The following is a 144,179-nucleotide window of genomic DNA, read 5'->3' as shown; positions in this document are numbered from 1 at the left end:
TGCATTGTGTCACCAAGGACCAGCACGTAGATGAGAAATAGGAGGCAGCTAACGATCCTTGGGCAACACCAGAGGTAATGGTGGAGTGAGAAAAGAAGCCATTGGAGGGGATTCTGTGGCCATGATAAATATGATTTACTGTTTAAAAATGCAAATTAACTTTAAAGATTAAGCTCCACAAATAAACTGTTACCATAACCCTCATATGTATAGATTTCTGCTCTTTATTGTAGAAAATGTGTGGAATTGATGATACTTTAAGACAATTCACATCTCTGGTTTGTGGGGTCAGGGAGAACTGCTCTGTGAACAGTTCAATAATACAGTTTCAAATGGTTCAAGAAGCCACTGTGTTCAGTAATTTCAGATAATGAAACTTTATTAGGCGATTTAAATCAATGCATAAAGTTTATTAATTAGGTTTAAAATAAATAAATTTAGAGTACCCAATTCTTTTTTCCCCCAATTCAGGGACAATTTAGCATTGTCAATCCACCTACCCTCCATCTTTTTGGATTGTGGGGAGTGAGACCCACATTGACACGGGGAGAATGTGCAAACTCCACACGGACAGTGACCCAGTGCCGGGATTGAACCCGGGCCCGCGGCGCCATGAGGCAGCAGAGCTCAGCATTGTGCCATCCTTAGTATTTAGATTAACTGATTTCAGAGATATTCCTAATTAAATTCTTCCCCCATTGGAAGGGGGGTCAGACTACTCAGTTAGTTTTCAGGCTGAACACAAGTTTCTATTCTAACTAGCATGGCCAATTCTGACCTGTGCTTTTGCATCTGGCATCAGGAGCAGAGTCTCACAATATCAGGGATCCTGCACCAACATTAAACGCGTTAAGATCAGCAGCCGGCGAGTAAAGCTCCTCTCGTGCTTTTGCCTACCCGGAGAAGCCAACATTATTGGCCCAAAGGTGAATTGATATCAGACATCCAGAATTCTCCAAGAACATGCCAATTTATTACCATTGTGCCCAAGCCAATTTAACAATAAACAAGTGATCAACACTATGGTGAAGTTGTACCTGGCATATTCAGGATAAGTTTCTCCTGGGGCAGACTGGCTCGTCCTGTCCCTGTGCAGCAGGCAAACACCATATCATATGTGTAGAGGTATGCAGCTGGGCTCGAGTATTCTGGAATCAAGAATCGCTGGCAAGGCAGCTCCTCATCTGGCTGAAACGGAGTTGCTTAAAGTTAATTGGTGCTCGGAGTTGGCAGAGACTGTTCAACAAAAAGGCAGGAATAGAACAGTAGGGGAGGATTGAAATACAAGCTTTAAAACCATCTTGTTGCCATAATCAGTATTGTCTGTTTTGAAATTCCAGTGATATATTAAGTGGAGAAATTGTGTGAAATTTGCATTGCTGCATTCTGACAAATGCATATGCAGCCCCTACTTTACCATCCTCCATTTAGTCTCACCACATCGATTCCCTGAGCTGGCGTCAGGGCACATCCTCCCCCGATGTGAGTTACAATGGCAGGACAGGTGTTATGTTGCAGTTGTGTAATTTGGGAGTATTTGGACGTCATGGCTACTCATTATTAACATGTCTGCAGCAAGTGTAAACAGCTAGAGGATTGCTGGATTCGGATTATTGATCTAGAAGCTGAATTGCAGACACTGAGCAACTAAGGGGGCTTTTTAAGAATCGGGTCATCTGTTTTGCTCAACAGTGTGGGACAGAGGATGTGACCATTAGTGAGGCAGATAAAGGAGTTGAGTAGACAGTAGTGGAGGAGCCTCAGGTTTAAGACTGCTAAACAGGTTTACAGTGCTCAAGACCTGTGTGGACAAAAGCAAGGCCGGCAAGGATTAATGAACAGATTGGCAGAGGCACCATGGTACAACTGTTCACGCAGGGGGAGTAAATAGGAATGCAGTGGTAGTAGTGGACAGTATAGTGAAAGGAATGGACGTGGCTCTCTCCAGCAAAAAGCGAGAGTTCAGAAGGCTGTGCTGCCTACCCTAGCCAGGGTTTAGGACATCTGCTCATGGCTGGAGGGGAACTTGCATTGGAAGTCATCGTGGTCTATGTAGATAACAATGACATAGGCAAGGTAAAGAAAGAGGCTCCGCATTGCAAGTCTGAGAAGTTAGGTTCAAAATTAAGAACTCAAAAGGTAATAATCACTTGATTATTTACCGGAGCCACGTGCAAATTAGCATAGGGCAAATAAAGAGATGGATGTGTAGCTCAAAGACCGGTGTGGGAGAAGTGGGTTCCTGTTCATGGGACACTATTAGTTCAGGGGCTGTAACGTTGAGATAGTCTACACTGGCACGTGTTCTTGCGAATTGCATAATTAGGGAAGTAGCCCCCTCCCTTCTTTTCTCATCGTCTCATCCTGTTGTCAGCCTGCTTTTGAGGGTTCTCTTTCATGTGGCCTTGGACCCTCGGTCTCTGGGTCAGCTCTCTTTGGTCTGGGTGGCTCCCGTGCGTCCTGTCCCCCCGGCTCTATCAATTTTTGGCTTCAAACAGGTTGGAAGCCACCTTCAGACCCTCGGATAGTGAATTTAATCTTCACCAGGTGGAGAAATTCCGATAGGTCTGCCAGCCAGTCTGCAGCCGTGGATGGAGAAGGATTCTCCAGCAGGCGGTTAGGGAAACAAAGGCAAGGGCGTCAGCCCACCTTCCCATTTGTAGTTCTGGCTGGTCCGATACCCCAAAGACAGCCACTCTTGGGCACGGTTCCACCCTCACCCCCACAACCTTGGACATGACCTCGAAAAAGGCTGTCCAAAATCCGACAAGTCTGCGGCAGCCCAGAACATGTGGGTGTGGTTGGCCGGGCCTCCCTGGCCCCATTCACATTTATCCTCTACTGCCAGGAAGAACCTGTTCATTCGGGTTGTCAGGTGTGCTCTGTGCATCACTTTCAGTTGTTGAGGCTTAGCCTTGCACAGGAGAAGGTGGAGATGGCCCTGTTCAGTGCTTCGTTCCAGTGTCCCCACCGCTCCAGTGCCTCACCCTATTTACATCCCTAGCTCTTCCTCCCATTTTCCCTAGTTTTGTCCAGTGGGGAGTGTGCTCTTTCTAAAAGTCGTCCGTATACGTCCCCGTGTCCAGTAACATTGTGTCTCTCGGGGCCCTTGGGTACGTTGTCGCCTCCTTACGGAGAAAGGTTTTGATTTGCAGATGTTAGAGTTCCTGTCCGTTCGGTAGTTCCAGTGTCTCCATCAGTTCCTCCAAGGTCGTTAGTCTATCCCCAGTGTAAAAGTCCCAAACAGTCAATGCCGCCCCCCCCGCCCGTCCTGTCTCAACGTCTTCATGGTGGCGTCAAGTATGGCTGGTGGAAATTTGTGGTTGCCACAGATGGGGGCCATGGTGGACACCTCAGTTAGACCAAAGTGCCGACTCATCTGGTTCCAGGTTCTCAGTGTTGCTACCACCACTGGGCTTGTTGAAATTTCTGCTGGCAGGGATGGGAGCGCTGTTGTGGCAAGGGTCCAGATGGTCATTCCTGTACAGGAGACTCCTCCATCCTCGTCCATTCCATATTTGGTTCCTTCACCCATCCCTTCACTCTCAGCCGTGGAAAGTTCGGGAGGGCCAGGCCTCCCATGCTTCTTCTCCTTTGCAGTGTTGTTTTGGGGATTCTTGGATTTTTCCCTCCCCACACAAACACCATAATCATTTTGTCTATTGCTTGGGAAAAGGCCTTTGGGATGTAGATTGGTAGGGATCTGAACAGCAGGAGGAACTTGGGCAGCACGTGCATCTTAATCGTCTGCACTCTCCCCACCAGGGAAAGTGGGAATGCATCCCATCTCTGTAGGTCCTTTATTACTTCCTCTGCCAGACTGGTCAGGTTCCACTTGTGGATCCATGCCCAAACATGGGTTATCTGAATCCCCAGGTAGCAAAGTCTGTTTTGGGCTATTTTAAATGGTAGCACTTCCAGCTCTGCCCCTCTCCTTCTCGGGGTCACTGGGAAAACTTTGCTTTTGTCCAGGTTGACTTTGTAGCCGAAAGGCTCCGAACTCTCCCAGGAGCTTAGTGATTTCTTTCATGCCATTTTGCAAGTCCAAGATGTAGAGGAGCAGTTCATCCACATTGATTGAGACTCTGTGCTCTCTGCCTCCTCTTTGGATTCCCCTGCAGCCTCACACGTCTCTCAGGGTGATCGGCAGCGGCTCAATTGCCAGGGCGAACATGAGCGTGGACAGCAGGCATCCCTGCCATGTGACTGTGCAGCCAAGTATTCAGAGCTGGCGACATGGGTGCGAACGCTCACCTTGGGGGTGTTGTATAGGAGTTTCACCCATGAGATGAACCCCATTCCTAGCCCAAACCGCTTTAGTACCTCAATGAGGTACATCCACTCGACTCTGCCGAAGGCCTTCTCCGCGTCCTGGGATGCAGTCACCTCTGCTGTTCTCTCCCCAGATGGGGTCAGTATCACATTCGGCAGCCGTCTGATGTTCCCAGTTAGCTGTCTACCCTTAACAGAGCCTGCCTGGTTCTCTGCGACCATCTCTGGTACGCAGTTCATCAGTCGCTTGGCCAGGACTTGAGTATTTTTGCATCCACATTGAGCAGCGAAATGATCTGCATTCCGTTGGGTCTCTGTCTTTCTTGACTATCAGCGATATGGAGGCCTGTGTTAGCTTTGGAGGCAGGGTGCCCCTCGCTAGTGGAGTCTGCAAACATCTCCCGCAGGTGCGGGGGGAGTGCTGGTGCAAATCTTTTGTAAAGGTGGGGTCCCAGCGCGTTCCCGACCTGCATGGAGTTGATGCTCTCCATGAACTCTCCCAGTCCTATTGGTGCTTCCAGCTCCCTCTAACGTCCCCCATGACTGGTATGTCCAGTCCATCGAGAAACTGTTTTATCCCCGATTCCCCATTGTGGGGGTTTGAGGGTGTACTGTCCCTGGTAGATGGCCTTGAATGCTTCATTGACCTTTTTGGTTTGGCTCGCAGTCTGCCTCTGCTATCCTTCACCTGCACTATCTCCCTTGTGGCTGCCTGCTTGCTCAGCTGGTGAGGCAGCATGCGGCGAGCCTGGTCTTCATGCTCATGAAGAGTTGGTACACTGCTTTCCTGGTGGATAGCAGGTTAAAGTTCATTTGTAGCTTTTGATTGATTGATATTTATTGTCACATGTACCAAAGTACAGTGAAAAGTATTTTTCTGCGGCCAAGGGAACGTACACAGTACGTATATAGTAGACAAAAGAATAATCGACAGAGTACATTGACAAATGGTACGTCAACAAATAGTGATTGGTTACAGTGCAGAACAAGAAGGGCCGAACAGGAGCAGCATAGGGCATCGTTAAGTGTTCTTACAGAGAACATATCAGTCCAAGAGAGTGTCGTTGAGGAGCCTAGTAGCTGTGGGGAAGAAGCTATTCCCATGTCTGGATGTGTTAGTCTTCAGACTTCTGTATCTTCTGCCTGATGGAGGGGTCTGAGTCGCTGACAATGCTGTCTGCCTTCCTGAAGCAGCAGGAGGAGTAGACAGAATCAATTGGAGGATAGCAAGCTTGAGTGATGAGTTCACCATATTCTGCAATTTCTTGCGATCTTGGGCCGAGCAGTTGCCATACCAAGCTGTAATGCAGCCAGATAGGATGCTGTCTATGACACATCTGTAGAAGGTCGAGAGTCGATGCAGACATGCCGAATCAAATTTCTTGGCTTCTGTAGGAAGTAGGGACGTTGTTGGGCTTTCTTGACTGTTGCATCAACGTGGGTGGACCAGGACAGACTGTTGGTGATGATGACCCCCAGGAACTTAAGCTATTGGCCATCTCCACTTCGGAGCCATTGACGCAGACCGGGGGGGGGTGCTCTTTCCAAGAGCCGGTGCAGACTCGATGGGCCGAATGGCCTCCTTCTGCACTGTAAATTCTATGGTAATCTATGAGGGCCTCGGAGTATCTTCTGTCGACCTCTAGTATGCAGTGGATCAGGTTGTTGCCAAGTCACCCTCTCTTTCTCATCTCTACGAGCCTTGGGAGACGATAAATTCTCCCCGAATCACGGCTTTCAGTTCCTCCCAGAACACGGAAGGTGAAACGTAACCGTTGCGGTTGTTCGTAATATATTCGCTTATGGCCGGTGATGTTTTCTGGCAGGAGATCTCGTCGGCCAAGACAGTCGTCTCCAACCTCACGTCAACGTAATGTGGAGCGTGGTTGGAGATTACATTCGTGGAGTATTCCGCTCCGACTCTCTGGAAGCACAGATTTCCCCACTTCAAAGAAGTCGATGCAGGTGTGTACCTCGTGTACTGGTACGAAAATTCCTTCACACATGGGTGCATGAACCACCATGGGTCCACTGCCTGCATCTGCTCCATGAACGTTTCCAGTGCCCTAACCGTGCCTGCCGTTTCCCCTGTTCTCGGTTGATCTGTCCATCAGTGGGTCCTGTACGCAGTTTTTAAAAAACCATGATCAGTCGGTGTTTATCTGATCAGTCGGTGTTTATCTATGTCGGGGATTTCCGCCATGGTCATGTTGATGAATTCCATGTCGTCCCAGTTGGGCACCGCCCTCTTGCTGATCAAGATTGCTACTCCCTGGCTCTCGTCCCGTAGCAGGAATGGTAGATCTGTCCCATCCAGCCCTTCCTTACCCGCAGACGGTCCTTCTCCCTCAGGTGTCTCTTGGAGGAAGACAATGGCAGCTCTCATGCTTTTCAGGTGGGCGAAGACTCTGGATCTTTTCATTGGGCCTTTAAGTCCCCTAACGGTCTAGGTGACTATCCTGGTGGGAAGAGGTTTTGTCCCAACTTTCCTGCAAGATCAACTATACTTAACCTTCTTCTCTCTAATGAATGGGTAAGAGGTGACTTAATTGAGGCATACAAGATGATCAGTGGATTGGATAGGGTGGACAGTGAAAGCCTTTTTCCTTGGATGGTGATGTCTAGCACGAGGGGACATAGCTTTAAATTAAGGGGAGATAGATATAAGACAGATGTCAGAGGTAGGTTCTTTACTCAGAGAGTAGTAAGGGCATGGAATGCCCTGCCTGCAACAGTAGTGGACTCGCCAACACCGAGGGCATTCAAATGGTCATTGGATAGACATATGGACGATAAGGGAATAGTGTAGATGGGCTTTAGAGTGGTTTCACAGGTCGGCACAACATCGTGAGCCGAAGGGCCTGTACTGCGCTGTAATGTTCTATGTTCTATCCCTGCACTCTGGGTTTCCCTGCTAGAGGGGCCATCCAAAATGGCCAGTCACCGTCCTCCATGAGGCTTGGTCCCTGCGCTCCAGGGTTTCCCTTTGTCCGGGGACTACTCAACACGGCTGGCAACTGTGTATACGCCACATGGGTGAGCCCCTGCACTCCGGGATTTCCCTTTCTCAGGGACTCTCCAAAGTGGCTGCTTACGGTGTCATCTTGTTCCATCTTGCCAAACCTGACCTGCTGAAGCCAGTCTAAAGCCCTTCCCTATCGCTATGTTCCCCCCACCACCAATCGTGGTCCCTATTCCCCCCATCTCCCCCCCCCCCCCCCCCAATCAGGCACACCCTTCCTGCTGGGAGATGCACCGTGGCCCCCTCTCTCTCATGCTTCCTGGCACTAGTTTTTCCAGCTAGTGTGGTGGCCCCCTCCCGGGGTTTGTCTGACACACAACCCCCCCCCTCCCACAAATTCCGTTGGTGTCTTGTCTCCCCTTCTCACCGCCCCCCTGCGCTCTGCTGCCCTGCCCCTTCCTTCCCATGAGCTTGTTCCCTCACTCATAGCGAGGCAGTGCAGTCCCGTGCAAAATTGTCCATTTCCATCGCTTTCTTTCTGCGCCTTCCTTACCACGGCTTTGTTTGCCTCGTCTGGTCTGTTCATACAGACAAACCCGTCTGCCTCTGCCGGGGTAGTAAAATAATGCTCCTTATTCTGGTACGTCACCTGACTGGGAACAATGTCCCAAATTTAACATTGTTTTTGTACCAGGGCAGACTTCGCGTGGTTGAATTTGGCACTGCACTTCATCAGGTCTGCCCCAATGTCCTGGTATATCCTGTGTCCCTCCCAACTGCTCACTTCGTCTGCTGAGCCCAGCAACAAGATCCTCTCCCGATCCTGGTATCTGTTCAGCTTTGCTACTATCACCCTTGGCTGCTCCCGGCCTTGGGGTTTGGTTAATGCCCTAGTTTAATGAGACCTGTGGGCCCTGTCGATCTCTACCCACCCTCTCAACTTCTCCAATCTCTCTTCATAATTAAAGTTCCCCATCTCTGGAACCATTTTTTTCCCAATTAAGGGGGCAATGTTGCATGGCCAATCCACCTATCATGCACATCTTTGAGTTGTGAGGGTGAGACCCATGCAGACATGGGGAGAATGTCAAACTCCACACGGACAGTGGGCAGGGATCGAACCCGGGTCCTCGGCGCCGTGAGGCAGCCGTGCCCAAGGAACTGTTTTTGTGATTTTTTTTTTCTGCACTCTAATGCCTTCACATCCTTCTGAACTGTGATGCCCAGTAGTGGATGCAGAACTCTAGCTGAGGCCAACCCAGTGTCCTATACAAATTCAACATAACCCCCTTGATCTTGTACCCAATACCCTTATTTCTAAAGACTGCCCATCCCAAAAGCAAGAGCCCTAACACCGATTTCCTGGGGAGCTCCACTGCAAACTTTCCTCCTGCCCGAGAAACATCCATTAACTACTAATGATGGAGGAGATGTAAATGGGAATAACCTTCATTACTGTCTGAAAAACTGGGGGCAGCAATTATGATCTGAAAGGTGTTGGGCCCAGGTTGTGCCCAAAACAAAACTCTTGGCTGGTTTCTTGTACTTGTTGATCTTGTTTCAAATGTAGACTGCACACGTTTTCCACAGTGACATTTTTCTCTTTGACAGATTTATGAGTCGGCAGTACGTGCCCATGACAGACGTCAGGTACAGAAAGTGATGTGCATGCCTCAGAGACGACCCCGGGGCAAAGTACCACAGGCCACCCACACATCTAACTGGCAATGTAAATCTTCCCCAGGACACAGATTAGGGGTCGTCCTTTCAGAGTAGTGCTGAGTAATTTATTTTCCCTCTTGAGGGTTATGAGAGTTTGAAACTCTGCCTCAGAGGCCAATGGAGGCAAGGTAATCGCATATTTTTTATTTTTTTATTAAGGCGAAGCTCGATTGACTCCCTTGCTTAACAAGAATCTGAAGTTATCAAGTGTAGATGTGAACGTAGAACTTGACATGGTCTTATTGAATAATGGAGCAGGCTCGAGGGGCTGAATGGCCTATTTCTGCTCTTATTTCTTATGTTATGTTCTTACCCAATGCTTCACACTGCAGCTCCCATCATCATTTGGAAATCCATGTTGGGGATGCTACAGATTGCTGAACCAGCAAAACTTTTATAGGTTTCAGAAATAGTAAGCTTGAATTATTTGCATGCCATAAAACTGAACTGCAAAAATACAGAGCCAACTATAAACTTCCATTAGCTAAACATTAGCTAGTTTTCTAAAAATGCATCCAGTCAATACTAACATCTTCCATTTATGGAGAATGAAGAAATTCGAACTCCAAAAGCGATACACAGAATGACGTGGGATGCACACCACAGAAACAAACCACAGGTTGGTTCAAGCATTCATCCTCCACTCGAGCCTCCTCTCATTGTGCTTAATTCTTCCTTACCTTTGATTCCCCCCCCGCCCCCCACCACCACCACCTGTGGGGGTGCATAAATGCATTTATGCAAATCTCCTCAACCACGTCCCGTGTTAGAAATTCCACAATAAACCTATGGAAACAAACTTTAACCAAGTATTACCTGATACATTGGACAAAATTCAGTGACCTCCACTCTAATTTCATCAGATATGTGATAGCCATTATCCTGCAGAGTGGTTAAAATGTAGTAGGTTAAGCATGGAGCGTCTCCTTTGTTCCAGGCTGCTGTCAAAATCACCAGACCCTCCCTGAAAAACAAAGTTGCAACAATTTGAAGGACAAATATTTCTGGCCATTTTGAAATATTACCCCATTAAAACACAGAACAATAGCATCAAAGAGCAGCCCTCAATCTACCAAAGTACTCCCAACTGAAGTGAAGGCTTTGTCTGTAGAACATCTCCATCATCCCTCGCAGGGCAGGTGTAAGACAGAACAACCCACAGGCAACTCACTGCAAGCAGAAAGAACGTGCTGCACTGAGCTCACAACTCTTATTGTGGCAGGAGGTTCCCGGAAACATTTCAGGGATGTCCTCAAAGTACTCCTGAAGAGGTCAAACACACCCACGACTTCATGGGAGTCCCTGGCTGTGACCAACCAAAATGGGGACGGTCTATTCAGGAAGGCACCAGACACTTTGACACACATCATTGGGAACATAAGAGGTCAAGTTAAGGCATTAAAAAGAACACACAAACCTCCAAACAACTCATCTTTTCCTTCAAGCATCACTTGCTTGCATGTGACAGAGTCTGCAGATCACACATTGGGTTTAACAACCACCTCCGAACCCACCGACTCAAGAGTGGAATCAAGACATGATCAATTCCTTGGGATTACCCAAGGTGGTACGGAGCGGAATCATACCCTCAATAAGGAAGTTCCAGGGCAGCACGGTGGCGCAGTGGGTTAGCCCTGCTGCCTCACGGCGCCGGGGTCCCAGGTTCGATCCCGGCTCTGGGTCACTGTCGGTGTGGAGTTTGCACATTCTCCGTGTTCGCGTGGGTTTCGCCCCCACAACCCAAAGATGTGCAGACTAGGTGGATTGCCCCTTAATTGGAAGAAATGAATTGGGTACTCTAAATTTTTTTTTCAAAATAAGGAAGTTCCATTGGGACATTGAAAGGTACGGGATCATCAATCATAAGCTTTGATGACTTGTTGAACTGTACTGGCGGCATTTTCACCGGGTGGGTAATTTTGCATTCTTCATTACTTGAGTGCATTTAGCATCTACCATTATCTCCTCTGCACAGTCCGGTCCTCTAATCCAGAATGGTGACCCAGGATGGGTCAGGGGCAGGTGTCGGGAGGGTCGTGGAGCAATCAGTCGCAGCGTTACCAATCACGGGAGAAGTGCACAATGGCCGCGACCAGCTTTTGAACCAGTTTTTAGGTTGAAAATGCCCACTGCCCCACGCATGCGTCTCCCTTCGTGCGGATCTGGAGGTGCGCAGGCCTGGAGCCCAGCAGGGCAGACTGCCACCTCCTGACATCAGCACGCTGTTCCTGTACCATCTTCACCTGATGTCAATGCACTGCCCCAGGACCAAATTTATTTTTTAAAACTGTAATCTTACTGCCAGAAGCGGCAGCAGAGAGGTCATGCGCCCAGTACGCATACTGACGTCATGCGGTGCGCGCTTTTGGCCCGAAATCACGGAGGGGAGGTTCCTCCATTTTGTAGCTGCCAGCAAGCAAGCAACAGGACTGTGTGAAGAACTGAAGATAGATAATTTTGTAATAAGGAAGAGGGGGCCAAAGACACAAATAGGCCAAGAACTCACAACTGAATCAAATGGTCCACGGCAAGACAAAGCAGTGCCGTTCACAGATCCAGGGCCTCCCATGAAAAACCCATTAGGAAACTGAAATCGGGAACAAAACAGTATTAAGATGACTTCTTGAAGTGCGGCTTTATTTTTTTTAAATAAATATTTTATTGAAAATTTTTGGTCAACCAACACAGTACATTGTGCATCCTTTACACAATATTATAACAACACAAATAACAATGACCTATTTTATAAACAAAAAAATGAATAAATAATAAATAACAAAAATGAAAACTAACCCTAATTGGCAACTGCCTTATCACAAGTAACACTCTCCAAAAATATAATTTAACAGTCCAATATATAATTATCTGTCGCAACGACCTATACATATTATACAGTATATATTAACAACCCTGAGAGTCCTTCTGGTTCCCCCCCCCCCCCCCCCCCCCCGATCCTGGGCTGCTGCCGCCGCCTTCTTTTTTCCATTCCATCTTTCTGCGAGGTATTCGACGAACGGTTGCCACCGCCTGGTGAACCCTTGAGCCGACCCCCTTAGAACGAACTTAATCCGCTCTAGCTTTATAAACCCTGCCATGTCATTTATCCAGGTCTCCACCCCCGGGGGCTTGGCTTCTTTCCACATTAACAATATCCTGCACCGGGCTACTAGGGACGCAAAGGCCAAAACATCGGCCTCTCTCGCCTCCTGCACACCCAGCTCTTGTGCAACCCCAAATATAGCCAACCCCCAGCTTGGTTCGACCCGGACCCCCACTACTTTTGAAAGCACCTTTGTCACCCCTATCCAAAACCCCTGTAGTGCCGGGCATGACCAAAACATATGGGGATGATTCGCTGGGCTTCTCGAGCACCTCGCACACCTATCCTCCACCCCAAAAAATTTACTGAGCCGTGCTCCAGTCATATGCGCCCTGTATAATACCTTAAACTGAATCAGGCTTAGCCTAGCACACGAGTTTACCCTGCTCAGGGCATCTGCCCACAGCCCCTCCTCGATCTCCTCCCCCAGCTCTTCTTCCCATTTCCCTTTTAGTTCATCTACCATAGTCTCCCCTTCGTCCCTCATTTCCCTATATATATCTGACACCTTACCATCCCCCACCCATGTCTTTGAGATCACTCTGTCCTGCACCTCTTGTGTCGGGAGCTGCAGGAATTCCCTCACCTGTTGCCTCGCAAAAGCCCTCAGTTGCATATACCTGAATGCATTCCCTTGGGGCAACCCATATTTCTCGGTCAGCGCTCCCAGACTCGCGAACTTCCCATCCACAAACAGATCTTTCAGTTGCGTTATTCCTGCTCTTTGCCACATTCCATATTCCCCCGTCCATTCCCCCCGGGGCAAACCTATGGTTGTTTCTTATCGGGGACCCCCTCCCCCCACCCCCCCCCCCCAGGCTCCAGTCTTTCCCCTATGCCGTCTCCACTGTCCCCAAATCTTCAGTGTAGCCACCACCACCGGGCTTGTGGTGTAGTTCCTCGGTGAGAACGGCAATGGGGCTGTCACCATAGCCTGTAGGCTAGTCCCCCTACAGGACGCCCTCTCTAATCTCTTCCACGCCGCTCCCTCCTCCTCTCCCATCCACTTACTCACCATTGAAATATTAGCGGCCCAATAATACTCACTTAGGCTCGGTAGTGCCAGCCCCCCCCCTATCCCGGCTACGCTGTAAGAATCCCTTCCTCACTCTCGGGGTCTTCCCGGCCCACACAAAACCCATGATGCTCTTTTCAATCCTTTTAAAAAAAGCCTTCGTGATCACCACCGGGAGGCACTGAAACACAAAGAGGAATCTCGGGAGGACCACCATCTTAACCGCCTGCACCCTCCCTGCCAGTGACAGGGATACCATATCCCATCTCTTGAAATCCTCCTCCATTTGTTCCACCAACCGCGTTAAATTTAACCTATGCAATGTGCCCCAATTCTTGGCTATCTGGATCCCCAGGTAACAAAAGTCCCTTGTTACCTTCCTCAACGGTAGGTCCTCTATTTCTCTACTCTGCTCTGCTCCCCTGGATGCACCACAAACAACTCACTTTTCCCCCATGTTCAATTTATACCTTGAAAAATCCCCAAACTCCCCAAGTATCCGCATTATTTCTGGCATCCCCTCCGCCGGGTCTGCCACGTATAGTAGCAAATCGTCCGCATACAAAGATACCCGGTGTTCTTCTCCTCCTCTAAGTACTCCCCTCCACTTCTTGGAACCCCTCAACGCTATCGCCAGGGGCTCAATCGCCAGTGCAAACAATAATGGGGACAGAGGGCATCCCTGCCTTGTCCCTCTATGGAGCCGAAAATATGCAGGTCCCCGTCCATTCGTGACCACGCTCGCCATCGGGGCCCTATACAACAGCTGCACCCATCTAACATACCCCTCTCCAAAACCAAATCTCCTCAACACCTCCCACAAATAATCCCACTCCACTCTATCAAATGCTTTCTCGGCATCCATCGCCACTACTATCTCCGTTTCCCCCTCTGGTGGGGCCATCATCATTACCCCTAACAGCCTCCGTATATTCGTGTTCAGCTGTCTCCCCTTCACAAACCCAGTTTGGTCCTCGTGGACCACCCCCGGGACACATTCCTCTATTCTCATTGCCATTACCTTGGCCAAGATCTTGGCATCTACATTTAGGAGGGAAATAGGTCTATAGGACCCGCATTGTAGCGGGTCCTTTTCCTTCTTTAAGAGAAGCGATATCGTTGCTTCAGACATAGTCGGGGGCAGTTGTCCCCTTTCCTTTGCCTCATTAAAGGTCCTCGTCAATACCGGGGCGAGCAAGTCCACATATTTTCTATAGAATTCGACTGGGAATCCATCCGGTCCCGGGGCCTTTCCCGCCTGCATGCTCCTAATTCCTTTCACCACTTCTTCTACCTCGATCTGTGCTCCCAGTCCCACCCTTTCCTGCTCTTCCACCTTGGGAAATTCCAGCCGATCCAAGAAGCCCATCATTCTCTCCCTCCCATCCGGGGGTTGAGCTTCATATAATTTTTTATAAAATGTCTTGAACACTCCATTCACTCTCTCCGCTCCCCGCTCCATCTCTCCTTCCTCATCCCTCACTCCCCCTATTTCCCTCGCTGCTCCCCTTTTCCTCAATTGGTGTGCCAGCAACCTGCTCGCCTTCTCCCCATATTCGTACTGTACACCCTGTGCCTTCCTCCATTGTGCCTCTGCAGTGCCCGTAGTCAGCAAGTCAAATTCTACATGTAGCCTTTGCCTTTCCCTGCACAGTCCCTCCTCCGGTGCTTCCGCATATTGTCTGTCCACCCTCAAAAGTTCTTGCAGCAACCGCTCCCGTTCCTTACTCTCCTGCTTCCCTTTATGTGCCCTTATTGATATCAGCTCCCCTCTAACCACCGCCTTCAGCAACTCCCAGACCACTCCCACCTGGACCTCCCCATTATCATTGAGTTCCAAGTACTTTTCAATGCACCCCCTCACCCTTAGACACACCCCCTCATCTGCCATTAGTCCCATGTCCAATCTCCAGGGTGGGCGCCCTCCTGTTTCCTCCCCTATCTCCAAGTCTACCCAGTGTGGAGCGTGATCCGAAATGGCTATAGCCGTATACTCCGTTCCCCTCACCTTCGGGATCAACGCCCTTCCCAGCACAAAAAAGTCTATTCGCGAGTAGACTTTATGGACATAGGAGAAGAACGAGAACTCCTTACTCCTAGGTCTGCTAAATCTCCACGGGTCTACACCTCCGATCTGCTCCATAAAATCTTTAAGTACCTTGGCTGCTGCCGGCCTCCTTCCAGTCCTGGACTTCGACCTATCCAGCCCTGGTTCCAACACCGTATTAAAATCTCCCCCCATTATCAGCTTTCCCATCTCTAGGTCCGGAATGCGTCCTAGCATCCGCCTCATAAAATTGGCATCATCCCAGTTCGGGGCATATACGTTTACCAAAACCACCGCCTCCCCCTGTAGTTTGCCACTCACCATCACGTATCTGCCCCCGTTATCCGCCACTATAGTCTTTGCCTCGAACATTACCCGCTTCCCCACTAATATAGCCACCCCACTGTTTTTCGCATCTAGCCCCGAATGGAACACCTGCCCCACCCATCCTTTGCGTAGCCTAACCTGGTTTATCAGTTTCAGGTGCGTTTCCTGTAACATAACCACATCTGCCTTAAGTTTCTTCAGGTGTGCGAGTACCCGTGCCCTCTTTATCGGCCCGTTCAGCCCTCTCACGTTCCACGTGATCAGCCGAGTTGGGGGCTTCCTACCCCCCCCCCCGGTCGATTAGCCATCCCTTTTTTCCAGCTCCTCACCCGGTTCCCACGCAGCTGTATCTCCCCCAGGCGGTGCCCCCCCGCCCATCCCCTCCCATACCAGCTCCCCCCTCTCCCCAGCAGCAGCAACCCAGTAATTCCCCCCTCCCACACCCCCCCCCCCGCTAGATCCCCCGCTAGCGTAATTACTCCCCCCATGTTGCTCCCAGAAGTCAGCAAACTCTGGCCGACCTCGGCTTCCCCCAGTGACCTCGGCTCGCACCGTGCGACGCCCCCTCCTTCCTGCTTCTCTATTCCCATGATTATCATAGCGCGGGAACCAAGCCCGCGCTTCTCCCTTGGCCCCGCCCCCAATGGCCAACGCCCCATCTCATCCACCTCCCCTCCTCCCCCATCACCACCTGTGGAAGAGAGAAAAGTTACCACATCGCAGGATTAGTGCATAAAACTCCTCTTTCCCCCCTTTTTAATCCCCCTCTTCGCCCCCCACATTCGCCCCACCACTTTGTTCAAACAGTTCTTTTTAATAACCCGCTCATTCCAGTTTTTCTTCCACAATAAAAGTCCACGCTTCATCCGCCGTCTCAAAGTAGTGGTGCCTCCCTCGATATGTGACCCACAGTCTTGCCGGTTGCAGCATTCCAAATTTTATCTTCTTTTTATGAAGCACCGCCTTGGCCCGATTAAAGCTCGCCCTCCTTCTCGCCACCTCCGCACTCCAGTCTTGATAAACGCGGATCACCGCGTTCTCCCATTTACTGCTCCGAGTTTTCTTTGCCCATCTAAGGACCATTTCTCTATCCTTAAAACAGAGGAATCTCACCACTATGGCTCTGGGAATTTCTCCTGCTCTCGGTCCTCGCGCCATCACTCTGTATGCTCCCTCCACCTCCAACGGACCCGCCGGGGCCTCCGCTCCCATTAACGAGTGCAGCATCGTGCTCACATATGCCCCGATGTCCGCTCCCTCCGCACTTTCAGGAAGACCAAGAATCCTCAGGTTGCTCCTCCTTGCGTTGTTCTCCAGTGCCTCCAACCTTTCCACACATCGTTTCTGATGTGCCTCATGCGTCTCCGTCTTCACCACCAGGCCCTGTATGTCGTCCTCATTCTCGGCTGCCTTTGCCTTCACGACCCGAAGCTCCCGCTCCTGGGTCTTTTGCTCCTCCTTTAGCCCTTCGATCGCTTGTAGTATCGGGGCCAACAGCTCTTTCTTCATTTCCTTTTTGAGCTCTTCCACACAGCATTTCAAGAACTCTTGTTGTTCAGGGCCCCATGTTAAACTGCCACCTTCCGACGCCATCTTGGTTTTTGCTTGCCTTCCTTGCCGCTGTTCTAAAGGATCCACTGCAATCCGGCCACTTTCTCCTCCTTTTTTCATCCGTATCCAGGGGGGATTCCCTTCTGGTTTACCGCACAGTGTTTTTAGCAGTCAAAATTGCCGTTGGGGCTCCTATCAAGAGCCCAAAAGTCCGTTTCACCGGGAGCTGCCGAAACGTGCGACTCAGCTGGTCATCGCCGCACCCGGAGGTCGAAGTGCGGCTTCATTAATCGTGCCAATTCATATCAGATGCAAAGCCCATGTGTGTTATATCCAGGGAGGTAACTAAGCATGGGGAGTTCAAAGACAAACCTCTTGAATTTTTTCAACGAACACAGCGAGAACTTAAATCATCAGCTGAAGTCCTTAACAGAAATGTAACAGTGAATGACAAAGCAAGTGAGATTGTGAGGGCCATGTAGGCTCACCTGTCACAATAATGGAGAGCCCGCTTAGGCTGGCCGGCGTGGGTCCCGGATAAAAAAGATTTGAAAAACACTGCTCCAATCCATCATCCAGGTTAACAGGAACGACTACCAGGTCCCTTACACGCCGCCTTCTCCAACCACCTTCCAGTATTCCACTCTCAACCCACAGACCAGCAAGGTAGCACAAGTGGATAGCACTGTGGCTTCACAGCACCAGGGTCCCAGGTTCAATTCCCCGCTGGATCACTGTCTGTGCGGAGTCTGCACGTTCTCCCCGTGCCTGCGTGGGTTTCCTCCGGATGCTCCAGTTTTTTCCCCACAGTCCAAAGACATGCAGGTTAGGTGGATTGGCCATGATAAATTGCCCTTAGTGACCGAAAAGGTTAGGAGGGGTTAATGGGTTACGGGGATAGGGTGGAAGTGAGGGTTTAAGTGGGTCGGTGCAGACTCGATGGGCCGAATGACCTCCTTCTGCACTGCATGTTCTATACCAAATTCATAGAAATAACAAAGAACAGTACAGCACAGGAACAGGCCCCCTCGGCTCGCCAAGCCTGCACCAATCATGATGCCTGTCTAAACTTAAACCTTCTGCACCCCCATCCTATTCATCAAGATGCCTCTTCTTTGTTTAAATTTAGAGTACCCAATTATTTTTTTCCAAATTGTGGGGCAATTTAGTGTCACCAATCCACCTATCTGCATATCTTTAGGTTGTGGGGGTGAAACCCACGCAGACACTGGGAGAATGTGCAAACTCTACTCAGACTGTGACCCGGGCTGGGATCTCAAGATACCTCTTAAATGTCGCTATCGTATTTGTTCACACCACCGACCCCGGCAGTGCGTTCCAGGCACTCACCACCCAGTGTTAAAAAAAACTTGCCTCGCACATCCGCTCTCAACTTTCCTCCTCGCGGCACTTCTGGTGGCAGCCATGGAGTAGGAGGTTGCGCATTTGGTAGCTCCCGCTCATGACTGACATTTTCTCCCGATTTTTTCAGAATTTTATGAGAAAAATCGGTGGAGAGTGAGACAGTGAGGAGAAATCCAACACCAGTATATGGAGCAGTGGACCAGAAGTGGTCGTATAAGAAGAATTTGTCGAGTAACAAAGGCGACTGTAGAACCTGCAGCACGGGAAAGCATGGCGGAGGTTCAGGATCCCGGTTTGGTGGCACAGTGGTCAACAGTACAGCTGGTGGAGTTCATTCAGGAGAGCTTCGCCAAGCAAAAGAAGGAAGGGTTAGACCACCAGAAAAGGCTGCAGGAGAAGATGGAGAACAGATCCTGGAGACAGAACCTGAGGATCGTCGGCTCCCCGAGGGATCAGACGCGAGGACATATGTGGCAAGTATGCTGGAAAAGTTGATGGGAGATGGGGCGTTTACCCAACCCTTGCAAGTGGACAGAGCGCATAGAGCCCTTGCGAGGAAGCCACGAGTGAATGAACCGCTGAGAGCAATGGTGGTGCGAATGCACCGGTTCCTGGACAAGGAACAGATTTTGTGGTGGGCCAAGCGGACATGGAGCTGCAAGTGGGAGAACTGTGAGTTGCGCATCTACCAGGACCTGGGCGCGGAACTGGCCAAAAACGAGCCAGATTCAAGAAGGTAAAATCGTCCCTCTTCAAGAAGGGGGTGAGTTTGGGATGTTATGCCCAGCGTGCCTGTGAGTCACTTATGAGGGCCAGGAACCTCACTTTGAATCACCGGATGAAGCGATGGACTTCATCAAAGACAAAAGGGTGGCAGGGGTTTGAGAGCATTGAACCTTGGGGGAGGGTATTGCGGTAATGATTCTATTAAAGTTATTTTGGTTTTGAATTGTATATGCAGTGCCCTTTGTAACAAGTTTTTGGACCGTTGCTCAGATCTGTAAGTTAACTTTGTTTCAGTGGGCGGAGGGATTTTTTCTATGTTTATTGGGGACCGTGATGTTTTGAATATGTGGTTTGGGGGGGGGGGGGGGGGGGGGGGGAAAGAGAACAATAAGGACTAGATAATCTGGTGCCATGGGTGGGGCTTACCAGGCTGGCTGCTCGGCTGACAGGGAAGGAACTGTTGCTGGGAGACAAATGTGAGGTCGAGGACGGTAGATGCCCGAGGGCGGGTCCACAGAGTCGAGAGACACGAGCTGGAGGCTGGCCTAAGAAGGGTGATGGAGCAGATGGGGGTGGGGGGTAGACCCATGGAGGTTCGGACGGCCAAGAGTGAAGGAGTTTTCTTTTTTCTCCCATGTGCACAAAGCATACTCCTGGATCGATTTATTTTATTCTTAGCAGGGCTTTACTGGCGGGGGTGGTTGATGCAGAGTATTCGGCGATTGCTATGTCGGACCATGCCCCACATTGAGTGGACTTACGGGTAAGGAGAGAGGGCAGCGCCCGCAATGGAGGTTAGATGTGGTACAGTTAGCGGATGAGGGGGTGTGCGGGCTGGTGAGGGAGTCCATCCAGAACTATCTGGAAATAAATGACACGGGGGAAGTATCGGCAACAACGGTCTCGGAAGCGCTGAAGGCAGTGGCTAGTGGGGAGCTAATCGCGATACGGGCCCATAGTGAGAAGGTGGAGCGAGCAGAGATGGATAGGTTGGTTGGAGAAATACTCCCAGATAGACAGCAGATATTCGGAGGCCCCGGAGGCGGGGTTACTGAAGGAGCGGCAGAGGCTACATACGGAGTTTGGTTTGTTAGCTACAGGGAAGGCGGTGGAGCACGACCTGCTCCTGTATATTTCCAACCAACGAAGGGGGATGGAGAAGATTATGCGGATCTTAGGGGAATTTGGCCGGTTTTCGGGGTATAAATTGAATATGGGGAAAAGTGAGATGTTCACGATCCAGACGAGGGGACAGGAGAGGAGACTGGGAGATCTGCCGTTTAGAGTGGTGTGAGGGAGCTTCCCCTATCTGGGAATCCAGGTGGCACAGGAATGGGAGACACTACACAAGTTAAATCTGATCTGTCTAGTAGAGCAAACGAAGGAGGACTTTAGAAGGTGGGACATGCTCCCGCTGTCACTGGCGGGAAGGGTGCAGACCGTGAAAATGACGGTCCTCCCCAGATTTGTGTTTGTTTTTCAGTGCCTCCCCATCTTTATCCCAAGGGCTTTCTTTAAATGGTTAAACAAGGTGATTTCGGGCTTTGTACAGGTGGGCAAAATCCCACGAGCGAAGAAAGTGTTGCTGGAGTTGGTCGAGGGGAGGGTGGGTTGGCACTGCCGAACTTTAGCAACTATTACTGGGCGGCAAATATAGCCATGATTAGGAAGTGGGAATGGGGGTCGGTGTGGGAGCGAGTGGAAGTGGCATCATGCAAGGACACAAGTCTGGAGGCATTGATAACGGCATCTCTGCCGTTCTCGCCGGGCCGGTACTCCACAAGTCTGGTGGTAGTGGCGGCCCCAAGAGTCTGGGGGCAGTGGAGGAAACATGAGAGAGTGGAGAGAGCATCGGTCTGGGCCCCAATTTGCAATAACCATTGGTTTGTACCGAGAAGGCTGGATGGTTTCGGAGATGGCAGAGAGCAGGGACTGAAAGGATTCATAGATGGGAGCTTCCCTTGTTTGAAGGATTTGGAGAAGTTTGAACTGCCAGAAGGAAATGGATTCAGGTATCTGCAGGTACGGGATTTTTTGCAAAGGCAGGTTTCGACCTTCCCACTCCTACCGCCACAGGGGGATACAGGACAGGGTAGATTCCAGAACGGAGGTGGGAGAGGGGAATGTATCGGATATATACTCATGGAGTCAGAGGAAACTAAGATAGAGGAGCTAAAGGGCAAGTGGGAAGATGAGATAGAGGCGGATCTGTGGGCGGATGCTTTGAGCAGAGTTAACACATCCTCTTCATTTGCCAGACTTAGCCTCATACAATTTAAGGAGTTCACCAGGCACACATGATCCGGTGATCCAGATGAGCACGTTTTATGGGGTAGAGGACAGGTGTGCGAGGTGTACGGGGGGGGGGGGGTGCAGCAGCATATTATGTCCATATGTTTTGGGCATGCCCGAAGCTTAGGGGATTCTGGCAGGGTTTTGCAGATGTCATATCCACGGTACTAAAAACACAGGTGGTGCCGAGTCCAGAGGTGGCGATCTTTGGAGTGTCGGAAGATCCGGGAGTCCAGGGGGTGAGAAAGGCTGACGTCTTGGCCTTTGCCTCTCTGGTAGCCCGGTGATGGATATTGCTAGCGTGGAGGGACTCGAAGCCTCCGAAATCAGAGACCTGGATTAGCGACATGGCTGGGTTTCTCAGTCTTGAGAAAATCAAGTTCACCCTAAGAGGGTGAATGCGAGGGTTCGTCTGGAGGTGGCAGCCGTTTATCGACTTCTTTGGGGAAAATTAACTGTCAGCAGAGGCAATAATCTAGATCATAGAATTTACAGTGCAGAAGGAGGCCATTCAGCCCATCGAGTCTGCACCGGCTCTTGGAAAGAGCACCCTACCCAAGGTCCACACCTCCACCCTATCCCCATAACCCAGTAACCCCACCCAACACTAAGGGCAATCTTGGACACTCGGCAATTTATCACGGCCAATCCACCTAACCTGCACATCTTTGGACTGTGGGAGGAAACCGGAGCACCCGGAGGAAACCCACGCACACACGGGGAGGATGTGCAGACTCCGCGCAGACAGTGACCCAAGCCGGAATCGAACCTGGGACCCTGGAGCTGTGAAGCATTTGTGCTAACCACTATGCTACCGTGCTGCCCTAAAGAGGAGGGGATTCTGTTAAGGGTAGGGGGGGACTTGTTAGGGATGGAAATGATGTATGTACTACGTTTATATTTGGATTCGCTTTCTTTTCTGTTGTTATTATTATAAAATTACAAATACCTTAATAAAATGTTTTTTTTTTTTTTTTTTAAACTTTCAACCCTCACATTTTAAATCCATGTCTCCCCACTAACCACGAGTAATTGACTTCTCCACCCTGGGAAAAAGCATCTGACTATCCACTCTGACTATGATACTCAATCTTGCAAACGTCATCAGGTTGCCCCTCAACCTCAGTCGTTCTATTGAAATGGAGGGCTTTCGGGTCAAAGTTCAAGGGAGTTTGTTCCAGTGTTCTTACTTTTGCTGAGCCACCCAGCTTATCCTCCTCCATTATTCCCTCAAATAAATGATTAACCACTTCCACAAAGCCCACCACCAACCCCTTGAACCAGACTTCAGATTTAGGATAAGACCATAACACATGAGCAGAATTAGGTCATTCGGTCCTTCGAATCTGCTCCGCCATTCAATCATGGCTGATATTTTCTCATCCCCATTCTCCTGCCTTCTCCCCATTACCCCTGATCCCCATATTAATCAAGAACCTATTTATCTCGGTCTTTAAAGACACTCAGTGATTTAGGCTCCACAGCCTTATGTGGCAAAGAGTTCCACAGATTCACCACCCTCTGGCTGAAGAAATTCCTCATCTCTGTTTTAAAGCATCGTCCCTTTAGTCTGAGATGGTGTCCTCTGGTTCTAGTTTTTCCAACAAGTGGAAACATCCTCTCCACGTCCACTCTATCCAGGCCTTGCAGTATCCTGTAAGTTTCAATAGGATCCCCCTCATCCTTCTAAACTCCAACGAGTACAGACTCAGAGTCCTCAACCGCTCCTCATACGACAAGTTCTTCATTCCAGGGATCATTCTTGTGAACCTCCTCTGGACCTTTTCCAAGGCCAGCACATCCTTCCTTAGAAACAGTCCCAAAACTGCTCACAGTACTCCAAATGGGGTCTGACCAGAGCCTTTTTCAGGCTCAGAAGTACATCCTTGATCTTGTATTCTAGCCCTCTCGACATGAATGCTCACATTGCATTTGCCTTCTTAACTGTCGACTGAACCTGCACATTAACCTTAAGAGAATCGTGAACAAGGACTCCCAAGTCCCTTTGTGCTTCTGATTTCCTAAGCATTTCCCCATTTAGAAAATAGTCTATGCCCAAATTCCTCCTTCCAAAGTGCATAACCTCACACTTTTCCACATTGTATTTCATTTGCCACTTCATTGCCCACTCTCCTAGCTTGTCCAAATCGTTCTGCAGCCCCCTTGCTTCCTCAATACTACCTGTCACTCATCCCGACCCTGGGTCACTGTCAGTGTGGAGTTTGCACATTCTCCCCATCACTGCGTGGGTTTCACCCCCACAACCCAAAGATGTCAGGTTAGGTGGATTGGCCACGCTAAATTGCCCCTTAATTGGAAAAAAAAAATATATATATATATATATATATATATATACACATATACATATATATAAAATTGGGTACTCTAAATTTATATTTAAAAAAAAGCTACTACCTGTCACTCTACAGATCTTTGTATCATCTGCAAACTTCGCAACAGTGCCTTCAGTTCCTTCTTCCAGATCATTAATGTATATTGTAAAATGTTGTGGTCCCAGCGCAGACCCCCCCGAGGCACACCACTAGTCACCGGCTGCTATCCTGAAAAAGACCGCTTTATCCCCACGCTCTGCCTTCTGCAGTCAGCCAATCCTCTATCCATGCCAGGATCTTACCCTTCACGCCATGGGCACAACTTATTCAACAGTCTCCTATGCGGCACCTTGTCAAAGGCCTCCCTTTGACAAAGCCGTGCTGACTCGGTCCTATTTTATCATTCACTTCCAAGTACTTTGCGATGTCATCTTTAATAACAGACTCTAAATTCTTACCAATGACCGAAGTCAGGCTAACCGGCCTATCATTTCCCGTCTTCTGCTTCCCTCCCTTCTTAAACAGTGGTGTTACATAAGCCACTTCCAGTCCTCTGGGACCCTTCCTGCCTCCAGTGATTCCTGAAAGATCACCACCAATACCTCCACAATTTCCTCAGCTATCTCCTTTGGAACTCTGGGGTGTAATCCATCTGGTCCAGGTGATTTATCCATCTTCAGATCTTAGTTTCCTCAGAATCTTCTCCTTAGTGATGGCCACTGCACTCACCTCTGCCCTCGGATTCTCCTGGAGCTCTGGCATCCCACTGGTGTCTTCCACCGTGAAGACTGATGTAAAGTAACTATTCAGTTAGTCTGCCATTTCTTTGTTTCCTATTATATCTTCTCCAGCCATGTTTTCCAGTGGTCCAATGTCTATTTTTGCCTCTCTCTTACCTTTTATATATTGAAAGAAACTCTTCCATCTTCTTTATATTACTAGCTAACTTGCACTCATATTTCATCTTCTCTCCCCTTATTGCTTTTTTAGTTGTCCTCTGCTCGCTTTTAAATGATTCCCAATCCTCTGGCTTCCAACTAATCCTTGCCACTTTGTATGTTTTTTCTTTTGCTTTTGCTGTCCTTTACTTCCCTCATGAATCATGGATGCCTTGTCCTCACCTGAGCACGTTTCCTCCTCCTTGGGATGAATTTCTGCTGTGCCTCCCGAATAACCCCCAAAAATTCCTGCCATTGATGTTCCACTGTCTTCCCTGCTCGGCTCCTTCTCCAATGAACTCTGGCCAGCTCCTCCCTCGTGTCTTTGTAGTTACCCTTCGTTACATCCGACTCCAGCTTCTCCCTCTCAAACTGCAGGGTAAATTCTATCATATATTATGGTCACTGCTCCCCAAGGGTTCCTTCATCTTAAGATCCCTAATCAAGTCTGCCTCATTACACATCACCAAATCCAGAATTGCCTGTTCCCAAGTTGGCTCTACCACAAGCTGCTCCAAAAAAACATCTCTTAAACATTCCACAAGTTCCTTTTCTTGGGATCCACTACCAACCTGATTTTAGTAGCCCACGTGCATATTGAAGTTGCCCATGATTATGGTGATATTGCCTTTTTTACATGTTTTCTATCTAGTGATTTATTTTCTGCCCTACATCCTGACTACTGCTCGGGGGCCTGTACATAACTCCCATCAGGGTCTTTTTACCTGTGCGATTCCTCAACTCTACCCACAGAGATTCTATGCCTTCTGATTCTATATCGCTCCTTGCTATTGATTTAACTTCATTCCTTACTAACAATGCAATCCCGCCACCTTTGCCCATCTGCCTGTCCTTTCGATAGGACACATATCCTTTGTTATTTAGATCCCAGCCCTGATCCCCTTGCAGCCACGTCTCTGTGATGCCCACAAAATCGTACCGGCCAATTTCAATGTGCGCAACAATCTCACTTACCTTGTTCCGTATGCTGCGCGCATTAAGGTACAACACCCTCAATCCTGCATTGACCACCTCCCTTCTCACACTTGTCACCTTTTTTGCTCTGCCTGAGGGCGAAGTTCTATTATTTTTGTTCTCTATTTCCCCTTCAGTTATGACACCTTCTAAGCTAATGCTCTGGTTCCCACCCCCCTGCCATACTAGTTTAAATCCTCCCGAGTGACACCAGCAAACCTCCCAGCCAGGATATTGGTGCCCCTCGAGTTTAGATGCAACCCGTCCTTCTTGTACAGGTCTCATCCGCCCCAGAAGAGATCCCAATGGTCCAGAAATCTGAAACTCTCCCTCCTACACCACTGGTTAGCCACGTGTTTAGCTGCACGATTCTCCTATTTCTAACCTCACTGGCACGTGGCACAGAGAGAAATCCTGAGATTACAACCCTAGAGGTCCCAGAACACAGTGCAGAAGGAGGCCATTCGGCCCATCGAGTCTACACCGACCCACTTAAGCCCTCACTTCCACCCTATCCCCGTAACCCAATAACCCTTCCTAACCGTTTTGATCACGAAGGGCAATTTAGCATGGCCAATCCACCTAACCTGCATGTCTTTGGACTGTGGGAGGAAACCGGAGCACCCAGAGGATACCCACGCAGACACGGGGAGAACGTGCAGACTCCGCACAGACAGTGACCCAGCAGGGAATTGAACCTGGGACCGACGCTGTGAAGCCATAGTGCTATCCACTTGTGCTACCATGCTGCCGCAGGTCCTGCTTCTTAGTTTACTGCCCAACTCCCTGAACTCATCACTCTTCCTGCCTACGTCATTTATACCTATGTGTACTACGACCGCTGGTTGTTCACCCTCCCCCTTCAGGATTTCCTGTGCTCATTAGAGATATCCTTGACCCTGCACCAGGGAGGCAACACCATCCTGGAGTCTCTTTCACTTCCACTTCCATGAGGATGAGCACTAAACTCTCACTGACAGAGCATACAAAGAGAGGGAGGCAGAGAATGTGGATCACTGCCCCATTCAGCCAGTGACTTAGGGATTACTCGCCTGCCTAGTGCTGGGTCAGTTCTCTTATTGGGACTTGCCACCCTGAACAGAGTTTGGTCTTAGATGATTTACGGCACAGCCAACACCATCCTCTACTTGTTCATCTAGGTCTACGTGCTCTAGTAGTCAATAGCCCCAAGAAGACGCAATGGAATTTCCAGATCAAGATGCAGTGAAACCTTGGAATGCAGCATCTTAACAATAACTATGATACATCACTGTTGACGAAGCACATAACTATCTCTGTGGGGTCATCTACAAAGCAGCCTGGACGGTAATTCCCCAAGGCTACCAACCCATCTATATCCCATGCTTCAATGAAGAGAGTACTGTCCTCCTAAAGGCATATGAATCACCAGGGGACCCAGAGGTAGGAGGCCATCTGATCGAATCCCTGAGTGCCATGTGCTGCACCAAATTGGCAGAAACCGTAACAGAGCTAAACGTCACACACACTCCAGCAGGAAGTGCTGGAGCTTAATTCGTCACCTTGGAGCAGCCGAAGAGTCATCTACTCAAATTCACCCCGCAGTTATTCCCAATGTTTCCAGCCACCTGTTTGCCACACCCCAGGACAAAAACACGAAAAGAAACACCCAGAGCTAACTTAGACAATGCCATCAGCAACACAGGAATTAGCACCACCCACTTTGAGGTTCTACAAGGATTGACGCGTGGCAAGGCAGCAGGATATGACAATATCACACCAGAATTTTTGAAACACCTGGAGCCCGAGCTCTTGGCTAGCTGTCTCAGTTTTACACGATGGCCATAGATTCCAACACAATTCCAAAGAAATGGCGGACGGCAAATTTCATCACCTTACCGAAACATGGAAAAGACCCCATATTTGCAGCGAGCTACCATCTAGTCTCTACTACACTGCCTCCACCACAGCTTTACCTCCCCATGTGCACATTCTCACCTCTGGTGTACCCCGTTCCACCCTTCGTCCTATCCCTCACACTTTGCCCACTGGCCATGTTATCTGACATCAGTCCACAGCTGTTACAGGCATTATCTGAGCTCTGTAATAAGCAACTGATGCTCACAGAGAAAAGGTATGATCAGTGTCTCCCACCTTCCTGGAATTTTCAAAAATGATCAATGCAGACAATTAGGCAGAGTTGATTACTCTGGAAAGAATAGTATAAACTGTAGTGCGCAGAACAGAATTGTTTTACTCAATCACAACTAGTCAGGATAAATTCCATTCTTCTTGGAGGTTGCAGGTTTGGGTCTTTGCCTCCCATAGAAGGCAAAACTGGATGAATAGACATTCAAACAGATTGACCAGATCTAGAGAGGGAACAGCTTGAAAGATTGCAGGGATTAGATTACCTCATTCCAAGCTATTGTGAGAACAACGTCACTGCCATTTCTTTTACACCTTGTCGAAGGACTACACTAGGCAACGAAAGGATTGAAGTCAATTTTACCAGAAATACTTCAAGTAAATGCAACAATGAGAAAAGGAATTTCACTTACTTGCTCAACTGCAAATCCAGGTACTGCATATTGATTCCAGATTTAGTGACTTCATAATTTTCATCATCTCCCTAAGTTTAGAAGAGGGTTACAGCACAAAGTTAACACTGCAATTCTTGTGTGGTTTGGGGGCAACAGGGACAGGAGGAGAGTCTGACATTCTACTTCCAATTATATTTCCTTCTCCTGGTCTCCTGTCACTACCTGTGAGTCAACGGCCAACTCCTGGGTACCCACCAACAGGATATGCAAAGAGCCCAGAAGAGCAGTTCCCCATCTCCAATATCAGATCTGATGGACAAATCCACAGACCCTACACTTCACAGCAGTGAAATTGCATTCGGTTTCACTGCTCAAAGAGCACTAGACTTGGATTAAATTTTGTACAAATAGGAAAGACAGCATGATTATACAGAATCACCAAAGAGACCATAATAAAACTGCAAGAGGACTGATAATACGCCAACATTTCTATCCAACCCATTAAAAAGATATTTAACAAAGAAATCTCATCAGCATACACCCTCTGTCAGACTGACTCTTTTTTTAAAAAATAATTTTTATTAAAGGTTTTCATAAAATATCAAGAACAAAACGAGAAAGAAAAAAGAACCCAACAGGGTTAAGTACAAAACACCATCTAAAAAAGCAACCCACCAAACCCCTCCCCCCGTGCCTAAATAATAAATTAATATTAACACCCCGACTTAAGACAACAGGTGTATCCACCCCCTCAGACCCTTCCAGTGTAAATAACATAAACAAAAATAAAGTTAACCCCCCCCCCCCCCCCCCGCAGGCTGCTGCTGCCATTGACCAATGTCTAGCATTCTGCCAGAAAGTCTAAGAACGGTTGCCACCGCCTAAAGAACCCTTGTACCGACCCTCTCAAGGCGAATTTCACCCTCTCCAATTTAATGAACCCTGCCATATCGCTGATCCAGGATTCCACGCTTGGGGGCCTCGTATCTTTCCACTGAAGGAGAATCCTTCGCCGGGCTACCAGGGACGCAAAGGCCAGAATTCCGGCCTCTTTCGCCTCCTGCATTCCCAGCTCCTCTGCCACCCCAAATATTGCGAGCCCCCAGCCCGGTTTGACCCTGGATCCTACCACCCTCAACACCGTCCTCGCTACGCCCTTCCAAAATTCCTCCAGCGCTGGGCATGCCCAGAACATATGGGTGTGATTTGCTGGGCTCCCCGAGCACCTAACACACCGGTCCTCACCCCCAAAGAACCTGCTCATCCTTGTCCCGGTCATGTGTGCCCTGTGCAGCACCTTAAACTGTATGAGGCTGAGCCTCGCGCACGAAGAGGAAGAGTTCACCCTCCCTAGGGCATCTGCCCACGTCCCCTCTTCGATCTCCTCTCCCAACTCCTCCTCCCACATACCAGGTGATGCAGGAGGAGGAGGCCTCGGTTGTAGAGTTGAAAGGTAAGTTTCCGAGATCTTCCCCACTGCCCCCCCCCGAGAGCACCCTGTCCTGTACTGTGTGTGGCAGTAGCCGTGGGAATTCCACCACCTGCCGTCTGGCAAACGCCCTTACCTGTAAGTACCTGAAGGTGTTCCCCGGGGGGAGCCCATACTTCTCCTCCAGCTCACACAAGCTCGTGAACTTCCCGTCCACAAACAGGTCCCCCAACTTTCGTATCCCTGCCCTGCGCCACCCCGAAAACCCGCCACCTGTTCTTCCTGGGGCAAACCGGTGGTTCCCCTGTAATGGAGTCCACGCCGAGGCCCTAACTTCCCCCCTATGCTGCCCTGTCAGACTGACTCTTGTACTCTGCACAAACTGCATGCAAAAAACAATTTAGACGAACACATCTTACCCAGATCGAATCCCCCAGGTCGTCTTTCATAGATCTGTTCAAGTCCCAGCTGAAGATATGGTGCTCAGACATCTCATCCACTTCCCATTTATTTAGGCTGGAATTAGTCAGCGTGTAGAAACACTCATTTTCCTCATCCCACAATACAGAACTCAGCTGTCAGAGAAATAAACAGAATGTCACAGCTAAGAAAACCCAACAATATACTTTAGTCCACAATTCTTACCAAAGTAAACAGTGACAACATAGGAGTTGCACCGTAACTTTTATTGACAAGAGTCAGTATCTTTAAGAACAAAGAAAGGTACAGCACAGAAACAGGCCCTTCGAGCCCGCGCCAACCATGCTGCCTGACTAAACTACAATCTCCTTCTACACTTCCTGGGTTCGTATCCCTCTATTCCCATCCTATTCAGGTATTTGTCAAGATGCCCCTTAAATGTCACTATCGTCCCGGCTTCCACCACCTCCTCCGGCAGCGAGTTCCAGGCACCCACTACCCTCTGTGTAAAAAACTTATCTCGTACATCTCCTATAAACCTTGCCCCTCGCACCTTAAACCTATGCCCCCTAGTCAGTGACCCCTCTACCCTGGGGAAAAGCCTCTGACTATCCACTCTGTCTATGCCCCATATAATTTTGTAGACCTCTATCAGGTCGCGCCTCAACCTCCGTAATTCCAGTGATAACAAACCGAGTTTATTCAACCGCTCCTCATAGCTAATGCCCTCCATACCAGGCAACATTCTGGTAAATCTCTTCTGCACCCTCTCTAAAGCCTCCACGTCCTTCTGGTAGTGTGGCGACCAGAATTGAACACTATACTCCAAGTGTGGCCTAACTAAGGTTCTATACAGCTGCAACATGACTTGCCAATTCTTATACTCAATGGCCCGGCCAATGAAGGCAAGCGTGCCGTATGCCTTCTTGACTACATTCTCCACCTGTGTTGCCCATTTCAGTGACCTGTGGACCTGCACACCCAGATCGCTCTGACTTTCAAAATTCTTGAGGATTCTACCATTCACTGTATATTCCCTACCTGCATTAGGCCTTCCAAATGCATTACCTCACATTTGTCCGGATTAAACTCCATCTGCCATCTCTCCGCCCAAGTCTCCAAACAATCTAAATCCTGCTGTATCCTCTGACAGTCCTCATCGCTATCCGCAATTCCACCAACCTTTGTGTCGTCTGCAAACTTACTAATCAGACCAGTTACATTTTCCTACAAATCATTTATATATACTACTAACAGCGAAGGTCCCAGCACTGATCCCTGCGGAACACTAGTCACAGCCCTCCAATTAAAAAAGCACCCTTCCATTGCTACTCTCTGCCTTCTATGACCTAGCCAGTTCTGTATCCACCTTGCCAGCTCAACCCCTGATCCCGTGTGACTTCACCTTTTGTACCAGTCTACCATGAGGGACCTTGTCAAAGGCCTTACTGAAGTCCATATAGACAACATCCACTGCCCGACCTGCATCAATCATCTTTGTGACCTCTTCGAAAAACTCCATCAAGTTAGTGAGACACGACCTCCCCTTCACAAAACCATGCTGCCTCTCACCAATACGTCCATTTGCTTCCAAATGGGAGTAGATCCTGTCTCGAAGAATTCTCTCCAGTAATTTCCCTGCCACTGATCTAAGGCTCACCGGCCTGTAGTTCCCTGGATTATCCTTGCTACCCTTCTTAAACAAAGGAACAACATTGGCTATTCTCCAGTCCTCCGGGACATCACCTGAAGACAGTGAGGATCTAAAGATTTCTGTCAAGGCCTCAGCAATTTCCTCTCTAGCCTCCTTCAGTATTCTGGGGTAGATCCCATCAGGCCCTGGGGACTTATCGACCATAATATTTTTCAAGCCAATCAACACCTCGTCTTTTTGGATCTCAATGTGACCCAGAATATCGACACACCCTTCTCCAGACTCAACATCCACCAATTCCTTCTCTTTGGCGAATACTGATGCAAAGTATTCAGTTAGTACCTCGCCCATTTCCTCTGGCTCCACACATAGATTCCCTTGGCTATCCTTCAGTGGGCCAACCTTTTCCCTGGCTACCCTCTTGCTTTTTATGTACGTTTATCATTATAAGAGGATAGCGGCCTGAGTTAACAACTTAAATAATCACATATTCAACACAAGAAGAATAAACTCAAAAGATCAGTTAGCTACAGATTAGACCCAAACAGTGATATAGTCTTACCACAACATCAGCAACTGGTGTCAAAATGCCAAATAACGATGAGACCCTGCGGCCCAGCCCCGATAGCATTCCCTGCCCCTGTTGTATGGGGCGGAAGCTCACTTTGCCTGAACCATCTGGTGTTAATCGTAGCAACTGGTTCTTCTGGGAAGCGAGAATAAATCCACCTCCCTAAAAGAAAAAGCACAATGGTTGTCTTTGCCCTCAGATCCATCCCCACCAAAAGATAATTTGTAGATAAGACAGCCACAGATAGCACATTTCAATCAAGGTACTGGAACAATGTCGTGTTTGGGGCTTTAACTAATGAGGAATACAAATGCAAATCGCCAGTTCAGTCAGATTTGGAATGAATGTTAAAGTGGTGTGCAACTAACATAATTGTGGAATTGCATGGTTATAGGTCACAGGCCCTCACATAGGCCCCCTTACTCAATGGGTCGCCAGTGATGGGACTTACCGTTACAGCGGTCAGACACTTCCAGTCATTGCCAAAATCTAGAGCGAGTTCTGTGCAGGATTCCTCATGGGCCAGGCTGGACCAGTAACATACCACTCCCTGTCTGGAAGCTGCCATTACTGACACAGACTAAAAAAAGGTGATAAAATGTTAACAGCGATTAATAGCTGAATGCTTTTGCATTGATGCATACAAAAAGCATAGAAACATATGTCCTCAGGTAATTGATTATGTGATTGATTTGAGTGTGAGGATGATTTCATAACAAAGAACAAAAATAAAAGCTACACTGGCCACCATAAACAAAACCAAGTTATGAACTATTCATGGCAAGTTTTATGAATTCTAAACCCAAACTACAAAATTGCAAGTGCCTGCTATTAAAATAGCTGTAAGAGGACTTGCTCATGGTCCTAGTTTTAGACCCCCTCAATCATAGAATCATTGTAGTGCAGAAGGAGGCCATTCAGCCCATCAGGTCTGCACCAACCCTCTGAAAGAGCACTCTACCAAAGCCCACACCCCCACCCTATTCCCATAACACTAACAAATCTTTTGAACACAAAGGGGAAATTTCGTATGGCCAATTCACTTAACCTGCACACCTTGGGACTATGGGAGGAAACCGGAGCACCAGGAGGAAACCCACGCAGAAATGGGGAGAATGTACAAACTTCACAGTCATCCAAGGCTGGAACCGAACCCAGGTCCCTGGCGCTGAGGCAGCAGTGCTAACCCCTGTGCCACCATGCTGTTCAGTCAGCAGATCAGTCTGCTTCAATGCACTTGCTCATCCTGTCAAATTTTCTTTTGCAAGTTTTTTGGAAACAGGCAAAACTCAAATTTCTAAGACGACACAGCTGATCTGAAATCTATCCTCAAAGATTGAACAAGATTACTTCAAAATCAACTGCACCTTTTTTAAAAACCTGCTCAAATATCAAACACCCTCCCTCCCCCTACTATCATCAATGCCTGCTTCCTTATCTATCCAGAAGGCAGAAAGCACATAGGAGCTGCTGGCATAAGTACTGTTTAAGGTGAATTGCACGGGTGTCTTTTAAGAGGCAACTCGATAAGCTCGCAAGGGGGAAAGGAATACGAGGATGTTGATCGGGTGAAATGAAGCGGGGTGGGAAGAGGCTTATGTAGAGCATAAAACACTGGCACAGATAGAAATCTGTGTCTGTGCTGGTGACACAATGTAATTCTATATAATTTTGCTCCCCTCTACGTACAAAGCATCAGTGAAGAGGATATGTAAATAGTTAATAATTTACAGAAAGGTATTTTCTCCAACAGGATTTCCATAGAATTTGTGCAAATCTCTAAGCAGCTTTGAGTTTTTAACATCTAGAAAACACAACTGAAATCAAAAATATTACCACCAGGAGTCCAAAACATCATTACACTGATTTTATACTTCACTGTCAAAGTGCTGGTATTATATTGACAACGGGAGAATATAGGAAACTTAGGCATGGCAACATTATACAATGACTGAATCCTCATCCTCAATAAAGGGATATAATGTGCTACTCGTTTTAACTAAAGAAAACTTGTATTTCAATCATTCATCACATCTTACAGCCCTACATATCAAATTGATCAAGTCATTTGGAATCACAGAATAGAGTATTGCTGGGAAAAAAAACATACAGTTGAAGATTTTTGTCTTGCAATCATTAGCAAAAATTTGCAAGCATACCAATTGTAAACAAAACAACAAATTATGCTGCAAGGGAACAGAGTGCTGATCGGTTAGCAAGTGGTCTTGAATCAGTAAAAGGTTCTGCCATGGAGAAAACACCTGGCAACAATTAACTGCCAAACTATTGTTAAATTCAAACCAGGCAGGTCGACTCTGGTCATTTTATAAAAAATATATTTATTAAGAATTTTAACAACATTTTTCACCCTTACAAACAAGCCCCCCCCCCTCCCCCCACCACAACAAAAGAACGCAAGCTCACATAGAAAGACATGAACATGGTAAATCGATATGATACAGAGCTTTGTACATTGGATTCCTCGCATACATGTCAGTTTTCTGGCTCATTCATGTATTTTCTTGCTCGAATGCCCCCCAAATAACCCCCCACCCCACCCTCCCGCCTCCTCCCTCCCCCCTCAAGATACCCCCCACCCCCCTGGGTTGCTGCTGCTGACCGACCTTCATCTAACGCTCCGCGAGATAGTCTAGGAACGGTTGCCACCGCCTGTAGAACCTCTGCGCAGACCCTCTCAAGGCAAACTTTATCCTCTCCAACTTGATAAACCCTGCCATATCATTTATCCAGGCCTCCACGCTGGGGGGCTTCGCCTCCTTCCACATTAGCAAGATCCTTCGCCGGGCTACTAGGGACGCAAAGGCCAGAATGCCGGCCTCTTTCGCCTCCTGCACTCCCGGCTCGTCCACTACTCCAAATAGTGCTAGCCCACTGCTTGGCTTGACCCGGACTTTCACCACCTTAGATACTGTTCCCGCCACTCCCCGCCAGTGCCGGGCATGACCAAAATATATGGACATGGTTTGCCAGACTTCCTGAGCACCTCCCACATCTGTCCTCCACCCCAAAGAACCTACTCAGCCTCGCCCCTGTCATATGCGCTCTATGAACCACCTTAAATTGTATCAGGCTAAGCCTGGCACACGAAGAGGAGGAATTAACCCTACTTAGGGCATCAGTCTCCTCAATCTCCTCCCCCAACTCCTCCTCCCATTTACCCTTCAGCTCCTCTACCAAAGCCTCCCCCTCTTCTTTCATCTCCTGGTATATCGCCGACACCTTGCCCTCTCCGACCCATACACCCAAACTCACCCTATCTTGAATCCCCTGTGCCGGGAGTAGCGGAAATTCCCTCACCTGCCGCCTCACAAACACCCTCACTTGCATGTACCTGAAAGCATTTCCCGGGGGTAGCCCAAACTTCTCCAGTGCCCCTAGGTTCGCAAACGTCCCATCAATGAAGAGGTCCCCCATTCTTCTAATCCCTGCCCGATACCAGCTCTGAAACCCCCCGTCCATCCTCACTGGGACAAACCGATGGTTACCCCTGATCGGGGACCACACCGAGGCTCCCATTGCACCCCTGTGCCGTCTCCACTGGCCCCAGATCTTTCGCGTTGCCGCCACCACCGGACTAGTGGTGTACCTTGTCGGCGAGAGCGGCAGCGGTGCCGTCACCAGCGCCCCCAGGCTCGTTCCTTTGCAGGACGCCATCTCCAACCTCTTCCATGCCGCCCCCTCTCCCTCCATCACCCACTTACGGATCATCGCCACATTGGCTGCCCAGTAGTAGCCTCCCAGATTCGGCAACGCCAATCCTCCTGTCCCTACTGCGCTCCAGAACCACCCTCCTTACCCTCGGGGTCTTATTCGCCCACACAAACCGCATAATGCTCCTGCCTACCCTCTTAAAAAAGGCCTTGGTGATCACGATTGGAAGGCACTGGAATACAAAGAGAAACCTCGGGAGGACCACCATTTTGACCGACTGCACTCTACCCGCTAGCGAGAGCTGCAACATGTCCCATCGTTTGAAGTCCTCCTCCATCTGCTCCACCAGCCTCGTCAAATTAAGTTTATGTAGGGCCCCCCCAACTCCTAGCTATTTAGATCCCCAAGTACCGAAAGCTCCGTTCCGCCCTCCTCAACGGTAGATCGTCTATCCCCCTTTCCTGGTATCCTGACTGTACTACAAAGAGCTCACTCTTCCCTACATTGAGCTTATAGCCTGAAAAATCCCCAAACTCCCTTAGAGTCTGCATGACCTCCACCATCCCCTCCACTGGATCCGCCACGTACAACAACAGGTCTGCGTAAAGCGACACTCGATGCTCCGCTCCCCCTTGGACCACCCCCCTCCATTTCCTAGGCTCCCTTAATGACATGGCCAAGGGGTCAATTGCTAATGCAAACAACATGGGGGACAGGGGGCACCCCTGCCTCGTCCCTCGATACAGCCAAAAATACTCCGACCTCCGCCGATTCGTAACCACACTCGCCACCAGTGTAATTCTTATCACAACCTGGATTGTTCTGTCCAATTGTGCAACCACAATGCTGGACACATTGTTTTGAGTTTTGCAAGCACAGGCTGGCTAGATAGTCATTATTTCGCCTGTTGCGAACAGTTGTAGGGACATGAAGTTTGATATGATCTGTCGGTCATTGGGATGCAAGCCCTACATACTTGGCATCACACCGGCACTGAAATTCATATAGCACATTACTAGTTTGTGAGATAGGTAAATTTGCTTTTAGTGAAAGCAAATTACTGCAGATGCTGGAATCGGAAACAAAGTGCTTTGACAAAGAGTCGTCCAGACTGGAAACTTTTCCCCCCTTCTCTCTCCACAGATGCAGCCAGACCTGCTGAGAATATATTCTCATCTTGGTCACGGCATCCCATTACCACTTGTGTTGCCAGTGCATCATAACAACGTGCAATGGCTATCTTTACCAGTTGCTCTAATTTTTGAGACACCATAGCAGGGTAATCGGAGTTAGTTGGAGCACTTTTAAGGGCGTTAGGCCCTTTAAGGAGTTTGTGAGATTTACAGCGAGCAATGATTTGGTCAGAGTAGCCATTAAACTGCAGGATGGCTTTGGTGTGCCCTTTTTAAAGCATCAAGCTTACAAGGTGAGTGAATGGCTCGGGACCCATTTACATGGTTGCCAATAGGGCCAATCTTATAGCGTGTGGAACTGTAGGAATCCCAACGCACGCGTTGACCAGTGAAGGTAGACTTGCAACAGACCATGGGTGAGAACCCCCCCATCAAATTTCTCAACTAGCATGTCCAAGGAAAGGAAGATCATTTGACTGCTCCATTTCCAAGGTAAATTTGAATGCAGCATCCAGCCCATTAAGGTAAGGGAATTCTTATATGCAGCTGTGAATTCAAATATTGCAAATGTATCGCCTACATAGTGGAAATATGCAAGAGGAGGAGATTGTGTCATTCCATCAAAGGCGTATTTCTCTTAGAAACCAACAAACGTGTTTGCAAGAGCCCGAGAGGGTATTCCATGGCAACACCATCTATTTGGGCACACATGGTGTCACTAAAACGAAACTAGTAGCTGAGTTCATAAGTTCAATGAATACAGGTTCAGACAATGGTGGTGCGTCTAATTGCCATGATATAGCGACATGGTCGAAAAGTCAATGGCTTCTTTGAGCGGTACATTGGTGAATAGGCTAGCAATATTGAAAGAGCACATGGACAGGGCATGGTTATCAATATGCAAGCCCTGCATTATGCTCTTCGCAAAGGTATGTTAATCTTTCTTCATGCATGTGGAGAATTTGTTCAGAACTTGTTGCAGCAATTCACCCAACCATTCGGTCAAATCATGTTATGCAGAATCAGACATCAATGAGATGGTAAAGATAAAATCGCCATAGTCCCACCTGACCATAGGCTGCTTTCCCCTTTGAGGCGGAGAGCTGATTGGTGGTGATTTAACCTGAGGATCACCACAACTCAGGCAAGGGGCAAGGTTTTGAAGACGGGGCCTTCATGAATAATCTCAGCCGGTATTGAACCCGCACCGCTGGCCTCACTCTGCATCATGAACTAGCTGTCTAGCCAACCGAGTTAAACCGGCGATGAGATAGGACATCAAGGGAAAATCATTTTGGTGCATCTTCCAAAGCACATACAAACACGGACAGTGAGCCTGGAGTATTGAGCATACTTTTGATCTCCTTTTTGGAGGAAAGATGTAGTGGCGTTGGAGGCAGTTCAGAGGAGGTTCACTAGGTTGATTCCAGAGATAAGGGGTTTGCCGTATGAAGAGATTCTCTAGAGTTTAGAAGACTGAGGAGAGATCAATCAAATGGAGGTATACAAAATGATAAACAGTATGGATGAAGTAGACATGGAGCGGATGCTTCCTCTTGTGGGTCATTCTAGAACAATGCTACCTCTTATCTTAGGCATGATGTGGAGATGCCGGCGTTGGACTGGGGTGAGCACAGTAAGAAGTCTTACAACACCAGGTTAAAGTCCAACAGGTTTGTTTCAAACACTAGCTTTCGGAGCACTGCTCCTTCCTCAGGTGATATCCTCTCTTAGGATAAGTAGTAGCAAATTTAAAATGGAATTGAGGCGAAATTACTTCTCCGAAAGGGTTGGGAATCTGTCGAATTAGCTACCCCAATGTGCTGTGGATGCTGGGATCGTGAGTAAATTAAAGAACGAGTTGGACAGATTTTTAAATTGTAATGGGTTGAAGGGTTATGGAGAACGGGCAGTACAGTGAAGTTAAGGCCAGGATGAGATCAGCAAAGATTGAATGGCAGAGCAGACTGGATGGGTCAAATGGCCTAATTATGCTCCTAAATTCGGTATTTTATGAACTTATGAATCCTAACATATATACCACTCGGCAGCTTGTCACAAGTCCAATAAGCACTTTTGTAACTTCCTCTTGAGCAGGGTTGTCTGGTCATGCTTAGCGGCAGGTCCAATGAATAGGATTTTGGACCCGCCAATCTTAATGATGATCTGAGCAACCGTTCCACATTCATTATACCACTCAAGAAGCCAGTGACATTTACACTGCATCACTATGTCATGGCAATCTAGATGCACCACCATTATCTGAACCCGTGTTCATTGAACTTATGAACTCAGCAGCTGAGTTCAGTTTCAACACCATGCATGCCCAAATAGTTGGTGTTGCCATTGGATTCCCTCTCGTCTCAGCATGCAAACACCTGTTGGTGGTTTCCTTGAGAAACAAGTCCTTGACGAAATGAAACCCAATCACTTACCCCTTGCGTATTTCAGAAACGTAGATGATATATTTACTATATTTGAATCCACAGCTGCATGCAAAAGTTTCCTTACCTCAATGGGTTCCATCCTGCACTCAAATTCACCGTTGAAACAAAGCAATCAAATGTGCTCCCTTTCCTTGACGTACTAGTTGAGAATTCTGCCAAAAGGTTATTTACTACTCTCGACCAGAAGCCTGCCTTCACTGGTCAATACTTGCACTGGGATTCCTACAGTTCCACATGGTAAGATTGGCAACCTCATAAATTGGGGCCAAGCCATTCGCTCACCATGCAAGCTTGAGGCTGAAATAGGGCGCATCAAAGACAACGCGTGGGATAATGGCTACCATGATTTGATCATTGCTCACTGTATAATCGCAAAACCTCATTGATGGGCCTAAGGCTGCCAACCATTGCTCCTGAAAGTGCCCAGTCTACCTCCGAATATCATGGAAGGCCAAGGTGTCTCAAAGATTTGAGCAGAAGAAGCTAGTCATTGCATGCTGTTGTTATGTAGGAGCAACACTTGTGGCATGCTCAACAGGATGCTGCCATCAAGCCAAAAAGACGTTCCATCTATCACACAAATTAGTAATGTGGCATATGAATTTCAGTGCTGGTTTGATGCCAGGTATGATGGCCGTATATCCCAATGAATGGCAAATTGAATCAAATAGCATGTTACATCAACTATGCGCAACAAGTACTCACCTTACCCAATCAGCCCCTGCTTGCAAAACTCAGAACAAAGCGTTCAACATTTGATGTGATTCCATGATTGGTTACCATATGCTGAACAATCCTAATTGTGCTAATTATACTGACAACCAATTTAAGATAATCAGTTGGCCTTGCATTGTCTCTCACTTGTTTGTGCTGGAAGCTACACATATTCACACAGCAGTGTAAGCCTAATTGTGACAATAATAAAGATTATGTCCACTCATTGCATCCCTTTCAATTAAACAAAAGCTTGGGGGACAGCCATTCCCTGGTTCATTCTCCATGCCAATGCCTTGACAAGAGTCAACCTGCCCAAATTTAAATAATAGCTTGGCAGTTAATTGTTCCCTTGTGTATTCTCCATGGCACCGCCTTAACCAGAGTCCACATGCCAACCATTCAGCATTCACTCATCATGCAGCATAAACTTTTGTTCCCTTTACAATTCATATTCTTGCAAAGCTGTCCTGATGAATACAAGACGAAAACTTTGACAGCATCTCTTTCTTCCGGAGTTCTCAACTGATTGTTTTGTTTTTAAAAAAATATATTTATTACAGTTTTTTAACACAATTTTTCTCCCTTACAAACAATAACCCCCCCCCCCCCCCCCGTAACAAACAAAAACGATAAATCGCGCAGAGCAAGATATATACATGGCAAAATGATATATTTACACAGCTTTGTACACTAGCCCTCACCCGTAGGTGCCAGTTTCCCCAACCCTTCATGTTATCTCTTGCTCATCCACCCTCCCAGGCTGTCCCCCCCCCCCCCCCCCCCCCCAGGTTGCTGATGCTGACCGACCTTCCTCTAACGCTCCACGAGATAGTCTAGGAACGGGTGCCACCACCTGTAGAGCCCCTGCGCAGAACCTCTCAAGGCGAACTTAATCCTCTCCCACTTTATGAACCCAGCCATATCATTTATCCAGGCCTCCGGGCTGGGGGGCTTCGCCTCCTTCCACATTAGCAAGATCCTTCACCGGGCTACTAGGGACACAAAGGCCAGAATGCCGGCCTCTTTCGCCTCCTGCACTCCTGGTTCGTCCACTACTCCAAATATTGCTAGCCCCCAGCTTGGCTTGACCCGGACTTTCACCACCTGAGATATTGCTCCCGCCGCTCCTCTCCAGAACCCCTCCAGTGCCGGGCATGACCAAAACATATGGACATGGTTCGCCGGGCTCCCAGAGCACCTTCCACATCTGTCCTCTACCCCAAAGAACCTACTCAACCTCGCCCCCGTCAAGTGCGCTCTGTGGGCCACCTTAAATTGTATCAGGCTGAGCCTGGCACACGAGGAGGAGGAATTAACCCTACCTAGAGCATCAGCCCACAGACCTTCCTCGATCTCCTCCCCCAGCTCCTCCTCCCATTTACCTTTCAACTCTTCTACCAGCGCTTCCCCCTCTTCTTTCAACTCCCGGTGTATTTCCGACACCTTGCCCTCCCCGACCCATACACCCGAGATCACCCTATCTTGAACTTCTTGTGCCGGGAGTCAACTGATTATTGTTAAAGCATACATTTACATTGCTTTAATTGCCAAAGTGAAGTCTCAGAAACAGTGGTGGGATCTGATTGCCAATTAGTCTATTTCTTGGCACAGGTCAGGGCACTATAAATGCTTCAAGCCGATTAAGTTTAGCGAAACACATAGACCAGGTCTCAGTTTAGGTGGATTGGCCATGATAAATTGCCCTTCGTGTCCAAAATTGCCCTTGGTGTTGGGTGGGGTTACTGGGTTATGGGGATAGGGTGGAAGTGTTGACCTTGGGTAGGGTGCTCTTTCCAGGAGCCGGTGCAGACTCTATGGGCCGAATGGCCTCCTTCTGCACTGTAAATTCTACGGTGTGAATGTGTTAACCAAAAGCAATGCCTTTTTGACAACATAGGAATCTCTCACTACATAGAGTTGAGAGCGTGGAACACGTTGTTACGTGGCGGGTTCAAAGCAGATTGGATTTAAGAAGCCTGACATTTACATAATGAGGATGGGGCCCAAGGCAGTGGTATTACATCGGGAGGCGGCTCATGTTACCCATCGACTCCACCATAGACCATCTGGATAAAATGATTTGTTTGTGCGTTGCAGATCCTTGGGATTGCAGGTCAACTACCAGCATAAATTATGTGCTCGAGTCCCAGAATAACATTAACTAAATCCACAGATGGTTAAACAGATGCTCTCAACACATGCAGGTACTCACCTGAATGGAACAGTGTTCATTTGGAAGAGATAAAGCGATCAGGTCTGCAACGTATGGGAGATCACAGTGTGGCAACTGGAATTCTTTACACACAGAAAGCTGTGGGGAAACAAAACTTGAGCAAAACTTCCAGAAACATGTTGAGTAAAATGTGTTGTGTACACAAACCTTTTTCTTGGTATCAAATATTTTTTTAATCTACAAAGATAGGAGCGATAAATGTGGCAATTTTTCTGGACATTTCTTTAGCACAATATATCCAAATTGGACCAGCATTTATTTGCTTCCGTGCTTTCTACAATATCTTCGTGAAAGTAAATGTAAACAGTTCCTGAACACAACATGCTCGTACTTTGGGCAGCCTCATTGTGGATAAAGGGTGTCACAGCAGTTGAGTTTTCAGGGAAGCCCTCCTTCAGTCAGGAGGCTTGGCCTCAAGAAGATGTACACATCAGGGTCATAATAATTGCACTTCGCACCATGCATAATAAAACTTCAAGCCAATTTCAAAGTGACTTGCCTTTATATACTACTTTTCATAATTTCAGGACCTGCTAAAGCATCTTGCGAACCAATAAAGTACTTCTGAAGTGCAGTCACTGTTGAGGGAAATGCAGTGGCCAATTTGTGCACAGCAAGATTCCACAAGCAACGTGACACCAAATCATCAGCTCTTGCAATGTTGATTGATGGATAAACACTGACCATACACCAGGGATAACTTTCTGTTTTTCTTTGGTAAAATGCCATGGGATCATTTATCTGAGGGAGCAGATGAGACCTCGTTTTAACATCTCACCTGAAAGATGACACCTCCGACTGTACAGTACTGTAGTGCCAAATTGATTTTTGTTCTCAAGTCCTGGAGAGAGACTTGGACCTACAACCTTCTAATTCAGAGGAGAGACGCACAGAGTGAACTACAACTGTTAAAAGTCAACAAATTGAAATGTGAAGTGTGAATACTTGCTACCTTCACAATGGACATCTGGCCAATCTTCCAGACAATCAGTTTTTCACCACAAACTAGCCACGCCCATCCATTGTCACTTATTTTAACACTTAATGGCTCATCTGCTAAAATAAAAAGGTCTCACGTCAGGCAGTCATATACAAATACATCCATTACAATAATCAGAGCAGCACCTCTCTCCCCAAGCTTCTTCATCCCTAAAAATCTCCTGAACCCAGCTCTTTCACCAAATGTTTGGTCACTCTTCCTAATCTATCTGGCTCATCCAAAGAACTGGATTTCCTTCTACACACCTGTGAATGATTTGGAGTATTTTGTAGGTCAATCAATGTCATAAATGCAGCATTGTTATCTAGTTGCATTCAAAAAGATCAAGAGAATGCAGTGTCTACAGGACAGAAAATTAAGAATGGGTCCAAGGGCAGCACGGTGGCACAGTGGTTAGTGCCTCACGGTGCCGAGGTCCCAGGTTCGATCCCGGCTCTGGGTCACTGTCCGTGTGGAGTTTGAACATTCTCCCAGTGTTTGCATGGGTTTTATCCCCAAACCCAAAAGATGTGCAGGGTAGGTGAATTGGCCATGCTAAATTGCCCCTTAATTGAAAAAAAAAGAATGGGTCCAGAGCACACACATAATTCACTCTCCATGTTAAAGTTATGCATTGTGTCATTATGCTTTACTTTCTCATGTCCAAGTTGTAATGGAAACTGCCTAATTTGTGACCCAATTGCATCCTTAGACTAACCATGGCACCGCAGCAGGTTGTGTAAGTACACTGCAATACAGTTACCATGAAATAGAATGCAAGAAAGCATGAAAACACATGGTTGTTTTAAAGATACTTCCATTGGTGCACAGTGAGATTTGGTGATAATGCTTTTACTTCACTTTCACTGGATCAGAAAATAGACATCAACATAATAATCATCTTATTATCACAAGTAGGCTTACATTAACACTGCAATGAAGTTACTGTGAAAATACCCGAGTCGCCACACTCCGGCGCCTGTTCGGGTACAGAGGGAGAATTTAGAAATTCACCTAACAAGTACGTCTTTCGGGAGGAAACCAGAGGGAACCCACGCAGACACGGGGAGAAGCTGCAGACACCACACAGACAGTGACTCAGCCGGGAATGGAACCTGCGTCCCTGCCGCTGTGAAGCAACTGTGCTACCGTGCTGGCCATAATGTTGTTCAATGTGTTGGTTACTATACAGATGTGGCTAATTATAACACAAAAGCAAAATAAAAACTGAAATGTCAGAAATATTCAGTAGGTTGAGCAGTGTCTGTGGGCAGTGTGTGTGTGGTGGGGGGGGGGGGGGGGGGAAAGAGGAAAGAAAGAGAGAGAGAGAGAGAGAGAGAGAGAGAGAGAGAGAGAGAGAGAGAGGAGAGAGAGAGAGAGAGAGGAGAGAGAGAGAGAGAGAGAGAGAGAGAGAGAGAGAGAGAGCGAGAGGCAGGATCCCGAATAGTGGCTGTCTGAAAACACAGAAAAAGGAAATGAGAGGAAACAACAACAAAAGCCTGAGTCTAATGATGAGTTAGGGTTCGCCAAGCTTGCATGGAGGTTCATTAGAACACTGTAGCAGATCAAGGACAGAAAAGCCAGAGTGGGAGCATGGTGAACTGAAATGACAAGTGACAGGAAGCTCGGGGTCATGCCTGTGGACTGAACGGAGGGATTCCACAAAACACACCCAGTTGGCAATTTGCCTCCCCGGAATAGAGCAGAGAATAAGGTATACTAAATTGAAAGGACAGCAAGTAAATTATTGCTTCGCCTGGAAGGAGTGCTAGGGGCCTCTGGGTGGAGCAGGAAGGTGGTAGAAGAGGTGTCTCCACAGGGTGATTGAATGACTAGGGCATTACAGGGAAAGGTCCTTAAGGAAGACAAAAAGGGGTGGAGAAGATACAATTGATGAGAACATAACATTGGAAGTCGTGGAAATGACAGAGGATGATCCATGGAACAGAGAGGTTGGTGGGGAGGAAGGTGAAGGCAAGGGAACTCTCGTGTGGCTCTTCGAAGGAAAAGGGATGGAGAATAGGTGTGGGAAATGATCCTGTCAACCAAAGTGGCACCAGGCACAATAATGTTTGATTGCACGGTAGCAGAGTGGTTAGCACGGTTGCTTCACAGCGCCAGGTTCCCAGGTTCGATTCCCGCTTGGGTCATTGGCCGTGCGCAGCCTGCACGTTCTCCCCGTGTCTGCATGGGTTTCCTCCGGGGTGCTCCGGTTTCCTCCCACAAGTCCAGAAAAATGTGCTTGTTAGGTGAATTGGACATTTTGAATTCTCCCTCAGTGTACCCGAACAGGCGTCGCAGTGTGGCGACTAGGGATTCTCACAGTAACTTCATTGCAGTGTTAATGTAAGCCTACTTGTGACAATAATAAAGATAATAAATAAAAATTCAGTATTGCTAAAAAAAAAAAGACATGTCAAAGCTTTTTGTCTTGCACTCATCAGGACACTTCACAAGAATACTGATATAATGTAAAACAATAATTTATACTGTAGGAGAAAGAATGCTGGTTGACTGACAAGTAGATTCTGATTGCCATGGAGAATGCATCTGGTGATTTTTTTTCCTCCTTTTATTGGTATTATTGCAGTGTCCTGATGAATGCCAGAGTGCTCCCTTTTATGAGCTCAAGTTTTGCACACCAAATTACTATAAATAAATTTACTAAACAACAGTGATCATAATATTCAATCACATGATGTATACATGAGAACTTTAACCTCCATGCATTGGTTGGTAAAATGAAAAGCAGAATATGCCAGTGTTTTAGAACGTTGTTTTTTAAGTAAATATCTACTTGTGAAGCATATTTACCAGTATTGTATGTACCCTATTTTTACTAAATTAATGCATGTGACAAAACTAGTGTCACTGCAGGCACAACAGTAATTTTGATTGACAAACACTACTGATTATTTCCATGACAAAGGAATCCTGGGGGCCATGAGAAGCCCTATTTATTCCAGTGAGACGCCCATCATGGTCTGTGCTGCTCGATTATCTCTTGACAGCCCATCGTACTAAAAGCTGACAACATAGAGTGCAGAGTTAAGAGGCTTCCTTGTGATATCACTTTAGTATCAGGAAGGAGAGAGATGTCTGCATGTCATTTAAAGGATGTTGTAATGATTGTGGCTGTGCCGAGATTACCTCTGACAAGTAATTCTAAAATGTGAAACATTAAGAAAGATATAGCAATGCCACTGGTGCAATTATATATGGAACTATGTAGTAATTCAATACAAAGTACTCTATCCTTTTAACAGCTTGAAATCCAACAAAAAAAAAAACAACTACATTTACCTTATTGGGAGCAGAGAGGATGAGGAGTTTATTATCTCAATGAGCAGACACATTGGAAAAAATGCACCACATGCAATATTTCTGAACTGCCCTAACACATCAAGGATTTAAATACCATTTAGTTGTTTAATAAAAATGAAACTTACCTTCTGCTAGGGTTATGGCCTCCATCACCTTAACAGGAAGAGAAGATCCAAAACTCCTGATTTCATAGTTGAGTGGTCTCACCAACTGTTTGATACTGTGCTCCTCTGGTTGGGGTTGCACTGGAGAAGAAAATAATTCCAGTCAAAGCTCTCAGTAGTGACTGTATTTAAAATCATAAAACTAATCAACATACTTGGTCAGAAATATGCTGACTTTTCAGGGATTTAACAAAACTATCAGATACAGTAGCAAAGGTTTGGGTGATCTAAACAGAACATTTTTTTAAATTCATAGGGCCAAGGAAATTTGCAGCCCAGAAAGACTTGCTCAATAGTAAATTTCAGATAAATCCTATAATGCCCAGTATCTGTACATATCATACTGCAATATAAAAAGAGATGAAGCAAGAGCAGAGATGCAGAACATTGAGAGAGATCATGAAAACTGTCTTAGTGGCAAGAAGTAGAGAGTGCTGGTTGAAGATTCTTTTTGTGACTCGAAGCCCATTTCCAGTGCTGTTCAGCAGTGATTGCTGCTGGCTTCCTTGGGGGTGGCAGGATCTGGAAGTTTGAAGTGACACAGTAATAGTGAGGAGGAACATCTTAGATTACAGGATGATACCGATGGGTCAGGGTTAGGATAAATGGTCGGCACACCATCGTGGGCTGAAGGGCCTGTATTGTGCTGGACTGTTCTATGGGTTGGTCAGATGGGCAGAACAGTCCTAATGGAATTTAAGCCTGTAAAGTGTGACGTGCTGCATTTTTGGAGGACTAACAAGGCAAGGAAACACACAATGAATGGTAGAATGCTTGGAGATACAGAGGACCAAAGGAATCTTGGTGTATATCCATAGGTCCCTGAAGACAGGTAGATAAGGTGTTTAAGACGACATATGGGACATTTGCCTTTATTACCGGAGGCATAGAGCATAAGAGCAGGGAGGTTATGATGGAGCTGTATGAAACACTCATTAGTTCACATTTTTCTGGTTGTATCATTATAAGAAGCATGCAACTACAATAGAGATAGTGCAGAGGAGATTAAACAAGATGTTGCCTGGGCTTGAGCGTTTCAGCTCTGAAGAGATGCTGGTTAGGCAAGGATAGTTCCCCCCAGAGCAGAGAAGGCTGAGTGGGGAACCTGATTGATATGTACAAAATTACTGGAGGGGTCAATAACCAGAGAGCATAGATTTACGGTAAGGAGTGGGAAATTTACAACGGATTGGAGGAAAACCTTACTCACCCGGAGGGTGGTGGGAATTGCAAGGATGAAGGAGGTGGGAATCCTCATAAGTTTAGTAGTACCTAGATGAGCACTTGAAATGCCATAGCATACAAGGGGTAGAACGGTGGCACAGAGGTTAGCACTGCTGCCTCACAGCATCAGGGAAGCAAGTTCAATTCCAACCTTAGGTGACTGTGTGGAGTTTGTACATTCTCCCTGTGGGTTTCCTCGGAGTGCTCCGGTTTCCTCACAAAGTCCAAAGATATGCAGGTCAGGTCAATTAACTCTGCTAAATTGCCCACGAGTGTCCAAACCCCTGAATGTGGGTTTACTGGGATAGGGTGGAGGACTGGGCGTAGGTAGGGTGCTCTTTCAGAGTGCCAGTGCAGACTCAATGGGCCGAATGGCCTCCTTTTGCACTGTAGGGATTCTAAGGCTACCGACTAAATGGTAGAAAATAGGATTAGAATAGATAGGTATTTAATGGTCAGCGCAGACATGGGCCGAAGAGCTTCTTTCTGAACTGTAAAACTATTTCCAGCCGCAACAACACTCACCGACCACAGAGGCTAGACCGAAAGGCCGGGGACAAAACCCCCGCCCCGCCTGTCGACACACTCCGCCGCCCCTGCACCGTAAAGCCACCGCCGCTCCGGCTCAGCGGAGACCCAATGCAGCCCGTGATGGTCCGCTTAGCACCGGCAGGAGTCCGCGGTGAAAACATGGCGAAAGCCCGCACCAACAGTCCTAAATCTATTTTCACCCCCCGGGCCTCGGCCTTTCAAACTCCCGCACGCACCACAATGCCACTGCGCCTGCGTGATCCGCGAGGCTGATTGGTCACATTTAAGAGGAACATGCAGTAAATGTATGTCTAATTGGATTGAAGTAGTGTTTGGCTATAACGGCGCTCCTGATTGGTGAACACTGTAAGCACCTCTGACCAATACGTGAACGTTCTCTGCTGGGAGTCGCTGCCGACGGGAACAATCCAGCCAGCAAGCACCGCCCCTTCCCACAGGCTCCGCCCACACCGCGCACGGGCCCGGCTCGAGAGCACGCTCTATCCCTGCAGCGGCCAAACTCCCAGGGCACGTTCCCGGCTGGGGCACGTTCCCGGCTGGGCCCCGCCTCCCGCTATGCCTGGGTCCCGTCCCACGGCCTGCCTTGGGCCCAGCGACCTGCCTGAGCCCCGCCCCCCGGCCTGCCTGAGCCCCGCCCCCAGGCCTGCCTGGGCCCAGCGACCTGCCTGAGCCCCGCCCCCCGGCCTGACTGAGCCCCGCCCCCCGGCCTGCCTGGGCCCAGCGACCTGCCTGAGCCCCGCCCCAGACAGACACCGCCTGGGACACGATAGGGGCCCGGCCCCCCGTTCAGGCCCGGCCCGGAAGCAGCCCGGGTAATCCAGCATTCGCCTAAGGCAGGGATGTGTGGTTAAGGTTATAATCTTCCTGAATGGCAGAGCAAACTGAAGGGGCCGAGTGGCCCACTCCAGCGACTAATTCGAAAGGTCATAAATCGAAATCAACGCACATTCTCCCAGTGTCTGCATGAGTCTCACCCCTACAACCCAAAGATGGCAGGGCAGGTGGACTGGCCCCTCTTTTGAAGTCAACCAACAAGCAGACGGGAAACAAACTTGGGAACAAAAACAAAATGGGCACTACTGTTGGGGTAATTGCCCGAATGTAACAAAGATCAAAGGAAACTTTAAAACATTAATTGCACTCTCATTTTAAGGGGTCAATAAAGTACCCCAACCCCTGCAGTGGCCATCAGGCACAAAAGGCCTCGTTGCTGCCCATGGACACCACATGCTCCCTTTCTAGGGACACCCGGTCACGAGCATAGTTGCAGAAGAGGGGCACAGTCTAGTCACACAACCCACTTGGTCGCCCGCTGCCTGGACCTATAAATGGTATGCTTCGCCAGGCCCAGGATCAGGTTAACTGCCGCTCTCCATACTGGGTGCCCTTGGATCAGGGCTGAAGTGAAAACAAAACGGCAACAAAAGATTTGTCAGAAAACTAAAAAGGGTGTGCAGTCTATAACATGTAACCGGAGGAAGGAGCAGCACTCCGAAAGCTAGTGACATCAAAACAAACGTGTTGGACTTTAACCTGGTGTTGTAAAACTTCTTACTGTGCTCACCCCAGTCCAACGCCAGCATCTCCACGTCATTATAACATGTAACATAGACGTGGTCCACAGACACCACACGGGCGGAAAAATGGCAGGCTTCTTGGGAGTCCGTGAACCGATAATTGGACGGCCCTGCCACCTCCCAATGTCCCCAAGATGGAGGACTCCTCCTCCGTAGAGGGATCTCCAGTGGGGAAGTCTGCCGTCGGACAGCAACAAGGTAGTGTCCGGGTGACAGGCGAGAGTAAGGGGGTGACGGATGTGCAGCAGCCTGTACAGGAAACCCCTCCGTGCAGTGTGGGTGGAGTGAAACAAACCCTTGGGGGTCCTGCTCGCACCTGGCCCCGAGGCGTCCTGCTTGGGGGGCTGCGACAGCTCAAGGGTGAATATATGTTTCACCTTTTCAGTTTTCTTGCAGGGGCAGGGAGTGACGTTGAGCGGCATGGGTTGAGGCGCCTCTCTTTCTCTGCACGGGGGGGGGGGGTTCTCTCCTCTTCTTCCCCCCCGAAGGAGTCGTGCCGCTTACAGGGGGTGGCCTGCGCCGAGAAAATCTCCATCCTCACATCGCCCCCCCACCCCGACACTGCCGCCATGGACATGACTTTGCTGATCTACGCAGCGGGTCGGAGTTACACGTATCACTGCTGCCCCACTTGTTGACCCGTGCTGCAGCGATGCTGGGCCCAGTACCTGACGCCCAGGAGGGTGGGGAATCGTGGCTGTATTGGTGCCTGAGGTGGGAGAATCCTGTGAAGCTGGAGAGTGGGAGGTTAGGTGAGCACAAGCAGATCTTCAACCTGCAAGGGGGCCCACCAAAAACGCAGTCCATGCTCCTACCCTAGGACAACACCGATGTAAATTGGCGCTGGTTTGCGAGGTGCTCCCACTCTGGAACAACCACCCAATGGAATCCGACGTCCATCCTGCAAAAGAAGCCGCTGGTGTACTAGGTCTTCAGCCCGGGAGGGGCTCAGCAAACACACTATCCACTGGATCCCCCTGTCCTGGAACAAGCACACCCGATGGAATAAGGAAGACTTCGTCCTTGCTGAAGGCAGATGGTGATTGGGAGAACTGAGCCAGGCAGGGCCCTCAGCCCAGGAGGGGCCCAACAAACAAGCAGTTCAAAGGGCTCTGTTCCCACCTCAGTATTAACCTTCTTGTCCTTCTTCCTTCCCTCACCTCTCCTTCCTCCAGGCAGCTCAACAGCAACCAACCTTGGGAACAGGCAGCAAACTGAGCATCAACAGAGAGAGAGCAGCAGCTGCCACTCTCCACCACAGGAACAACCACATAACTCCAAAGTCTGCCCTAGGAGTGCCTGCTTCGGATTGGCCATGCAAAACTGCCCCTCAATTGGGAAGAAAACAAATTGGGTACTTTTGTGAGGGCCACAAAGAATCCAGTACGAGTTTCAAGGATACAAAGAAATAACATTTATTTACAATTATATATATATATACACACACACACACACACACACACACACACACACACACACACCAGCAGCAGCAACCTCACTTGCTTCTTCCTGCTGGTTCCAAACTGGCCAGCTTTATTTATACAGGGAGTCTGCTAATGATTTCTCTGCCCCCCCCCGCCCCCCTCATTGGGGAAGCTCATACTCACACAGGATGATGGGATTGTCATTAGTCCCCAGCCAATGGTAAGCAGGCAGTTACTTTAAATTTATATTTTAAAAAATATCAAACACAAATCAAAAATATTTTTCCCAAGGAGTTGCAGGCGAGTTTTGACCGGCTATCCACAAGGAAGGCAGTGCGCTAAGTGAGGTGGGCGAGGGGAACGATCTATGAGTAGTGAGAGAAGGCGGGGCATGCTAGCAGGCCAACTTCGGATGGAGGAAGCGGCGAGGGAAATTGTTCAGGTTTGGGATGGGACAGGGAAGTTGGTGGTTGCTCCGGACGAGATTAATAGGGTTTTTGATGAGTTCTATGAAAGATTGTATAGGTCGGAACCATCGGGGGAGGATCAGGGAATGCAGGAAATCCTGGATGGTTTGGAATATCCGAGGTTGGGGGAGGATAGGACCACATTGGAGGGGGTGATAGGGGAGCAGGAGATAAAAAATGCGATTGAGAGGATGTAGTTGGGGAAGGTAGCAGGGCAGGATGGGTGTCCGGTGGAGTACTATAAAAAATTTAGGGGTAAGCTGGAGCCGCTGATGGTGGGGATGTTTGAGGAGGCGATAGGGAAGGGGGTGTTGCCACAGACTTTGAGGCAGGCATCAATCTCCTTGTTGCTCAATAAGTATAAGGATCCGACAAGAGTGTGGGTCGTATAGGCCCATATCACTCTTGAATGTAGATGCAAAGGTGTTGGCGGGTAAGGTTGGAGTGCCTCCCGAAGGTGATAGGGGAAGATCAGACGGGGTTTGTAAGAGAGAGGCAGCTTTTGTATCTTTGTACTCAGTCAACTTGCTATTGTATGTATTAGAACCAAGTACATCGATGGGTGGTATATTGGAGCTGCTTCGAGTGTTTGGGTTTTTCTCGGGGTATAAACTAAATTTGGACAAAAGCAAATATTTTGTGGTGTCCTGGCCAGGGGGGGGTAGCAGGGACTGGGGGGGCGGGGGGCTTCCATTCCATAGGGCGGCAACCCTCTTTAGATACGTGGGGGTGCAGATGGCACGAGATTGAGATTGGGGGAAACTTCGTAGATATAACATCACTAGTTTGGTGGGGAGGGTGAAAGCAGATTTGGCAAGGTGGTGTCTTCCTCTATTGCTGGCAGGTCGGATGCAGGCAATTAAAGTGAACGTATTGCCGCAGTTTTTGTTCATTTTTCAGTGCCTGCCGATCTTTTTATCAAAGGCGTTGTTTAAGGAAGTAGAAAAGATGATCACCTCATTTATTTGCGGTGGGTACGGTGGTTAGGATCAAGAAGGTGCTTTTACTGAGAGGACAGCAGTCAGGGGGTTTGGGTCTCCCAAATTAATGTATTATTACTGGGCGGCGAATGCTGAGAAGGTGCAGGGCTGGGTTAGAGGGGGGGGGGCTCCCAGTGGGTTAGAATGGAGGAGAAGCTATGCAGGGGGTCAAGGTTGAGGGCGTTGGCAACAGCGCCGCTCCCGCTGGCCCCAGGGAAATACTCAAGAGTCCGGTGGTAGTGGCGACACTCAAGATCTGGAGGCAGTTGCGCCAGCACTTTAGGTTGAGGGCGGGGTCAAGAGAAATGCCAATTCGAGAGAATCATAGATTTGAACCAGGGAGGTGGGAAGGGAATTTTCGGAGATAGGAGTTAGGGTAATAAAAGATTTGTTTCTGGGATGCCGGTTTGCAAAGTTGGAGGAGCTTTGTGGGGTGGGGGGGGGGGGGGGGGGGGGGGGGTAATGTGGGTTGGGGCAGGGGGAGATATTTAGATATATGCAGGTCCGAAATTTTGCCAGGAAGTAGAGAGCCGAGTGTGTACGTGCGGAGGAGGCCTCCTGCAAGGGGATCTCCCTCCGGGCCTTCGCCACAGCGGCACTTCCATCCCCACCCAAAAAACACTCCAGCAGCCCAGTGGTGATAGCCACCCTCCAGTCCTGGAACCAACTACAGCAGCAATTTGGCCTGACCAAAATGTCAAGACAAAGCTCCCAGCTGCAACAACCATAGGTTCACACCGGCGCTGACTGACGCCACCTTCAAAAAGTGGGGACAGGACACTGACAGTTAGGGACCTATATACGGACGGCAGGATCGCAACACTGGACGAACTGACGGAGAAATTCCAGCTAGCCAGGGGGAATGAGCCAAGGTACCTACAACTCAAAAACTTCCTATGAAAAGGAGACAAGGATGTACCCACAACCGCCATGACAGACATTACTGGAAGAGTTACTGGACGCAAGCATCCTAGATAAAGGGAACTGTAGCGACATGTATGACCGACTGGTAGAAAGGGCCGACACCGTACTGGATGCAACAAAAAAAGAAATGGGAGGAAGACCGGTGGATTGAAATAGGGTGGGGACTCTGGAGCGAAAAACTGCATAGGGTCAACTCCCCCTCCCCGTGAACAAGGCTCAACCTGATGCAATTATAGGTGGTACATAGAGCCCACTTAACAAGAACCCGAATGAGTAGGTTCTTCCCGGAGGTGGAGGATAGATGTGAACGGTGCCAAGGAGGCCCAGCCAACCACGCCCACATGTTGTGGTCTTGCCCCAGACTTGCGGGGTACAGCCTTCTTTGAGGCAATGTCCAAATGGTGGGGATGAGGGTGGAGCCATGCCCGACAGTGGCAGACTTCGGGGTATCAGACCAGCCAGATCTATTCCTGGGGAGGAGGGCGGACGCCCTTGCCTTTGCCTCCCTGATCGCCCGCCGTAGAATCCTGTTCGGCTGGTGGTCAGCAGCACCACCCAAAGCTGCAGACTGGCTGTCCGACCTCTCAGAATCTCTCCAAATGGAAAAAATCAAATTCGCCAGCCGAGGGTCAGACGTCGGCTTCCACAGAACGTGGGAGCCATTCACCCAACTGTTCTGGGACCTGTTTGTGGCCAATAAACAAGCAGAAAAATACCCTGGTAGCCAAGAATCATGGGAAAGTAGCCAAGGCGTGAGAGGGAGGGATAGACCGGGCTAAACCTACGCGAACCACAGGAGAAGGGGAGGGGGAGGAGACAGGTAACAATAGAGGGGAACCAGAGAAGGTGGGGGGGTGGCAAGTGAAGGATAGCTGGAAGGAGAGCACGGGAAACGATAACAAACTTGGCAAACACAGGAACAGAGCAAGGAAAATATGGGCGACAGGCGTGACGAACGGCCGAAGCGGAGGTGAACGCGAGACGACAATGGCAGCAAAAACCATCCGGGAGAAGCAAGTAACAACACCAGATCCATTCTCGTATTGCCCTCTCTGTATCGGACATAACTAATGTAATTGTTTCTCCGGCACCCAAATGTATATGTACCTCCCCAGTTTTGCCCCACACAAACAGGTGCCTACTTATAGTTGCTGTTGTTGAGCTAGTGCACAATATCGTACCAGTTTTTTTTTTCTTTAGTTCTCTTCTCTTCTATGTATATAAATTTTATTCTGTGTACATAACAGTAAATATATTTTGTTCAAAAACCCAATAAAAAACATTTATAAAGGGGACTTCCGGTGACGGCGGGCGGGAGGCAGCCACGCATTGGTGGGCTTCCTTTCAGGAACGGCATTGTCGGGGGTTAACTCCCAGTCCTAGGGCCAGCGAAGGCAGTAAAAGTCGGGAGACAGCACAGAGAAGGGAAATGTCGAAGACCAGCAAAAAAACGGCCGTGAAAAAAGCAGCTGAAAGTCCGTCGGGGAGTGGAAAGGTCACCACGGGGTCAGTAAAGAAAATGGAGGCTGGAGCACCAGGGGAGGCCGTATTGCTTAAGGCTGAAGAAATAACTACGGTGATAGCCGTGGAATTCGAAAGGAAGTTTACAAAACATATGGAGGCAATGAGGAAGGAGATGGGGGCAGTTCTGAATGTGCTGGTGGAGAAGGCGATTATCCCGGTGAGGACGGCGGTGGCGAGCGCAGTGGCGGAGGTGCGGGAACAAGGCGAGGCGTTGAAGGAAGTGGAAGAGACATTACTGCAGCACAGTGGTCAACTTACCTCGATGGGGAAGGAGATGCGGAAGGTGATAGAGATCAACAAGGATCTGCAAGGCAAAACGGAAGACCTGGAAAACAGATCCAGGCAACAGAATTTAAGGATTGTGTAGCTGCCCGAAGGAGTGGAAGGACCGAGGCCGACTGAGTATTTTGCCACGATGTTGGCAAAACTATTGGGGGAGGGAGGATCCCTCCTGATAGGAGCTGGATCGGGCACATCGGTCGTGGAGGCCTGTACCAAAGGCGAGTGAGCCGCCAAGAGTAGTGACTCTGTGCTTCCGTAGGTACAGTGTAAAGGAGAAGGTCCTGTGCTGGGCTAAGCAGAAGCGGGTGGTGCAGTGGGCTGGAGCATGCGTATACCAGGACTTTACGGTAGAGCTGGTGAGGAGATGGGCTGCCTTCAACCGGGTGAAGAGGGCATTGTACGTTAGCAGGGTGCAGTGCGGCATTGTATATCCAGCGAAGCTGAGGGTGACAGAAGTTCAACGACTTTTATTTTGGGATGGCGGAAGTAGCGGAGGAGTATGCGAAGGCAGGACTGCGGCAGAATTGAGAAATGGGCATGTACCGATGTAGCCTCATGACTGTATTTTTTCTTTTTTGTTTCACTGCGTGCTGGTGTATGGGCTATAGGAGCCAACGTTGTATATATTTGGACAAGGGAAGAAATGGGACTTTCAGTCGGAATGAGGGTTCTTTGGGGTGTGGGGGTGTATGCGGGGTTTGTGTGCTAAAGGGGACTTCTGTGCTTTCTTAGGGCTGGGCAAGGGGGAAAGGGACCCGGGCGGGGGCCTCCACGCTGGCCGGTTTAAGCCGGCCAGTGAACGGGGGTGAGGTGGGGGGAGGGGATGCGGCCATCGGAGCCTGGCAGAACAGGGTCCGAGGGGTCTAGCCGGGGTGGAAAGTTGGGGGTGAAGGAACCGAGGTTGGGGGAGGAGTTTTACAAGAGGAAGTGAAGGGGGGGGGGGTTACAACTCTTGGGTGTCATTTACGGTTTATTGGATGGCATTGAGTGTCGTGGCGGCGGGGGGGAACGACTCTATAGGTTAATGGTGGCCATGGGCGATTCTAGACTCCTTTCTCTTTTTCGCCTTTGTTTTTTTTTCCACCGTGGGAGGGTTTGTTTTATTTGATGCATATATTGACAGTTGGGTTGGGGGGGGGGGGGGGGGGGGGGAATGGGATCGTTGTTGATGTTAAGGGTTTGACTTTGTATTTGTTACCATTTGCTGCCTGTTGGTGGGGTGTAAAGTTTGAAGGAAAATGTGAAAATGGAGAATAAAAACATTTTATTTAAAAAATTCATAAAAATAAACGGAAGGAGGTACAGAGCTTTCCAATTGCACCGGCCCCTACACTGTTGGAAGAGATATTGACGGCGGGGGATTGGAGAAAGGGGTGGTGTCGTCGATTTATGGGGTTATTCCGGGAGAAGATAAGGCATCACTGGATGGAATTAAGGCAAAGTGGGAGGAAGAGTTGGGGGAGGGCATGGAGGAGGGGTTGTGGTGTGAGGTGCTCCGGAGGGTGAATGCGTCAACTTCATGCACGAGGTTGGGGCTGACACAATTGAAGGTGGTATCTAGGACACACGACACAAGGGCAAGGATGAGCCGACTTTTTGAGGGGGTGGAGGATGTTCGTGAACGCTTCTGGGGAGGGCCCCGCAAACCACATTCATATGTTTTGGTCCTGCCCAAAACGGGTGAGGTATTGGAGAGGTGTTTAGGGTAACAAAGGTGGGGCAGGTTGTCACGTGAGAGTACCCTTTAAGAAATGTGTGTTTAAGAAATGTACCTTTAAGAAATGGAGCGGCTCATGTTACTGGAATTATGTCAGAGTGTGGGTGGAGCTCGACTTCTGCTTTTTTTAGTTTCAGTTTGAGAAAGAGTGTGTCTGTGTTTTTCAGTGAGCTGAATCTGAAGTTAAAAGTGAGCTGCACTGCTGTTGATCTCTGCCATCCAAAGACTATCTATGGATCATTTGGTGAATTCAGAAGAATTATAAATGTTTTCAGTCTTGAATGTAAACCCTAATGTGCTCCTGTTTGAAGGTTTGTTAAGCCTTTTGGATGTTAAAAGGACAGCATACAGATTACTTAGTGTTGTATTCTTTGGGGGGGGGGGGGATATTTGATTTACTGGTTGCTAAGATATTCACTGTTTGTTTTAAAAAGGTTAACTGGAGTTCATAGAATAAACATGGTTTTGTTTTAAAAAACACTGGTCCATTTTCTGCTATACCATACCTGTAGAGTGAGCCATGTGCTCCCCATACCACAATCTATTAAAAGTTGTAGGTCAAGTGAGCTCCAGGATACACTTTGGGATTCTTTAAACTCTGACCCATAACAACGGGAGACTCGAATCAGGTCCCCTACAAGCCATATTCAGGGTGTCAGGTGGTGCAGTGGTTAGCACTGCTGCCTCACAGCGCCCAAGGTCCCAAGTTCAATCCTGGCTCTGGGTCATTGTCCGTGTGGAATTTGCATATTCTCCTCGTGTTTGAGTGGGTTTCACCCCCACAACCCAAAGATGTGGAGGGTAGATGCATTGGCCACGTTAAAATTGACCCTTAAATTGGAAAAAATGAAATGGGTACTTTAAATCTATTTTAAAAATTAAAAAATATATTCGGGGTATCGGATCGGCCAAGGTTGGAAGCAAATGCGGAGGCAGATGTCTTAGCCTTCACCTTGTGATTGCCTGAAGGCGGATTCAGGCGCCGAGGACTCGGGTTTAGTCCCGGCCCCGGGTCATTATCCGTGTGGAGTTTGCACATTCTCCCGGTGTCTGCGTGGGCCACACCTCCACAACCCAAAGATGTGCAGGGTGGGTGGATTGGCCACACTAAACTGCCCCTTAATCGGAAAATATTGGGTAATTTAAATGCATTTTTAAAAAATGAATTCCTCGGTTAAATCTCCCCTAATCTTAAATAAGCAAAATACTGGAGATGCTGAAAACAAGAACAGAGAATGCTAGAAACACTCAGCAGGTATGGCAGCTTCTATCAGGAGAGAAGCATAATCAATGTTAAAAAAAACATTAACGGGGGCGGCATGGTGGCGCAGTCGTTAGTACTTCTGCCTCACGCCACCGAGGACCCGGGTTCGATCCCTGCCCTGGGTCCGTCCATGTGGAGTACGCGGATTCTCCCCGTATCTGTGTGGGTCTCACCCCCACAACCCAAAGATGTGCAGGGTAGGTGGATTGGTCACGCTAAATTGCCCGTGAATTGGAAAAAAAGAATTGGGTACTCTAAATTTATTTTCTAAAATCAACACTGTTTCTCTTCTGCTAAATTCTGGCAGACTTGCTGAGTTTTACCGGCGTCCTCTGTTCTTGTTCCTCTGAATCTTCGGAAAACAGACCAGCTTTGTCAATCTATTCACATATCCAAAGTCTCTCATCCCTGGAACCATTCTTACAAATCTTTTCTGTACCCTCTTTAGGAAGGATGTGAAGGCTTAATGTGTGGCACACACAACGGAACACAATACTCCATCCATCCATAATTAGCTTTAGCCCACAAGGAGCCATAGGCACTCGCTCTATTTACTTCAATTTTATGTGCCGCTGTCATTCCTCCCTCCATCCAGTCCTTCTCTGACCAGAGCTGTTTTTTCCTGATGTTTCACCCCCTAATGCCACCAGACATCACATTTTCCAGTGCTCATACTTCCTCAATTTGCAAATTCCACTTCTTCATTTCAACTATAAACCTATGAAATGCTGGACTCTGGATTTTTCTGTGGACAAATTCCTTGGCTTTTCGCTCTGTCCAGCTGATCCTTCACCAGAGCCTTATTTCAAAAGTTGCAATTCCTTTCCTCTTCAGCATGGACAACAAATCTGCAGGGTTTGGGGGAAAAAGATGGGGTGGAAATTACCTTGGACAGTACCTTCAAAGAGACAGCACAGACATGATGGGCTGAATGGCTTCTAATTCTGCAAGTCATTTCATAGCCTCAACTCTCCATGGTTAGTTGTCGCTTGATCTAAAATACTTTCTGATGTGCAGCAGCCAATTTGCATGAAGAAAGACTCTACAATGGGCAAGTGATCAGTTAATCTATACAGAGTGTAGTTGGGCAGATGCTGGATCTTAACACATGTCTCTGATCAGAATGTCATTTGAAGAACATCTCAGCAGTTCATAGAAAGAAACACAATGTTAGAAAAACTCTATAAAGTCCAGCAGCACCCATAGGGAAAGAGAACAGTCAATATTTAGAGTCCATTTAGCTCTTCATCAGAACCGAGAGGGAGGGAAGTCTGTTAGATATTATACTATAGTTGCAAGAGATTGCAACAAAAGTGTAGCAACTTTAAAAACAAGAGATAGGTGAACCAGGTGCAGCACAGAGAAGGGAGATAGAAGGTATCTGGTAGCTGTCAATTTATTTATCAGTTGCTCGTGAACTCAAGCATGCATCCAACATTGAGGTATTATCCAATGTTTCTATGTCCCTTTACTGGCTGCTGCGTTTGTGTGCATCCAGAGATGGCAGTAGAGTAAATTTAAAATGGGTTATAAATTGGTCATATTTTTATTTTGTTGTAAAAATACCACAGGTCTCAAAGGGCTAAGCAGTCCAATTTAAAATTCATAGTTAGAAACACCAACGATTGATTATCCAATTAAACATCTTTACCAATTATACACATTTTGCTATACTTCTAAATTTCACAATATACAGACTGTACAGTGGCGAGTCACCAAACAGTCCAAATGTTTCACTTCATTGTCACATAGGAATTTGGTATCTTTTGTATCATGTGGAGAAGGTTACTTAACAAATGTGAGGCTCACCTGTCCTTTAAGGCAGCTCCCAAAACTATATAAAAACGTTTTTAAAACTGTGTGGAGGAGAAAAACTTTGGCCATTGAAAAGTTTGTTTCTTTGTTCTCCCAGAATTGCTCCAGACCTTTCCTTGTGCTCATAATGAAGACTTTCAAGTGATCCAACAAGGCTATGGAGATTCTGGTCCTGTGAGATGTACGGATTGTGATCCGGTACAACTGAGCCTCCTCACTCACACTGGCACACATCTGATACCTTTTACCATCTACTTCAGTGCGACAGCGGAGATCCTGAATGCTCTGCAGAATTAGAGGCTTAAAAATCTACTTGCCAATCAGTTCTGCAGTCAATCCAAACCAAAGGCATTTCTTGGCTGCATTGGTCTTGATGTATTTTTGGGGGAGGGATAAAATTCAGGCATTTGTGAGCTTTCAAGTCTTCGACTGTTGTAAAAATGTCTGTTTGTCCACAAGTTTTCGAAATAATCCTTCAGAATTTGCAAGGAGTTGCAGATGTGTGCCACACTCAACGATCCTACCCTGGTCAAGGACAGCAACAGCATCGGCATTCTGAATGGTTGACAGGCGATGGGCAATGATCAGCACTGTCCTTCCTTGCATCAATCGGTCCAAAGCTTCCTGCACCAAATACTCATTTTCTGAATCCAGTGCACTGAGGTAAGAAGAAAATTGACAGCAAGATGAATGAGGCAAAAAAATAAAGAATTATGTTCCTAGTATGGTCTTAATGAAATTTAAAACCATTCAGAAGAATAACACAAGCATAATTTAGAATCATCACCTGTCAAGTTACTGAAGTCCTAGTTACAAAAATACATTATTTTAGACAGGATGCATATGAATACATTAAATACCTTTAGCTGCTCTTTTTATTTCTCAAAATACAACATTTATTATACTAATTTAAATAACCCACATCATTTATTTAAATAATGGCTGGCAACTTTAAATTATTCAATTACTGAACAAATCAGATTGATTGCCACATGAAGAAAGAAAAAACAATATTGATGAGGCCGATGAAGCTGGAAGAACTATTCAAGGCCCCGCAAGTTTCAGATAAAAGGATACTCAACCTGTACCCATCACTATCCTTACCAGCTCTAGCACCAAGTTGTGGCCAGAAATATTATAACAGCAGCACTGCTGTTTTGCTCCCAATACACCCTTTAAGCTGCCAATTTCAACTCATTTCCTGGCCCCTTGTTGATCCAACCGGAGGTCTCAGAGCCAGAGTGCGTTGTTCGACAGGGAGTCAAGCTTTGAAACCATTACCAAATTAAGCCTGCTTCTGCCCTCCAAAGTACAGCCCTTCTCTGTCTAGCTCACATCATCATGGAAACCCTCAACTACGCCTTCATCGCCCTCCGGCTCAATATTCCCAAAGACCTTCCAGCTAGCGTCTGAAGCTCCACCCGCAGATCTGTTGCAGTAGATCCAAGACTGCTCTGGCCTCACTTACCTACAATGATTCCTGTCTCAGTATAATCATTCCAACTTTGCTCCACTCTGCAACCTCATGAACATCACCATCCTTGCTTGCCCCCAAACCTGCACTTCCTTTTCTTCTGTGCAGTCTCCCTTCCTTCCACTCAGTCGTAACAGACCCTTAAGCAATCCAACCCCACATTCTGGCACGTAATGGCACTATCGTTAAACCTTCCTTTATGGGGCAGCACGGTGGCACAGTGGGTTAGCCCTGTTGCCTCACGGCGCTCAGGTCCCAGGTGCGATCCCGGCTCTGGGTCACTGTCCGTGTGGAGTTTGCACATTCTCCCCGTGTTTGCGTGGGTTTCGCCCCCACAACCCAAAGATGTGCAAGGTAGGTGGATTGGCTACGCTAAATTGCCACTTAATTGGAAAAAATGAATTGGATGCTCCAAAAAATTTTTAATTTTTAAAAAAAAATAAACCTTCCTTAATACCTCTCTTTACCTGCTAACGCCTCCATTAAACAAAGTTTTACAACATTCCCCAGCTATGCTTTCAATTAATTCCCTTTATTGATGGGTTTACAAATTGTGTTGTAGAAGTTGCCAAAACTTTTAAAAGAAATTCCGTCAACATCAAGTTCTTGCAATCGCTCACCTGGTGGCTTCATCCAGCAGTAGAATTTTAGGATTCTAAAAAGGAATATAAAGTATAACTATCAGCTATTAATTATTTGACAGAATGTGGGCAATGCTGGCTAGACTATCATTTATTAATTATTTTACAGAATGTGGGCAATGCTGGCTAGACTATCATTTATTATCCATCCCGAGTTTCCCTTCAGAAGGTGGTGGTGAATTGCCTTCTTGAACTGCAGCAGTCCCCGAGGTGTGGGTACACCCACAGTGCTGTTAGGGAGGGAATTCCAGGATTTTAATCCAGCACCAGTGAAGGAATGGCATTATATTTCTAAGCCAGGATGGCGAATGGCTTGGAGGTGGTGATGTTCCCAGGTATCAGCTGCTCCAGCCCTTCTAGATGCTAGGTGGTCATGGGTTTGGAAGGTGCTGCCTAAGGAGCCTTGGTGAGTTACTGCAGTGCATCGGTGGAGGGATTCAAAGTTTATGGAAGGGGTAGCAATCAAGTGGGCTGCTTTGGCCTGGATGGTGTTGAGCTTCTTGAGTGTTGTTGGAGCTTTACTCATCCAAGCAAGTGGGGAGTATTCCGTCACACTCCTGACTTGGTGGACAGGCTTTGGGGAGCCACGAGGTGAGTCACTCACTGCAAGATTCCTAACCTTTGACCTGCTCTGGTAGACGCAGTATATAGCTGGTCCAGTTCAGTTTCTGGTCAATGGTAACCCCCAGGATGTTGATAGTTGGGAATTCAGTCATGGTAATGCCATTGAATGTCAAAGAGTAATGGTTAGATCCTCTCTTGTAGGAGATAGTCACTACCTGGCACTTGAGGCACGAATGTAACTTGCCACCGGTCAGCCCAAGCCTGGATATTGTCCAGGTCTTGCTGCATTTGGACATGGACTGCTTCAGTATCTGTGGAGTCGCGAAGACTACTGAACATTGTGCAGGCATCGGCGAATATCCTTACTCCTGACTTTATGATGGAAGGAATTGATGAAGCAGCAGAAGATGATTGGGCTAAGGACACTACCCTGAGAAATTCCTGCAGTGATGCCCTGGAGCGGCGATGATTGACTTCCAACCACCACAACCATCTTCCTTTGTGCCAAGTATGGCTACAACCATTTGGTTTTCTCCATTTCCATTGACTCCAGTTTTTCTAGGGCTCCTTGATGCCAGTCTCGCTCAAGTGCTGCCTTGATGTCAAGGGCAGCCACTCTCAGCTCACCTCTGATGTTGAGCACTTTTGTCCATGTTTGAACCAAGTCTGTAATGAGGCTGAGTGACCCAGGCAGAACCCAAACTGAGCGTCCACAAGCAGGTTATTGCTGAGTAATTGCTGCTCAAAAGCACTGTTGATGATCCCCTCAATCACTTAACTGATGATCAAGAGTAGACTGAAGGGTGATAATTGGCCGGCATTTCTTGATCTCACACAGGGTGAATCGAATTGGGGGAAGGCTGACATCTGTGATGGTTGGCACCTCCGGAGGAAGCCGAGTTGGATTTGTCCTGTTTCTTGTAGACAGGACACAGCTGGGCAATTTTCCACATTGCCCGGTAGATGCCAGTGTTGTAGCTGCACTGGAGCAGCTTGGCTAGGGGCGCGGCAAGTTCTGGAGCACACGTCTTCAGTACTATTGCCAGAATATCAGGGCCCATAGTCTTTACAGTATGCAGTCCCTTCAGGCATTTCTTGATATCACACAGGGTGAATCGAATTGGGGGAAGGCTGACATCTGTGATGGTTGGCACCTCCGGAGGAAGCCGAGATGGATCATCCATTCGTCTCTTCTGGCTGAAGATCATTGCGAATGCTTCAGCCTCATCTTTTGCACAGATGTGCTGGGCACTTCAATCATTGAGGATTCTCCCCATGTCTGTGTGGGTTTCCGCTGGGTGCTTTAGTTTCCTACCCCAATCCAAACATGTGCAGGTAAGGTGGACTGGCCATACTAAATAGCCTCTTAGTGTCAATGATGTGCAGATTAGGTGGGGTTATTTGGCAGGACTGCAGAGCTTAGATCTGATCCGTAGATTGTGGGATCGCACTTCTGTTGTTTGGCACGCAAGTAGTCCCCCCCACCACCATTCCTTCCACCCTGCCTCCCATGTTTCCCCCGCCCCCCCACAGACCTTCTCTTTTCCAGCTTCAGGGATTCCGCGAGGCACACGCACGCAAGCGCACACGTGCACACACACACTTCCTAACCATGGCTATGTTCACTGCCCAGTAAGAGTTCATTATATTCGGCACAGCCAGCCCACTCCCACGACCCCACTCCAGCAGCACCTTAGAACATAGAACATTACAGCGCAGTGCAGGCCCTTCGGCCCTCGATTTTGCGCCGACCTGTGAAACCACTCTAAAGCCCATCTACACTATTCCCTTATCATCCACATGTCTATCCAATGACCATTTGAATGCCCTTAATGTTGGCGAGTCCACTACTGTTGCAGGCAGGGCATTCCGCACCCTTACTACTCTCTGAGTCAAGAACCTACCTCTGACATCTATCCTATATCTATCTCCCCTCAATTTCCCCAGCCAAACAAACCCCCAAATCAGGCCGTTAACTTTCATAAAAAAGGCCGTTGGATAAAAATCGGAAGATTCTGAAAACCGAATAGAAACCTTCCGGAGGCAGGGCAGCGCAGCGGCGCAATGGTGAGTACTGCCACCTCATGGCGCTGTGGTCCCAGGTTCGAACCAGTCTCTGGGTCACTGCCCGTGCGGAGTTTGCACATTCTCCCAGTTTTTGCTTGGGTTTCGCCCCCACAACCCAAAGATGTGCAGGATAGGTGAATTGGCCATGCTATATTGCCCCTTAATTAAAAGAAATCTACACTAAATTTATTTTTTTAAAATTCGGTTTGCACCCACCATGCAAGCGACAGCGGGAGCACATCCCACCTCTTAAAATCTTCCATCTTCTGCACAACCAATCACGCCAGGTTCAATTTGTGTAATTGTTCCGATCCCCGTGCCACCTGAATGCCCAAGTATTTAATGTTTGTCCCCACCACTTTGAACAGCAGCTCGCCCAGCCTCCCCTCCTGTCCCCTTGCTGGAATCGGGAAAACCTCATTCTTCTCCATGTTTAATTCATACCCGGAAAACCGGCCGAACTCCTCAAAAGATGTTAATGCTCCCCCTAATTGGTCTGAAATGTTAAGTAACAGATCGTCCGCATATAGTGAAACTCTATGCTCCATCCCCTCGCACTATCACTTTCCAACTCCTCAATGCTCATAAGTGCCATTGCCAATGGCTCTATTGTCAAGGGGTTTGTGGATTGGATCTGGTTGCTATGTAGGGCAGTGTGAGGACGAATCGGGTGAGCTCGGGGTACTTAGAATTGCACCGTGGGACAAGGCAGGGATGCCCACTCGTCAAGTTTCCCTTTCGGACCTGGTTAGCTCAACAATTACCACCTGACATATCATAAAAGGGAACAATCCCACATGGAATGTTGGCAATCAGTATTTAGTAAGCAAAGTCGCCATAGTCCCAAATGACCATAGGTTGCTTTTCCCTATTGAGGGTCAGAGCTGACTGGTGGCGATTTAACCTGAGGATCACGACACCTCAGGGCATGGTTGAGAAGACGAGACCTTCATGAATAGCCTCAGCTGGTACGGGAATTGAACCCACATTATTGGCCTTGCTCTGCATCACAAACCAGCTGTCCAGCCAACTGAGCTAAACCAGCAGGATTTACTGACCAACCTGTCGCGTGTTTTTCAGTGGCGGAGGCAGCCCGACAGTGGGATTTACCGACCCTGTCATTGTCAACGGGATTTTGTGGTGACTGCACTCCTCGTCGCCAGCGTGACAGGCGTGAACGGCTGGTAGGTCGCGCTCTACGTTTCTAGATGGTCAGCTGGTCTACTGAGAGTGGGGTTGTAGGTTAGTAGGGACGGGGCAGGGAGGCCTCCTTCATGGCCTTCAAGCGCTATCTGAAGAATAGGAAGTCAAAATCCAGGGCGGGAGCCTCACCTTGAGCAGACCTCGAGCAATAGCGACCCTCTGCTTCTGACCACCTGGCAAGGAGACAGTAGACATGTTAGCCAGAGGAGAGGATATTGTTCCAATATAATCCCAGCAAGTAGCAGGTAAGATCACCAAACTGGTTAGCTCACCTGAGAGTAGGATACCCTTCTCCCCAACCATTGTTTGGAAGCCCTTGGGGAAGCTGCGGATAAATTCATAGACGTTGGCGACCTTGGCAACCTTTTCAATGTCTTCCATGGTCAGCTGAGAGGGTTGGGCTGCACCATATGCAATATTCTCTGCAATCGAGCAGGAGAACAAAACTGGCTCCTGGGAACCAAAGAAAACCTCAACAATAAAGCCCAGTAAGTTAGAACAAAACGGTGTTCTACCTGATTGTAGCTGTCCCATTTTTTCCCCTCTCCTTGTTCCCAGGTTTTAACCAATTTCTTGTACTAATTTTACCTGATTCACTACACCCATACTTTTCCGTAACCAGTATGGATTGAGGCTCCGTACATCATGTCCATCGACAGAAATAGTGCCTGAAACAGAAATATTGCATTGATAAATCCTCACTGCGTTATACGAAGGATCATTGTATTATTTTCAGTGCTCTGCAGAGACAGACAGCAGTGACAGCTCAGCTCAAATCATCCATCAGGATCTCTCCAGGAAGCGTGGCAAAACTGTTATCTAAAATCCTACAGACTATCTTAACTTACCTGAAACAGGATCGTAAAGCCGGAGTAACAATGATACTAGTGTTGATTTTCCTGAGCCACTGGGTCCAACTACAGCCATCATTGAGCCTGCTGGGATAGACAGGTCAAGCCCGTTGAACACCAGAGTTTCCTGTCTGGTTGGATAGGCAAACTTGACTCTTTGGAACTCGATGGCTCCCTGAAACTGATCAGTTTGCAAAACCACACCTTCTAAAACCAAAACAGAAGTAGGCATTTTAAAAACTACAACCACCAGTACAATTTAGCCAGATTCTACAAACCTGAAATTTTATATTGTACACTGGTTTGCTGAACATTGAACAGTCTCCTCTTGATGGTATACAGACAAACATGGCTGTGGGTGGGTGCGGTTGGCATAGCACATTTAGAAGTTACCTCAGACCAGGGGAAACACGGTGGTTAGCATTGCAGCCTCACGGCGCCGAGGACCTGGGTTCGATCTCAGCCCCGGGTTGCTATCCATGTGGAGTTTGCACATTCTCCCAGTGGCTGCATGGATCTCACCCACGCAACCCAAAAGATGTGCAGGGTAGGTTAATTGACCATGCTAAATTGTCCCTTAATTGGAAAAAAAGAATTGGGTACTCAAATTATTAAATTTTTAAAAAATTATTAAAAAGTTACCTCAGACCTTTAACTCGTATTCCAAAAATCCAAGGAGCGTTTGAAAGAAAGAGCAAGGAGTTACATCTGTCCTCACTCAGAATTGGGAATGCTGCACTCCTGCATTGTGTCCGAACTATTTTATCCCATAACAGAATAGACATTAACCAAGGTAACCAAAGCAAAAGGTAAGCGATTCACTACCTGCTGCACTACATGTGCTGGTATTCTTACCTAAAATCAATATTAACATGAGAAAAACAGTTTTTAAACTTGCCCCTTGGACCTATTGCATGCTTGCCTTATATTACCAAGCACAAGCAATAACTCAGCAGACACATCCACTGTTCAGGTTGCAAGTTCCAGAATTATGCTGGTTGTCTTTCTAAATAACCTTAAATGTCTCGGTGGTGACAGGCCAGAATCTGCTCCAACACCAGATTCTCCTATTCTGTTCGAATAGTCCCCACATGACCCACTATTTCAACACTTTGCATGCTCAGTGTTAGATTTCATCTGGCACCTGACTGCTCATTTTCACAACTCAAGTTTTTGGCTGCATTGTTATTTTCTATTGTTCTTGACATTTTACTGTCATGCAAAAATCTGACAACTGTTTTCAGAATCCTGCTTACTGATACCAATGAGAAACACTGACCCTAATCATAAGCCCTGTTCCACATTCTTTGACATATTGGCATGGAGGTCATGGAATGAGCAGCAATGCTGGGGATTGGGGAGGGGGATGTTGAGCAAACAGTGTGTGCCCGAGACCATCTATACATAGTGCCAGAGCCAAGGTTTCACAAAAATGGTTTGATCCTTCAAATGGACAGAGCAACTTACTGTTCAGTGCCATCTCTGGCTTCCTCTCATGTAGTTCCCATAACCGTCCTCCTGCTCCGAGGCCCTTCATTAATGCAGAGTAGAAAGAGCCAAGGCCTGGAAAAGAAAAGGACAACATAGAATTGAACATGAACATGACAAGTCAATTCCACCTCAGTAAACAACAACAAACATTAATGTTCAACTTATGATTCAATCAAGAGAATCCATCAATGAAAAGGGTGTCCAGTGTTAATTCTGGCACAAATACAGTCAGGTCTCACCTAGGCTGGATAGAATTCTTCTCAGCAGCATAGTGCCCTGATCTCAGAAGTGGCAGCAGTAAGGGCAGCACGGTGGCACATTGGTTTGCATTGCTGCCTCATGGCGCCGAGGTCCCAGGTTCGATCCCAGCTCTGGGTCACTGTCCGTGTGGAGTTTGCACATTCTCCCAGTGGTTGCATGGGTTTTGCCCCCACAATGCAAAGATATGCATGGTAGGTGGATTGGCCACACTAAATTGCCCCTTAATTGGAAAAATTAATTGGGTACTCTAAATTTTAAAAAAAAAGAGTTGTCAGCGGTAAGTGATGAGCTCAGCACTGACACACCTGGTGAAGTGGGAGCAGAAAGGCAATAAATAAAATACTTATTCTCATCATTTAAAAGCCTCTGGTGTCCAACTATACTGCATTAATTCAGAACCATAAATCTACTCTACACTTATGACACTCACAGGAATGTGCAGCTATGAGGAAGTAAAACATCTCCAGGAAGCCAGGTAGAAGAGAATGATGAATATGTTACTGGATTAGCATTTTGGATGCCTGGTCTAATAATCCAAAGAGTGGGAGTATCAAATGTCATCATGATAGTCTAAAGTGTCATGATGATGTCATTTGTGCAAGAGTGATATCAAGGTGTAATTACCAGCTAATCAAACATATATTGAACTATTTAAAAAAGTCTTCTTAAATAGAAAAAAGGGACACTGACTTAAGATGGCTGCCACAAGTCACCTGATATCTGGTATTGCAAGTTGACCAGTTTCTGGAAAGTTCCAACATGAATTACAATTCAGATATGTCCAGATACCCTCGTGGAATTTCATACCTGTGGATGTCGAGAGCTACTTCAAAATGATTATGGAACATGACAGAATCTAATCAACCCGACCATGAAACAAGTCACAGTCAGTTCAGACATATCATCTCAACTCATTATGGGGAAAAGATTAAAAATCCAACACAGGACGTAGAGAATGTCTCCTGCCTTCTACCGATCCTTAACTATTTTGCTCCACCTACTCCTCTCATTTCTCAGCATCACGTTTCTTACCTCTCTTCAGTTTCAAAGATGAGTCATATTGGATTTGAAAGTTTTCCAGCATTTTGTTTTTATTAAATTTCTAACATCTGCAGTATTTTTTTTTTTTATAAAAACGTCTATGGAAATTGCAGTTTTATATAAAAATTCAGTGGAGTTGACGCCCAAAACTGAAAATTTTCTGCTTCAGCCATAAATACCAGCAAAGGATTCAAACAGTGAACTTTTTACAAAATCTTTTAGCACATAGGGCAGCACGCTGGCGCAGTGGTTAGCACTGTTGCCTCACGGCGCCGCGGTCCCAGGTTTGAACCCGGCTCTGGGTCACTGTAAAGAGTTTGCACATTCTCCCCGCGTTTGCTTGGGTTTCGCCTTCACAACCCAAAGATGTGCAGGGTAGGTGGATTGGCCACACTAAATTGCCCCTTAATTGGAAAAAATGATCTGGGTACTCTATAAACTTTTAGCACTGAACTCTAATTTGGCTCTTGGGCAGCACGGTGAAGCAGTGATGCCTCAGGGCGCCAAGGACCCAGGTTCAATCCCGGCCCACTGTCTGTGTGGAGTTTACACATTCTCCCCGTATCTTCGTGGCTCACACCCCCATAACCCAAAGATGTGCAGGGGAGATGGATTGGCCACATTAGGTTGCCCCGTAATTGGAATTCTGCATTTCTGTGTGTATGTGCATGCATATGGGATTCAAAGGTCGAGATATGAGGATTTATCTTTTTGAATATTTCTAGATCTTTATGTGGGCGGATTTCTCAATAAAAACAAACCTGTTTTTGTTTTAAACTCAAGGAAGCCTGCTAGACTGGTTTCTTTGCAATCAGTATGTAAATAGTTAAGCATAGAATGAGTAAATACCTTACTCCTTCTAAATTCACAAATAATCCTGCAACATTCAGACATTGAATGGTATCATGGAGGAGTAATAATTTACCCGTCCTCACATGACTGCAACAGAACATACTCAGTTACATATTACATTGAACATACGGCATAGAAACAGGCCATTTGGTCCAACAAGTTCATACTGTCATCTATTTGTAACAAAGAACACAGACTGCAGGGATCATTACCAGGGATGAACAATAAATGTTGGCCTTGCTAGTGACACCCACTTCACAAATAAAAAACACCTTTTCAGAGCAGCCAAGAAGCAGATACAGATACACAGACCTTCAACTAAACATTGGCTCAAATGGGAGAACAAACTCTCTGCCTGCCACTAGCAATTTGGTTCCAGACTATTTTTACTCAAGCAGCTATTTGCATTCCTACCTCTGGCTTTTGTATAGTCAGCTGAGACACACCAACTGAGCTCTACCCCACTCATAGAACTACGTTAAAAATAAAACCACTGCCAAACAACCATCTGCTTTAAAATAGCATGATGTACACACACAAAGCAACTCAATTCCCAGAAACCACATGCTCCAAGGTCAAGCTTCACTCTCCCACTACACTGGAAAAAAAGTTTCTATCTTCATCTGTTCCAGAGGTTCACCCTCCCATGGAAACCCTAACTCACCTTTTTCTAGGAACGCACAGAATCATTGCTTTAATCTACTTTGCCCTGCCCACCCCATAATCTCGATCATTGAGAAGGACAAGGGCAGGAGATGCATGGCATCACCACAACTGCAAGTCAAACACCAACCTGATTTGGAAATAGATTGCCAGGCCAAAAGCCTGGAACTCCCTCTCTAACAGCAATGCAGGCGTTTTTACACCAAAGAGACTGCACAGGTTCATGGCAGTGGCTCTTCACCATCTTTTCAAGGGCAATTAGGGATGGGCAAGAAATGCTGGCCTTGCCAGAATCACACATCCTGAAACTAAATTAACTTAAAAAGAAAAACCCTTCCTTAACCAAGTCCCTGATCCTTAAAGCTGGAAATTTACCTCCAATACTTATTCCTACCCAGAAGGCATACATCATAAAAGAGGTGAGTTCTCCCACTGTCATATAGGCCTCGCCCATCATCAGACCTCCCTTGTATAGGACAGACAGAACAATCAGGTTTCCAGTTAGACCAGCCTGAAAAAGAAAAAGAAATCTTTCAGTATTAGTGTTCACACTCCCAAACACCACCAGGAATTCCCAGCAACTGGCTCCATGATAAGACACACAGTGGTCATACTACCATATAGATTCAAGCATAAATAAAAGGTTTCTTCACAAAGTTACCAGAGGATGATACTATCTGTGAGGCTAAATTACATTAGGGTTATGAAGGGTTATCTTGATATATTGGAGAGGGAGGGCAGCTGTGAGAATTGTACAGCGGTTACCAGGAGATGCACTGGGCACCGAAGGTGACTCAAAGAGCAAACAACCCTCCACCTGATACCACAGAAAATCCTCACTTGATACTTTGGGCAATAAGCGGTGAGGAATGCAGATCAAGTGTCTACAAGCATATTATTGGCAAAAACAATTGAACTTGAAGGCAAATAGTGGGAATCGAAGATTACTTGGATGCTTTCAAAATACTTGGTGCAATTCCAGAGCTGTAGAGCTAAAGCCTTTGCACATCATGTGAGTCCAGACAATCCACTGCAGCATTACTTCAACAGTAACTGGACAAAAATAACCACTGAAAGCAGATATACACTGAACATCTTGCAGTGCTCTGAAAGTGAGCTAATGAGTAGCAAGTATAGAATTTGACACATCTAAACACTAAGGCAATAAGGCCTCCAGTTCAGGTGATTTATATTTCTTTTTTATTTAATTTTTATAATTAAGGAGCAATTTAGCGAGGCAAATCCACCTACCCTGCGCATCTGTGGCTTGTGGGGTGAGACCCACACAGACACAGGGAGAATGTGAAAACTTCACACGGCAGTGACCCCGGGCGGGAATCGTAGTCCAGGTGATTGATTACTGAGAATCTCTTACGGGACGTGAGCATCACTGGCTCGTCTAGCCTGTCCCTGTCCCTAATTACCCCGGAGAAGGAGTTGGTACACACATTGTGCGGTTAGGGAGGGGATTCCGAAGACTTACGGTTGCGGCGATGACCAGCTAAGCCGCACGTTTCGGCGGCTCCAGCTCAAACGGACCTTCGGGCTCTTTTATGAGCCCCAACGGGAAATTCTTTCGGGACGAACCCCGGTGTGGGGTGAGGCAACAGGGAGTCCCCCCCAGCGGAAAAGAAAAATATCGGCGGCGGCGGCCAGATCTCGGAGAATCCTCGAGGACAGCGGCAGAAGAAAGAAAGAAACAAGATGGCGTCGGAGGGAGCCCAGGCGACATGGGGACCGGACCAGGCCGAATTTTTAAGACGGTGTGTGGAGCTGCTTAAGAAGGAGGTGCTGGCCCCGATGCTACAGGCAATCGAGGGGCTTAAAGAGACACAAAAGGCCCAGGAGATAGAGCTCCGTGTGGTGGAGCAGAAGGTAACGGACAACGAGGGCGAGATCCTGGGCCTAGCGGTCAATATGCAGACGCACGAGGCGCTCCATAAGAAGTGCACCGAAAGGATTGAAGTCGTGGAAAACAGATCAAGGAGAAAGAACCTCCGGATCCTGGGTCTCCCCGAGGGAGTGGAAGGAGCTGACGGCAGGGCTTATACGAGCACGATGCTACGCTCGCTAATGGGAGCTGAGGCCCCCTCGGGCCCCTTGGAAGTGGAAGGGGCCCACCGGGTCCCTGCAAGCAGACCAAAGGCTGGAGAACCACCTAGGGCGATGATCGTGCGATTTCACCGCTTCACTGATAGAGAGGTGGTTCTGAGATGGGCCAAGAAGGTACGAAGTAGCAGATGGGAGAATGCGGTGATACGAGTGTATCAGGATTGGAGTACGGAGGTGGCGAGAAGGAGGGCGAGTTTCAATAGAGCCAAGGAGGTGCTGCATAAGAAGAAAGTGAAGTTCGGGATGTTGCAGCCCGCGCGATTGTGGGTCACGCACCAGGACAGACATTACTATTTTGAAAGGTCGGAAGAAGCATGGACCTTCATTCAAAAAGAGAAACTGGACCAGAACTGAGGGACTGATGTTGGAGGGGAAACGAAAATGCTGATGTATAGAGGTGTAAATTGGAGAGGGGGGGACACTGAGAAATGTGGGCGCCGGTGGGGGGGGGAAGAAGAGACACAGGCGGGGGATGGGGAATGGGAGCGGGGCGGTAGGGGAAGCTGTGCCATGGGGGGCAGGATGGCACTAGAAAGCACGGGGTTTCTTTTTCTTTTCCCGCGCCAGAGACATGATGGCGGGAAGATAGGCGCAAGGAGGATGGGAGTTCCTCACACGGCGGGGGGGGGTCAAGGAGAGAGCGGGAGATGCCGGGGTCAGTTGAAGTCAGCTGACTTTCGGAAGCAATATGGGGGGACTAACCATGCTAGATGGGGATCCAGCGGGTGGGGGGGGGGACACGACAACTGGGTTGCTGGTGCGGAGATCGAAGGGGAGCTGGTAAGAGAAAAGGTGGTCGAGGCGGGAATGCGCCGCCTGAGGGACGGGTGGGTGCGCGGAACCGGGACGTGGGACTGGCCAAGAGAGGGTGATGGCTAGTCGACAGGGGAGGGGGGCGGGCAGCCCCCCAGTCCGGCTGATCACGTGGAACGTGAGGGGCCTAAATGGGCCAATTAAGAGGGCCCGAGTGTTCGCGCACTTAAAGGGGCTGAAGGCAGATGTGGCCATGCTTCAAAAGACGCATCTGAAGGTGGCGGACCAGGTTAGGTTAAGGAAAGGATGGGTGGGACAGGTGTTCCACTCAGGGCTGGACGCAAAGAATTGAGGGGTGGCCATATTGGTGGGGAAACGGGTGTCGTTCGAGGCTAGGAACATTGTAGCGGACAGCGGGGGCAGATATGTGATGGTGAGTGGCAGACTGCAGGGAACGGAGGTCGTGCTGGTCAACGTATATGCCCCGAACTGGGATGATGCGGGATTTATGAAGCAGATGCTGGGACGCATCCCGGACCTGGAGGTAGGAAACCTGGTAAGGGGGGGGGGGGGGGGACACTTCAACACTGTGCTAGACCCAGGGTTAGATAGATCTAGATCCAGGACCGGAAGGCCGGCAGTGGCCAAGGTGCTTAGGGGGTTTATGGACCAAATGGGGGGAGTAGATCCGTGGAGATTTGCTAGGCCGCTGGCCAAAGAGTTCTCCTTTTTCTCCCACGTCCATAAGGTATACTCCCGGATAGATTTCTTCGTTTTGGGAAGGTCACTGATTTCGAGGGTGGAAAGAACTGAGTACTCATCCATAGCTGTTTCAGAACATGGCCCACACTGGGTGGATCTGGAACTATGAGAGGAGAGGGAGCAGCGTCCACTCTGGCGACTGGATGTGGGATTATTGGCGGATGAGGGAGTCTGCGGAAGAGTGCGGGGATGTATCGAAAGGTACCTGGAAGCCAACGATAATGGGGAGGTCCGAGTGGGGGTAGTATGGGAAGCGCTGAAGGCGGTGGTCAGGGGGGAGTTGATCTCTATCAGGGCTCACAAGGGGAAAACAGAGGCCAAAGAAAGGGAAAGATTACTGGGGGAGATTTTGAGTGTGGATAAAAAATATGCGGAGGCCCCGGACGAAGGACTCTACAGGGAGAGGCGACGACTCCAGATGGAGTTCGACCTGCTGACCACAGGGAGGGCAGAGGCACAGTGGAGGAAGGCACAGGGGATGAGATATGAATATGGGGAAAAGGCGAGTCGCCTGTTGGCCCACCAGCTTCGAAAGAGGACAGCGGCGAGGGAAATAGGGGGAGTTAGGGATGAAACGAGAACCACGGTGCGGAGAGCAGGGAAGGTAAACGAGGTGTTCAAGACCTTTTACGAGAGGTTATATAGGTCCCAACCCCCAGAGGGAAAAGAGGGGATGCAGCAGTTTCTGGACCAACTAAGGTTCCCGAGGGTGGAGGAGCAGGAGGTGGCGGCCTGGGGGCGCCAATTGGGGTGGACGAGGTGACCAAAGGGCTGGAGAACATGCAGGCAGGGAAGGCCCCGGGACCGGATGGGTTCCCGGTGGAATTTTATAGGAAATATGTGGACTTGTTGGCCCGCTGCTGGTCAGAACCTTTAACGAGGCCAGAGAAGGGGGGACCCTACCTCCGACAATGTCGGAGGCGACGATATCACTAATCCTGAAGCGAGATAAAGACCCACTGCAATGCGGGTCTTATAGGCCTATCTCATGCCTAAATGTGGACGCCATGTTGCTGGCAAAAGAGCTGACAATGAGGATAGAGGATTGTGTCCCGGGGGTGGTGCACGAAGATCAGACAGGGTTCGTAAAGGGGAGACAATTGAATGTCAACGTGCGACGGCTATTGGGGGTGATAATGATGCCCCCAGCAGAGGGGGAGGCAGAGATAGTGGCGGCAATGGATGCAGAGAAGGCATTTGATAGGGTAGAGTGGGAGTATCTATGGGAGGTGCTGAGGAGGTTCGGGTTCGGGGAGGGGTTTGTCAGCTGGGTTAAACTCCTCTATGGGGCCCCAATGGCAAGTGTAGTCACAAATCGGCAAAGATCGGAGTATTTTCGACTACACAGGGGAACAAGACAGGGATGCCCGCTGTCCCCATTACTGTTCGTGCTGGCAATTGAACCACGGGCCATAGCGCTGAGAGACTCCAGGAAATGGAGAGGGTTGGTTAGAGGGGGAGAGGAACACCGAGTGTCACTCTACGCGGATGACCTACTGCTGTATGTGGCGGATCCAGTGGGGGGGGATGACAGAGGTCATGCAGATATTGAGGGAGTTTGGAGATTTCTCGGGATATAGGCTTAACATGGGAAAGAGTGAGCTTTTCGTGATACACCCAGGGGACCAGAGTAGAGGGATAGATGGCCTGCCGCTAAGGAGAGTGGAAAGAAACTTCCGATACCTGGGGATTCAGATAGCCAGGAGCTGGGGAACCTTACACAGACTCAATCTGACTCGGCTGGTGGAACAAATGGAAGAGGATTTCAAAAGGTGGGATATGCAGCCACTGTCACTGGCGGGCAGAGTGCAGGCGATTAAGATGATGGTCCTCCCGAGGTTCCTATTTGTGTTCCAATGTCTCCCTATATTGATCACCAAGGCCTTTTTCAAAAAAATAGATAGGAGCATCATGAGCTTCGTGTGGGCAGGGAAGGCCCCGAGGGTAAGGAGGGGGTTCCTGCAACGTAGCAGAGACAGAGGAGGACTGGCGTTGCCGAATTTGGGTGACCACTACTGGGCCGCCAACGTGGCGATGATCCGAAAGTGGATGATAGAGGGAGAGGGGGCGGCGTGGAAAAGGCTGGAGATGGCGTCCTGCAAAGGAACGAGCTTAAAAGCGCTGGTGACGGCGCCACTACCGCTCTCCCCGAAAAAGTTTACCACGAACCCAGTGGTGGCGGCAACATTAAGTATCTGGGGGCAATGGAGGCGACAGAGGGGTGTGTTGGGAGCCTCGGTGTGGTCCCCGATCCGGAACAACCATAGGTTTGCCCCAGGGAGGTTGGACGGAGGGTTCCAGAGCTGGCACCGGGCAGGAATTAGGAGAGTGGGAGACTTATTTATAGATGGGACGTTTGCGAGCTTGGGAGCGCTAGAGGAAAAGTATGAGCTGCCCCCGGGGAATATCTTTAGGTATATGCAGGTAAGAGCGTTCACGAGACAACAGGTGAAGGAATTTCCGCTGCTCCTGACACAAGGGATCCAGGACAGGGTGCTTTCGGGGGTGTGGGTCGGGGAGGGCAAAGTCTCCGAAATATACTGGGAGATGAGAGAAGAGGGGGAGGAGCTGGTAGAAGAACTGAAGGGAAAATGGGAAGAAGAGCTCGGGGAGGAGATTGTGGAGGGTTTGTGGGCTAATGCCCTAAGTAGGGTAAATTCCTCTTCCTCGTGTGCCAATTTAAGGTGCTACATAGAGCACACATAACGGGAGCGAGGTTGAGCAGGTTCTTCGGAGTGGAGGACAAATGCGGGAGGTGCGGGGGAAGCCCGGCGAACCACACACATGTTTTGGTCGTGTCCGGCACTGGAGGGGAGTGGCGGGAGTGATCTCGAAGGTGGTGAAGGTCCGGGTCAAGCCAAGCTGGGGGTTAGCTATATTTGGAGCAGGGAGTGCAGGAGGCGAAAGAGGCCGATATTGTGGCCTTTGCATCCCTAGTATCCCGGCGAAGGATTTTACTCATGTGGAAGGAAGCGAAACCCCCCGGCATGGAGGCCTGGATAAACGATATGGCGGGGTTCATAAAACTGGAGCGGGTGAAGTTTGCGCTAAGAGGATCGGCTCAAGGGTTCACCAGGCGGTGGCAACCGTTCCTCGACTATCTAGCGGAACGTTAGGGGGAAAATAGATAGCCAGCAGCAGCAGCCCAGAGGGGGGGGTGGGGGGGGGGGGGGGAAATTGTTTGTGTTCTAGATGGGGTGAGGGGGCGGGAGCACTATTTCGTGTTATTTTGTTAGTTCACTATTTTATTTTAACAATGTTATCTATCAGTTATCATGTTACCATTTTTGTTGATTTGTAAGGGGGTAAAATTGTGTTCGAAAACGTTAATAAAAATATATATTTTTTTTTTTTAAAAAGAAAAAAAAAGAAAAGGGAGGGGATTCCAGAAATGTGACCCAGCAAAAGTGGAAGATGAGTGACTTGGAGCGGAACTTCCATGCGGTGTACCCCCAGGTCATCAGTTGCTTTTGTCCTGGGCAGCACAGTGGTTAGCATTGCTGCCACACAGCGCCGAGGTCCCAGCTTCGATCCCGGCTCCGGGTCACTGTCCGTGTGGAGTTTACACATTCTCCCCGTATCTGCATGGGTTTCTCCCCCACAACCCAAAGATGTGCAGGGTAGGTGGATTGGTCACGCTAAATTGCCCCTTAAAAAAAAATTGCTTTGTCCTTCTAGATGGTAGTGGTTGGGGGTCTGGAAGGTGCTGCCTAAGGAACCTTTGCGAGTTCCTGCAGTGCATCTTGTAGACGGTCAACATGGCTGCCACCGTCAGTGGTCGAAGGATTGAATGTTTGTGCAAGGGGTAGCAATCAAGTGGGCTCCTTTGTCCTGGATGGTGTCAAGCTTCTAAAGTGTTGTTGAAGCTGCATTTCTCCAGGCAAGTGGAGAGTATTCCATTACGTTCCTGACTTATGCCTTTGTAGATGGTGGACAGGCTTTGGGGCATCAGGAGGCGAGTTACGCACTGTAGAATTCCCAGTCTCTGAAGTGCTCTTGTAGCCACAGTATTTATATAGTTAGTCCAGTTCAGATTTTGGTCAAAGGTAACACCTGTATTTAGATTGCGTTAGTTATTATTTCGTTCTTTTACTGGGTGGTAGTCAAAGCCCAAGATCAGGGTTAAATCAACATTATTCTGTCACATTCCAGGACAAGATCCTGTGGAATATTCTGTAAAAGGGTTTTGAAAAGATTGGGACATCAGAAGCTAAGGTGTACAACTTCAGAGAGAGAGAGTGAAAAAAGGTAAAATTTAAAAAACGCTCAAATTACATTGCACTTACTGCCCCATAAAATCCTGCCCGAGCCACCGCTTCCTTCCTGGCAAGCTGCAGCACTTGGCTGATCTTCTCAGTGTATGCCTGCAGTTCAGAGTCCTCCTTGGCAAAAGCACGGACTGTCCTTATGTTTCCAATGCGCTCTTCAGCAAGCTGTGAATGGATAGGTGAAAATCAGGGTTAATGTGGCTTAAAATAAAATCAGAATGTTCCTGTTAGGAGCCACACAGCACAACAAAGTCCCATGTTTAATCCCTGTAGTATTAACCACTTTCAGCCAAAATGATGGGAGAGTGTTACTCAGCTGGGCAAAGTGTTGTTAGTCTGGGGAAGGAGATAAACAAAGCCTAGAGTCCCATTTGCAGCTTCTATCCAAAATCCAATGGTTCGGAATTAGGACAAACCCCACATCTGACTCATCAGGCAGGCAGGATATACAAGTAAAATCAGCAAAATACACTGGAAAAGCAAGGCAAACCTGCCAGCACCTATCAGGAGAGAAACAGAGTCAATGCCTCATGTCCTTAGACGCCTTGTCAGAACTGATGTACAAGTAGACTGGAAAGGAGAGAGAAAATGAAAGGAGACAAACAAAGTTATCAAGGTGAGCCTGCGGTTCTATTCTACCACCAATCTACATAATTTGGAAACAAGAACAAAGACATCTCGGGGGGGGTGGGGAACTCTCTTCTTAGCTTCTTCTTGAACAAAACTGCTTTTGAATTAATGAAATATAACGGTGTGATGCAGGAATCTTAAGAATCTCAGCAGCACATTTCTGTAAGCATTTGCAGCTATACCAAAATTGTGATACAGTACTTACTGAACTGCCCTGCGATCACTTGTTGTGGAAGATTTTGTGTTGTCTTTTTGAAGGAAAGGATGTTCACAGAACCATAGAAAATAGGATCAGGAGTAGGCAATTCGGCCCTTCGAGCCTGCTCTGCCATTCATTATGATCATCCCTAATCATCCAACTCAGTAACCTGTCCCCGCTTTCCCCCTATATACTTTGATCCCTTCAGCCCCAAGAGATATATCTAATTCCTTCTTTCTGCTTTCTGTGATAGCGAATTGCATAGGCTCACCACTCTCAGGGTGAGACGTTTCTCCTCACCCCAGTCCTAAATGGTCCACCCCATATCCTCAGACTGTGACCCCTGGTTCTGGACACCCTCACCATCGGGAACATCCTTCCTGCATCTAATATGTCTAGTCCTGTTCGAATTTTACTGGTTTCTAGGAGATCCCCCCCTCATAATCCTAACCTAGTCAATCTCTGCTCATACGTCAGTCCCACCAGCCCAGGAATCAGTCTGGTAAACCTTTGCTGCACTCCATCTCAAGATCATCCTTCTTCAGATAAGGAGACCAGAACTGCACACAATATTCCAGGTGTGGTCTCACCAAGGCCCTGTATAATTGCAACAAGACAGCCCTGGTCCTGTAATTAGAATTCTCTTGCCATGAAGGCCAACATACCATTTGCCTTCTTTACCGCCTGCTGCACCTGCATGCTTACCTACAGCGTCTAATGTACGAGGACATCCAGGTCTGGTTGCTCATTCCCCTCTCTCAATCTATAACCATTCAGATAATAATCTGCCTTCTGTTTTTGGTACCAAAGTGAATAACCTCACATCTATCCACATTATGCTGCATCTGCCATGCATTTGCCCACTTAACGTGGCCAAATCACACGGAAGCATCTCTGTATCTTTCTCACTGCTCACCCTCCCACCCAGCTTTGTGTCATCTGAAAATTTAGACTTTTACATTTGGTTCCCTCATCTAAATCATTAACACATATTGTGCTGGGCAACACGGTGGTGCAGAGGGTTTGCCCTGCAGCCTCACAGCACAGAGGTCGCATGTTCGATCCCGGCTCTGGGTCACTGTCCGTGTGGAGTTTGCACATTCTCTCAGTGTTTGCGTGGGTTTCGCCCCCACAACCCAAAACATGTGCAGGCTAGGTGGATTGGTCACGCTAAATTGCCCCTGAATTGGAAAATATGAATTGGGTACTCTAAATTTAAAAAAAAAAAGAAAAATTTAATACATATTGTGAATAGCTGAATTCCTAGCACTGATACCAGCTGTACCCCACTAGTCACTGCCTGCCATGTGAAAAAGACCCATTTTGTTTCCCGTCTACCAACCAGTTTTCTATCCATCTCAATACGCTACCCCAATCCCATGCTTTTTAATTTTACACACATCGCGTGGAACCTTTGCGGAAATCCTTCTAAAAATGCAAATAAACCACATCCATTGGCTCCCCCTCGTCAACTCTCTAGTTACATCCTCGAAAAATTCATGTAAATTTGTCAAGCATGATTTCCCTGCTAATTCCGTCTGATCCTGTCACTGTTTTCCAAGTTCTCTGCTATCAAATCTTTTATAATGGACTCTAGCATTTTCCCCACTACCGACGTCAAGCTGACTGGTCTATAATTCCGTGTTTTCTCCCTACCTCCCTTTTTAAATTGTGGGGCTACATTAGCTACCCTTCAATCTGTAGTATTGTCCCAGAGTCTATAGAATCTTGCAAGAGGACGACTAATCTAATGCATCCACTATTTCTAGGGCTACTTCCTTAAGTACTCCGGGATGTAGATATCAGATCCTGGGGATTTATCAGCCTTCAATCTCAATTTCCGCAACACCGTTTCCCTACTAATACTTATTTCCTTCAGTTCCTCCTCTCACTAAACCTCGTGTTTCCCAACATTTCTGGTACGTTATTTGTGTCCTCCTTTGTGAAGACAAAACCAAAGTATATATTTAGTTGGTCTGCCATTTCTATTTTCCCTATTATAAATTTCCCTGTTTCGGATTGTAAGGGAATCGATATTTCTTTTCACCAATCTTTTTCTCCTCATATACTCATAAAAGCTTTGTCAGTTTTTAAGTTCCCCACAAGCTTACTCTATTTCCCTTTCTTAATCAATCCTTTGGTCCTCCTTTGCTGAATTCTAAGTTGCTCCCAATGCTCAGGTCTGCTGCTTTTTCTAGTCAATTTGTATGCCTCTTCCTTGGATATATTATCTCTAATTTCCCTTGTAAGCCATGGTTTAACTTTTGCACCAGACATGAACATACGATCGTTGCAGTTCACCCATGCACTCCTTGAATGTTTGCAAGCTCATCCACTATCCCTTTAAGTAATATTACCCAATCCATCACAGCCAATTTGCACCTCATACCATCGTAGCTTCCTTTTTGTAGATTCAGCACCCCAGTCTCAGAATCAATTACGTCACTCTCCACCTTGATGAAGAATTCATCAAGGCAGAGTGGTTAGCACTGTTGCCTCACAGCACCAGAGACCCGAGTTCACTTCCAGCCTTGGGTAACTATCTGTATCGAGTTTGCATGTTCTTCCCGTGTCTATTCCTCCAGTTGCTCCGGTTTCCTCCCACAGTCCAAAGATGTGCAGATTAGGTGGACTAGACATGTTAAATTTACCCTCAATGTCCAAAAGTTTAAGTGGGGTTACAGGACAGGATGGGAGCATGGGCCTGGGTAGGGTCTCTTTAAGAGGGTTGGTGCAGACTCAATGGGCCAAATGGTCTCCTTCTGCACTGCAGGGATTCTATGATAATTAAAGATGTTTGTTCCTTAATTGCCATTTTAGTTTAAGCCTTCCACAACCACTCTGCAAATATTCCCCCAAGAACATCAGTCCTGCTCCTGCCTAAGTGTAACATGTCCCTTTGGCCTTTCCTGCTAACCTTTCCGCCCAGTCCACTTCAGCTAATTCGATCCCAATTTCATTTTAATTCCCTTTATTAAGTTAAACACAGTTGTTTCTGACCCAGGTTTCTCACTCTCAAATTGAATATTAAATTCCAACATGTTATGATTACTACTTCCAAGGGAATCTTCGGTCCCACTGGTCCCACCTTCCCCAGAATCAGTCCCAATGTCCCAGAAATATGAAACCCCCTTGCACCATCTCTCAGCCAAGCATTCATCAGATACATCCTGGTATTCCTGCTCTGACTAGCACGTGGCACTGGCATTAATCGATCTAGACTCGGATTATATAGAGTCCATCTGGGTGGAGTTAAAAAAAGACAGCAAGGGAAAGAAGACATTGGTAGGAGTAATGTATAGACCCCAAAAAGTATCCAAACTGTATTCAAGAGTATAAATTGACAAATAATAGGAGCATGTAAAAAGAATAGAGCAATAATTATGGGTGACTTTAATCTTCATGATGATTAGGTTAATCAAGTTGGAAAGGGAAGCTAGAACAACAAATTCATACAGTGCATTAGGGATAGTTTTCTAGAATATATGATGGAGCTAACCAGGGAACAGGCTACCTTGGATCAGGCAATGGGTAATGAAGTAGGTTTAAGGGCTAATTATAACAATATTAGGCGGGAACTGAAGAACCTAGATTGGGGGTGGATGTTTGAGGGCAAATCAACATCTGACATGTGGGAGGCTTTCATGTGTCAGTTGAAAGGAATTCAGGACCGTCACGTTCCTGTGAGGGAGAAGGATAAATACGGCAATTTTCGGGAACCTTGGATAACGAGAGATATTGTAGGCCTCGTCAAAAAGAAAAAGGAGGCATTTGTCAGGGCCAAAAGGCTGGGAACAGACGAAGCCTGTGTGGAATATAAGGAAAGTAGGAAGGAACTTAAGCAAGGAGTCAGGAGGGCTAGAAGGGGTCACTAAAAGTCATTGGCAAATAGGGTTAAGGAAAATTCCAAGGCTTTTTACACGGACATAAAAAGCAAGAGGGTAGCCAGGGAAAGGGTTGGCCCACTGAAGGATAGGCAAGAGAATCTGTGTGTGGAGCCAGAGGAAATGGGCGAGGTACTAAATGAATACTTTGCATCAGTATTCACCAAAGAGAAGGAATTGGTAGATGTTGAGTCTGGAGAAGGGTGTGTAGATAGCCTGGGTCACATTGAGATCCAAAAAGACGAGGTGTTGGGCGTCTTGAAAAATATTAAGGTAGATAAGTCCCCAGGGCCTGATGGGATCTACCCCAGAATACTGAAGGAGGCTAGAGAGGAAATTGCTGAGGCCTTGACAGAAATCTTTGGATCCTCACCATCTTCAGGTGATGTCCCGGAGGACTGGAGAATAGCCAATGTTGTTCCTCTGTTTAAGGGTAGCAAGGATAATCCAGGGAACTACAGGCCGGTGAGCCTTACGTCAGTGGTAGGGAAATTACGGGAGAGAATTCTTCGAGACAGGATCTACTTCCATTTGGAAGCAAATGGACGTATTAGAGAGAGACAGCATGGTTTTTTGAAGGGGAGGTCGTGTCTCACTAACTTGATCAAGTTTTTCGAGGAGGTCACAAAGATGATTGATGCAGGTCGGGCAGTGGATGTTGTCTATATGGACTTCAGTAAGGCCTTTGACAAGGTCCCTCGTGGTAGACTAGTACAAAAGGTGAAGTCACACGGGATCAGGGGTGAGCTGGCAAGGTGGATACAGAACCGGCTAGGTCATAGAAGGCAGAGAGTAGCAATGGAAGGGTGCTTTTCTAATTGGAGGGCTGTGACCAGTGGTGTTCCGCAGGGATCAGTGCTGAGACCTTTGCTGTTTGTAGTATATATAAATGATTTGGAGGAAAATGTAACTGGTCTGATTAGTAAGTTTGCAGACGACACAAAGGTTAGTGGAATTGCGGATAGCGATGAGGACTTTAGAGAGGGTGCAGAAGAGATTTACCAGAATGTTGCCTGGTATGGAGGGCATTAGCTATGAGGAGCAGTTGAATAAACTCGGTTTGTTCTCACTGGAACGACGGAGGTTGAGGGGTGACCTGATAGAGGTCTACAAAATTATGAAGGGCATAGACAGAGTGGATAGTCAGAGGCTTTTCCCCAGGGTAGAGGGGTCAATTACTAGGGGGCATAGGTTTAAGGTGAGAGGGGCAAGGTTTAGAGTAGATGTACGAGGCAAGTTTTTTTACACCGAGGGTAGTGGGTGCCTGGAACTCGCTACCGGAGGTGGTGGTGGAAGCAGGGACGATAGTGACATTTAAGGGGCATCTTGACAAATACATGAATAGGATGGGAATAGAGAGATACGGACGCAGGAAGTGTCGAAGATTGTAGTTTAGTCGGGCAGCATGGTCGGCACGGGCTTGGAGGGTCGAAGGGCCTGTTCCAGTGCTGTATATTTCTTTGTTCTTTGGTGGTGCAGTGGGTTAGTCTTGCAGCCTCACGGCGCCGAGGTCCCAGGTTCGATCCTGGCTCTGGGTCACTGTCCATGTGGAGTTTGCACATTCTTCCCGTGTTTGCGTGGGTTTCACCCCCACAACCCAAAAATGTGCAGGCTAGGTGGATTGGCCACACTAAATTGCCCCTCAATTGGAAAAAAAATGAATTGGGTACACTAAATTTATTTTAAAATTTGTTTTAAAAGAGATATGTTTAATAGATGACCTCAGAGTAAAAGATTCCCTCGGAAGTAGCAATCATAACATGTTGGAATTTAATATCGAGTTTGAGAGTATGAAGCCTGGGTCAGAAACAACTGTTTAACTTTGAGTTAGAATGAAATGAGGATAGAGTTAGCTAAAGTGGACTGGGCGGATGGGTCAGCAGGAGAGACAGTTAACAAGCAGCAGCAGACATTTAAGGAGGTAATTTGTGACTCTCAGCAAAAATATATGCCAGTAAAGAGGAAAGATTCCAAGAGAGGTATAAACCAACCATGCCCAACCACGTAAGTTAAGGTGAATATTAAGTTGAAAGAAAAAGTATCTAAGGAGACAAAGGTCAGTGAAAGTCCCGAAGACCGGGATAATTCAGAATGGAGCAAAGGAGGTCTAAAAAGATAATAGAGAGAGAGAGAGAGAAAGTGAACAAGAGCAAACTAGTGAGGAATATAAAAATGAAAATGAGAGCTTCTTTAAATAAATAAAAAGGAAGAGAGGTCAGTTAACATAGGCCCTTAAAATGAATCCTGGGAGATAGTTACGGGGAACAAGGAAATGGCAGAGGAGTTAAACAGGTATTTTGCATCAGCGAAAGATACTTTGAACATCCCATTAATACTAAAGAATATGGGGGAGAAATTAAATACCATCACCATCACTAAAGTAGTATTAGACAAACTAATGGGGCTAAAGGGAGCTAAGTCCCTGATGGCTTGCATCCTAGGATCCTAAAAGTAGCTATAGAGATAGTGGATGCATTGGTTGTAATTTTTCAAAAATCCTTGGATTCTTAAGAAGTACCAGAAGATTGGAAAACTGCTAATGTGACACCTTCTATTCAAAGCTGTAACTATAAGTCGATTAACCCAACATCTATTTTTTTCTAAAAAATATTTTTATTGGTATTAGTCATTTACTGTTGGAAAAATGTTGGAGGCAATTATTAAGGAAGTAATAGTACCACATTTTGAAAATTATAATCCAACTAAGCAGAGTCAGAATGGCTTCAAGAAAGGGAAATTCCAGTGGCGGCCATGATCTGATTGATCGCACACGAGATGGCTCCTGCCTGGAGCTGTCGATTTTGCTCCTTTTTACCCCGATTAATGGGGAATTTTGTGTGAGCTGAGTGGAGGGTGAATTTTGAGTGCCGGGAATATTATTTCTTGATGTTGGAGGAGGTGAATTACTTTGTCAAGAAGCACAGGTTGGGGAGGGATGAGTACGGGACTTTTGGTGCGCCTGTTTGAGAGATTTGTACCTTGCGTACCTTTTTGTACATTTTGTACAGTTCATGATTGGTTATGTTTGCAGTTGTGCGGGTTCTTTGGGGCAATTGATCATTTTGTTCATGGGGGCTTCTTTGGTGTTTTGTTTCCACTTGTTAGGGGTACGGGACATGGAGGGAGGGGACATGGTGGTGGGTCCAAGAGGGGATGTGGCGGTGCAAGGGAATGGGGGGGGATGGATAGATTGGGTAGGGTCCTTTGTCTGGACCTCAGGTCGGAGTCACCATGCTAGCAGGATATGCTAGTGAAGGGAAGCAGAGTGGGGGTGGGGGCTGTGGTGGTTAGCCTGAGTTTGGGGGTGGGTTGGCGATGCAGTCGGTTGAGTTTGGATGAGCACAGAGGGGGCGGGCATTTTAGGTGGGCCCGATTTCATGAGGGGATGGAGGTTTGGGCGGGGTCCGGGCTGGGTGATGGCGGACCTTAGTAGAGGGGGAGAGCAGAAACCCCCGTTGAGGATTGTAACATGGAATGTGCTTGGGTTAAATGGTCCGATCAAACGGTACCAGGTGTTCGCGCACCTTAAGAGTTTGAAGCTGGAGGTGATATTCCTGCAGGAGTCACATTACAGGCAAAGGATCAGATGCAGCTAAAGAAAGGTTGGGGAGTTTAAAAGATGGGACACCCTGCCTTTAACATTGGCAGGGGGAGTACAGGTGGTAAAGATGAATGTGTTTCCAAGGTTCTTGTTTATTTTTCAATCCCTCCCCATTTTCCTTCCCAAGGCTTTTTTCAGAAGGGTGGGCAAACTGATTGCAGAGTTGGACAGGCAAACACAGAGGGTTAGTAAAATTGGACAAACTGTCTGTACTGTGTTTATGTTTTGGTGCCAAGATGACGTGTTTTAGTGTGTGGAATAAAATGTTGGTTTGGGTTTTTTTAATTAAAGAGAAATCATGTCTGACTAATTTCTGAGTCTTTCCAGGAAGTCACAACTAGAGTGAATAGAAGGGAAGCAGTAAATGTGTTGTATTTGGATTTCCAGAAGGCGTTCGACAAGGTACTTCACAAAAGATTAAGTCATAAGATAAGAGCCCATGGTGTTGGAGGTAGTATATTGGCATGGATAGAGAATTGGCTAATGGCCGGAAACAGCAAGTGGGAATAAGGGGTTCTTTTTCAGGTTGGTGACCTGTAACCAGTGAGGTTCCCCACAAGGATCAGTGCTGGGACCCCAACTGTTTATAATATATACTGATAATTTGAAGGAAGGAAGCAAATGCACTGTTGCCAAATTTGCAGATGACAAAAATAGGTGGAAAGGCAAGTTGCAAGAGGGATACAAATAGTTTGTACAGAGATATTGGTAGGTTAAGTAAGTGGGCAGAAAATTGGCAAATGGAGTATAATGTGGGAAAATGTGAAGTTTTTCATTTTGGAAGGGAGAACAAAAGAACAGAATATTATTTAAATGGAGAAACACTGCAGAAAGCTGCAACACAAAGGGACTCGGGGATACGCGTGCACCAAACACTAAAAGCTAGCACACAGGTGCAGCAGGTAATCAGGAAGGCTGATGGAATGTTGGCCCTTATTTCAAGGGGGTTGGAATATAAGAGTAGGGAGGTCTTGCGGCAACAAGGTATTGGAGGGGCCACATCTGGAGTACTGTGAGCAGTTTTGGTTCCCTTAAAGACATATATTATTTCATGGGAGGCTGTTCAGAGAACGTTCACTAGGATGATCCCTGGTATGGAGGGATTGTCTTATGATCTTATGCGCAAAGGTTAAACAGGTTGGGACTCTATTCATTGGAATTTAGAAGAATGAGAGACAATCTCATTGAAACATATAGGATTCTCAAAGGGCTTGGCAAGGTAAATGCTGAGAGAATGTTTCTCTTCATGGGAGAGTCTAGGACCATGGCAGAGTCTCAGAATAAAGGGGTGCATATTTAAGACGGAGATGAGGAATTTCTTCTCCTCAGAGGGTTGAGAGTCTTTGGAACTCTTTGCCACAGAGAGCTGTGGCGGCAGAGACATTGTGTCTATTTAAGGCTGAGATAGATAGATTTGTGATCATTAATGGAATCTAGCGTTACGGGAAAAGAGCAGACGTGAGGAATGTCAGATCAGCCATGATCCTATTGAATGGCAGAGCATACTCGAGGAGCAAAACAGCCTATTCCAATTTCTTTTCTTTTTGATTCTCTTAAAATTTATTATGTTTACACAAATACAATTATATTTCAGATAAAAGGATCCAAGAAGGATCTTGCTTAACCACTTCCTTACCTTGCAGGTCAGCTGTTGGGGAGAGAGAGGGAGCCAGGACCTTGGAAACAGCGCGGGAGTTTCAAAAAGCGCGGGAGCTGCGAGGCAGAGGGGACAGTTTAAAAGGGCGCGCTGTGGGTGAGGTAAGTACTGCTTAACCACTTCCTTACCTTGCAGGTCAGCTGTTCGGGAGAGAGAGGGAGCCAGGACCTTGGAAACAGCGCGGGAGTTTCAAAAAGCGCGGGAGCTGCGAGGCAGAGGGGACAGTTTAAAAGGGCGCGCTGTGGGTGAGGTAAGTACTGCTTAACCACTTCCTTACCTTGCAGGTCAGCTGTTTGGGACAGAGATCAGTTTTGGGAGCAGGCCTATTGGCTGACTGTAAATCAGGAAGGATACAAAGGGTGTGGCTGAAGTGCCTTTAGAAACAGAGTGCTGAAGGCAAACAGAGTGTATCTGAGTTTGGGTAAGGCTGAGTTCGGGTAAGAGGGGAGTGACAAAAAAAAAAAATCAAGTTAATTAAGTAAAGTAATTAACTAGTTAAGGGAATTTGGTGCTCACCTGAAGGAGGTGCAGAGAAGCAGACCTGTGAGGGAGTCTCTGGAGCAATTGCATCACAGCCAGCAGGTAAGTGATTGGCTTGTAACTGGTAAGTGATTTCTCTCTCTTTGACTTTCTCCTAGCTGTGTAGTGTAGTTCAAACTTAACTTCAGGTTTAAGTCATGGCAGGAGAGCTCAGACCCGTGTCATGCTCCTCTTGTGAGATGTGGCAAGTCAGGGACCCTTCTGGTGTCCCTGACTCCTTCATCTGCAAGAAGTGTGTCCAACTGCAGCTCCTGTTAGACCGCTTGACGGCTCTGGAGCTGCGGATGGACTCACTTTGGAGCATCCGCGATGCTGAGGAAGTTGTGGAAAGCACATTCAGTGAGTTGGTCACACCGCAGATTAAAATTACTGAGGCAGATAGGGAAAGGGTGACCAACAGACAGAGGAAGAGTAGGAAGGCAGTGCAGGGATCCCCTGCGGTCATCTCCCTCCAAAACAGATTTACCGTTTTGGAAACTGTTGGGGGAGATGGCTCACCAGGGGAAGGTGGCAGCAGCCAGGTTCATGGCACCGTGGCTGGCTCTGCTGCACAGAAGGGTGGGAAAAAGAGTGGCAGAGCTATAGTGATAGGGGATTCAATTGTAAGGGGAATAGACAGGCGTTTCTGCGGACGCAAACGAGAATCCAGGTTGGTATGTTGCCTCCCTGGTGCAAGGGTCAAGGATGTCTCGGAGCGGCTGCAGGGCATTCTGGAGGGGGAGGGTGAACAGCCAGCTGTCGTGGTGCATATAGGCACCAACGATATAGGTAAAAAACGGGATGTGGTCCTACAAGCTGAATTTAGGGAGTTAGGAGTTAAACTAAAAAGTAGGACCTCAAAGGTAGTAATCTCAGGATTGCTACCAGTGCCACGTGATAGTCAGAGTAGGAATGACAGGATAGCTAGGATGAATACGTGGCTTGAGAGATGGTGCAAGAGGGAGGGTTTCAAATTCCTGGGACATTGGGACCGGTTCTGGGGGAGGTGGCACCTGTACAAATCGGACGGTCTGCATCTGGGTGGGACCGGAACCAATGTTCTCGGGGGGGTGTTTGCTAGTGCAGTTGGGGAGGGTTTAAACTAATGTGCCAGGGGGATGGGAACCGATGTAGGAAGTCAGTGGGGACAGAAACAAAAGGCAGGAAGGGAGAGTATGTAAAGCATGACCAGAGAAAGCAGGGCAGAGAGCAAGGAAGGTCTACATTAAACTGCATTTATTTCAATGCAAGGGGCCTGACGGGCAAAGCGGATGAACTCAGGGCATGGACGGGCACATGGGACTGGGATATTATAGCTATGACTGAAACATGGCTAAGGGAGGGGCAGGACTGGCAGCTCAATGTTCCGGGGTACAGATGCTATAGAAAGGATAGAACAGGAGGTAAGAGAGGAGGGGGAGTGGCGTTTTTGATTAGGGAGAACATCACGGCAGTACTTAGAGGGGATATATCCGAGGGTTCGCCCACTGAGTCTATATGGGTGGAACTGAAAAATAAGAAGGGAGAGATCACCTTGGTAGGACTGTACTACAGGCCCCCAAATAGTCAGCGGGAAATTGAGGAGCAAATATGTAAGGAGATTACAGATAGCTGCAAGAATAATAGGGTGGTAGTAGTAGGGGACTTTAACTTTCCCAACATTGACTGGGACAGCCATAGCATTAGGGGCTTGGATGGAGGGAAATTTGTTGAGTGTATTCAGGAGGAATTTCTCATTCAGTATGTGGATGGACCGACTAGAGAGGGGGCAAAACTTGACCTCGTCTTGGGAAATAAGGAAGGGCAAGTGACAGAAGTGCTAGTGAGGGATCACTTTGGGACAAGTGACCATAATTCCATTAGTTTTAAGATAGCTATGGAGAATGATAGGTCTGGCCCAAGAGTTAAAATTCTTAATTGGGGCAAGGCCAATTTTGATGGTATCAGACAGGAACTTGCAGAGGTAGATTGGGGGAGACTGTTGGCAGGCAAAGGGACGGCTGGTAAATGGGAGGCTTTTAAAAATGTGTTAACCAGGGTGCAGGGTAAGCACATTCCCTTTAGAGTGAAGGGCAAGGCTGGTAGAAGTAGGGAACCCTGGATGACTCGAGATATTGAGACTCTGGTCAAAAAGAAGAAGGAGGCATATGACGTACATAAGCAACTGGGATCAAGTGGATCCCTTGAAGAGTATAGAGATTGTCGAAATAGAGTTAAGAGGGAAATCAGGAGGGCAAAAAGGGGACATGAAATTGCTTTGGCAAATAATGCAAGGGAGAATCCAAAGAGATTCTACAGATACATAAAGGGGAAAAGAGTAACTAGGGACAGAGTAGGGCCTCTTAAGGATCAACAAGGGCATCTATGTGCAGAGCCACAAGAGTTGGGTGAGATCCTGAATGAATATTTCTCATCGGTATTCACGGTGGAGAAAGGCATGGATGTTAGGAAACTAAGGGAAATAAATAGTGATGTCTTGAGAAGTGTGCATATTACAGAGGAGGAGGTGCTGGAAGTCTTAAAGCGCATCAAGGTAGATAAATCCCCGGGACCTGATGAAATGTATCCCAGGATGTTGTGGGAGGCTAGGGAGGAAATTGCGGGTCCCCTAACCGAGATATTTGAATCATCGGCAGCCACAGGTGAGGTGCCTGAAGATTGGAGAGTGGCGAATGTTGTGCCCTTGTTTAAGAAGGGCAGCAGGGAAAAGCCTGGGAACTACAGACCGGTGAGCCTAACGTCTGTAGTAGGTAAGTTGCTAGAAGGTATTCTGAGAGACAGGATCTACAAGCATTTAGAGAGGCAAGGACTGATTCGGGGCAGTCAGCATGGCTTTGTGCGTGGAAAATCATGTCTCACAAATTTGATTGAGTTTTTTGAGGGAGTGACCAAGAAGGTAGATGAGGGTAGTGCAGTAGACGTTGTCTACATGGACTTTAGCAAAGCCTTTGACAAGGTACCGCATGGTAGGTTGTTGCAGAAGGTTAAAGCTCACGGGATCCAGGGTGAGGTTGCCAATTGGATTCAAAATTGGCTGGACGACAGAAGGCAGAGGGTGGTTGTAGAGGGTTGTTTTTCAAACTGGAGGCCTGTGACCAGTGGTGTGCCTCAGGGATCGGTGCTGGGTCCACTGTTATTTGTGATTTATATTAATGATTTGGATGAGAATTTAGGAGGCATGGTTAGTAAGTTTGCAGATGACACCAAGATTGGTGGCACAGTGGATAGTGAAGAAGGTTATCTAGGATTGCAACGGGATCTTGATCAATTAGGCCAGTGGGCCGACGAATGGCAGATGGAGTTTAATTTAGATAAATGTGAGGTGATGCATTTTGGCAGATCGAATCAGGCCAGGACCTACTCAGTTAATGGTATGGCGTTGGGGAGAGTTATAGAACAAAGAGATCTAGGAGTACAGGTTCATAGCTCCTTGAAGGTGGAGTCGCAGGTGGACAGGGTGGTGAAGAAGGCATTCGGCATGCTTGGTTTCATTGGTCAGAACATTGAATATAGGAGTTGGGACGTCTTGTTGAAGTTGTACAAGACATTGGTACGGCCACACTTGGAATACTGTGTGCAGTTCTGGTCACCCTATTATAGAAAGGATATTATTAAACTAGAAAGAGTGCAGAAAAGATTTACTAGGATGTTGCCGGGACTTGATGGTTTCAGTTATAAGGAGAGGCTGGATAGACTGGGACTTTTTTCCCTGGAGCGTAGGAGGCTTAGGGGTGATCTTATAGAGGTCTATAAAATAATGAGGGGCATAGATAAGGTAGATAGTCAACATCTTTTCCCAAAGGTAGGGGAGTCTAAAACTAGAGGGCATAGGTTTAAGGTGAGAGGGGAGAGATTCAGAAGGGCCCAGAGGGGCAATTTCTTCACTCAGAGGGTAGTGAGTGTCTGGAATGGGCTGCCAGAGGTAGTAGTAGAAGCGGGTACAATTGTGTCTTTCAAAAAGCATTTAGATGGTTACATGGGTAAGATGGGTATAGAGGGTTATGGGCCAAGTGCGGGCAACTGGGACTAGCTTAATGGTAAAAAACTGGGCGGCATGGACTGGTTGGGCCGAAGGGCCTGTTTCCATGCTGTAAACTTCTATGATTCTATGATTCTAAGGCAGGTTGTACAGGAGTACATGTACAGCCAATCCCATATGAAACTAACTGTTTTGATCAGTTTCGGGTAAAATCCACAGGGGACATACGATGGGAGAAACACACATACAATATGCACATTACAAAAGCCAAACAAACTATGAACAACCCAAATTACATTTGCAGTCTCTGCCGTTCCTTTAACAGCCCTTCCTCTGGGCCTCTGCATATCTCCGGTCCACCTGCAGGATTTCCTCCACTAGCCTTTCTATCGCCACCCGCTCCGCCTTTTCCCCGTGTGGCCGAATCGAAATAAACTCTCCCCTGACCACTGCTTTCAGTGCCACCCAGACCGTACTTGCCGAAACCTCCCCGTGTCATTAATCTCAACATCCCACATCCAACCTCCATTGCAGCCCCCCCCCCCCCCCCCCGCCCCGCCCCGCTCAATCGTAAATCCACCCTGTGCGGGGCATGGTCCGACACCACTATTGCCAAATATTCCCCAGTTCCCGCCTCATAAATTCCACGTCGTCCCAGTTCGGGGAATAGATGTTTACTAACACCACTGGCTTCCCCTCCAATTTCCCACTCGCCATAATGTACCACCCCCAGAGTCCACCACTATATTTCCCACCTCAAACGCCACCCCCCTCGTTTTAAAATCCAACCCTGAATGAACCACTTGCCCAATCCATTCCTTCCTCAGCCCAATCTAGTCTCCCACCTTCAGGTGTGTCGCTTGTAGGATGGCCACATCCGCCTTCAATCGCTTTAAAGTGTGCTAACACATGGGCCCTCTCGACTGGCCCATTCAATCCTCGCACGTTCCACGTGACCAGCCTGGTCTGGGGGCTCCCTGCCAATCAACCATGGCCCCTTTGGGCGAGCCTCTGGCCTGTGTCCCACACCTCCCTAGGCCCGCCCTCGGGCATGCACCGTCACCGATCCTCCTCCCCATACATTTTAAATACCCTTGCCCGGTCACTCACCCCCCACCAGCAACAACCCTTGCCCCACTGACCCTCCCACTGACCTTCCACTCACCCCCCATTGCGCTTCTGTGAACTAGCCCAACCAGTTAGCCTGGCGGCCCCCACCCATGGCACCTATTCCCCTCCCACCAACTCAAGCATTAGTGCAAACAAAACAAAAACAACCCCTCCCCAAACCCAAAGGAGCCAACCCACCATCCCTTAACAAAGGACAAAGAACAAACCTGAAGCCGAAAAACGTAAAAATGGCCCCAAACAGAACAAACCTGAAGCTGAAAAAGGAAGAAATGGCCCCAAACATATGTTAATAGCAACATCATAACAGCATCTCCACCAAAGTTCAAAGTCCACCTTCTCCTGCCAATCCATCGTCTCTGACAAATTCTGCTGCCTCCTCCGCCGAGCCAAAGTACAATTCCCGGCCTTCGGAGGTCACCCACAGATGCGCCGGGTGCAGTAGCCCAAACTTCACCCCCTTCTTGTAGAGGGCTGCCTTGACCTTGTTGAAGCTCACTCTATTCTTGGCCAACTCTGCATCCAGGTCCTGGTGTACTCTAGCTTCACTGCCCTCCAGGAGCAGCGCCTTGTCTGCCTGGCCCACCTTAAGAATTCGCTCCCTGTCCAGGAACTGGTGCAGCCGCACCACTAATCGCCCTCGGTGGCTCGCTCCCCTGGGCTTCCTCATTAGCGCCCTGTGCGTTCGATCCACCTCCAACTGCCGTGAAAACGCACCTCCTCCGAGCAGCTTCTCCAGCATCTTCCCCACATACACACCAGCATCGGCTCCTTCACTCGCCTCCGGCAGACCAACAATCCTTATATTCTGCCTGCATGACCGGTTCTCAAGGTCCTCTACCTTCTCCTGAAGCTGCTTCTGCTGATCGCGCATCAGCCCAGCTCTGCTGCCATCGAGGCAAACTGCTCTTCGTGTTCCCATACCACCTCCTCCATCTTCTGGATTGCCTGACCCTGGGCCGCCAGCTTCGTTTCCATGCAGTCAACCACCGCCCTGATCGAATCCACTAACCGGGCCAGGTCCTCCAGACTCTTCCTCACATTGCTGGGTGAACTTCTCATTCAGGAAGCTCACCAGCTGGTCCATCGACCACCGAGCCGACAGGGTTGCACTCTGCTCCTCCCCCATCTCCATGTGCGTTGCAGGCGCCGCACCAACTCCAACCGACTGCTTCCCTCTTTTCCGGCTGATTCTGGCCCTCCGCTCCATACACCAGAGGGTCAATCTCTTCCTCTCACTCTCCAGCACCTTTTTTCCGCCTTCCACCTGTTAACCGGTGAAAAGGTCCGAAAAAACCGCCACGAGTGGGAGCCACCAAATGTGCGACCACTCACTCCATGGTCGCCACCGGAAATCCCTATTCCTATTTCTTATGGTCTTAATCCTGAGATCACTAGCTCAGAGGTCCTACTTCCTAACTCCGTACTTGCTGCTTTTAGGACCTCATCTTTTTTTTAAACCTGTGTCATTTGTACCAATGTGTGCCACGGCCACAGGCTGTTCACTCTCCGCTTCCAGAATGTCCTGTAGTGGCTCCAAGAAATCCTTGACCCCAGCACCAGGGAGGCAACATACCATCCTGGAGTCTTGTTTGTGACCACAGAAACACCCATCTATTGCCCTTATAATTGAATCCCCTATAACGATTGCCTTTCCACACTTCTTACTCTTAGTTTGTGTGGCAGAGCTAACTGTGGTGCAATGAATTTGGCTGCTGGTGCTTTCCCCGGACAGGCCACTACCCCCCAACAATATCCGAAGTGGTATAATCTGTTTAACAGGGGAATGGCAAGATTTCTGCACTGCCTGCAGAATCCTCTTGCTCTGCCTGGTGGTCACCTACTCCTTTCCTGCCTGTGGAGTCTGAGCCTGCAGTGGACCACCTCTCTAAACGTGTTGTCCACAATACTCTCTGCCTCATGGATGTCCCCAGCCATCGCTCCATCTCAGAAGCCAAAACTTCCAGGAGCTGCAGCTGGAAACACTTCTTGCACGCATGCTGGTCGTGGGCTTGGAAATGTGTCTGGCTTACCACTTACAGCAGGAGCACACCGCAGCCTAGAGCGCTCTGGTCATTACTTACCCCTTTAAATTAGACGTTTAGAAAGATACTTAAAATCAAATAATATTATTCTAGGGTCCTTCTTCCCTGGTCCTCATTAGTACAGAACATAGCCAAGCGACAAAATGACGAAATACTTACCCTGAATGTCCTCGCCCAATCAGCTGTTTCCACTTTCCCTACGTCACCTTTGAATCCTGACATCACCTCAGCAAGCTCAGAACTCCAAGCCAACTCTCCGCTCTCAGTCTCGCTCTTTCGCACACTTTTTTCTCCCAGGCTCTACTCTCTAACCTGATCTTAAGTTGTCTACTAAATTACCTTATTTCACTTTGATTTGATCCAACTTTACTTCCCTATTGCTAGTGTACCTTCCTGAAATTCAAGGAGCTACTTCTTTATAAATGATCCGTTTTTCTAGCTAAAGCTATTTAAATGCAATTCCTAAAAGCAGCTTCTTACAAACCAATGAATTTACTGTTTTCCTGAGATTGTTTTTCAAACTCAGCTCTCTGCTTCAGTAGAGCTTTCCCTCACAGGTCTGGCTGTCCTCGCTCCCAGAAGGGGAGTATCTTCACTCCCCCAAGCCGAGTCAAAGGGCTTTAGATTTGACATTGAAATGTAGGATCATGTCTGCCTACAGTAGGGGCAGCATGGTGATGCAGTGGTTGGCACTGCTGCCTACAGCGCTGAGGACCCGGGTTCGATCTCAGTCCCGGGTGACTGTCCATGTGGGGTTTGTACATTTTCCCCGTGTCTGCGTGGGTCTCACACCCAAAGACCCAAAGATGTGCAGGTCAAGTGGATTGGCCATGCTAAATTGCCCCTTAATTGGAAAAAAATAATTAGGTACTCTTATTTTTTTTTTAAATGTCTGCCTTCAGTTTACATTTGTTTGGGACCTGGAATCTTTGAAGGTAAACCAGAGGAAAGCGCTGCTTTATTGTTAATAGGGTGCTACCAATAAAACTCTCAGGTCATTATTTGAAAGTTAAGTATAATCGATTATATTACAATATGGTTTCCCTCTTCAGCAATGCAATTTACATTCTGCAGCTTCTGTCAGTCAATAAAGGACAAGTTTGGCCAGAAACATTCATTTTATTTTGTGAAGTGCAAAACTAAGATTCTTGTTCCGTTAATTTATCCAAGGTAGGCACTGTGCGAGAAGATTATACCCTCTCCTTCTCCTTAAACAACAGAGCCAAAATTTAATTTTCCATTTAAAATGAAAAACACTTGGAAAAATAGAGTGCCTTTCATGAGCTCAAGAAGTACCAAAGCACTTTCCAGCCAATTAAGCATTTTTGAAGTGTCATTGCTGTTGCAATGGAAGAAATATAGCAGCCAATTTATGCACAGCATAAAAACACAAGTTTCTACTTTCAAACATCAACGGTTGTAAACAGAACTACAGGAGATAAAAGTGAGAGACTCGGGACTCCTGGGTTGAGAGTTGTCAAGGACTGGCAGGTTACAGATAACGATGTTGCTTACTCCACCATGAGCCTGCCTCGACCAATCCTTCATTGCTTCAACCAGTGATCCTTTTATCAGTTCACTTCAGAAATATTTGAATAATGTTCTCTGGACCCACAAGATAAGTTTCCTCTGTGATCTCTGGAGAGTTTGTATTTCCTTAAGGTTTGGTTCTAGAACTGTACTCTGAAAGCTAGCTTGGAAACAGGACGCCAAAAGCACATGCCACCTCCATACCAGTCAATTTTAAACAGAGTTCAAATCCTTTGGATTTATGATTGGTTGGGAAGTCTGGAGATTCCCATAGCCGAATAATAATAATCTTTATTATTGTCACAAGTAAGCTTACATTAACACTGCAATGAAGTTGCTGTGAAAATCCCCTAGTTGCCACACTACGGCGCCTATTCGGGTACACGGAGGGAGAATTCAAAATGTCTAATTCACCTAATAAGCATGTCTTTCGGGACTTGTGGGAGGAAACCAGAGCACCCGGAGGAAACTCATGCAGACATGGGGAGAACGTGCAGACTACGCACAGCCAGTGATCCAAGTGGGAATCGAACTCAGGACCCTGGCACTGTGAAGCAACAGTGCTAACCACTGTGCTACCGTGCCGCCCAATCAGCATTATCCTGAAAACTGGCAATGGGATTGTCCGAATTGGGAGAGGAACTGCTGGACGTAAAGTCCATCCAGATCACCTTCTGCCATCCTGAAAGTCACATGATACAACAATAGTGGAATTGTTGACTGATTGCAGAAATTAACTTCGGATCAATTAGCGCAAAACAGTTCCATACACGAGGTAAGACAACCCCCACTGGAGAGCTTTGGGGACAATCGGGTCACGGTCACCTGCTCCTCCCAAGCATTCGTCATCACCATACGTCATGTTGCAGATTAACCGTGTACAAAATACTTTCAGAAATTTAATTTGCATTTGAATGAATAAGTACCATCTGTTGTGAATTCAGTGTTTTTAGTGTTTCCTCACAAACAGCCTTGTAGCTGAACTAGGGCACTTTAAGAGAATGATCACATGACATCATCGGCAGTTTGCACTGGCAAACAGGCAGTCTAACTTCACAGCCTCTAGTGTTAACATCTTCTAAATAAAGCTCTATGTTTTGGTTGAACCATCAAAGCCTGCAGACCCAACCTTGAATCCACCACATAAAAATTGGTGACGTGGTAGGCGAACAGCATTTGTAGGCACCCAAATAATAAATAATTGAAATTGTCGCAACGTGAAAATTCAATCTTGAATCCACCAGGCTATCTGCTCCCACTATCTCCCTCGGGAGCCTTTTCCATAACGGACCCATTACGCTCACTAAAATATTGTTTCCTCGGATTACTTTTGAATTAACCCCCTTCAAGTGTGGGCTGTTCCTTCTGGTCCTACTGCTTGCCATGGTTGACCTTATCTAGTCCACTTACAAACCGAAAAACAAAATCATATCACATCTCAACCTGGCTATTTCCACACCCTTCTCACAATCCAGCATTGAGTGAGACTTTCAAGGGGGCAACATAGAATTGCCAGAATGACTAATCAGCCCCGTCTTAACCATAGTCATCCCTAAGGTGAACATGAAATCTTTGAACGGTGGTGAAGCAGCCAAGCGCAACATAAAGAGATCCCGGAGTAGGCACATCACTGAACATGTTTTGTCACCAAGGAGCAAAAAACACAAAAAACTAGCAAATTACTTGTTGCATCAGTGTAACACGAGTTAGTTCTTTTCTTCTTTTTCTCTTGGGATAGGGCGACACTGGCAAGGTTGGATACGCTACCCATCCTATGATACCTGTTCAGGTGTCAGATTGAAACAAAAGACCCCGAGGGGTCTTGACAGGGTGGATGTGGAGTTGATGTTTCCTTTTGTAGGAGAATCTAGAACGAGGGTTAAAACAGAGAGGAGGCAAAGAAATTCACTCAGTAGGCCACTAAGTCTGTGGAACGCTCTTCCTGAAAAAGTAGTGGAAACAGAGTCTTTGAATATTCTTAAGGCAGAGGTGGTTCGAGGTGGTAAGCGAGGGGGTGATCAGCCATGATCTTATTAAATGGCGGAGCAGGCTCATGGGGCTGAATGACCTACTTCTGTTCCTTGTTCGTATGTTCCATAGCCAACAGGATGTGTGTGCAGACCAGAAATTCTTCTGTAAGCAAAGCTTGATCACCAAATGAGCAAGGTGTCCAGAAAGAATTCATCACAGAATGTTGGAGGTCATCGTTCAGCTCATCATATCTTTGCCGGCTCTTTGAAAGAGCTAGCCAATTAATCCCACTATCCTGTTCTTTCCCAGAAGACCTAAACTTTTCCTAATTTAAAGTATTCATCTAATTGCCTTTGATAATGTACTACTGACTGTTTCCATTCATGCAGTGTATTTCAGATCATAACTCACTTCATTCAAAAAGATCCTTAGCATCCCCTGGTTCTTCTGCAAATGATCTTAAAACCCTGACCTCTGGTTATTGGTTATTGATCCTCCTCCCAGTGTAAACCAGTTTCTCCCTAGGTATTTGTGATCAAAACATCTCCATTAAATCTCTCTTTTGATCTTTTCTGCTCCAATTGGAACAATCCCAGTTTTGCCAGTCTGGTGACAAAAACTCTGGTTACTTTTATGCAACTGGTTGGCTGATGTGATGAGGAAACTACATTTTCTAGATGGGTGATTGAAAGGCCTGAAGGGCAATTATAATCCTTTCCTATTCTTACCGAACAAGAAATAGCAATACTGTACGTTACCTGTGTTGCAGCAGCCAGTGAATCTTGGGTGACTCCAGTAAGCTTGCGAATGTATCTGCCATAAAACACAGCAAGAACGGCAAGTGGAGGAATAATGCCCAGGACAAACATGGCCAGCTGAGGCGACACGTAAAACTATTAAAAAATAAAGGGCAAGGGCAAAATGAAGTTAACAACAAACACTATGGTCACTTGTTGACATTCTGAAATATTAAAAATAACGTTAAATCAATTTATCACAAACTGCATTCTGTAAACTGCTAAACATTGGCCGAGTGTGAAAGGTGGGTACAGTGGAAATACAGACAACGCCTCAGCCATTTACATTCGATTCAGTTCCATTTTAACCCCCAGTTACGCTTTCCATTTGAAGATTTAACTGTTAAATACATAATTACATCTTCTATAACTGATAACCAAATTTGTGAATTACTGAATACCCAAAGATGAAACAGAAGACTGATCTGGGACTGAAGCATTTAGAGGACTAGTTTAAACTCGGCCAGGAATTACAATGCTATTATTCAACCAAGATCCTCACCTCAGGTTCCTCCATCCAACAGGTTTTAGACCCCAGCAGGTATCAATTCTACTTAGCATTAGAAATTTAATTATTTTGATAATTTCACAGGTAAATGCACTTTTTGGACTGAGGTTTGAGTCCTGTTTAATTAGCTGATCTCAATGAAGGAAACAGTTGGGGCTCTGCAACTGTTCCAGTGACTCTAGGTTGAGTGGGAGGGAGACAGCAACATTTTCTATCCCCAATTGCCATTCTGTTATCTCTGCTGGAAAGTATGGCTGCGGATATCAAGCAAGAACAGGATGAAGCTTGGCCATTATGCCCTACACCAGAGAATAGCCAATTAAAAGTCATAGTCTGGGACATTGCTGCTGGCATTATGAAACCATCACCAGCCGGATCCCAAATCTTCAGGTGTGATTGGCTGGGCAGGGGAGTGGGAAGAGATATGCAAGCAAGGCATTTAAATTTACCAGAAGCTGCTCAGAACCATTGTAGAGAAACATACGCACTATGCCCCTGTTGCATGCTGTCACATATAACTTTTGGACCCATGGGCATGTCACACAGATACACAAAATCCACAACATCGCACTGTAAAACCAATGACACTCATATAGGTTTAATTCATTCACAGGATGTGGGCATCGCTGGCTCAGCCAGCATTAATTGCCCTTGAAGAGGTGGTTGGGAGCTGGCGCTTGTGTGGCACGAATGTTACTTGCCATTTATCAGTCCAAACCTGGATATTGTCTAGGTTTGGCTGCATTGGGACATGGGCTGCTTCAGTATTCAAGGAGTCACAAATTGGTGCTGAACATCACCAGCAGCAAACATCCCCACTTTTTTTTTTAAATTTAGAGTACCCAATTCATTTAGGTGCAATTTAGCACGGCCAATCCATCTACCCTGCACATCTTTGGGTTGTGAGGGCAAAACCCATGCAAACACAGGGAGAATGTGCAAACTCCACACGGATAGTGACCCAGAGCCGGGATCGAACCTGGGACGTCGGCGCATTGAGGCAGCAGTGCTAACCACTGTGCCACCATGGGCTGGGAATTGAACGTGGGACCCTGGCGCTGTGAAGCAGCCATGCTAACCGCTATGCTACCGTGCTGCCCAAGTAAGAGAATAGATTGATGGGTGGTAATTGGCCGGGTTGGATTTGTCCTCCTTTTTCTTTTTTAATTAGGGGGCAATTTAGCGTGGCTGGGTTGTGGGGGCGAAACCCACACAAACACGGGGAGAATGTGCAAACTCCACACGGACAGTGACCCAGAGCCGGGATTGAACCTGGGACTGCGTCACCGTGCTTCCCCTTGTCCTGCTTTGTGTGTGCAGGATACAAAACCCAAATGACAAACTTCTGGATGGAATTAATATAAAATGGAAATGACAACTATTCTCAGAGCACATGAGAAAGAGAAGGTAGATAAAAATGGGTTTTAAATTGCAAGGGAGATTAATGGCAGAGTTTACCAATGCAAAAATATGACAATGTTTGCTCATCAGCCCTTTCACCAGCTTCACATACCATCATGCCAACACCAGCTGCTGCCTGGCCGATCGCTCTTAGCCCATCTGACAGGTTCTCGGTCACTGAGCGCCCAAGCAGGTCAGCATCGGATGAAAGTCGATTTATAAGTTCTCCTGTGCTGGTTTTATCAAAAAATCCAATCTCCTGGCACAGAATTGAAGAAAATAATTTTGCCCTCAAACATCTGACAATCCGCTGCCCTGTGATGTGTACACAAACAACAAAAGAACATTAGACCGGCCTTACGGATGCAGTCATGGGAAACATCTTGCCCCTTCTTGAATGTAACATTTCAGTCACCTGTCGGTGACCTCCCAGCCAATCCACCACCCCCCAGTTCTGACATGGCTTTATTCGAAATACTTTCCATATTTCAAATTTATGTATGCAAGGGTACTATTGCAGCAAGATTCTGGTCTCTCACATTGCTAAATAAAAACACCTGGATTTATAAAATACTGATGTACCTTCAAGACTCTCTAAAATCATGGGAACTCGCCCAGATTCTGAATTTCCATCCGTTCCTTTATACAATCCTGATGTACCTTCAAGACTTTCTAAAATCGTGGGAACTCACCCAGATTCTGAATTTCCATCCGTTCCTTTGTTCTGCTGTTTAAGAATTTGTTTTTTAATTCTCCCTTTTCTAACCAGCCCTGTGTACATGAGTCACCAGCCCCTTTTAAGATTGATCTTTTTTTCCCCAATTAAGCAGAAATTTAGCATGGCCAATCCACCTACCCTGTACATCATTGGGTTGTGGGGGTGAGGCCCACGCAGACACGGGGAGAATGTGCAACTCCACACAGACAGTGATCCGGGGCCGTGATCGAACACGGGTCCTCGGCGCTGTGAGGCAGCAGTGCGCACCACTGCGCCATCATGCTGCCCGAAAGATTTTGATCTCTTATCTCATCTACTTTGACCTGTGCCTATTTACATTTACCAGACTGGTTTCACATTGATGGCGAAACTGCCATTCACAGGCTATGCCATCATGACACAGTGTTGTAAACTTCTTACCACCGGGTACATAATCTCCCTACAGCAGAGAGCAGCTAAACTAGCCTGAGAGGCTGTCAAAAGAAACTCAAACTTGGTGGTTCTGCTCCAATCCTAAACCTATAGAAGTTCTCTGTAAGAAGCTGGATGTTTTGTAGTGTTTCTGATGCAAAACACCTTCCCACTCAAAAACAACTAGCTCAGTTTGAGCCACGCGTGCTATCATTAAGCCAAGTTGGCACTTTTGAAGATGAAGTCAAAATATTCAAATGATTAATGACATCACATTTTAAACAATTTGTGGCCATTTAAGAGATTTTTTTTTTTTTTTTTTTTAAATAAAAGCTGTATAGTACCTTAATTTTGCTGAAAAAAAACACTGGGGCGTCAGCAATTAAATGATTTTGCATGAAGGGAGCTTAAATTATAAAACCATCCAGTTTTACAAAAAGTACAAATTAGACAAGTTCTTAAGTTACACTAATTTTTCATTATTATACATTTTCTGTAGTTGTACATCCCAAAGTGCATTAAGAGTCATGGATTCAAGACCACACACAAACATAAAAATGCTGGAAACACTCAGCAGGGGTGGCAGCAACAATGAAGAGTGAAAATAGTAATGTTTCAAATCTGTAAGAGGTGGAGAAGGAGGGTTGAAGCAGCTGGAGCATAGTACAAGGTCAGTAATTGGTGGGAGTTAGGAGTGATTGGCGGCACAGAGCATAGTGGTTAGCACAGTTGCTTCACAGCTCCAGGGACCCAGGTTCGATTCCGGCTTGGGTCACGGTCTGTGCAGAGTCTGCACACTCTCCCAGTGTCTGCTTGGGTTTCCTCCGGGTACTCCGGTTTCCTCCCACAGTCCAAAGATGTGCGGGTTAGGTGGATTGGCCATGTTAAATTACCCTTTGTGTCCAAAAAGGTTAAGTGGGGGTTATGGGGATAGGGTAGAGACGTGGGCTCTTTGTAAGGGCCGGTGCAGACTCGATGGGCCGAATGGCCTCCTTCTGCACTGTAAATTCTATGATTTTATGATTACAAAGAGAGTAGGTTACGAGGTAGAGGGAGCATCAATGACAGGAGAATATGCTAGTAGTGGCAAACGGGTAAGATATCAGAATGTGTGAATGAGAGAATAAAGGGACCCCATTAAAAGCAAAATTTAAAGGGTGGCAGTTGGCCAGGTTTGGGGGTTAAAAAAGAATCCAGATGGAGGAGAAAGATTGGCCACGCTAAATTGCCCCTTAATTGGAAAAGAATAAGCATTGGGCCAAGGACGGACATGTGGGCATAAGAACAAGATGTTGAAACAACAGGAAAGTTTTGGTCATGTTTGCGGGCTGAGCAAAGTGGTCCGCAAAATGATCACCCACTCTGCGTTTAGTTTCCCCAATGTATTGGGAGCAGCGAATACAGTAGACCAAATTGGAGGAGGTGTAAGTGAAACATTGCTTCACCTGAAAGGAGTGTTTGGGGTCGTAAATGGTGAGGAGGGAGGAGATGAAGGGGCGGGTTTTTGCATCTTCTGCAATTGCACGGCATGGGGATGAGGAAGTTGGGGGTGATGGAGGTTCAAAGAGAGAGCAGCCCCTGCAGAATGCTGATGGGGAGTGCCGAGGGGAAGATGTGTTTCATGGTAGCATTGTGCTGGAGTTGGTGGAAATGGGGAGGATGACCCTTTGAATGCGGAGGCTGGTGGGGTTGAAAGCGAGGACCCTATCATGGTTATGAGAGGGAGGGGAAGGGGCAAGAACGGAGGTGCTGGAAAAGGGTTGAAGCCGGTTGAGTGCCTTGTCAACCATAAGGGGGGGGGGGTGCTCAGTTAAGAAAAAAGGCAGACATGTCAGACGTGCCATTTTCGAAGGTGGCATCATCGGAACAGATGCGACAGATGTGGAGAAACTGGGAGAATGGGATGGAGTCCTTCCAGGAAGTAGGTGTGAGTACTAGTTGCGGTAGTTGTGGGCTTACAATGAATATTAGTGGTCAGTCTATCAGAGACAGAGATGTGAAGGAATGGGAGAAAAATGTCAGAGGTGGACCATGTGAAGGTGAGAGAGGGTGAAAATTGGGAGCAAAATTGATCCAGGTTCAGACAAAAGCATGAAGCAACACTGATACTACCATCTGATGTAACGGAAAAAGAGTTTCAAGAATGGACAGGAATGAGGAATGTTCCATAGAACCCACGGAAAGACAGAGAGATAGTCCAAAGATATTCCAGTGCAATACCGAGAAAATGCAGAAGTTAGAAATGCCATCTTGGTGTTAAGCCCCAGCTGACCTGTTAGTAAAGAGTTAATGTTCCCTAATTCATACCCCTTATACTGTCCAATACCTCCCTCAGCCCCAAAGGCTCCTCTAGCGCCTGTCACTTTTCTTCCTCCAGCTGCCGAAACACCAGCCCATCCAAAAACCACCCCATGTCCCCTTCTTCACCCCCTGGGTTTGCACTGTACAGCTCCTTACAGCATTCGCCAAAACGTCTCATTGATCCTCCCTGCTCTGTCACCACCTCCCCATGTCTCTGTCCGTATTCGCAATACTTTCCTGGACCTCTGTAGTTGATGTGCTAGCATTCGACTTGCCTTCTCCCCGTACTCGTACTGCAACCCCCTTGCCATATGCAGCTGCCCCACCGCCCTCCCAGTCATCAACCTATCAAATTGTTCCTGCAACTTTTTCGTTCTCGCCAATCCCTCAGTGGTGGGTTCCCTCAGTGGTGGGTACCCTCGAATACTCCCTATCTATTTCTACTATCTTGTTCATTTTTAAAAATATATATTTTATTCAAATTTTTTTGGCCAAACAAAACAATACAAAGGTTTTCCTTTTTACAACAGTAAAACAGTATAAATAACAGTGGCCGTTTTTAACAAATAAATAAATAATATATAAATTAAATGGCAACTGCCCTATCAAAAATAATAACTCTCCAAAATAAAATCCAAACAATCCAATAAACATAGCCTAATGCAAATAATTATACAAAAAACACCCCTGAGGACCCGCCCGGGCCCTCCCGGTAGTGGCTCCCTGGCTCGGTAGTGCCAGCACCCCCCATCCCTGCTACGCTGCAAGAACCCCCTCCTCACTCTCGGGGTCTTCCCGGCCCACACAAAACTCATGACACTTTTCTCAATTCTCTTGAAAAAAGCCTTAGTGACCATCACCGGAAGGCACTGAAACACAAAGAGGAATCTCGGGAGGACTACCATTTTAACCGCCTGCACCCTACCCACCAGTGGCAGGGGCACCATGTCCCATCTCTTAAAATCCTCCTCCATCTGTTCCACCAATCTTGTTAGATTAAGCCGGTGTAAGGTTCCCCAACTCCTGGCTATCTGAATCCCTAAGTACCGGAAATCTCTTGTCACCTTCCTCAGCGGTAAGTCATCTATTCCCCTGCTCTGCTCCCCCGGATGCACCACAAACAGCTCACTCTTACCCATATTCAATTTGTACCCCGAAAATTCCCCAAACTCCCTGAGTGTCTGCATTATCTCAGGCATCCCCTCCACTGGGTCCGCAACATACAGCAATAAATCATCTGCATACAAGGATACCCGGTGTTCTTCTCCTCCCCTGAGCACTCCCCTCCACTTCCTGGAGCCCCTCAGTGCTATGGCCAGGGGCTCAATCGCCAGTGCAAACAGTAACGGAGACAGGGGACACCCCTGCCTCGTCCCTCTATGAAGACGGAAGTAATTAGACCTCTGTCTGGTCGTGACCACGCTCGCCACCGGGGCCCTATACAGCAGCTGTACCCATCCGATATACCCTTCTCCAAAACCAAATCTCCTCAGCACCTCCCACAGATAATCCCACTCCATTCTGTCGAATTCTTTCTCGGCGTCCATCGCCACCACTATCTCCGCCTCCCCCTCTGGTGGGGGCATCATCATTATCCCTAGCAACCTCCGTATGTTCGTGTTCAGCTGTCTCCCCTTAACGAACCCAGTTTGATCCTCGTGGACCACCCCGGGGACACAGTCCTCTATCCTCGTCGCCATCACCTTGGCCAAGAGCATAGCATCTACATTTGAAAGGGAAATGGGCCTGTAGGACCCACACTGCAGCGGGTCTTTTTCCTTCTTCAAAAGGAGCGATATCGTTGCCTCCGACATAGTCGGGGGCAGCTGCCCCCTTTCCCTAGCCTCATTAAAGGTTCTCGTCAGAAGCGGGGCCAGTAAGTCCATATACTTCCTATAAAATTCCACCGGGAATCCGTCCGGTCCCGGGGCCTTCCCCGCCTGCATGCTCCCAATCCCTTTTACCATCTCCTCCATCTCAATCTGTGCTCCCAGTCCTGCCCTCTCCTGCTCCTCCACCTTAGGGAATTCCAGCTGATCCAAGAAACACATCATTCCCTCCTTCCCTTCCGGGGGCTGAGCCTTATAGAACCTCTCATAAAATGCCTTGAACACCCCGTTCACTCTCTCCGCTCCCCGTTCCATCTCTCCCTCCTCATCTCTCACCCCACCTATCTCCCTGTGAAAGTGTACAAACTCAGCAATAGCATGATGGGAAAAATAGCCAACTTATGTAACCAAGTGTGAGACAGCTGTGTCAGCTAAGGGCCAAGATCAGACCCTGACAAACTAGACAAAGCTAAGAATCCACATAATTGTATCATACAAGGCCAGAAGAGGGAAGATAGTGCCTGACCTTATTAAAACCTGATAACAAAGCCACGATCTAAGAATGTCCTAATAACACAACTTCATGACCTAGGTCCATCTGCGTCAAGGCATCATGAGGGCAGAGGTAAAAACAAAATAGGACCACGTCTTAAATCCTCTAAGCCGAGTCAGGGTCTTTCCATGACAACATGTTTGATCAGAAGTTATGACTGTATTGACATTTTTGAACAAGGTCTGTTTTTGTAAAATGATACAGCTTGTGTACAAATATTGAACGTTTTCTCCATGTCTTTGCGAGCTTGAGAAAGAATGAGCAGGTTTACCTTAACAGCTCTCTCTCTCTCTAACCTGTAGCCATCTGCATGCAGACTTTGGTCAATAAAGACAAAGTTATTTATTTCGAAACAGAGTTGTAAAGTTGTTTTCTTCACAGTCTTGAAGTAGGAAAGATTTTAAAAGACGACATCCGTCGCTGCTCCCCTCTTCCTCAATTGGTGGGCCAGTAGCCGACTTGCCTTCTCTCCATACTCATACTGTACACCCTGTGCCCTCCTCCACTGTGCCTCCGCCTTACCCGTGGTCAGCAGATCAAACTCCACATGTAGCCTTTGTCTTTCCCTGCACAGTCCCTCCTCCGGTGCCTCCGCATACTGCCTGTCCACCCTCAAAAAGTTCTTTCAGCAATCGCTCCCTTTCTTTACCCTCTTGTTTCCCTTTATGTGCCCTTATGGATATCAGTTCCCCTCTAACCACCGCCTTCAACGCCTCCCAGACCATTCCCACCTGAACCTCTCCATTGTCATTAAGCTCCAAGTACCTTTCGATGCACCCCCTCACCCTTAAACATACCCCCTCATCCGCCAATAAGCCCATATCCATTCTCCAGAGTGGGTGCTGTTCTTTTTCCTCTCCTACCTCCAGGTCTACCCAATGTGGAGCGTGGTCCGAAATAGCTGTGGCCGTATATTCCGTCCCTGTCACCTTCGGAATCAGTGCCCTTCCCAAGACAAAAAAGTCTATCCGTGAATATACTTTGTGGACCTGGGAGAACAATGAGAACTCCTTACTCCTAGGCCTACTAAATCTCCAGGGGTCTACCCCTCCCATCTGCTCCATGAAGTCCTTGAGCACCCTGGCCGCTGCCGGCCTCCTCCCGGTCCTGGACCTCGATCGGTCCAGCCCTGAATCAAGCACCGTATTGAAATCTCCCCCCATTACCAACTTTCCCGCCTCCAGGTCCGGGATACGTCCCAACATATGCCTCATAAAATTTGCATCATCCCAGTTCGGGGCATATACGTTCACCAGAACCACCACCTCCCCTTGCAATCTGCCACTCACCATCACATATCTACCCCCACTATCCGCCACTATGGTCTTTCCTCAAACAGTACCCGTTTCCCCACCAAGATAACCACCCCCCTGTTCTTCGCATCCAAATCCGAATGAAACACCTGCCCCACCCATCCTTTACGTAGTCTGACCTGGTCTATCAGTTTCAGATGCATCTCCTGCAACATAACCACATCTGCCTTTAATTTCTTTCGGTGTGTGAGTACCCGTGCCCTTTTAATCGGCCCGTTCAGCCCTCTCACGTTCCACGTGATCAGCCGGGTTGGGGGGCTCTTTTACCCCCCCCCCCCCCCCCCCCCCCCCCTTGTCGACTAGCCATCCCTTTTTTAACCCAGCTCCTCACCCGGTTCCCACGTACCCGTGTATCCTCCCGACGGCGCCCTCCCGCCTCGACCACCCCATCCCATAACAGCTCCCCCTTCTCCTTAGCAGCAGCAACCCAGTTAACCCCCCCTCCCCTCCCCACTCCGCTAGATCCCTTCCTGGCGTAGTTGCACCCCCCATGTTGCTCCCAGAAGTCAGCAAACTCTGGCTGACCTCGGCTTCCCCCCTTGTCCTCAGCCCCCCACTGTGCGAGGCCCCCTCCTTCCTGTGTCCCTGTTCCCGCCATAATTACCATAGCGCGGGAACAAAGCCTGCGTTTCCCACTCGGCCCCGCCCCTAATGACCGGCACCACAGTTCCTCATACTCACTCCCCCCCCAAATCATGGGGAAAGAGAGAAAAGTTACAGGATCGCAAGATTAACAAACTGAAAAATCATCTCCCCCTCCCCCCTTTTTCCTCGCCCCACATAATCACCCCGCCACTTTGTCCCAAAAGTTCTTTCTCTCGCCAGACTATTCCAGCTTCTCGTCCACAATGAATGTCCACGCCTCTTCTGCCGTCTCAAAGTAGTGGTGCTTCCCTTGGTGTGTGACCCACAATCTTGCCGGTTGTAACATTCCAAACTGGATCTTCTTTTTGTGAAGCACCGCCTTAGCCCGATTAAAACTTGCCCTCCTTCTCGCCACCTCCGCACTCCAATCCTGGTATACGCGGATCACCGCGTTCTCCCACCTACAGCTCCGAGTTTTCTTCGCCCATCTTAGGACCATCTCTCGGTCATTATAGCGGAGAAACCTCACCACTATGGCTCGAGGTATTTCTCCTGCCCTTGGTCTTCGTGCCATAACTCGATAAGCTCCCTCCACCTCCAAAGGGCCCGTCGGGGCCTCTGATCCCATTAGCGAGTGAAGCATCGTGCTCACATATGTCCTGATGTCCGCCCCTTCTACGCCTTCGGGAAGACCCAGAACCCTTAAATTCTTCCTCCTCGAATTATTCTCCAGTACTTCCAGCCTTTCCACACACCTTTTGTGCTGCGCCTCGTGCGTCTCTGTCTTCACCACCAGGCCCTGTATTTCATCTTCGTTTTCAGCAGCCTTTGCCTTCACGACCCGAAGCTCCTGCTCTTGAGTCTTCTGCTCCTCCTTTAGCCCTTCAATCGCCTGTAATATCGGGGCCAACAACTCCTTCTTCAATTCCTTTTTCAGCTCTTCCACACAGCGCCGCAGGAACTCTTGTTGGTCTGGGCCCCATAACAAACGGCCACCTTCCGACGCCATCTTGCTTTGAGCTTGCCTTTCTTGCCGCTGCTCCAGAGGATCCTCCGCAATCCAGCTGCTATCCTCTCCTTTATCCATGCGTGTCCGGGGGATTCCCTTCTAGTTTACCGCACAGTGTTTTTGGCCGTTTAAATTGCCGTTGGGGCTCCTATTGAGAGCCCAAAAGTCCGTTCCACCGGGAGCTGCCGAAACGTGCGACTTAGCTGGTCATCAGCGCACCCGGAAGTCCTACTATCTTGTTCATTAAGCACCCATATTCCTCCCTCCTTTTCCTATCCTATGTGTCTTGAACGAGATAATCTCCCCTCGGACCACCGCCTTCAGCGTCACCCAAACTCTACATAGTCTTTAATCACCGGCCGCACCTTAATCACAGAACCCTCTGCCTGCCACCAACCCCGAATCAAGCCTCCATCCCGTCCTCTACTCCCGCCCCGTTCTGAGCCGAATCTCAACCAGAGGGGTGCATGGTCCAAAATGACTATCCCCGCGTACTCTGCCCCTTCCACCCCTACCAACACCTCCCGGCTCGCCACAAAAAAGTCGATCCTGGAGTACACCCTGTAAACGTGTGAGAAAAAGGAATACTCCCTTCCCCCGGGTTCTTAAAGCGCCACAGGTCCACCATGCCTATCTTTTCCATGAACCCTCCCAGTTCCTTTGCCATTTGTATCCTTCCCATTGACCCGAGGCTCGACCTTTACACCCTTGGCTTTAGAATACAATTAAAATCTCCTCCAATGATCAATTGCCACATGGTGAAGTCCCCTTACAACCTTTTCACCCCTGCTACCCATTGTCAACCCAATAGAAAAAGAACTACCTTCCACCTTGGAAGGGAAAAAAAACTCCCTCCAACCCCCACTCTACCCATATCTTCCATTACTCCAAAGTGCCAGCTACTTCGTCTCCCAATAAAGTTCAGTTCCACTTCTCCCTGGCCCACTGCAGGATCTTCTTTTTCCACAAACTTTTGGAGTTTTACGATCACCGCCTGTGGCGGCTCCCCATCTCTTGGCTCTTGCCTCAGAGACCTGTGCGATCTGTCCACCTCAGAGGCCTTGCTCAACACCCCCTCCACTATCAGCCCCGCCAACATCCTCGAGAAGCACCTCATGGCACTCGTGCCTTTCACTCCTTCAGGCAGGCCGACAGTACACATGTTCTGCCTTCTCGGCATGTAATCTTGCTCTTCCACCTTTGCTCTCAGCGTCTTGGAAAGATCTCCCAAGAACCCCACCTCCGTCTCCAATGCCACCACCTGATTGCTGTGGTCCGACATCACCCTCCCACCCTCTCCAGCTCTCGGATCTGCGACCGCGGTGCCTCCGCACACTTTTCGACCCTTTCCATCAAGCCCTTCAGGGGTGCCACAGCCCCTTCAATGGTCTTCAATCTGTCCTCCTGCATCTTTACCTTGTTGACGGAACTCTTCCCTAATGAAAGCCATCAACTGTTTCATCTGGGGCCTTCCAACTTGCACTGACCCTTCCCCCTCCGCCATCTTTCCAATAGCTGCTGCGTCGCAGGTCTCTTGCCAACTCCTTGGCCAGGTGTTTCACCTTCTTCTGCCGTGTTTGGTAACCAGCAGACATGCCACACCCGGGAGGTTGGTTGGGGGGTGGAGGGGGGGGGGGGGGGTGGAAACGACTCCTCCACTCATCAGCTACACTTTTCCAAAGTTATCCCGTGTTCAGAGCAGCCCTGCATGCGACCACTCACACCATGGTCGCCATCGGAAGTCAGATGTTGCCATTTGCGGAGGTAACCAGAAATAGAGATGATGAATAAGACAGTCACGAGTAAATTCAATAGTGTTAGATCCAGTCAGAGCAATCACAAAGGAAGCGATGTGAGCTTTCATCAAAGGTTTTTATCACACGATAACTACAATATACAACTCTGATATGGGTCGGGTTTCTATCTCAGATTGGCAGCCCTTCTTTTTTTTTGATAAATTTAGAGTACCCAATGCTTTTTTTCTCCCACAATTAAGGGACAATTTTAAAAAAAAATTAATTTAGGGGATACGGGTGTCAGTGGTTAGGCCAGCATTTATTGCCCATCCCGAGTTGCCCTTCAGAAGGTGGTGGTGAATTGCCTTCTTGAACCACAGTAAGAAGTCTTACAACACCAGGTTAAAGTCCAACAGGTTTGTTTGGAATCACTAGCTTTCGGAGCACAGCTCCTTCATCAGGTGAGTGTTGATGACAGTTGGACTTTAACCTGGGGTTGTAACACTTCTTATTGTGCCCACCCCAGTCCAACGCCGGCATCTCCATTTCTTGAACCACTGCAGTCCTAGACGTGTAGGTATCCCCACTGTGCTGTTAGGGAGGGAATTCCACGATTTTCCCCCAGCGACAGTGAAGGAAAGGCGATATATTTCCAAGTCAGGGTGGTGAGTGACTTGGAGGTGGTGGGGTTCCCAAGTATCTGCAGCTCTATCCTTCTAGATGGTACTGTGGTTGGAAGGTGCTGTGCAAGGAACCTTGGTGAGTTACTGCAGTGCATCTTTTTTTTTGTCTTTTTAAAAAATAAATTTAGCGTACCCAATTCATTTTTTCCAATTAAGGGGCAATTTAGCGTGGCCAATCCACCGAAACTGCACATCTTAGGGTTGTGGGGGCGAAACCCACGCAAACACGGGGAGAATGCGCAAGCTCTACACTGACAGTGACCCAGGGCGGGGATCGAACCTGGGACCTTGGCGCCGTGAGGCAGCAGTGCTAACCACTATGCCACCATGCTGCCCCTACTGCAGTGCATCTTGTAGATGGTACACACAGCTACCACTGTTCATCGGTGGAAGGAGAAGCAATCAATCGGGCTGCTTTGTCTTGGATGGTCGGTTATTGGAGCTGCACTCATCTAGGCAAGTGGAGAGTATTCCATTACACTCCTGACTTTGCTGATGATGGAAAGTAGACTGATAGGGCGGTAATTGGCCGGGTTGGATTTTATTTATTTTTTAAATTTAGAGTATCCAATTCATTTTGTTCAAATTAAGGGGCAATTTTAGCGTGGTCAATCTACACAGCATGCACAGCTTTGGATTGTGGGGCGAAACCCACGTAAACACGGGGAGAATGTGCAAACTCCACATGGACAGTGACCCAGGGCTGGGATCGAACCGGGGACCTCAGCACCGTGAGGCAGCAGTGCTAACCACTGCGCCACCATGATGCCCTCTGTCTGAGTTGGATTTATCCTGTTACGTATTTACAGGACACAACATTGCTGGGTAGATGCCAGTGTTGTGCTGTACTAGAACAGCTTGGCTAGGGGTATTGCAAGTTCTGGAGCACAAGTCTATTGCCGGAATATCAGGGCCCATAGTCTTTGCAGTACCTTCAGCTGTTTCTTGATATCACATGGAGTGAATCCTATTGATTGAAGACTGACTCTGTGATGCTGGGGTCCTCCAGAGGAGACAGAGATGGATCATCCACTTGGCACTTCTGGCTGAAGATTGTTACGAATGCCTCAAGCCTTATTTTTTGCACATATATGCTGGGCTCCTCCATCATTGGGGATGGTATATTTTTGGAGCCTCCTCCTCCAGGGAGTTGTTTAATTGTCCACCACCACTCACGGCTGGATGTGGCAGGATCACAGGGCTTAGATCTGATGCATTTGTTGTAGAATCACTTAGCTCGGTCTATTACTTGCTGCTTGGCACACTAGTCCTGTGTTGTAGCTTTAGCAGGTTAACATCTCATTTTCGGTATGCCTGATGTTGCTCCTGGCAAGCTCTCCTGCACACTTGGTTGAACCAGAGTTACAAAGAACAAAGAACTGTACAGCACAGGAACAGGCCCTTCGGCCCTCCAAGCCCGTGCCGATCATGCTGCCCGACTAAACTACAATCTTCTACACTTCCTGGGTCCGTATCCCTCTATTCCCATCCTATTCATGTATTTGTCAAGATGCCCCTTAAATGTCACTATCGTCCCTGCTTCCACCACCTCCTCCGGTAGCGAGTTCCAGGCACCCACTACCCTCTGTATAAATAACTTGCCTCGTACATCTACTCTAAACCTTGCCCCTCTCACCTTAAACCTATGCCCCCTAGTAATCGACCCCTCTACCCCGGGAAAAAGCCTCTGACTATCCACTCTGTCTATGCCCCTCATAATTTTGTAGACCTCTATCAGGTCGCCCCTCAACCTCCGTAATTCCAGTGAGAACAAACCGAGTTTATTCAACCGCTCCTCATAGCTAATGCCCTCCATACCAGGCAACATTCTGGTAAATCTCTTCTGCACCCTCTCTAAAGCCTCCACATTCTTCTGGTAGTGTGGCGACCAGAATTGAACACTATACTCCAAGTGTGGCCTAACTAAGCTTCTATACAGCTGCAACATGACTTGCCAATTCTTATACTCAATGCCCCGGCCAATGAAGGCAAGCATGCCGTATGCCTTCTTGACTACCTTCTCCACCTGTGTTGCCCCTTTCAATGACCTGTGGACCTGTACTCCTAGATCTCTTTGACTTTCAATACTCTTGAGGGTTCTACCATTCACTGTATATTCCCTACCTGCATTAGACCTTCCAAAATGCATTACCTCACATTTGTCCGGATTAAACTCCATCTGACATCTCTCCGCCCAAGTCTCCAAACAATCTAAATCCTGCTGTATCCTCGGACAGTCCTCATCGCTATCCGCAATTCCACCAACCTTTGTGTCGTCTGCAAACTTACTAATCAGACCAGTTACATTTTCCTCCAAATCATTTATATATACTACAAAGAGCAAAGGTCCCAGCACTGATCCCTGTGGAACACCACTGGTCACAACCCTCCAATTAGAAAAGCATCCTTCCATTGCTACTCTCTGCCTTCTATGACCTAGCCAGTTCTGTATCCACCTTGCCAGCTCACCCCTGATCCCGTGTGACTTCACCTTTTGTACTAGTCTACCACGAGGGACCTTGTCAAAGGCCTTACTGAAGTCCATATAGACAACATCCACTGCCCTACCTGCATCAATCATCTTAGTGACCTCCTCGAAAAACTCGATCAAGTTAGTGAGACACGACCTCCCCTTCACAAAACCGTGCTGCCTCTCACTAATACGTCCATTTGCTTCCAAATGGGAGTAGATCTGGTCTCGAAGAATTCTCTCCAGTAATTTCCCTACCACTGAAGTAAGGCTCACCGGCCTGTAGTTCCTGGGATTATCCTTGCTACCCTTCTTAAACAGAGGAACAACATTGGCTATTCTCCAGTCCTCCGGGACATCCCCTGAAGACAGTGAGGATACAAAGATTTCTGTTAAGGCCTCAATTTCCTCTCCAGCCTCCTTCAGTATTCTGGGGTAGATCCCATCAGGCCCTGGGGACTTATCTACCTTAATATTTTTTAAGACACCCAACACCTCGTCTTTTTGGATCTCAATATGACCCAGGCTATCTACACACCCTTCTCCAGACTCAACATCTACCAATTTCTTCTCTTTGGTGAATACTGATGCAAAGTATTCATTTAGTACCTCGCCCATTTCCTCTGGCTCCACACATAGATTCCCTTGCCTATCCTTCAGTGGGCCAACCCTTTCCCTGGCTACCCTCTTGCTTTTTATGTACGTGTAAAAAGCCTTGGGATTTTCCTTAACCCTATTTGCCAATGACTTTTCGTGACCCCTTCTAGCCCTCCTGACTCCTTGCTTAAGTTCCTTCCTACTTTCCTTATATTCCACGCAGGCTTTGTCTGTTCCCAGCCTTTTAGCCCTGACAAATGCCTCCTTTTTCTTTTTGACGAGGCCTACAATATCTCTCGTTATCCAAGGTTCCCGAAAATTGCCGTATTTATCCTTCTTCCTCACAGGAACATACTGAAACATCTACCACCTGGCCGGGCTCATTCCCCAATACCAGGTCCAGTACCGCCCCTTCCCTAGTTGGACTGTCTACATATTGTTTTAAGAAGCCCTCCTGGATGCTCCTTACAAACTCCGCCCCGTCTAAGCCCCTGGCACTAAGTGAGTCCCAGTCAATATTGGGGAAGTTGAAGTCTCCCATCACCACAACCCTGTTGTTTTTACTCTTTTCCAAAATCTGTCTACCTATCTGCTCCTCTATCTCCCGCTGGCTGTTGGGAGGCCTGTAGTAAACCCCCAACATTGTGACTGCACCCTTCTTATTCCTGATCTCTACCCATATAGCCTCACTGCCCTCCGAGGTGTCCTCCCGCAGTACAGCTGTGATATTCTCCCGAACCAGTAGCGCAACTCCGCCTCCCCTTTTACATCCCCCTCTATCCCACCTGAAACATCTAAATCCTGGAACGTTTAGCTGCCAATCCTGCCCTTCCCTCAACCAGGTCTCTGTAATGGCAACAACATCATAGTTCCAAGTACTAATCCAAGCTCTAAGTTCATCTGCCTTACCCGTAATACTTCTTGCATTAAAACATATGCACTTCAGGCCACCAGACCCGCTGTGTTCAGCAGCATGGTGCTAAAGGTAGAGTGGGAGATATGCTGGACCATGAGGTTGCAGATTGTGGTTGAATAGAATTCCGCTGCTGATGGTCCACAGCGCCTCATGGTCTCCCATTTAGTCTATCCAATTTAGCACAGTGGTAGTGCCACACAACACGATGGGGAGTATCCGGAAAAGGAAGGTGGGACTTAGTCTCCACAAGGACTGTGTGGTGGTCACTTCTACTGATACGGTCATGGACAGATGCATCTGCAGCAGGCAGATTGATGAGGATTATGTTTTTCCCTTACCACCTGCTGCAGTCCTAATCTAGCAGCTATGTCCTTTAGGACCCGGCCAGCTCGGTCAGTGGTGGTACTACCAATCCACTCTTGGTGATGGACATTGAAGTCCTCCACCCAGAGTATATTCTGCGCCCTTACCAACCTCAGTGCTTCCTTTAAGTAGTGTTCAACATGGAGAAGTACTGATTCATCAGCTTTTGGTGACCGGTACGTGGTAAACAAGGTTTCATTGCCCATGTTTAACCTGAAGCCACGAGACTTCATGGGGTCCACAGTCGATGTTGAGGACTCCCTCCTGACTGCATAACACCGTGCCGCCATCTCTGTTGGTCTGTCCTGCCAGTGAGACAGGACATACTCAGGAATGGTGATAGTGGTGTCTGGGACATAGTCTTACTCACAGAATCATACCTTACAGACAATGTCAGGCTGTTGCTCAACTAGTCTTTGAGACGTTCTCCCAACTTTGGCATAAGCCCCCAGATGTTAGTAAGGAGGACCTTGCAGGGCTGGGTTTGACGTTGTTGATTCCTGGTTCGATGCCGGGTGCACCGTCCGGTTTCATTCCTTTTTTGTGTTTTCGTAGCGGTCGAGTGGCTTGCTAGGCCATTTCAGAGGGCATTTAAGAGTCAATCACATTGCTGTGGATCTGGAGTCACATGTAGGCCAGACCAGGTGAGGACGGCAGATTTCCTTCTCTTGGACATTAGTGAACCAGATGGATTTTTACGATAATCGACAATGGTTGCATGGTCATCAGTAGACTTTTGCTTCCAGATATTTTATGGAGTTTAAATTCCATTACCTGATTTTGATTTGATTTGTCACATGTACCGAAGTACAGTGAAAAGTATTTTTCTGCGGCCGAGGAACGTACACAGTAGACAAAGAGAATAATCAAAAGGGAACATTGACAAATGGTACATCAACAAAACAGTGATTGGTTACAGTGCGGAACAAGGGGCCAAACAAAGCAAACACATGAGCAAGAGCAGCATAGGGCATCGTGAATTGTGTTCTTACAGGGAACAGATCAGTCTGATGGGGAGTCGTTGAGGAGTCTTGTAGCTGTGGGGAAGAAGTTGTTCCTAGGTCTGGATGTGCGAGTCTTCAGACTTCTGTACCTTCTGCCTGGAGGAAGGGTCTGGAAGAAGGCAATGCCTGAGTGGGAGGGGTCTCTGACAATGCTGTCTGCCTTCCTGAGGCAGCGAGAGGTGTATACAGAATCAATGTGGGGGTGGCAAGTTTGTGTGATGCGTTGGGCTGAGTTCACCACAGTCTGCAGTTTCTTGCGATCTTGGACTGAGCACTTGCCATACCAGGCTGTGATGCAGCCGGATAGGATGCTCTCTATCGCACTTCTGTAGAAGTTTGAGAGAGTCGATGCAGACATGCCAAATTTCTTTAGCTTCCGCAGGAAGTAGAGATGTTGTTGGGCTTTCTTGACTGTTGCATCAACATGAGTGGACCGGGACTGTTGGTGATGATGACCCCCCAGGAACTTAAAGCTATCAACCATCTCCACTTCCGAGTCATTGATGCTGACGGGAGTGTGTGTCGTGCTGCACTTACTGAAATTGATGATCAGTTCCTTGGTCTTTCCAACATTTAGAGAGAGGTTGTTTTCGGTACACCATGCAACCAAGTGATTTATCTCCCTCCTGTAGACTGATTAGTCATTGTTTGAGATGCAGCCCACCACAGTCGTATCATCCGTAAACTTATAGATTGAGTTGGAGTTAAATCTTGCCACACAGTCATGGGTGTATAGGGAGTACAGTAGAGGACTGAGCACACATCCTTGCGGGGCTCTGGTGTTGAGGACTATTGTGGAGGAGGTGCTGTTGCCACCTGCCGTGATGGGATTCGAACCTGGGTCCCCCAAATCATTATCCTGGGTCTCTGGATTACTAGTCCAGTGACAATACCACTATGCCATCGCCTCCCCATTTAGAGTGGCCAATCAACTTACCATGCATATCTTTGGGTTGAGGGGGTGAGACCCATGGGGAGAACGTGCAAACTCCACACTGTAGTGACCCGGGTCCTCGGTGCCATGAGGCAGCAGTGCTAACCACTGCACCACCGTGCCGCCCTTGGCTTCACTTGTTAACCCAGAGTTCCCCCAGCATTTCCGGTTTGGATTTCAGATTTCCAGCATATGTTTTTAGTACCAGATGGGCTGAATTATGTATTTCTGTGCTGTAAATTCTATATAACTCTAAATTCTATATAAGCTTGTCAAACTTTGCTGTGCAAAATGTCTGCTGCATTTACCTACACAACAAATGTACAACAAAGTGCCCTTTTGTTCACCTGAGACCTGCATGAGGTAGACACGAGCAGCATTGGCAGCAGCTCCACATATAAAAACACCACTCAATATGGCACAGAGCGAGGTCAGGCTCCCAGCCACATCCCCTCCTGAAGGATTCATGTAAATGGTATCGATAACCTTCCCCAGAAAGAACGGTGCAGACATGGTCACCAAGCTGGACACACCCAGGAAGCCCACAGCAGCTGTGGAGAGAAAACAATGCAAACCTGTAGATATCAGAGTGACACAAGGGCAGGTCAACTGAGCTGCTAAGATAAGGAATTGGACTAACTGACAGTTCATTACCGAGAACTGCCTGCAGATCAGGGCCAGGAACCAACACCCTAAATTCAACACCTCAACCAGAATTATACTAGCAATATTTTTAGTGCTCTTAAGTTTCCATTTTCAGCCTTTGGAACTGGACATCAGGTGACTAAAACTGAAAAGTTACAGGGCACGGAGAAATGCTGTTCCTGTCATTTGTGATATACAAAGAATAACGAATACAAATAAATGCTGGCTTACAACCTCTCAAGAGTATCGCTTCGGAACAGCATGGCTGGAGATAAAGAACATAACATGGGCACACTATTCCATTGGCATTTTCCAATTGGCTTGTGCAAAAATATGTACATGATGTGAGGTTTTAGTCATTGGCTTTCTTGAAAGTGAATTGAAAACAGTGAACGGGGTGAAGACTTGCATTTATATAGCACCTTACTTGTCAACTGGATATCGCAGGAGCTTTACAGCCAATGACCAGTGTCATAATCGGGCAGCCAATTGGAAACAGTAAGATCGCACAATGTTGATTGGAGGGATATATATTGTCCAGGACACTGTGCATAATAACCAACTCCACATCAGAATAGTACCAAGGGATCTTTTATATCCAGCTGAGCAGTCCGAAAGTCTTCAGTTTAAAGTCTCATGCGAAAGAGGGAGGGGGCGGTGGTAAGGGTGCTGAAGACCCGGGGGGGGGGGGGGGGCTGACGATGGAGGGGGGACAATGACAGGGGGGGGGGGGGGGGGGAGGCAGTGGTTAGCACTGCTGCTTCACAGCGCCAGGGACTCGGGTTCAATTCTGACCCTGGGGGATTGTGTGGAGTTTGCACGTTGTCCCAGTGTCTGCACGAGTTTCCTCCGGTTTCCTCCCACATACCAAATATAATAACAATCTTTATTATTGTCACAAGTAGGCTGACATTAACACTGCAATCAAGTTACTGTGAAAATCCCCTAGTCACCACATTCCAGTGCTTGTTCGGGTACACTGAGGGAAAATTCAGAACGTCCAAATGATTTAACAGCACCTTTTTCAGTATTTGTGGGAGGAAACTCACACAGACACGGGGAGGACAAGCAGACACCACACAGTGTCCCAAGCGGGAATCGAACCCGGAACCCTGGTGCTGTGAGGCAACAGTGCTAACCACTGTGCTACTCATGTGCAGTTAGGTGGATTGACCATGCCAAAATTAGTTGTTACCGTCTAAAAGGTCAGGTGGCTGGGGGAACTCACCACTCTTCGCCCACCGGTCTGGGGCGATTAGGTTGCGGACACTATTACCGAGATCCTGGGCCCGATTCCGCTCCCCGGGGCTCAGTTCTTACCTGAGAGCGGCCACCGCTCCGGATAGGCCAAAGTCAACAGCCTCCTGGCGTCGGTCTGTGCGGTCCCGGTAGCGGCCCGGCTCTGCTCACTCTCCCGCCCAGTGTCGAGCTGTTGTCGGGGCTCGGGGCCAGCTGTGGTCCCGGGACTCGGTGCCAGAGGCCGTTTCCCCGCTGTCCCGGAACTGTTCCTGTGCTGAGGCGCCGCCCGGGCCTGGTTGCTATGGTTACCGCCGCCGGGTTCAGGTCCGGATCCGCGGGCCGCGCGCCCCGACCAGCAGCAGCACCGTGCCTGGCTCAGCAGCAAGGTCCTGGCGGCCGCCTGCAAACTACATCTCCCCAGGCCGGCTCGGCCAAGCTGCAGCATGCGGGAAGTCATTCGTTCCAACTACAATAATAAAAATCCGAGTAAGTTAGGTTTCAGGGTGCCGAGTCCCAGTTTTGAGCATTGCTCTACTTCCCGACTAACTCTGGAACTGGTTCCCCAACTCAATTCATACCAAAGGTCCCCAGTGTTTCCTGTTGCTCCTTTTATTGCTGAGGATAGAGTTTGCACCGCCCCCAATGCAGTGGGCAAAATATCACACAACCTTCAACAACTCATCTCGGTCGCAGTGAACGATCCACCCTCCGGCACAAATTACAAACTTTCCCCACAAATTCAGTTGCAAGTTATATGTCGTCTTCGTGGGTTCTTGTTCCTCACTTCTTACACCCTGCTGTCTACGAGGAGTAATTTCTAATAAGTTTAAGAACTGAGACAAGAGTGGTCTGCCACACATAATTTCTTATGGACACGGCAAGTTTTATCCTTCAAGATCATGGTTATAGGTTCCAAGTAAATGAATGTGCACACATTTAAAAATGATAAGTTTTTGTTGGTTCTCCCACGCAACTTCCAATCAAGTATGGCTCCCCACCAGTTCTCGGGTTTCTCACAATAAATATTTGGTCTTAAGTTTTTGAAACCAAATTCCCACATTTTCCAATTTTCAGAGAGGCACCTGGTCCACTTGCAATTTTTAATCAAACAGCATGCTAAATTGGAAAATAGTGTTTAGTGAAGAGCAGGAAACTACATTCTGCCCTCCCATACACATTAAGGTGCACCTCAAATATTTTTCAATACCCACTAAGCTTGGAACTGAGCAATGAAAATCAGCCATTTGCACATGAAATTGTTGCTTCTGCAGGGTATTACGATCCCGGATCAGACGCTAGGATAACACAGAAACCCCAATATTTAATTTATAAAAATGTGAGGAAAGGATACTTCGCTCCAGGAATGATTCCACGTACAAATAGGGATATGGTATATTAAAAGAAACTTTGTTACTAACTTTAATATCAGAAAATCAATGGCTTACCAGTTAAACAATGCTTAACAATACGATACAACAATAATTACTAACTGCTATCTTTATCTCCACTCAAACAACACCCATCTCAGGTCAAAATCCACTATTAAATACAGTTAGCAGACCCAGGAATACTTGCTTAATAGAGATGTCTTTAAAATCTGATTGGAGTGAGAGAAATCCAGTCAGGAAGTAGCCTGCAGATTTTTGCCTCATCTAAAATTGAGTATCAAAATTGAAAACTCAACATCTGACTGCTTCAGCCCCTGACTCCTCCCATTAACTACATCATCTTACTAAGCGAAACACAATGTCACTATCTATTGCCCAGGGAACTGATAGTAATCGACTATTTCCTGATAGATAAAAGGCTATTTAGTGTAAATATTAAGCCCCAGTTTTAATACCCATTTTAAATTAAGGATTTCAGCACTCATAATCTCAGGTTATGATAAAACACAGCTTCAACAGAGACACAAAAAGCCTGACACATGCATAAACTAATTGGAGATTAAAACAACATTTTTACTAAGCAAAGATGAAAAAGCTATTGTTCTAACAAACATATTTTCAAAGACAGTTTGACATTAAGAAATGAGCTGTACCAGTAATCTGATCAAGGACGAAGCAGATACCATAGCAACATGAAGGCACCATTGTTCATAATGTGGATAAAGCGAAGTCAGCAGAAAACCAGTAGAAACTAGTCTTGATAATAGCACAGAATCACATTCTATAACATACACAAATATTCAAACATGAAACATTCAGAACTTATGTTGCACATTAAAGATTGACAGCTAACCATCGAATCAAATACATTTGATTCTAACCCAAACCAATTAGGACGACATAGAGGTGTAGATAGATGGCTCAAGACAGATAAGATTTCCTATAAACATGATGGTCCGTACGGTCATCTTTATTCGGGGATCATCCTATACTTTGATCTAACTATTCACTATCTCTATTTTTCATTTTTTCACTTTTCCACTCTAACTCTTGAAGTAAACGCAAGCTGTTTTGCCGTAAGCAAGAAACCATTACAGTATTATTTTGAAAGTTAAATTGTGTACAAGTTACTTCTCTTTAAGTCCTTTTGCTAACTGGACCTTATTGAGAATAGATTTAAGTTTCTCCTAATTGTAATCAAATAGAGGCAATAAAGATTCTTGTTTGCATCTGAGACGTTTAATTTAAATTTCCATTGAGTTTTAGTATCGCAAGACCTCACTAATTCCGAATGGTAGAGCTCATCAATTTGGCGCAGTATGGCAGGAGGGAAGGAGCGCAGAGTCGGAGGAAATCAGAAGACCGAAGGAAGACCAGAAGGACGGAAGACCCAAAGAAAAACGGCTAGACTGGTGTAAGAAACATCTTTTTCACCCATTAAAAGGACCTTTTTCAGACTGTATTATTCGATCGGGTGCCGGCCATAGAAACTAAAATAAAACGGGACTGGATAGTGAATAGTCGCGGTAGTGTACAAAGATTGCACAAAAACATAGTTGACGACCAAAAAATTGGGTGTAAGGCTGAGTTTATGGCGGACATGACTCCTAAAATAGATTCAGAACCTTCAAATGGTAGAGAACTACTTCCCACAACGTCCAAGGGAGGTCGCACTGTGCCGGATGTCTCTGTTGATGATATATTGGGTGATCTTAGGTCTTTGATTTATAGACAATTTGGATTGTCTAAAGTATCCACAAAAATTGAATACATCATCAAAAATGTTTTGGAAAAAATAAACACACGATTGACCAAAAAGAAACCTATGTAGTAATGGCACAGCTCCATAAGCAGCAAGAAACAGTCACAAACACAAAACACAATTGCGAACTTAAAACTGCCAAAAAGAAACTAGTGGCAGTCATTAACCAATTGCGAGCTGGAAAATCTAAGCTCGAGAAATCTGATCAAACTGAAACACTATTGGCACACTCAAAATGCAGAACTCAGCTATTACTATTACAAATTGATGAACTCCAAAAGAAAAATACTGACTCAGAATCCAAACTTCAACAGTTAATATCAGAAAATGATGGTCTTAAAAGTCAACATTGACAGTTACTTGAGGAAAAATGTATTTTGGAAAGTGACATGGACACCATGAAATGTCATAACAAATTACTGACAGACAAATTAACAGCGCCACCAACGGGAAGAGTTGAAATGATTTTAACTCAGGCCCAAGATGTACCAGCGGTAACTAGATCAGATCCTGCATTATTGCAAGCTGCTACTGACATGAAAACAATGAATACACTGATTGAAGTTCTACAGGGGGAGTCTGGCCAAATGAACTATCTGTCCATTCTAGGTTCAAGGACACTTTTACCGCAGAACAAATCATTATCTTACTCTGCTGCCCCAATCCAAAAGCCGCTCATGGCAGCTTAAATAGACTGTAAGCTTTTTAAACAAGAAAAGCCTGTTCAGTTGAGCAACAAGCCTAGTGGCAAACAAAGTGTAATACAACTTAACCCATTAAGAACCAAACAGCTTAGAGTTGAAGTGATAAAGACAACAGCCTGGGTTTTAAACCATTTAAATCTATCATCTAAAACCAATTTTGTCACTGGTTTAAAACCAGAACTGTCTGCAGCTTTAAACTTGATCCTACTCAGACCTCAGTCCCAGTCCGAAACCGCAACTGCTAAAATCGTTGCTTCTCCTCCTCCGTTAACAACAAATCCGACCCCTGTACTCACTTCGAAAAAGAATTCCAGAAGAGATATGAAATTCCTTTCTCATGTTGAAGACGGCCATTTTGTGAGTTTCAGATTTCATGATTACAAACTGGTCTCCTACAATGAAGGCCCACCTCCTGGCTACAGGGATACGCCCCAAGTCACATATCGTTAAAAAGTTGCCAAGAAATGTTAACTTGAGAAAACTGTCATTATTTTGAATGTTGCTTTATTAATTTTAAGAAATTAACAAATCTTGTTAGCTGTGCTTTCTTTAACAGAGTCAACAAATTTATCTACAGAAAACCAAGTTCATTCAGCGCAAAATTGGTTCAGTCATATTCAATAAGTTATTGTGTTTGATATTTTTAAATAAATGTTTAAAATTAGCCTGGAAATTATACCTTCAGACAATGTGGAAGCTGTTTTTTTTAAAAAAACACAACTCTGATTAAAAGCAAATCTATGTTTCACGAGCACACTGTTTTAAGACAATTGATAACGGAAATTTGGCAGCAATCCAACTTTTACTCCCAGTCCATTTGAGTGACATATATAATTTAAAAAAAGTTTGAGAAAGGTGCGAATGGCATCATTCCAAGCTATACGCCCCTTTTTGTCTCTGCAGGAAAATTAACCCTTTCAACAGGCTTTTGTGTATAATCCAGAAGATGTCAAAGAGTTGGCAATTCACATCCAATGCAAAGTTTAAAAAAAAACTTGACCAACCCTTTGATTACACTCTTTGGGGTTGGCTTTCCAATTGGTTGGGTGGCACAGGAATTAACATCATTCAGGGACATTTTCCTATTTTGCATATTTGGACTTATCATTTACGTACTAATGATGCTGATCAGATACTTTGGCTAATGCATACCTACCCATAGTGCCCCACCAATCAACATGGTTCGTATTAATTCATATGCACCACTAACCAATAATATCAAAATGGAAAGTTTCTGTTGAACTATTATTTACTGTATTATTATTCATTTATTAGTGAATTATTATTAATAATTTATTACTAAGTTACATAATCAATTTTGATAATCATTTTACCATTTATTACTAAATCATATACTCAACTTCAGTTATTTTACTGTATAATCATTTTATTTGTATACATGAAATTATTATTATTAATTGTTTATTACTGAATTATGTAATCATGATATCAATTTTTAATCAGTATATCAATGTTTTAAGCAATACTAAGGAAAGAAAAGTTGGATCCACGCATCACATGTGAAGCGCGAGTATAAGTATTAAGATCTGTAGAAAGGAGATACAGAGGTTCCCGGGGGAGCGGGCCTCCACTTTGCTGGAGGAGGTGCTGACGACAGGGGGATTGGAGAAGGGGGTAGTGTCAGCGGTTTACGGGACTATTTTGGAAGAGGAGAAGTCACCACTGGCAGGGATCAAAGCAAAGTGGGAGGAAGAGTTGGGAGAGGATATGGAGGAGGGGTTCTGGTGTGAGGTGCTCCAGAGAGTGAATGCCTCCACCTTGTGGGCAAGGTTGGGGCTGATACAGCTGAAGGTGGTATACAGAGCACACCTCACGAGGGCGAGGATGAGCCGATTCTTTGAGGGAGTGGAAGATGTGTGTGAACGTTGCGGGGGTGGGGGTGGGGGGGGGGGGGGGGGGGGGCGCTAATCACGTTCATATGTTTTGGTCCTGTCCAAAGCTAGAGGATTACTGGAAGGAGGTTTTTAGGGTAATTTCTAAAGTGGTTCACGTGAAACTGGACCCGGGCCCCCGGGTGGCCATATTCGGGGTGTCGAACCAGAAAGGATTGGAAACGAGTGCGGAGGCAGATGTTGTAGCCTTTGCCTCGTTGATCGCCCGAAGGTGGATCCTGATGGATTGGAGAGAAACCTCTCCACCCTGTGCCCTGGCGTGGCAGGGGGACCTGTTGGAATTCCATTTATTTTGTTATGTTAAATGTTGTTAATTATTATGCAAAAAATTATGTTTTGATAAAAATTTGAAAAAAAATAATTTAAAAAAGAAATTTAAAAAATAAGATTGCCCCTCTTTCTTTAGATATTGATATTATATTGCTTTCAGAGTCGCCAGGTATCAAATGATACCACCACAAGGTTCAACCGGGTATCGATCAAAGAGCCAAACAACCAGTTAGTTAGTTCAAGATCAATGGTACTTTATTTACACACAAGATTAACTTACACATGCAACATAAACACTACTAGTCAAACTACACCTAACAACTATGACAACCTGTACTTAACTTCAGGCACCCGGCTTAGGTCAGAGGAACAGTGGCCTTTGTTCGAATCTGGATCTACTGGGTCTGGAGAAGTAACTGCTGCTCAGCTGGGCTCATCCGTCTGGTAGCGAGCGTTTAACTTGAACTTGCTTCTGACGGTGCTACGATTGGAGATGGACGTTGCCGGAGCGCCAGGTCCAAAAGAGGTTGAACACATGGTGGTCTCTCTCTTTATCCTTGGGGAGTTTTGTGCTCTTTTGGGCAGTCCTTAGGTTTGGACCCAATTAATTGGGCAGTTCTCGATCACTGTCTTCGATCTGAGCCAATAAAGGGGCGGGTGCCTTGATGGCTTGGCGTGTCCTAAGCGGTCATTGACCCTGTTGTTTATGCTTCGAAATGTCTGGGCTTGTATCGGTTATCTGAGTATCAATCTTATGTCTTACGGAGATGGGCCATCAAAATGCTAATCGGTTGGGGGTTTAGATGCTGTCTGGATTATTTGCTCACAAATATACATTCAGGCTCGGTGCCTGCCTGAATCTTGCATTGTCCACATTTCCCTTGAGGCTTTGCGAACGTCCATGTTTCTTGTTGTAAGTAGCCAACCCCGATGGCTACACTCTTGTCTAAATTTAATTTGTACCCAGAGAAAGACCCAAACAATCTAAGCAGCTCCAATATTCCCCCTATCGACACACTCGGTTCCGACACGTATAACAGCAAGTCATCGGCATATAAGGACACCCTATGCTCTATCCCCCCCGCACTATTCCTTTCCATACCCCCGAACTTCTTAATGCGATGGCCAATGGCTCAATCGCGAGTGCAAACAGCAGGGGGGACATAGGACATCCCTGCCTAGTCCCACGGTGGAGAGAAAAGTACGTCGAGCTGATGTTGTTTGTGCGAACACTCGCCTTCACGAGATGCAATTTATGCTAGAATTGTTCCTTTCTATTGGGAAGTAAGGGTGGCCAATGAATTGAATAAAATAACAACCATCATACAAAACGTAGCCGATTACACCACCACTGCCCTAGATAAAATCTCTGATGAAATGAAAGCAATTCGAACCGTGGCATTACAAATTCGAATGGCACTCGACTATGTGCTAGCCGAAAAAGGTGGCACCTGCACCCTGATTGGTGCGGAGTGTTACACTTTCATTCCAGATAACTCACAGGAAGGTAAAGATCTCATATCCAAAAGGAAATCAAGAAACTTGATCCACCCCAGATATCTCTATCTGGGAGAAACTTGCGGGTGGTTGGGGCACACTGGAATGTCCACAGTAAGAATAATCTTTTTCTCCTGTGTAGCAGGATTCATCATTTACATAACATACCAGTGTATTGTGCACATTAAACAACTATTCACTAAATGCAAGGGCCCAACAGTCAGAATGATTCACACCAACCCCACTGCACCACCATTAGATGAAATAGAAATGCAATATTGTTGAAATGTTACTGATCAATCAATTATTTGACTGTATTGTTAACATATAGCTAATAGATTAATACTGAATCAGTAGAGTCAAATTCAATTAATTGTTATTTTGTAATAATGATTCTTTAAGAATAATAATAATTTTTGCTGAAATGCTTGTAATGCAATGCTTGCCCACTCTATTGTTTAAAACTGCAATGACAATATGAATGAGTTCTTCTTTGAGCTTTTACCTATCCTATTGCATTTATTATATTATTTATCTTATTGCGATATATCTCACTTGGTCTTTCGATTAATCAAAAGCGCGGACTGATAGTAATCGACTATTTCCTGATAGATCTGATAGGTAAAAGGCTATTTAGTGTAAATATTAAGCCCCAGTTTTAATAACCATTTTAAATTAAGGATTTCAGCACTCATAACCTCAGGTTATGATAAAACACAGCTTCAACAGAGACACAAAAAGCCTGACACATGCATAAACTAATTGGAGATTAAAACAACATTTTTACTAAGCAAAGATGAAAAAGCTATTGTTCTAACAAACATATTTTCAAAGACAGTTTGACATTAAGAAATGAGCTGTACCAGTAATCTGATCAAGGACGAAGCAGACACCATAGCAACATGAAGGCACCATTGTTCATAATGTGGATAAAGCGAAGTCAGCAGAAAACCAGTAGAAACTAGTCTTGATAATAGCACAGAATCACATTCTATAACATACACAAATATTCAAACATGAAACATTCAGAACTTATGTTGCACATTAAAGATTGACAGCTAACCATCGAATCAAATACATTTGATTCTAACCCAAACCAATTAGGACGACATAGAGGTGTAGATAGATGGCTCAAGACAGATAAGATTTCCTATAAACATGATGGTCCGTACGGTCATCTTTATTCGGGGATCATCCTATACTTTGATCTAACTATTCACTATCTCTATTTTTCATTTTTTCACTTTTCCACTCTAACTCTTGAAGTAAATGCAAGCTGTTTTGCCGTAAGCAAGAAACCATTTCTGTATTATTTTGAAAGTTAAATTGTGTATAAGTTACTTCTCTTTAAGTCCTTTTGGTAGTTGGACTTTATTGAGAATAGATTTAAGTTTCTCCTAATTGTAATCAAATAGAGGCAATAAAGATTCTTGTTTGCATCCGAGAAGTTTAATTCAAATTTCTACTGAGCTTTAGTGTCGCAATACCTCACTAATTCCACATGGTAGATCTCATCAGGAACCTTCTTCATATTAAAATTCCATTAGCGCAACTTCTACGATGCTTTAATTATCCCTTGTAGCCAAAATGGCTGTCTTTAAACCAGGATTTTTTAAAAAGACAATTACAGATACACTTACACAGCAACCCAGGCTTTTAACCCTTACTGTCCCAAATACATACATCTGAAATTCCTACATTCATCACAAAGGGTAAGATGGTGAGCACCCCCCCCCCCCCCCCCCCCCCCCCCCCCCCCACACAAAGCACAAAGCCCGCAAAACTCTGTTGACGTTACTACATAACACGTGACATTGTAGGAAACAGAGCGTGATGACAGAAAGCTGCTTTAGTAACTGGAAGCCAGTGTCCAGTAATGTATAACAGGTGCTGGGTCCCCTATTATTCGTCATTTATATGAATGACATTGATGACTATTTGGGGGATCGAATCAGTAAGTTTGTGGATGACACCAAGATTAGGCGGGTGGTTAACAGGGAGGTCGAGTGTCTTGGGTTACAGGAAGATAGAGATGGGATGGCCAAATGGGCAGATAAGTGGCAGGTGGAATTTATTGGGAAGGAGTAATTTGACAAGTATTCAGTGAAAGGCACGACACTGGGAAGTTCTGAGGAACAAAGGGACCTTGGCATTTTTGACCATAGATCTCTGAAGGGAGACTTCCAGTTGCGGCTATGCAGAGCTAAGTTGCACGTTCGGCAGCTCTCTCTTGGAACGGACTTTTGGGCTCTTTTCAGGGGCCCCAACGGCATTTTTTCGACATTTCCCGGTGTGGGAAGAAGACTGCAACATTCCCCCGACAGTGTATGGCTTGGATCAGGAGGGGGCGACTAAAAAAGTGGCGGTGAAGCCAAAGAAAGTGCGAGGGAAGAAGAGCAAGATGGCGGTGGGCGGGGACCAGGCAGCGTGGATGCAGTGGGCGCAGGAGCAGCACGAGGTTATCCAGCGCTGCTTCACAGAGCTCAAAGCAGACCTGCTGGAGCCGATGAAGGCTTCTATTGATAAGCTGCTGGAGACCCAGACGGCCCAGGGGGTGGGGATCCGCGAGGTCCGACAAAAGATCTCGGATAACGAAAACGAGATCTTGGGCCTAACGGTAAAAGTGGAGGCGCACGAGGCGCTCCACAAGAAATGGCAGGAACGGTTCGAGGAGATGGAGAATCGGTCGAGGCGGAAGAATCCTGGGCCTCCCGGAGGGGCTGGTGGGGTCGGACGTGGGGGCCTATGTGGTCACCATGTTAAACTCACTGATGGGAGCGGGGTCCTTCCAGGGGCCCCTGGAGCTGGAAGGGGACCATAGAGTGCTGGCGAGGAGGCCCAAGGCTAACAAGCCGCCGTGGGCGGTGTTGGTGCGGTTTCATCGGTTCGCTGATCGGGAGTGCGTACTCAGGTGGGCCAAGAAAGAGAGGAGCAGCAGGTAGGAGAATGCGGACGTTCGAGTATATCAGGACTGGAGCGCGGAGGTGGCGAAGAAGAGGGCCGGGTACAACCGGGCGAAGGCGGTGCTGCACAGGAAGGGGGTGAAGTTTGGCATGCTGCAGCCGGCGCGTCTGTGGGTCACCTTCAAGGACCGGCACCATAATTTTGAGTCCCCGATGGAGGCGTGGGCCTTTGTTCAGGCCGAGAAGCTGGACACAAACTGAGTGTTGGGTGTGGGGATTGTTGTTGTGTTACATTTTGAGGGGGGGTTCTTTATTCTTGTTTAGTTTTGGTTCGGTGTGGGTGGGCACTGATTTGGTCGGGTCTGTCAGGTGGGCTCTTGGAGGGGGGCAAGTAAACAGAGTAGTGGGTGGATGGCCAGTAGGGGAGGTTGCCCGAGTCGGGGGTGAGGGGACTGGGCCAGTAAAAGGAGCTGCGACAGAGGAGGCGGGGCCGGGCAGGTGGAAAGCGCGGGCTTTTTCCCACGCTGAAGACTGGAGGGGCGGGACCAGGGAAGCGCGGGTTTTCTCCCGCGCTTGGGATGGAAGGGGGAGGCGGAGAGCCTGCTGGTGGGTAATGGAGGGGGAGGGCAAGTCCCACAATGGGTGCAGTCGAAGGAGAGGCGGGAGTGGCCGGGGTCAGCTGTTTTGCGGGAGTGCAATGGCGGGAGCAATGCAGCTAGGAGGGGTCCTAGCTGGGGGGTGGGGACGAACCGGGTTGCTGCTGGTATGGTCAAGGGGGAGCTGGAGCGAGTAGAGGGGGCTTGGGACGGGGGTCTGCCGCCGGAACGGGCCGGACGTGGGGCGCGGGCGTGTGTCTGGCCGAGGAGGGGTTATGGCTAGTCGGCGGGGGAGGGAGGCGGGTAGCCCCCTGATCCGGCTGATAACCTGGAACGTAAGTGGGCTGAACGGGCCGGTTAAGCGGGCCCGGGTGTTTGCACACCTGAAGGGGCTGAAGGCGGCTGTGGTCATGCTCCAGGAGACACACCTGAAGGTGACAGACGAGGCAAGATTGAGGAAGGGGTGGGTGGGCCAGGTGTTTCATTCGGGGCTGGATGCCAAAAATCGGGGGGTGGCGATCTAGGTGGGAAAGAGGGTGTCGTTCGAGGCGACAAGCATTGTGGCAGACAATGGCGGCAGGTACGTAATGGTAAGTGGTAAGCTGCGAGGGGAAAGGATGGTGCTGATCAACGTGTACGCCCCGAACTGGGACATTGTGGGTTTTATGCAGCGCATGTTGGGTCGGATCCTGGACTTGGAAGTGGGGGGCCTGATAATGGCGGGGGGACTTTAACACGGTGTTGGATCCGGCACTGGATCGCTACAGGTCTAGGACGGGTAGGAGGCCGACGGCAGCTAAAGTGCTGAGGGGGTTTATGGACCAGATGGGAGGGGTGGACCCTTGGACATTTGCAAGGCCGGGGGCTAGGGAATTTTCATTCTTCTCGCATGTTCATAAGGCCTATTTCCGGATTGACTTTTTTGTTATGAGCAGGGCGCTGATTGCGAGAGTAGAGGATACCGGGTACTCGGCGACAGCCATTTCGGATCACGCCCCGCATTGGGTAGACCTGGAGGTGGGGGAGGAGAGGGACCAGCGCCCGTTGTGGCGCTTGGTGGTGGGACTGTTGGCGGACGAGGTGAGCGAGCGGGTCTGAAGAAGCATAGAGAGATACCTGGAGGCCAACGATAATGGGGAGGTTTGAGTGGGGATGGTGTGAGGCGCTGAAGGCGGTGGTTAGGGGAGATAAACTCCATTAGGGCCCACAAGGAGAGAGCAGAGGGAGAGGCTGGTGGGAGAGATGGTGAGGGTAGATAGGAGGTATGCGGAGGTGCCGGAGGAGGGACTGTTGAGGGAGAGGCGTAGCCTCCAGGCCGAATTCAACCTGGTGACCACCAGGAAGGCGGAGGCGCAGTGGAGGAAGGCCCAGGGGGCGATTTATGAATATGGGAAAAGGCAAGTCGGATGCTGGCGCATCAGCTTCGGAAGCGGGATGCAGCTAGGTAGATCAGGGGAGTTAAGGATAGGGGAGGGTGTGTGGTGCGGAGTGGGGTTGGCATGAATGGAGTCTTCAGGGACCTTTATGAGGAACTGTATCGGTCTGAGCCCCCACTGGAGGAGGGAGGGATGGGCCGCTTTCTGGACCAACTGAAGTTCCCGAAGGTGGAGAAGGGACTTGTGGCGGGACTGGGGGCCCCGATTGAGTTGGAGGAGCTGGCCAAAGGGATAGGGAGCATGCAGGCGGGGAAGGCACCAGGGCCGGACGGTTTCCCGGTCGAATTTTACAAAAGATATGTGGACCTGCTGGGCCCGTTGCTGGTTAGGACCTTCAATGAGGCAAGGGAGGAGGGGGCATTACCCCTGACTATGTCCCAGGCACTGATCTACTTGATCCTGAAGCAGGACAAGGATCCCCGCAGTGTGGGTCTTACAGGCCAATTTCATTGTTAAATGTAGATGCCAAGGGCAGCACGGTAGCATTGTGGTTAGCACAATTACTTCACAGCTCCAGGGTCCCAGGTTCGATCCCCGGCTTGGGTCACTGTCTGTGCGGAGTCTGCACATTCTCCCTGTGTGCGCGTGGGTTTCCTCCAGCTGCTCCGGTTTCCTCCCAGTCCAAAGATGTGCAAACCTGCACATGATAAATTGCCCTTAGTGTCCAAAATTGCCCTTAGTGTTGGGTGAGGTTACTGGGTTATGGTGATAGGGTGGAGGTGTGGACCTTGGGTAGGGTGCTCTTTCCAAGAGCCGGTACAGACTCGATGGGCCGAATCGCCTCCTTCTGCACTGTAAATTCTATGAAGGTGCTAGCGAAGGTCATAGGCACGAGAATTGAGGATTGTGTGCCGCAGGTCATCCACGAAGACCAGACGGGGTTTGTGAAGGGGAGGCAGTTGAACGCGAATGTGCGGAGGCTCCTGAACGTTATTATGATGCCGGCGAGGGAGGGGAAGGCGGAGATAGTGGCGGCGATGGACGCTGGTAAGACCTTCGATAGGGTAGAGTGGGGATACTTGTGGGAGGTGCTGAAGAGGTTCGGGTTTGGGGAGGGGTTCGTCAGGTGGGTTAGGCTGTTGTACGAGGTCCCGATGGAGAGTGTCGCCACAAACAAGAGGAGGTCAGAGTACTTTCGGTTGCATCGAGGGACAAGGCAGGGGTGCCCTGTCCCCCCTGCTCTTTGCACTGGCGATTGAACCCCTGGCTATGGCACTGAGGGAGTCGAGGAACTGGAGGGGGTTGGTGCGGGGTGGGGAGGAGCATAGGGTGTCGCTCTATGCGGATGACTTGCTGCTTTCTGTGGCGGACCCGGTGGGGGGGAATGCCGGAGGTAATGAGAATCCTCAGGGAGTTCGGGGATTTCTCAGGGTACAAGCTCAACATGGGGAAGAGCGAGTTGTTTGTGGTTCACCCAGGGGACCAGGAGAGGGGAATTGACGAGCTCCCACTAAAAAGGGCGGAGAGGAGCTTCAGGTATTTGGGGGTCCGGGTGGCCAGGAGCTGGGGGGCCCTGCATAGACTTAACTTCATGAGGCTGGTGGAGCAAATGGAGGAGGAGTTTAAGAGGTGGGACGCGTTGCCGCTGTTCCTGGCGGGTAGGGTGCAGTCAGTCAAGATGATGGTGCTCCCAAGGCTTTTGTTCCTGTTCCAGTGCCTTCCCATTCTTATCCCGAAGGCCTTCTTTAGGCAGGTCAACAGGAGCATAACGGGGTTTGTGTGGGGGCGAGGGACTCCGAGGGTGAGAAGGGTGGTCCTGGAGCGGAGTAGGGATGGGGGGGGGCCTGGCGCTGCCCAACCTCTGTGGGTACTACTGGGCCGCCAATGCGGCGATGGTGCGCAAGTGGGTGATGGAGGGGGAAGGTGCAGTGTGGAAGAGGCGTCTTGTGAGGGTGCGAGTCTGGAGGCGCTGGCAACGGCGCCGCTGCCGCTCCCTCCAATGAGGTATACCACGTGCCCGTTGGTGGCGGCTGCCCTCAAAATCTGGGGGCAATGGAGGCGGCACAGGAGGGAAGTGGGGGGCCTCGGTGTGGACCCCGATACAGGGGAACCACCGGTTTGTCCCAGGAAGAATAGATTGGAGGGTTTTCGGGGTGGTACAGGGCAGGGATAAGAAGGTTGGGGGACCTGTTTGTGGATGGGAAGTTTGCGAGGACGGTGTCGAGGGTGGTAGGATCCAGGGTCAAACCGGGCTCGCAATATTTGGGGTTGCAGAGGAGCAGGAGTGCAGGAGGCGAAAGAGGATGGTATTCTGGCCTTTGCCTCCCTGGTAGCCCAGCGAAGGATTCTTCTTCAGTAGAAGGATGTGAGGCCCCCAAGCGTGGAATCCTGGATCAACGATATCGTGGGGTTTATTAAATTGGAGAGGGTGAAACTTTGCCATAAGGGGATTGGTGCAACCGTTCTTGGACTTCCTGGCAGAACGGTAGACAACGGTCAGCAGCAGCAACCCAGGGGTGGGGGGGGTGCCGGGGTTCTACTTTATTTATTTTATTTTATTTTTATTTATTTTTGTTTGTCTACACTGGGGGATCTGAGGGGGTGCATATATTTGCTATGTTTTTCGGTGGGTGTTAATATATTATTTATGTATGGGGGGAGGGGGGCACTGGGTTGTTTTGTATTTAATTCTATTAGGTTCCTTTTACATTTTGTTGTTGATATTTTGTGAAAACTTTAATAACTTTTTTTTAAAATCTCTGAAGGTAGATGGGCAAATAGGGTGATGAAAAATGCATCCGGGACACTTGCCTTTATCAATTGACGCATAGATTACAAAAGCAGAGAGGTCATGTTGGAGTTGTATAGAACTTTGGTGAGGCCACAACTCGGGTATTGTGTACCGTTCTGGTCACCACATTATAGGATGTAATTGCACTGGAGGGTGTGCAGAGGAGATTCACCAGAATGTTGCCTAGGATGGAACATTTAAGTTATGAGAGGGTGGCGCAGTGGTTAGCACTGCTGCCTCATGGCTCCGAAGACCACGGTCCAATCCCGGGCCACTGTCTTGTGGAGTTTGCACGTTCTCCCATGTCTGCGTGGATCTCACCCCACAGTGCAAATATGTGCAGGGTAGGTTGATTGGCTATGCTAAATTTCCCCTTAATTGGGAAAAAGGAATTGGTTACTTTAAATTTATTTTTTTTAAAGTTAAGAGAGGTTGGACAGGCTTAGGTTGTTTTTGTTGGAGCAGAGACCATAAGACCATAAGACATAGGAGCGGAAGTAAGGCCATTCGGCCCATCGAGTCCACTCCGCCATTCAATCATGGCTGATTTCAACCCCATTTACCCACTCTCTCTCCATAGCCCTTAATTCCTCGAGAAATCAAGAATTTATCAACTTCTGTCTTAAAGACACTCAACGTCCCGGCCTCCACCGCCCTCTGTGGCAATGAATTCCACAGATCCACCACTCTCTGGCTGAAGAAATGTCTCCTCATCTCGGTTCTAAAGTGACTCCCTTTTATTCTAAGGCTGTGCCCCCTGGGTCCTAGTCTCCCCTGCTAATGGAAACAACTTCCCTACATCCACCCTATCTAAGCCATTCATTATCTTGTAAGTTTCTATTAGATCTCCCCTCAACCTCCTAAACTCCAATGAATATAATCCCAGGATCCTCAGACGTTCACCGTATGTTAGGCCTACCATTCCTGGGATCATCCGTGTGAATCTCCGCTGGACCCGCTCCAGTGCCAGTATGTCCTTCCTGAGGTGTGGGGCCCAAGATTGCTCACAGTATTCTAAATGGGGCCTAACTAATGCTTTATAAAGCTTCAGAAGTACATCCCTGCTTTTATATTCCAAGCCTCGAGATAAATGACAACATTGCATTTGCTTTCTTAATTAGACTCAACCTGCAAGTTTACCTTTAGAGAAACCTGGACTAGGACTCCCACTTCAGCATTATGAATTTTGTCACCGTTTAGAAAATAGTCCATGCCTCTATTCTTTTTTCCAAAGTGCAAGACCTCGCACTTGCCCACGTTGAATTTCATCAGCCATTTCTTGGACCACTCTCCTAAACTGTCTAAATCTTTCTGCAGCCTCCCCACCTCCTCCATACTACCTGCCCCTCCACCTATCTTTGTATCATCGGCAAACTTAGCCAGAATGCCCCCAGTCCCGTCATCTAGATCGTTAATATATAAAGAGAACAGCTGTGGCCCCAACACTGAACCCTGCGGGACACCACTCGTCACCGGTTGCCATTCCGAAAAAGAACCTTTTATCCCAACTCTCTGCCTTCTGCCTGACAGCCAATCGTCAATCCATGTTAGTACCTTGCCTCGAATACCATGGGCCCTTATTTTACTCAGCAGTCTCCCGTGAGGCACCTTATCAAAGGCCTTTTGGAAGTCAAGATAGATAACATCCATTGGCTCTCCTTGGTCTAACCTATTTGTTATCTCTTCAAAGAACTCTAATAGGTTTGTCAGGCACGACCTCCCCTTACTAAATCCATGCTGACTTGTCCTAATCCGACCCTGCACTTCTAAGAATTTCGAAATCTCATCCTTAACAATGGATTCTAGAATCTTGCCAACAACCGAGGTTAGGCTAATTGGCCTATAATTTTCCATCTTTTTCCTTGTTCCCTTCTTGAACAGGGGGGTTACAACAGCGATTTTCCAATCCTCTGTGACTTTCCCTGACTCCAGTGACTTTTGAAAGATCATAACTAACGCCTCCACTGTTTCTTCAGCTATCTCCTTTAGAACTCTAGGATGTAGCCGATCTGGGCCCGGAGATTTATCAATTTTTAGACCTCTTAGTTTCTCTAGCACTTTCTCCATTGTGATGGCTACCATATTCAACTCTGCCCCCTGACTCTCCTGAATTGTTGGGATATTACTCATGTCTTCCACTGTGAAGACTGACGCAAAGTACTTATTTAGTTCCTCAGCTATTTCCTTGTCCATACACGCATATGTGAATATTTCTGGTGAAGATTCTGTACATTCACTCGGTGAAGTTCACAACTGGTCAGAATGCCAACATCAAACTCATTGTCTGTTTGAACTGTGTAAGATATTGGACCGGTCTTGGCTAGAATGATGGCTGAAGTCCATTTTTTTTACATGTGGTATAATTTTCTGTCAAAACACATTCTCCACGATCAAAGACACTATTTGCGATTTGCTCTCTTCTTTTTTTTTTTTAAATATAAATTTAGAGTACCGAATTAATTTTTTCCAATTAAGGGACAATTTAGTGTAGCCAATCTACCTACCCTGCACATCTTTGGGTTGTGGGGGCAAAACCCACGCAAACACGGGGAGAATGTGCAAACTCCACACCGTCAGTGACCCAGAGCCAGGATCAGACCTGGGACCTCGGCGCATGAGGCAACTGTGCTAACCACTGCACCACCGTGCTGCCCTCGTTTTGCTCTCTTCTAACCATTTGTGCTAGATGCTGTAGCCTGACAATTTCCAAAGTTGTAGTTGCATTCTCAATTTCCTCTTGAATAGTAGCACCACCGGTGAGCTTTGCATTGTTGAATGAGCGGAAAGTTGTTGACACGTCTGGGTAAAGAACCTTGATCTCTCGTTTTTAAAACGCTTCGAAACCCATCCATAGGTCACAAGCCAGAGTTAAAAAAACCCTGATCTAGGCCACTCGGAATTTGAACCATGGATCTCTGAAAAAGAGCAGGTGCCGAAGTTATCCCAAATGGGAGTCTCCGATGGGAAACATTTCTTCATCTGCCACTAGGGTAAGTAACGGTTGTGACTCTTCAGCCACATTCTTCTGTAGATACACTGGAGATCAATTTTGCTGAATTTCTGGCCTCAAATCCTCAATAGGTGGTGGAGGATAATGGTCAGCACATAACACTGGGTTTATTGTCGTTTTGAAATTCCTACATATTCTTACTGAACCATCCCTCTTTAACACAGGCACAATCGGTGTCACCCAACCACTGGTGGCAACAGATTCAATTACTCCTGTCGCAAATAACCTCTCAAGTTATTCTTCCACTTTTGGCCAATGGCACTGGGACGCTACGCACAAAACACTAAGGCACACTCTCTGCCTTGATCTTCGAGTTTCACTTCCACACCAGTCACGGATCCAAGTGATTCTTCAAATACCTTAGCATACTGATTCAGAAGTGGTTGTTGATCGTTCGTAGAATCTACAAGTTGGTTCATGACGGACCAGTTGAGCTTTATTTTCCTGAACCATGATCTCCCAAACAATGCTGGAAAGCTTCCTTGGCCAAGTGGAGAGGGACCCTGACTTTTTGCCCATTAACTTCCACATTCACCTTGATGCATCCATTCAGTGGCACAATCTCTTCAGTGTATGTCCTCAGGACAACATAGCTTCTGACTGTATAGTCTCAGGTATGAATGATACTGCAGTGCCCGTATCCACTTCCATCTTTATAGAGTTCCATTTACATAGAACATACAGTGCAGAAGGAGGCCCAATAACCCCTCCTAACCATTTTGGACACTAAGGGTAATTTAGCATCGTCAATTCACCTAACCTGCACGTCTTGGGACTGTGGGAGGAAACCGGAGCACCTGGAGGAAACCTACGCAGACACGGGGAGAACGTGCAGACTCCGCACAGTGATCCAGTAGGGAATTGAACCTGGCGCTGTGAAGCCTTAGCGCTAACCACTATGCTACCGTGCATAAACTCAAAGGAGTTGCTGATCTCCTCTAATCGATAAGACACCAATCTTAAATTTTTTAAGCTGACTTGACACAAATATCCCGAGTGAGTCTTTAGTTTTGTCATTTCACTGGTACATCGACCAGCAGACTTGACTGTCTTTTTCTTGGTACAGTTCTGTGATGGTTCGCGTGATCAACATGCCGTGGCAACCTGGCCTACTTTCTATAATCTTTGCATTTATTTTCCTTACTTCAACATTGTCCTGAATGTCCCACTTGAATATCGTGATGACACGGTAGATTTTTCACACACCTGCTTTTAGCAGTCTCCATCTAATGAACATTTGCTCTGACCCCAATCAACCAAGTCTATTTTCCTGCAAATTCCATGGAAGTAGCGAATTCCACAGCGGTTTTCAGGGTTAATGCACCTTCAGACAAGTTTTCTTTGGATAGCTTCATTTCTGAGACCACAAACCAGTTTGTCTGTCTCGAAGTGTATAGTCAAATGTTTGACCAAATTCACATTGCTTGGCTAATTAACAGTGTTGCTGCAAGCTTGCCTGAAATTTTGATTCTTTTCTTTAAAAAATATGCGCCCGGAGCTGTTATGTCCAAATTAATCTTCAAAAATCTTAGTTCGCATGAGCAGCTGTTGATCGATTGACTCACCAACACGCGACTCTACGATCTGAACTTGTTTTTATACTTGCTAAACTCGATGATTTTCAGCCCGTGTCAATTATGATTTTCTTGGGCAGCAAGGTGGCGCAGTGGTTAGCACTGCTGCCTCACGGCATTGAGGACCCAGGTTCGATGCCGGCCCAGGTTACTGGCCTTGTGGTTTGCATATTCTCCCCGAGTGTGGGTGGGTCTCATCCCCACAACCCAAAAAGATGTGCAGGGTAGGTGAATTGGCCATGCTAAATTGCCCCTTAATTTGGAAACAAAATTGGGTATTCTGCTTTCTTAAGACCTCCAAATCTTCGTCAATGCCTATTTATGGCCCAAATCTCCAATTTGTCTTTCTGGCCCCAAATCTTCGATAGTTATTTATTGCCCGAATATTTGTCATCAGTTCTCTTTTCTATTATATATTTGTTGTTGCCGCAAAGACAAAATGTAGAGATGCCACGCCTTAAGTTTGTAAAAACATGGTAGAGGATTTATTGTATCTGGTTTATTGCAGCGCGGGTTCAGTTCCCGTACAGGCCTCCCCGAACAGGCAGCGGAATGTGGCGACTAGGGGATTTTCAAAGTAACTTCATTGAAGCTTACTTGTGACAATAAGCAATTATTATTATATTATCATTATTGAGATGTGGCTTCGACAGGGGAAGGTGATGGACTCTCCCAAAAACGGAGAACACTCCACTGACGTCACTGTGTAACACTTGACATTTCACCAGCCAATAGTGTTACTTGAGTACATAACAAAAGGAAAACAATTTTATACCGCATGAGAGAAATGTTTGCAATGCTGCATAGTCCTGGTCGCACAACACAGATAATTCCCAATTGTCAGTTCCTGTTAAATGCCTCAATTGGGCAACCGAGTGTGCTAAGAATTACATTAACAAGTTAAGATTTCATTCAGACTCGCAGTGTAACACCGACACTTGCTGGAAGCTACATATAATCACATGCAGGGACTTGTCCTCTGCAGACAAAAGGAATACGTCAAAATATTGCACTTTTTTGAATGAACAAAAGCAAGGGGGAACAATGGCTCCCCTGGTGCATTCACTGTGGCAAGATCACGATCAGAGCTGACTTGTCAGCCAATCAACACCCTCTTTTCACATGCAGCAAAACGGTTTCCTTCAAAAATTGGCATTCATGTGCCTGTCCTAATGAGTGCAAGGCAAAAAGCTTCAATAGCATGACCTTTCCCCCCCACAACTCAAATTCTGAACCACCAAGCGACTACTTGCACAAATTCCCACAACCTGTCCGTGTTACCTTTACAACAAATTACAAGATACTCAATTTTGGTAGCTGCTCTTATCTAAACTTCCTTTGCCACTTACTCAATTTCCTTTCCAAGACACTTGTTCAGACTGTACATATTATGGTATCTTTTGTGCAGTTTTTAAGAGCAGCACAGTAGCACAAGTGGATAGCACTGTGGCTTCACAGCGCCAGGGTCCCAGGTTTGATTCCCCGCTGGGTCACTGTCGGTGAGGAGTCTGCACGTTCTCCCCGAGTCTGCGTGGGTTTCTTCCGGGTGCTCCGGTTTCCTCCCACAGTCCAAAGATGTGCAGGTTAGGTGGATTGG

At 47.5% G+C, this 144,179-nt stretch overlaps 2 protein-coding genes and 1 long non-coding RNA gene across 4 annotated transcripts in view; 1 reads left to right on the top strand and 2 right to left on the bottom strand.

Annotated features, from left to right (window-relative positions):
• nup133 (nucleoporin 133) overlaps positions 1–48,922 on the bottom strand; it is a 116,762-nt gene extending 67,840 nt beyond the window's left edge. The window contains 11 exon segments of the mRNA XM_072507373.1: positions 1,038–1,188; positions 9,773–9,920; positions 28,166–28,236; positions 29,996–30,151; positions 32,213–32,383; positions 32,673–32,801; positions 42,403–42,501; positions 43,376–43,479; positions 46,852–46,924; positions 46,926–46,971; positions 48,640–48,922. Of these exon segments, the coding sequence (XP_072363474.1) occupies positions 1,038–1,188; positions 9,773–9,920; positions 28,166–28,236; positions 29,996–30,151; positions 32,213–32,383; positions 32,673–32,801; positions 42,403–42,501; positions 43,376–43,479; positions 46,852–46,924; positions 46,926–46,971; positions 48,640–48,806 (1,315 nt within the window). The 5' untranslated portion in view covers positions 48,807–48,922.
• Positions 48,923–60,352: 11,430 nt separating this feature from the next.
• On the bottom strand, positions 60,353–123,443 carry abcb10 (ATP-binding cassette, sub-family B (MDR/TAP), member 10). 2 transcript variants are annotated; one of them, XM_072507349.1, is made up of 13 exons: positions 122,880–123,443; positions 121,262–121,465; positions 103,605–103,807; positions 101,545–101,679; positions 79,662–79,808; positions 72,124–72,259; positions 68,908–69,003; positions 67,438–67,647; positions 67,178–67,257; positions 66,862–67,042; positions 66,719–66,762; positions 62,735–62,769; positions 60,353–61,298 (listed from the first exon to the last, which is right to left on the bottom strand). In XM_072507349.1, exons 1-13 carry the CDS (start codon positions 123,253–123,255, stop codon positions 61,058–61,060), a joined length of 2,088 nt encoding a protein of 695 aa, XP_072363450.1. In that variant the 5' UTR covers positions 123,256–123,443; the 3' UTR covers positions 60,353–61,057. The 2 variants fall into 2 exon arrangements, with proteins under 2 accessions (XP_072363450.1, XP_072363457.1); XM_072507356.1 differs by lacking the exon at positions 121,262–121,465.
• On the top strand, positions 123,103–131,779 carry LOC140422333 (uncharacterized). The gene is made up of 3 exons (XR_011947387.1): positions 123,103–123,284; positions 125,453–125,600; positions 129,183–131,779. It is a non-coding gene; the product is annotated as an uncharacterized lncRNA (long non-coding RNA).
• Positions 131,780–144,179: the final 12,400 nt, after the last annotated feature.

Source organism: Scyliorhinus torazame, chromosome 1, assembly GCF_047496885.1.
Source record: "Scyliorhinus torazame isolate Kashiwa2021f chromosome 1, sScyTor2.1, whole genome shotgun sequence".
In the NCBI taxonomy this organism is placed as follows: domain Eukaryota; kingdom Metazoa; phylum Chordata; class Chondrichthyes; order Carcharhiniformes; family Scyliorhinidae; genus Scyliorhinus; species Scyliorhinus torazame.
This window is presented reverse-complemented; position numbering and strand designations above follow the sequence as displayed.

Excerpts from the sequence above, each read along its gene's own strand:
- abcb10 (XM_072507349.1), bottom strand. The coding sequence starts at position 123,255 with ATGACTTCCCGCATGCTGCAGCTTGGCCGAGCCGGCCTGGGGAGATGT. Across the intron at positions 79,809-101,544 it reads CACTGGCTGCTGCAACACAG|CTTGCTGAAGAGCGCATTGG; the intron begins GTAACGTACAGT and ends ATCCATTCACAG. Across the intron at positions 62,770-66,718 it reads TTGCTCGAGGTCTGCTCAAG|AATCCTAAAATTCTACTGCT; the intron begins GTGAGGCTCCCG and ends ATTCCTTTTTAG.